This window comes from Mytilus trossulus, chromosome 12 (genome assembly GCF_036588685.1).
Source record: "Mytilus trossulus isolate FHL-02 chromosome 12, PNRI_Mtr1.1.1.hap1, whole genome shotgun sequence".
Classification (NCBI taxonomy): Eukaryota; Metazoa; Mollusca; class Bivalvia; order Mytilida; family Mytilidae; genus Mytilus; species Mytilus trossulus.
The window spans coordinates 29,497,526-29,637,747 of record NC_086384.1 but is presented as its reverse complement, the minus strand read 5'-3'; the positions used below and the strand labels follow the sequence as shown (position 1 = coordinate 29,637,747).

Genomic DNA, 140,222 nt, shown 5'->3' with positions numbered 1-140,222 from the left:
TGCTATTACATGTACAAGAGGGACGAAATATACCAGAGGGACAGTCAAACTCATAAATCGAAAATAAACTGACAACGCCATGGCTAAAAATGAAAAAGACAAACATACAAACAATAGTATACATGACACAACATAGAAAACTAAAGTATAGGCAACACGAAACACGAACCAGGTGCCCCGGATGGGTAAGCAGATCCTGCACATGTGGCACCCGTCGTGTTGCTTATGTGATAACCAATCCGGTAAAAAGTCTAATTCGGTAGGTCACATTCATGAAATGGAATGGGATTTTAGTTAAGACGTAACGAATATATCCGATACATTTATGAAACGGTTTTCCCATAACAGTCAACCAACTCGTAATGGTGTCCGTAAAATGTAACAGGGATGATTTCAACTTCACCATTTTGGAACTCATGGTTTAACAGCTTCCTTGTGAGCAGTAAAGTTTATTCACGAAAGATGGGTTGTGCCAGTCGAGCTGGCTTTCTTATTTTTAAATTTGTGGTTCATTTATCCTGCTTGAATATAATTAATGTAGTCAACATTCTACTCATCCTAAATATTCAGATAATTCTATTCGACACGATGTGTCAATTATACGATCAAAACAAAAGCTATAAAGATATATAACTGAATATGAAATACACAATGGACATTTTATAACGAGTAAAAAAATCATAAATATTCATTGAATTAGCCTAGTTAAATGATCAGCTGCAGATTCTGTCAGTTTCACAGTGCGTTGAGTTTTTGATGGTGGTATAGGCCTCCCCAAGGACTTAACAGATTGGACTAGTCGCAAATGTGATTGATATGGGTATTAATTGTATTGTACATTTATCATGTTCTGATAGTTCTATATTCAATCACTGACGAGTGCCTCTGACTGCTCCAATCTAGTGTCTGATTAAAGTTGTTTACCTCGTTCGTTTCAATGACATCTTCGTTTACTAATTAACCTAAATTGAAATACACCCTAGGATTCCTACAATATCCATACTACAGTAATGTTGTTAAATTGGACTTCATTGCATCTTCTCTTTGGGCGAAAGTAGGAACATTACTTATATACCAATTTGTATAGATCGATACGTGTCTCTTTAATTGTATTCCCCTCTCTACCCATTATATAGCACTTTCCTTTAAATTATATACTGCTGTACAAATTAACCTAAATTGAAGTGTCCCGAAGTTGTCTGACGATATCCATACTTTTATAAATTAAATTTGATACATATACTCCAAGTAAAACACACACAAAAATGCAACAATTTTACACACAACCGACCTGAAAAAATTTAAGCAAATACCAGTTGGACGTTCTTAATAAAATTGAGAATGGAAATGGGGAATGTATCAATGAGACAACAACCCGACCATACTAAAAACAGCAGAAGATCACCAACAGGTCTTCAACGTAACGAGAAATTCCCGCACCCGGAACACGCTGGCCCCTAAACAAATATATACTAGTTCAGTGATAATAAACGCCATACTTATTTCCAAATTGTACACAAGAAACTAAAATTAAAATAATACAAGACTAACAAAGACCAGAGGCTTCTGAATTGGGACAGGCGTAAACATGCGGTGGGGTTAAACATGTAAATGAGATTTCAACCCTCCCCCTATACCTCTAGCCAATGTAGAAAAGTAAACGCATAACAATACGTACATTTAAAATTAAGTTCAAATAGTTCTATATTTGATCCTGTATACCGCTAGTGTAACATTGAGCTTGCTTTCCTATCAAAAATGTGACATCACATCGAGGTGCTCTAAAAGAATAGTTAGTGTATGTTACACTGCTTAATTGTGATACTTACTTCAGTATCTAGTATGTATCTAAACTAATATAGTATGAAACCAAGTGTTTTCATTTTTCAATAAAACGCATTCATTTAGATAGTATATCATGATACCCTTGTTATTATGCAGTACACACAATTTTGTTTTCCAAATATGTGTAGATTTTCTCTATAGGCACTTCCCAGAAAGATAAAAATACATCTTATCTTTCAAACTATATATATTCAAAAAGTAATTATCAAAAATTGAAATTTCCTATAACCATATCCTAACACTTGAAATCAAAATTTATTTCTGCAGGCCTTATATAGGCCAGTCACATATTTGTAGGTTTTGTCATAAGACGTTGTCGTGGATATTGACCAACTGAACTCGTTCTTCCTTTAGCATGAACGCATGGATTACTAACTGTCCCAAATTAAAATTTCCCTAATTCCCAGTATACCGGTTAAGCAGTTCATACAATGTAATGGAACTTCAATAGGAAAATGGTTAAGATAAAAAAAAAAAAGATATAAAAATACATTGGAGTCAGTGTGTTGTGTCTCTTTTTATACACTTATGAAAACACTAGCTGATATTGAAATTGCATTATAATTTGGTAATTAACCTAAATTGAAAATCACCTTCAACTATTATATCATATACAAAATTTATAACTAAAACTATCTTCAGATATCTCGTAATTTTGTAGGCAAAAAACATATTTTTTAGGACAGACAGCTTATTTTAAAACAACTGTGCCACGAATGAAACCATTTCTACTGGGTTAGTATTATAGTTTAACGGTTGAGGCAAATACGGCGTGGAACTGCACAGATTCATAACAGACCTCAGATTATTATCAAGCAGGTCAGATGCCCGTAAGCAGTGTAACGGAGACTCATCGTTTACACTATATTCAAAACAGTTGTAAGTGTGCAAAATCAGTAGCAATGTACAGTTATAGAGCATTAACATCAAAGTGATAAAAAAAAAACAAGAATCGATAAAGAATACAAATTGCAAGGAATTTTTTGGCACGAAAAGTTTTTGTAGGACTAAACATATAGGTTCATTGAATTCAACAATAGCAATACAGACATGACCATAAACAACTTTTGTCGTATAATTGACCCGAACTGATTTCTATCAATTTTCAAAAGTAAGTGCCTTCAGTTTACTATTACAATGTAAGCAACAAAAAAATGATATATTAGTATTTCATATCGTCACAGAAAATTAATAATCAAATTGGTGATTATAATCAAGTATTGCCTATAGGTATTTCAACTATGTAAACAAAAATAATTAAATAATTTTGGAAAATATAATATCATACTGTTAATCAACGATAACGTCTTAAGGGACGGGTGTATTTTTCATCATTAGGATTTTTATTCAATAAGCAATATCAGCTAACAAATTGATCAGCTTAAAGCAATGTATATAGTAATAGACTGTATGAGTTAATGAAGTAATTACTCTTGATGCATACCGTTAGGCCTCAAGTATATACTATAGATACTATTGTAATAGAGAAAACTGAATTTAATCATGAGGATAATACTTTCTTTCAGTTTACTTTTGACATGTTTGATATGCCTTTCATACATTCTTCTTTAATCAATTGAGAAATTACTTAGCAACTGAGATTCCAAATCCCCCAGGCAAGGTTAACATTATATGAGTTTGTTTAACATCCCGGCATTGTGGAATCGTTCTTTTGATAACTTTTGTATTCTTGGTTTTTATTTTTCTGCTTTTGTGTTTTGTGTTTTTGATTTTTTTGTGCTTCATTGTTACATATTTGTTTGATTTTATTCCCCTATTTTCGATATTTTTACCTATTAGGTATGTTTGTTTTGTTCACACATCGTTGTCAATATAATGTAATTTTATGCGACTATCATACAATCGAGAAGTATATTAAGCTATAAAACCACCAGGTTTAATCTACCATTTTCTACATAAGAAATCGTCTAAACCAAGTCAGGAATATGACAGTGACGGTTGTTATCCATTCGTTTAATGTGTGTCAGATTTTGACTTTGCAATTTGATTAGGAACTTTCCACTTTTGAATTTTCCTCGGAATTTAAAATATTGTTGTGACTCTATTTGTGATACTATAGATACTGACATAATGTATTCAAATACGTGTTCATCCGTGAATATTATAACAATGTGAGTACAAATCCGGTTATAAGTCTAATTCGGAACGTCACATTCGTGAAAAGGGAACGGGATTATAGTAAGGAACATATCCGCTATCATCCATGAAACAGTCAACACACTCATGATGGCGTCCGTAAAATTTTAGAAGAGAAGATTTTCAACTTAACCATTTGGAACTCCTGGTTTAATAGCTCCCTTGTGAGTAATCAGCTGCAACAAGAAACGAAAAGATCGATATAACTCAGAAATGGAAAAGTGGTACATATGAAAACTGAAATCATCACATTTTGAACATCAGTAAACTACTGTTTCTCTAATTTGCATACAGCCCTTGAAGTGTATAAAGTCGTCAAACTCTTTCAATTCGAGGAGAGAAAAGCTGATTTCTAAGTTATTATCCTTAATGGACAGTTGGGAGTAAGTGAGTAAAATATACATACTTTATTATTGTCTGTACGTAAACTAAAGAACCAACGCCAATTAATATTGCAAAAACAAAATTTGTCGTAAAGGAAATAAAAAGTAATAATTGCACATTTTACAAATTTATCATGTTTTTTTTTGGTTTAGGCAGAGATTAATTTTTATTCTGTACACTCTAGGCTTGTGTAGATATCTGGTGTATGCCTATCTAACTTCAGCCTTGTTCGGATACGTTTGTCATATTGTGAAAAACCGATGTTCTCTGAACGGACTGGAATCACAATATTTTATAAATGTGGGAAGTAAAAAGTATAAAAGGAAAAAGATACCAAGAGACAATTCACCTGGTTGTGAAAGATAACAAAAAACAATCACAATATTTGGAAAGGAGGCGAAAATTACCAAATAAACAGTCATAATGTATAAATAGGAGACGTACGATACCCACACACTGGAGGAAAAAGATACTAAAGGAACAATCACATTGCATGAAAAGAATGCAGATTTTACCAACTTGAAGGAAACAGTCATAATGTATGAATTTGAGGCGGAAAAAACCAAAGGAACAACCACAATGTTTGCAGAGGAGGCAGACGATATCAAAGGAACATTCACATTGTATGAAGAGAAGGCGGAAGATGGTAAAGACACAACCACACTGTTGGAAGATGGCCATTGTTATATTATTGTTCGTTTCTGTGTATGTTTCATTTTAATGTTGTGTCGTTTGTTTTCTCTTATTTTTGAGTTTTTAAGATAAGACGTGGCACTGTACTCATCTTTCCCAAATTCATGTATTTGGTTTTAATGTTATATGTGTTATTTTCGTGGGATTTTGTCTGATGCTTAGTTCGTTTCTGTGTGTGTTGCGTTTCGGTGTTGTGTCGTTGTTCTCGTCTTATATTTAATGCGTTTCCTACGGTTTTAGTTTGTTACCCCGATTTTGTTTTTTGTCCATGGATTTATGAGTTTTGAACAGCGGTATACTACTGTTGCCTTTATTTTGCAGAGGAGGCAGACGATATCAAAGGAACAACCACATTGTATGAATAGGTGGCGGAAGATATCAAAGACACAATTACAATGTTTGCACAGGAGGCAGACGATACCAAAGGAACAGCCACTATGTATGAGGAAGAGGCGGAATATACAAAAAGAACAACCACAATGTTTGAAAAATGCGAAAGCTACTAAATAAACTATAACAAGGTAATGATAAGAGGCGGATGATACCACAGAAACAATTATAATGTATGAATAGGAGGCGAAATATACCACAGAGATAATCACAAATTATGGATAGGGTGAGCAAACAAATACCGAAAACATTATGGATAGGGTGAGCAAAAAATATATCAAAAACATTATTGATAGGGTGAGCAAAAAATACCAAAAACAAACGATCACAATGTATGAATTATAGGCTGCAGATACCAAAGCAATCATCATATTGTACAAAATGAAGACGGAAGATACAAAAGGCACAATTACAATGTTTGAAAAAGAGTCAATGAAGCCAGGGGAATTCTTTTTAACACTTTTTCTTTAATATAGTTGTTGCTATTGCATGTTAAATAAACTCATCATAGATACCAGGACTAAATTTAGTATATACGCTAGACGCGCGTAAAATCGTTTTTTTAATTTAAATGTGACCAGCCTTTTTGGTATTTTCCAACTCTCGTGAAGTATTACCCCTGCTAACCTGAAGTGTTCACGTTTCAGCTCTGAGGTTCCAAGTAAAGACACTGATTCAATTCAAGTTATAATCATGATAATGTAATGTAGCACTTTTGTTTGGTTTGTGAATAATTAATATGTAAATATGCATTTTAATCCTTACGATATAATAATAAATAAGTTTTTCTTTAGTTTGTGTCTTCAAATAAAGTATCTTAACCGTAAAAAGATCTTTAATGACAAGTTGGAACAAAGGACACAAAGAAATACGTTTCTAAAAAGAATTCCAAACCTAATCCTTATGATATTGTTGAAGTATTGCTTAATTCTAAAAATATTAGAAGGGGTATGATATATTTCTAAATTGCATAGCGCCTTGTTGAAATATGTTCATATTGTGTATCTGGTACATTTGTATTGCTTTGGATTTATAGATAAGGTCATGGTCCGGGTGTCTTCATTACAAATTAGCGATCAATTGCCAATCAGACATGAGACAATTGTCACGTTATTGTAACGCATGTATATTTATTTATTTTTTATATCGTAGCTTGACGTTTTATTCCTTTTCTTCAATACAATCACATCTGTCTGTTCTTTGGATTTGAAAGTTAAATTTCATATTCTGATTAATTTGACAATTCTTGGAATACATCAAGTTAAAAAAAATTAAACATTATTTATAACTACTGAAACATGCTTATTATTCATTTTATCGTGTATTCGAAAAATAAAAATAAATAACATAATACGTATTGTATAACAGTTGAAACATGCTTATTATGCATGTTATCTGCATGTATTCGAAAAATGAATGTCAAAATGTAAAGACATTTTTGCTTTATCGTGCATAGTCTTTCGTGTTTTTTATTACATTAAACTTCAGGAATTGTCAATACTTTTTAATTATAACATGATAGAAAACTTATCTTACACATCCGACGTCTCTCCGACTTTGTTTGTTTATAGACTCATCGTATGGTGACCTATAGTTATTTATTTCTGTGTCATTTTGGTCTCTTGTGGAGAGTTGTCTCATTGGCAATCATACCACTTCTTCTTTTTATATTATCATAATGTATATGTAATGGTACAATTAGTTGCAACTATGTTTTAAGACTTAAAAGGTGCTTCAAAATAAATATCTGTCTATATTATTTATTTTTCAAATTCGTTGTTATCAACACATACAGTGATGATAGTAAAGCTGAATATAATTATTTATAAACTCGTTAAAATAGTTGTGTTATACATATGTATTGTTTTATCATTGATTCTAGCGTGCGTAAATTGCAGCTGGCAAAACGAGGAATTGCATCACTCCTTGCTTCAATTTTAAGTAAATAAAACTTCTTTCTAGTCCTCGAGAAAACTTGAAGGTATAATATATAATTTTAACCTTTGAAATTCAATGAAAGTAAAGTATGTCTGTAGATATAAGAACATGTTGTATAACTGCCAATGAGACAACTCTCCATCCAATTTACAATTTAAAAAATAAACCATTATAGGTCAAAGTACGGTCTTCAAAATGTGTGCTTTTTCTCGTTTTGTATTGCTTGTGTTTGATGCAAATCGGTAAAGTTATGCTCTTTCAACTGATTAGAAAACATACATTAAATTTATTTATTATTTTTGTTTACTGACATTTTCCCTAAACAAATTGCGTCCTTAATTTCATTTTACGGCAAACTTAACTTCAAAATTGTTGAACATTTGTTTATATATAGTTCAGTTCTGCTGACAAAATTAGGTAACACAATATTGTGGTTGCTTAATTCTACTAGTCATCGATATGTGTTCTTAATTTGAAAATAATGAAAGAAGGAAGCCAGACATATTATCACACTTCTGCTGTGTGTGTGTGTGTTTTTTGTTGTAACTAAAATACTTGTAATCAATCAATTTACTTAATGTCTATTGTATAGTATTACAGAAGTGGTAAACCATTAGCAGTTTTATAGAGCAAGGCATTAACTTTTTATGAATTTCTTTCTGTGGCCTATAGATTTTATTGAAAAGAACAGACGTGTCACGGTACTTGTCTGTCCCAAATTCATGTATTTGGTTTTGATGTCATATTTGTTATCCTCGTGGGATTTTATCCGATGCTTGATCCGTTTCTGTGTGTGTTACATTTAAGTGTTGTGTCGTTGTTCTCCTGTTATATTTAATGCGTTTCCCTCGGTTTTAGTTTGTTACCTCGATTTTGTTTTTAGTCCATGGATTTATGAGTTTTGAACAGCGGTATACTACTGTTGCCTTTATAGTCTTCGCAAAACAAGTAGAAACTATCTCCGAGGTAAACTTGATATGCGGTAGTCAATAACAAGTAGAAACTAACTCCGTGGACAAAAAACAAAATCGGGGTAACAAACTAAAACCGAGGGAAACGCATTAAATATAAGAGGAGAACAACGACACAACACCGAAACGCAACATGCACAGAAACGACCAAGCATCAGACAAAATACCACGAGAATAACAAATATAACATCAAAACCAAATACATGAATTCGGGATAGACAAGTACCGTGCCACGTCTTATCTTAATATCTCAAAAATAAGGGTAAACAAACAACCCAACGTTAAAACGCAACACACACAGAAACGAACAATAATATAACAATAGCCATCTTCCTGACTTGGTACAGGACATTTTTAAAGGGGAATAAAAATGGTGGGTTCAACCTGGTTTTGTGGCATGCCAAACCTCGCACTGGCAAAGTAGAATATAACATATGCCGTATCATCCCGAGATACCAATATCAGCCAGAGAGCCTTTAGGCCCGAGGGATAATATTGGTCGAGGGTGGTACGGCATGTGATACGGATTTTGTCATGTATTATTCTGTTAATCATATATTTTTTAAAACCAAACTAAAATCGTAAAAAATGCATTTGTGCAGAAAAAAAATTTACGAAAGTTATGACCAAATAAACTGTAAAACTTTGGATATTTCTACATTTTATTGTACTATTTTATATTTAAATCGTTCGTCAAGTTACTGGGTAATAATTATTTGGAAAAAAATCGATTTTAATTGAAATGATAGGACGATTTTTTAAATAGAACTCATTATTTTCCCTTAGCCTGAAAATGCAGCAACTGGACGTCAACTTTCAAACGATGACGTCATTTTAATTATAAAGTCACGCCAGGTATGCGATACGGATTTTGCTATGCGATACGGGGTATGCGAAACGGGTTTAGCCATGCGATACGGGGTATGTGATACAGGGTAGGTGATACAGACTGGAAAAAAGAACCTTTATCAGATATACAAAATTGCTGTATTTTGTACTAAACATTATTTATGATAAAGTAGTTTTGCATATTTGATAAATAGCTTGCTGATGCGCACCCTTTATCACATACCCTTTATCACACCACCCTTTATCGCATACCCTTTATCGCACCCCTACTTTTTTTTTTTTTTTACATAAAGTCAGTTATGTTGTTTTTTTGCTTAAAAAATTTGTTCCTCAAAATATGTCATTTTTTGAATGACGTCATTGTTTGGTATGTGGCGTCACGAACGTCAAGTTTTCATATTTTTTGGAAATGCAACTATAAAAAATACGAAACACACAAATAAATACAACAATAAACAAATAATTTTAAAACAACAGAACGCAAATTGTAAGGTAACCAAGGTGCTTCGGATAAGTAATTGAGCAGTTCTTTTCAGGCCTTTGAAACAAGACAAAAGTAGAACTGGAGGTAACCCAGTGCTATACATCAGAAAACAGTTCATATAATACAATACTCTTCTGTTGAAATATATGATAAAGCGTATAATACATGGCAAAATCCGTATCACATGCCGTATCACCCTCGACCAATATCATCCCTCGGGCCTATAAAGGCCCTTGGGCTGATATTGATGTCTCGGGATGATACGGATTTTACCATGTATTATTCTCTCTCTCTCTCTCTCTCTATATATATATATATATATATATATAAACGAGTCTAAATTGAAAACTACGTTCAAACCTATGACTGCGTTGGATAAAAACCGCAGTTTTTATACGTGTGCATGTCAAACAAATTTCGTTGTAGAAGGGTCTAAAAACAGCACAAACAACATTTTCCAAAAGACCAAAAGAGTGAAAAAGTATATTTAAACAAAACGCATTTGACTAACAGGTCGAACAACTGATGTTCTTTAACCCTGCTGACTGCAATTTGATCACAAGATGTAACAAAATGGATCCTAATATAAATTTAATACGTCACAGAAAAAAAAATTGTTAACTTGTGGACAGGATGTTGTGCCACAAACATTCGGTGTCAATATTTCTTTAGTACACCATATCCGGATTTCGACAATAAATGTCTCTTCAGTGATGTAAGGGATCGAAACGGTATTTGGAAGGCCATATAAAAAGTACCCTCATTTTTAGAGAAAGTACCCTCATTTTTAGAATAACTCTTGAATTTTAAGAGTCAATATATAGGATGAACGGATCATATAAACCGGAGGGAAAATATGATACATGCCCAATATATATATATACAACTCGTCTAAACATCAACCCAACAATGTTAGATCTGTAAATTTGCTTTCGCAAATTTTTGGTTCTTCCCTCGCTGGGATTCGAACCCATGCTACTGTGATATCGTGACACCAAATCGCCTGCACTGCAGCCGTCCCGCTAGACCACACGACCACCTGGGCTCTCAAAAAAAGAGCTTTCGGTGGCCATATGTTACCTTTCCACGTCAGTTTTAATCTAGCGGCCTACTACAGTACATGATATATAAGGCATGAAGATGTCTGCAACAATAACATCTTCATGCATTATATATCATGTACTGTAGTACGCCGCTAGATTAAAACTGACGTGGAAAGGTAACATATGGCCACCGAAAGCTCTTTTTTTTGAGAGCCCAGGTGGTCGTGTGGTCTAGCGGGACGGCTACAGTGCAGGCGATTTGGTGTCACGATATCACAGTAGCATGGGTTCGAATCCCGACGAGGGAAGAACCAAAAATTTGCGAAAGCAAATTTACAGATCTAACATTGTTGGGTTGATGTTTAGACGAGTTGTATATATATATATATATATATATATATATATATATAATTATTTATTTTTATTTTATTTATTTGCAGATTACATTGACGTGACCAAAACACTACGTAATAGATTTGTTAGACTTTGTTACGTGTATAATATAATTGGACACGCGAGAAAACGAAATATCCTGGAACTAAATTATGATTAGCTATATCATTATATAGAGGTTCCCAACCACGATATGATGAACTTGACAATGGCTCAACTCACTAGCTTCGTGTACCTGTAATTGCGAGCTTAGATTTAAGCTTAGATGACTGAATGAACGTCTAGTGGTTAAATCTATGAGTACAAACCGATTGCTTCCTATTGCCGCTGGTGGTTTTTAACTGATGATGAATCGTAAAGATGCGTACTCTTTCGACCCATCCGGTCTCGATCCGTTTTTTTAGTTTATCCGATTCCCTTTGGATCATTTTTGGTCATGTTTTCAGTAATATAGATTGGTATCTAATCCTAAATAAAATTGGGAACGAAAATAGGGAATGGTGTCAAACAGACAACAATCGGCGACCTAAGAGCAGAAGACAACCGCAAGACACCAAAGGGTCTTCAACACCTACAGAATCTATGAGATTGGAACATCGGTAAACTACTGCTGCCTCTAATTAAACATCCTGGTTTAATATCTAGAATCCAACTTTGATGTGTTCTAAATTCACATAATTTGACAATACGGCTATTTCTCTTCAAATAAAGACAGTAAATTTCACGACTTACCTCTTAAATACTAACTAGACAGGAATCGGCTTAAATAATCGATAACCTTCAACCTTTTTCCTCAATTTAAGGGATCAGTTTCTTCTTTTTTTATTTAAAACATTTAAAACAAATTGTTTCAGATCGATAGAATTAACACGTTCAGTAAATAATTCCATAATCTAGGTATAAATTGGCTATCAAGTACTATTTATTTAGCTCTCACTGTGACGTCATACATGCGAATTTAATTTCACGTTCAAGATTTGAAAGTGTTGAGTAAATTTGATTCCACGTGTTCCTATGGTGGTTATAGATAATACTAGAAAGTGGCTTTGTTCAAAAGAAACATTGAATCTTGCATCTTAAAATTACGTCTAAATCTACAAACTGTGCTGTTTAATAGTATAAATTGATTAGTGCAAGACACAGAAATCTTTCTTTAGTATGTATGACGCAAATAAAATAGATTAAAAGATTCCAAAAAGGGTGGTTTGGAAGAGTAATGAATGCTTGCAGACATCATTAACGTCAACGTAATTTATCTTTTTATGGACTGATTGAAATAAATAAAACGTCCAGTAACCAGTCTTTCGGTCTTCAAACTTGTTGGTTTGTACTAAACCAATTTCTACATAACATGCTCAAATCCATAATAATTAGTTATCAAAGGTACTAGGCTTATAATTGTATACGCCAGACTCGCTTTTCGTCGTCTACATAAGACTCAAACATGTAAGTGACGCTAAGATAAAAAATAAAAAAAGTTTGCAAGCCAAAACGAGTACAAAATTTAAGAGCATTCAGGACCCAAAATTCCAAAAAAATGTGCCAAACACGGCTAAGGTAATCTATGCCTGGGATAAGAAGTGTGTTTCTTAGCTATACACATGCATTACTCTAATCGACCTATGTTGGCACATTGCTTTTTAACGGCGCATAAGCACTGGCGCTTTTTTTTTTTATCTAAACTCGTCAGAAACAAACACCACCAACTCATCCCCCGCACCAAAAATCTGTGACTACCAAGGCAAACCCTGCTTGTTGTATGGGTATAAGCTGTCTCACTTAATATTAGATTCATTTCTATATAAAAGAGGGATGAAAGATACCAAAGGGATAGTCAAACTCATAAATCTAAAACAAATTGCCAATGCCATGGCTAAATATGAAAAGACAAACAATAGTACACATGACACAACATAGAAAACTAAAGAAAAAACAACACGAACCCCATATGTAATATGTACGTCAATCAAACTTGAATTATTGTGAATTGTTTTTGTGATTTAAATGATATGAAAATGAAAGATCCGAAACGTATTTACTTATCCATCTTCTTTTATTTTTTATGTTTAATATTATTAAAACATATAAGACATTCAAAACGTATATATCATGTCTTTTAACTTCGCATTTCGCGAAATATATTCATCTGAAATATTACACGATTATTAACCTTTATCGATATCGATTGACCTTCAAGTATTTCTCGATTGGCCTTCACATATAATTCAATTAAACTCCTCATATTTCTCATATTGCTCGATTTACCGTCTCATTTTCTCGATAAGTGCAGCAAAACGTAACTTCCCGCGTTTCAGCTAGCAGATAACTGAAAAGTCAAGGATACCTCGCTTCGTCTACTGCATTTTTAATTCAAAATTTGAAATACAACTTGTAATTATAATAAGCTAAAATGAAAGTAAAGCATAATCTCTGAAAAAAAATCAATTATGTTCTCCCCTTTTGTATGAAAGGAGTATTGTATAATTAACTATGTTTGTCTCTTCTCAGACACGTATAATACGGTAACGATAACAGAAATGGCACCAGAAAGTTATCACCAAAGTACAATGTATTAAGGGGTGTCTGCATTTAGCAAAAGGATCACCGATACACAAACCATTGTATTATCGCCAGCTCGGGAATGTGAAACTCAAAAATGTTATCACAGCATCATAATACCGTTGAATAATCAACAATTCATCAATTTGAAACTTGTATTTCGTAAAATAGGCAGATGTGGTTTAATTGCCAATATTAAGACTAATCACAAGAATCCAAATGATGTAGATGGAAGCAATTTTAGGAACCGCGCAGTCCTTCAACAATAAAATTGAGAATAGAAATGGCAAGGAGACAACAACCCGACCATAGAGCAGACAACAACAGAAGGTCACCAACAGGTCTTCAATGCAACGAGAAATTCCTGCACCCGGACGCTTCCTTCAGCTTGCCCCTAAACAAATATTTACTAGTTCAGTGATAATGAACGCCATTCTTAACTCCAAATTCTACACAAGAAACTAAAAGTTAATATAATGCAAGACTATCAAAGGCCAGAGGCTCCTGACTTGGGACAGGCGCAAAAATGCGGCGGGGTTATATAGTATGAATAATACAAACATCGTACATTCAGCTAAATAAAGATGCAACATAATACAAAATGTGAAACAACTCAAAAGCCAACAATCTGATCAATGTTTAAACAATAAATGAAATAAAAATATTACCGATGATTACAGACAGAAACATAAAAACAACTTCTGATTTACAGGCCCTTCAATTGAGACAGATAAATAAGAAAATGTTTCCCGCCAGTTATGATCTTTTATTTTTGTTGTTTGGTTGCTGTCCCATTGACGTATATATACCTCATCTAAGTTTAATATGATTGCTAATAAACACTTTAATGACAGAGTTTAACCCCTTTCCTTACAGGTTTTAGGCTAATTAAAATAACCGAATAGAATAAAAAAGATTAACTTACCGCATTTGAATAATAATCAGAAATGTTTAAATTGTTTGCGTTCTCATCAATATAAAAACCATAAACAATTATCTTCACACTACCATAAAAACTAGAACCTGTGAATAACTTGTATAATATTAATTAATTGTTTACTAAAGTTCCTTTGTGATAAATCCAATATGAGATGAGGCTTGTATCACAGCAATACTGGATAAATTGTTTAATCTAATCTGCGGGTTTCCAATACTGAAATAATGATTTTACAACCACTACGAGGAATAGTAGTCAATAAAAGCATTATTCCTCGCTTTCATCAAGATCACAATAGCTTTTATGCAAATTTAAAGCTTTTTTTCACTTTGTGTTTAATATTGACCGCAATCGGTACTTAAAACTCGGAATTCGTTTCAGAAATTTTATATACATAAGAGTAGATTAGTTTTTTTCCTCTATACTTTCGCGTTTACAAGTTAAAACCCATAAAAACACAGATTGTATACATCATGAACGGTAATGAAATTGAAACATTATCAGATGAATTATTGATTTACTTACCACGGATATAATGGGTATGCATTAGTTGAGGACAGGATGTTTTTAATCTTGATAGGTAAAACATAAATAAAATTTACGTACACTCAATTATGCATCTCCGTGTTCAATATAACTTCAAATTCTGAAGTTTACTTAAGTGAAATCAATCTGGTTTTAGAAAAATACAGTAAATTGATAGGCTTCCGAAAGTATCTTTCAAGTTCTCTTTCATGATCAAAGATGCAATAGTAAAGTGATGTAATTAGGAAAATTACGCTTTGCTTCATTTAGCTTTTGAAAATCTTCAGATTATTATTATATATTAAAGACTTTTAAATTCATATGTGGATTCTTTTTATCAATATTATGATCGATTATGTTTCTATATTATATCTAAAAAATAAAATGTTTTGTTTTATGGTCGCTTTATTATTATTTCAAAAATTTCCATGTAGAGATCTATTGAAATTATAGTTTTTTAAGTTGATGCATCCCCTAAATAAACTTCAAAGATACAAGGTTTGAAATTTTGTATTTGCGCCATACGCGCTTCGTCGACAAAAGACTCATCAGTGACGCTCGAAAAAATACGTACACTCAATCATGCATCTGCGTTTGGAATATAACTTCAAATTATAAGTCAGAGACTTTATAAATACATATGGATTATTTTTTTTTAGCTTGAGCCATCAGCTTACTATCTACCCCCTAAATTGGGAATTAAAATTTCATAGTTTGAAAAGATCGAAGGGAAATGTTTTCGACATTGATCTTTCAATATTGGAGTGTATGACTTTCAGCATATTCAGAGCTTTATTTAACGGGATTGCATTCGGTATCCTGTAATACTGTAAAATGTGTATTATGTCAAGTATATGGCGGAATTTTGTTGAAGAATATGGTTGACTCTCTGAAATTGTTTATTATCTCATCCCATTTTTATTGATTTCGTTTTTACAAGGCTCCGTGTTGAAGATCGTACCTTTAATGATTTAGTATTACAAATTATGACTAGATTGGAGTTGTCTCATTGTCACTCATACCACATCTTCTTATATCTAATCATTGTTTGAATTAATATTTATGGTTGGTATTTTTACACCAATATAATATCATTTAGTATGAACCAAAGTTAATAGTTGTGACGAAATCGTCAGTTTCTATGAATCAAACAGGTGCCATGCCATATTTTTCTTCATTTATATGCTATCAATGTATAGTTGTCTTTTAAAGGGGCACTAGCTGTCAAATTCATGGTCACAGATTTGACTCAAATTCTCATAAAAAAAACTGTTTGTCAAACTGCTATACATAACCAGTGTATTTTTTCTGATAAAAATGATTAGTTCAAATTTTTTTGAAATTTTATATTTTTGTCAACAAAGGGTCAAGGTAAATACTTTGTCAAAATTTTATGAAACTTAATCGAGCCAAATTAATTTTAGTGAAGGTGATGGGTATTACCTTAAGATGAGGGAAAGCAAAAAAAATATCCGTTCCGAATGGTCTTTGGGTGTGTGTGTTTATTTGTTGTTGTGTTCGTACTTTTTTTGTTTTATAGTTTGGTACCCCACATTTTCTATTCTTATACTATGTGTTGAGCTAATTGATAGCAGAAAGGTTGAACTAGTTCATTTAAAAAGCTAATATTAATGCGTGTTACATAATCAATGTCATAAACATGTTCTGTTTACTTCTTTTTGCCGTTAAATATAACTTGTTATATCGTTTATCAATGTTTTAAATTTTAATATATATTCCACTATCTTAATATCAAAGCAGACTATTTTTCTTTGATATCATAAATTACAAGGATGTCATAGATTAAATGTATAGATAATGCTAAGTGATTGTCAAATTGACATTATTAAAGTACATTTGTATATAAGTATATGCGATAATATCATTCTTTTCCGCGGAATTTATTTTCCACTGATGTTTGTTATACTTTTTTTTCAAATGCTGCTTTAAAGTTATAAATAAATAAGGAGATTAGGAATAAGGGAGCTACCATTTGATTTTAATGGGGGGGAGGGGGGGGGGGGGGGGGGGGGGGGGGGGGGGGGGGCTAGGATGAAATTTGAAAAAAGGCAGGATAGGATTTTGAGTTAAAAAAAAAAGGCAGGATGAGTAACTTGGCAAAAAAAAGGCAGGATGTCAATTGTAAAAAAGTCAGGATAAGCTAAGAAAAAAAGGCAGGGCCAAATAGACTGAAAAATAAATAGGCAGGACAGAAATTACAAATTACTCAGTTCTCTGTCATTTGGTTCTTCTGATAAAACACTGTCGAATTTTGAAATGAAATGTGTCTATACAACCTCAAAAATATAGTCGAAGCAATAAAAATAATCACTGATTCTGTTGCCATCTTTCGTCAAGCGGTCATAGTAACGTTTCTATATCATAGTTTCTTTGTTATTTAGACATTGCGTACAAGCATGTTATCAGCTCTATGTCTTTTCTGTAAATTACTTTCAAACTGGCACGTTATTTATAGACTGAATCAATGACATACGTACGAGTGTACAATGCAAGAACAAATATGCTATATCAATAAGGATATGAGGAGGTCAACCAAAATCATCAAACAAGAAATTCAAAATTCAAGTGTACGCCCGGGCGTTTTGACGTAAACGTAGCTAACCGCCTGGAAAGACTATAATAAAGTGTTAAAAATGTTTGCCTACATTTCTTTAAAAAGCCATTGATTTTGTAACTATCGCGATAAAGCGACGAAAAATAATATTTTTACAGTCAGGAGATTCTGTCATTTTTTAGTCTTGGTTTTTTTGTTGGTTTTTTATCTTGGTTTATTTAAATGCTTATATATTTCAGTGTTAAATGTGACGTCCATTTTCGCTGAACTAGCACACATTTGTGTATAGGGACTATCTGCAACCAAGGTGCGGGATTGCCGATCGTCACAACTCGGCCGATTCCGTACCTCATCAATGGATAGAAGGAGAGTAGCGGAGTGACCTGTCATAGATTAAATGTATAGATAATGCTAAGTGATTGTCAAATTGACATTATTAAAGTACATTTGTATATAAGTAAATATAGAAGTATATGCGATAATATCATTCTTTTCCGCGGAATTTATTTTCCACTGATGTTTGTTATACTTTTTTTTCAAATGCTGCTTTAAAGTTATAAATAAATAAGGAGATTAGGAATAAGGGAGCTACCATTTGATTTTAATGGGGGGGGGGGGGGGGGGCTAGGATGAAATTTTAAAAAAGGCAGGATAGGATTTTGAGTAAAAAAAAAGGCAGGATGAGTAACTTGGCAAAAAAAAAGTCAGGATGACAATTGTAAAAAAGTCAGGATAAGCTAAGAAAAAAAAGGCAGGGCCGAATATATTTCAGTGTTAAGTGTGACGTCCATTTTCGCTGAACTAGCACACATTTGTGTATAGGGACTATCTGCAATCTGCGATCGTCACAACTCGGCCGATTCCGTACCTCATCAATGGATAGAAGGAGAGTAGCGGAGTCACCTGCAGATTGCAGATTGCGGGATTGCATCACTGTAACGAAGATCCATTGGTGGCCATGTTGTCGTGTTCTGCTCTTTGGTCGGGTTGTTGTCTATTTGGCACATTCCGCATTTCCATTCTCAATTTCATTTTCATCATTTAGAATACGGAAGAGACAACAATTGTTTTAAAGAACTAATCTTCTAGCATTTCGTTATGACAATGTGTTTAAGTGGATAAAAAGCAAGAAAATTTAATAAGCATGAAATATAAATATAAAAATAAAAGCAGTGTAGCTTACCACAAAACTTTCACGTCCTTGTTATATGTAAAAGTGCACGCATTACAGGCTTTTAAAACACTTTTAATTGATCTGTGTAATATTGAAATTGAAAAAAACGTAACACTTTGATCAATTCAAATTTTAATCATTTATATTTTCTGATACAAGTTAAATAAACAGTTTTTATCACGATCCAAGTGAAAAGGTTCATTTTAACCGATTGCCAGTCTAGTCACAACAAACCATTTTACCCCCTCTAATCAAATCCATTGAGAATCCACAGATGTATAAATCATAACATGTTCTTTTGTTTTACTTCTGGATAATGGATAGGATGGTATGATTTTAAGAGAAATATAAAACAATCATTATTGTATTAATAAACTCATCATATGTACCAGGATTAGAATTGTGTATGCACGACGCACTTTTTTTCTGCAAAAGACGCACCAATGACGCTCGAAAGACAAAGTTTTATTAAAAAAAACAAATAAAGTACAAATTAAAGTTAACAAATTATTGTGTTTACTGGGAATTAATGATTTCAATTACATCGTTGCTAATGTTTAATTTTAATCAAAATTTAATCAATTGACGAGTTTGTCACATACAAAAAACAAAACTTGACCCCTCAGTCAAAAGTTGTCGTATCGAGAAAAAAAATCCCCTATTGATTAACTTGTACTAAATACCAATTTCGAGACGTTTTATATGCACTGTGCCTTTTGATGAAAAGTATTGCTGTAGAGGGTAAATATAGATAACATAGTAGCCCAACCCACAAGTTTCGGATTCCAATCGGATTTACAGGTATATCCAAACTTGTCAAATATTACCCATGTACAAGTTTAGTCAAAATATAGCCCATATTTAGTGACGCAAATCTTTTCAAAATAAATTACAAATTCTTATAGTATCAAGATATTACATCATAAAAATGTCAGATATAGAGATCAGAAGATGTGGTATGAGTGCCAATGAGACAACTATCCATTCAAGCAATACTGTGAAAAAAGTAAAGTTTATCATAATCATAAACTTGCAGAATTGAGCATAGCGTTGTCACAGAAGATGTTTTCTTCCTATAAAAAACGTTTCCATAACAAATCAATTTCCAAGACAAAAATTAAGACTATTTCTTTATTTTTCAAAACATGACTGGATTACTTAGAAAGAACAAAACAGAAAATGCGTACTTAGAATACAAAAATGTTACAGTTATATAAAATCAGATAATAGTATTAGGAAGGATAATGATTGCTTATATTCAGCTTAATGAAATTTGTAAAAGACCTACTTACGGCAATTTTCTTTGAAAGAAGACGACAGTAACAGAATTTGAATGAAATTTGTAAGAGACCTACTTACGATAATTTTATTTGAATGCAGAGGACAGTAACAGAATTTTAATGATATTGATACAACGATTGGGATGAATAGTATGGAATATAAATGAAGGGAACATTCTATTTAAATATATGTCACAGTATCACTGAGTATGTTTGTTTTAAAAGAGGGGCGAACTATAACAGAGAGACATTCAAACTCGTAGATCGAAAATAAACTGACAACGCCATTGCTAAAAAGAAGTGACAGACAAACAGTAGTACACAAGTCACAACATAGAAAACAAAAGACCCATCAACAACTAGTGGTGAATTCATGTCCTCCGGAAGGGTAAGCAGATCCTGCTCCACATGCGGCACCCGTCTTGTTGCCCATGTTAGTACAACGAGATTCTTTTAAATGTAGAATTAAATGTGATATTTATTTCTAACATTATATATTGTAGCAAAAAGTTTTACATTAGTTGGGGAAAACAAACTTATCCAATGTTTGGAAATAATAGTTTTCTTATGAGAAATTAAAGAAAAAAGAGAATGCTTAATATCCCCAGGAAAATACCTGGTTCGTCACGGCATGATTTATCAATTTCATATATGAAAAGCTCAATTGTTTATAGAGTGTCTGTTGTTTCAGAGTCAAAGTCACAGTTTGTACACTGTACATATCAATGCATTATATTACTCTGATTAACCTAAGAAAATACAATGGATAGAATCTATGGAAAGACACGGAAATCATACAATATTTTTTGTCAAAATTAAAAGGAAAAAGTCGTACTGTGTTGTTGTTATGTCGCAAAAAACAAGCGGAATAATATCATGAATAGAGGTGACAAAATTGAGAAGACAAAAAGTATTTACACTGGAACATCTGTTATACGTATACTTTAATACCGTTGTTTTTCTCATTTAAATTTCACATTGTGTTATATCGGGACCTTTTACATATAGCATGCTTTCGCGGTTTATGTTTTGAGCATTTATATGTGAACGCCGTATGGCGATCTTTGTTTTTTAACATTTATGTCGTTTTGTCTTTTTGCCTGTATGGCGACCTATTTTTTTTAACATTTTAGTCGTTTCGTCTTTTTGCCTGTATGGCGACCTATTTTTTTTTAACATATACGTCGTTTGGTCTTTTTGGAAGTCTTGTTGGCAATCAAACCAAATCTTCTTTATTTATACTATTACAGACAATACAAACCGCAATTTGATATTGCAATAAATTTATAAAAAGGATACTTGAATGTTTCTCGAACAACCTAGTTTTACAGTAAAATCATTGCACATGAGAGACTATCTGTCTACGTAATGAAGCATATGCATACAATTTAATGATGGTTCAGTGACATTTTTATTTCATTTCTAAATACTAAAATTCAAAAGTAGATTATGTCACTAGTTCCACGTCATTTGCTCACGTCACACTATTTTTCAGATATAAATGTCTCATTGCAGACGTGACTTGGGAAAATACAAGAAGACTTTGAAAATATATATATACATATATGGGTTACAGATAATATAAATTTAAATTGACATTTTCGTAAATCGCTTTTATTTACAGTAGAGTTGGTAGATTACAATGCATCTGGGTGATTATCTAGAATTACAATGCACTTTTGGGGGATCAATAAAACTACTCTAGATGTTATACACTCAGTGCAACATTAAATATAGGCAAATACGAAAATTTGAATCAGCTTTATTGTTACAAGTCGTAGACAAATTATGCATTAAAATAAATGAGTTCCTCCTGTCGTTATTTAGCTCGAAATAACAACTGTGTGGTCAAACGTACGTTTTACATGACACAGAAAAAACTTTTACCCTGCAATCAGCCAAACATTGTTCGAATAACAGTTGCTCTATTTGTACTTCAATAAAGTCTTCTCTTATTCCGCTGCCGTTTTGAGCAAGTTGGAATATGGGTACCGTATTGCTTTTTGCGTAACAATTTATATTGTGTGACCTCTTCGCTGTCTGTGTTTAACTATGTCGATTTCTTTAAACAAATCAAATAGTTTTTACAATCATTTGATTTTTTAAACAACTGAAGTTTCAAGTGTGTGTGTGTGTGTTTGGGGGTGGGGATTTTAGGATACAAAAAAAATGTAAACATTAATTTGTCGGAAATATCAAATTAATTTGTATTCGTTACGAAACAGGAGAAAAGCTCTGTGAGCCTCGAATGAAACTGTAACTGATGTTTATAACATGCAGCATATAACCAGCTTTTACAGGATTTTCAGTTTCTAATTTCGCCAATACATAACTTATGAAGCAAACCGAAAATTAATAAGTATTATATGATCAGGGAGCTACCATTTGACTTTTAGGAAAAAAGACAGGATATGAGCTTTTAGTACATCAAACGAAGGATGAAACACTTTGCAAACAAATTACAGGACAGGACTGGTTCGATTCCCGTCTGGGATGAAAATTTCAGGAACTCAATTTTCGGCTCTGCCTTGACACCATTTGCGAGTATGGTCTTGAGGAAACGATGATAGTCCGTCGGAAGTGGACGATAAATGGCTGACCCGCGTTAAGAGAGAGCCATATCTCTTGCACGTTAAAGACACCCTTGTAGATTTCGAAAAAGAGTAGGCTAATGCCGCTACAAGGCAGCACTCGCACCCGCAAAGTGGAAAGGGATTAATATAAGTTGCAAAACTTGTTTCCCAATCCACTATAAATAAATATGTTTAACTAATTACAGGATGACAATTTTGTTTAAAAATAAGTCAGAATAAACTAAAGAAAAAACCAGGACCGAATATAGTGAAACATAAAAGGCAGGACAGAGATTACAACTACAAAAAAATGCAGGACACAATTTTTCTTCCCCCTAAAAATCAAATATTAAAGGTAGCTCTCTTAAATCCTAACCTCTCCCCCGAAAAATCAAATATGGTAGTTCCCTTAAATACATTGTTTTCTCGTTTGAACTGTTTTATAGCTTCCAATGTGGTGAGGATTTTGCTCATTCATAAAAACCATACTGTAATCTCTCTATATATATATATAGTTGTTTAATACATCCACGTCATTCGGTCTCTGACTGATATATGCCAGTGGCGGATCCAGGGGGAGGGTTTCGGGGGTTGGAATTCTCCCTTTTTTTTAAGACGATCAATGCATTTGAATGGGGACATATAGTTGGAACCTCCCCCCTTTTGTCCTGGGTAATGACCCCCTCTTTTGCCTTTTTTTAAATGACTGGATCCGCCCCTGTTTGCAGTTGCCGCATGGGCTTTCATTCCAATTTATTTTATTCATATTATTATATTTCATACTTTAGTTATACTGATGCAGTTCGTCAGTTAATACATTTTCAACGGTGTTTCTGAACTCCTTGTACATAGCCGAGATGCGATGATACTTGTATTAGAATACACTAGGCCTTTCGATTGTATGTAAAAATATTCAGCAATTATTAGTTTTATTATTTGTAATTTTTAATCATAAAACAATAACAATATGTAAAAAAAGAAATAAATATTGGCTGTCATATATCAGAAGAACACTATCTAAACCAGTTTCGGGTAAATGCAATCGCATATTGGTTCCTATGAGAGCTCACAGATCCGCTCCGATTCTTCATCCGGGTCAGCTACCACCTGGAAAGAAGGAAATCCGTATTTTTTTGTTTTTAATTAAATTCAATTATATGATAGAGAGATATCATAGTATATCAGTGACCGCTGTGGAGAGTAAACTTGGAATTGATAGGAAATAACAAATACACGATATGTTCCGACATAGTAAATATACGAAAAAACGCGAAAATATTGGGGGAAAAAAACGGATTTTGGTAATAAAGGGGAAGAGTTAAAAAAAAGTGTTCTGTTCTAAGTACCTACAATCCACACGAATTCCGTTTTAAAAAGTCATCATTTAATCAGAATAAAAAGAACTGAAGGACAAAGCTGATCAGTCTACAAAATGTTCGTCTCAGCAATATATATCCACTTGTTAGCAACACGACGGGTGCCACATGTGGAGCAGGATCTTCTTTCCCCTCAGGAGCACTTGAAATCAGACACCCCAAGTTTTTTGAGTGGTTCGTGTTGCTTATTCTTTAGTTTTCTATGCTGTGTCATGTGTTCTATTGTGTGCCTGTTTGTCTTTTTCATTTTTAGCCAGGTGATGTCAGTTTGTGTTCGTGTCCCTCTAGTATCTTTCGTTCCTCTTTTATTAGAAAAAAGCCTCCTTTCAAATCATGTATTTGCCATTGATTCAGAATCGATTTGAAATTGAAAAATAAAAATGCGATAATGTATTGCACGAATATTTATCATGAACATTTTTTACTAAATGCTTACCTCTTTAAAGCAAGTTAATCGATGACCTTTTTCAGAATTTTTGACTGTTAGCACTTCTCATTTGCTGAAAGATAACAGAAAATTGCATATATGTCACGGTGGATACTATAAGTTCTGTTTACATTTTGTACATTTTACATATGTTAGAATAAGTACTGAATTAAAAGTCAAACAATATTCAATTTACAAGCAGTGGCGGATTCAGACGGATGGTTCCTGGGGGTGGACCCCCTTTTTTATTGACGATCAATGCATTTGAGTTGAGACATATAGTTGGAATCCCCCCTTTTTTACCCGGGGTAAGAACCTCCCCCCCCCCCCCATACCCACACACACTATTTTTATAAATGGCTCAGTTGATTCGTCCCTGACAAGAGTGCGTGAACAGTCCTAAAACTTTTCAGACTTCAACATGTTCAACCACAAAATAAAATTTCGAAATAACACATTTACATATATAAAGTAAAAGAATTATATAAGAGAAAACTAAGCATATGGGATATTTGTCTGTGACACACAATCAGTACAAACTCAGAAATAAAACGTATTTGGCAATTATACTGCATAGGTTCCCCTCAAAGTCGATATGTTTAAGGCTATCCCTATATTACGGTGTCCAATTTAAAAAAAAAAACATGAATATTGTTGTAAATAACTTTGTGTATCTCTGATTTTTTTTTACATGACTTCCCATTCCATAAAGTGCATATCCAATAAAATGTTGACTTGATGCTTCATCGTATATAACTTTTGTACATTATACGTTATTTACATTGATTTTACGAGCAATATTTTATAGAAGCACAAGTCAGATAACACATATAAGCGCTTTTTTTTTTTTTTGGGGGGGGGGGGTAATAAACATTAATAAAAGGAATCACTATTTAGGGAATACTAATACTTCATACTAGTTTATAAAAATCAAATTTTAAATACAATGGATAGCCATTTACCGATCATCATAAGGGAGATAAATCTTGGTTTTCAGTACATTATTGTTGAGGGCTATGATTGAAATAAATATACTGAAGACATCTCTCACCATTGTATAGGTGAGAGATGTTTTCCGCATATTTATTTCATATATATCTTTATAAGCAAACTGAATTGAACCATTCTTTAATGCTAAAGTAAACATGGTGTTGTCCTATTCACTTTTTATTGTATTTAAATAAGTTTGAAAATAAAATTCTATGAAATGAAACACAAGCAAGTAAGCAGTATTTCTCGACAAACAGTTTTGTACGTGTGAATGATGAACCAAACGAATATTATCAAAACATAAATGTACTCCATATGGAAAAAACAAAGTGTTTAAATATAAAACCTACACATTCAAAATCAGCAAGTGGTCTTTGGTGTTGATCACGGTAATTGCAGTAGGCTTCCCATTCTCTTTTATCATCACTTGTTGGACGAGGCGGAGGCGGGGGTGGTTTTAACTTTTCTATCCGTTTGGCATATCCTTTGATTGCAGGATCGTTTCCACAGTATGATAAAAACAATAGTGATCCCAGATATATCACAGCTAGAAAAGCGATCCGCATTCTAAGAAATAAAGTTATATATTAAATTATTGAAAGTGGTGACAGGACTTTCAGTAATGGAAGTATACATCTATTAACATCATGATGTGAAATAACACGAAACATGTCATGTATATTTACGACAAACCTTATCGAGAATAAAAAATATCTTTTCTATATAAATTTTCTTGATCTCTGAAAAAAATGTTTCCATCGATTAAGGCAAAATAGTTGAAAGTGCTCCTTAATTCTTGAAGATGATATTATGCATGTATGTATGAACTTGTGTCACGTGTGTGTCCTGCTGCACATATATATTTAAGATGCATTTTATGTTATGTTTCATGATCAGACATTTTATTGCATTTTATATTTTGAATTTAATAGACATTTTGATAAACAATATATGGAAGTTGATTAAAAAAGGAATCAACAAACTAAAATTCAATATAATTTTCGCCATTTTTCTATTTCCTTTTCTCATAAAACATTTGTTTTTCGCTATACCAGAGGCAATTTCTTTTTAATTCAAAAAAAGATAGATCATTATTCGATGTTTATTTTGATACATAAAAAGAATCTGTTTCAATTCATCTTCCAATATTATCATTATTATTTATATCTTTTTTAGCAAACATACTTTATATTAATTGTCATTTATAGATACAACTTTTTCAATAGAAAATAATACCTTTTTTACAATTAATTTAAAACATGTATAAATTTAAAAAAAAAAGTATTTAAAAAAGAAATATTCTTTAAAAAATATATAGTTTGTCACTAATAATTATTAACTTACCTTTTACTATTCACAAGGTGTGAACGGCATGTCTACATGTTCCATTCTAACGGCAACACCCGGAAGTCAACGTGTACTTCCAACGGCAATATGTCAATTTCTGTATTTACCGCAATATTACATTCACGTGTTTAAAAAATACTATTTAGGAACGCACTTATTAACTAATCTCAGGATGATAAATACAAGAATATGATTTTATACATGCCTTTTTTATATATTTTTTTTTATATCTATAGGGAGAAAATGCATGCGCCGTATATAAATGTATCTAAACAACAAGAATTGCATAGCTCTGGTTCAATGTCGGGATTTTGGTATAATTTGGTTATACCAGCTCTTCAACATTATCATTATATTTTGGCTTTTCTTGGAATATTTCTGCCTGAAAAAAAATACAATGTAGAGACAAAACTGTATTTCGAAATTCGGTTAGATTGGTAATGTCAATGTTTTAATTGACGATTCCAAAAGTATACCCATGTACAAATGTAGATTTTTTTAATTGTTGTTTCTGATGAATTAACACGGTTTTTGAAGTTTCAAATATCTGATGTAGATCAGATAAGTAATAAATAAAAACGTGTTTTTGTGTTTTTCAGCTTTCATAGTTTGCTTTTTTTATTTATTTTTGTTTGTTTTGATCTTTATAAAGCTTGTTTTTTTTGGTTACCTTTTCTCTCTCGGCTTCAGTGAGGGGATTTCGTATTCTGTTTGAAACAATAAAAATGTAATACATTAATCTATTTTTTTAATTACAAATTGAACAATTTTATTTGTAAAAGCCGTCTTTAAGAATTTTACAGTTGTTACTTAACTTCTGGTAGTCGAATGAGTGGGTATTATTATCATGTCATCAGATATGCAATAGCTCGTATACCAGCTTCGGAAATTCAAAGAAAAGTATAAATAGTCTTATAATAAATTGTAGCGTTTCAATACAATATGAATGAAAAGGAAATGTAAGAGATATGGTTTCCTTTCTATATTAAAAAAAAGTCATTAATTTGATTTGTTAATGCAAAATAAGCAAACTAGCATGTGCTCTAAAACTAAGGGATTCTAGTGGTAGAATAGAATCCATCATCTTATGGGGCGAAATTTTTACGATTTACTTTTTTTGCAGTAGCCACAATATTACAAACTCCATTCTCGTTTATCAGAATCAATAAACGAGACATATGACAGGATTTTGAATAGAATGGAGCAACACAAGAGGTGCTATTATTTGAACAGAACCTTTCAACCCATATACACTCTTTGAACCTACTAGAAATCTTAGCACCATATTCCATCTCGAATATGGTGGGATTCGTGTTTTTCTTTTTTCTTTTTTCGTTTATGTGTATATATGCATTGCATGTATGGTATGCATTGAATTTAATTTGATTTTAAAATTTTGATTCAATTTTGTAAGATAATGTATGCAGGAATCATTCCACCAGTTTTCTCTTGTTACATTATTGACGTGCGTAAACAGCCGCGCGCGTATAGTATACTTTTGGTTGTATTTTGCTAAATCTCCACTCAAGCTAACACAAAAAGAATACAAAAGATACTAGAAAAAAAAGTAATACACCATTTGTTGCATGTATCATGCAACAGAGATGATGAGTGACCGTCAATAAGACAGTATCCTTTTGATAGAAAAATTATCATTCTTATTTGAATATGAAAACATCGTCTTGCTAAATTCTGTACAATTTCAAATTATGACGCCCGACACCTTTTACATTTAAACGGTTTACCCTGACTCCGCCCCTGATTTGCATGCTTAAAACAAAATCATAGATATTTCACAGTAAAGTTTTAAATATACAAAGTATGCTTAAACTTCTTAACAAACTACTTTTAGTGACATTAAAGTAAAGAACAAAACTTATCATTTTGCTATGTTTCTGGATAAATTATATGCAAATTAGTACACACTTAAAAAGCGTTAATTTGCAAATAAGATTAAGGGGTAAATTCAGTAAATAAATACACATCATCGGGAACCGCCCAATTGGGGGAGAGCTTTCTGTATAAAACTGAAGTCCTATGCTCTTCTGATTCGTATAGGTATCATAATGTTTGTTATATATATTTTTTGATAGTTGGATCAACGCTAAAGTAAAAAAAAAAAGGATGCTGAGTGTACTAACCTTTTTTTTACTTCAAGATTGAAAAGTAATGGGGGTCAGTAAAGGAACAAGTGCGTATCCACAGTGTGTGTGTAAACAAGCTAGGCCATGCGAATGCCCAAAAATGCCGCATGACCCTATGTGTTTATTGGTGCAAAATATAGGGCTTCATTTGTACTTTCATGAATGATATATAAAAGATTATAATTTCTAAAGGGTAAATCAGATATCAATTTAATTCAAGACGTAGATTAGCATTAAAGTCAATGGAAGTTTTTTTAATCATATTTACAGAATTTAATGCTTCCACTACAGATTTAATATATTTAAATCTAAGTTGTCTCCCCTACGCCATGGCATATATAATTTAAAAAATATACTACCATATAATTCAAAAGGTCGTTTTTAAACTTTTTTTGGAACTTTTTTAACGTCTAGTGGCAAATATTTCATACATGTTATGGACGAAAACAAATTAATTATTCAATTCAACTCTTTATTTAAACTCTGGAAAAAAAACCATATGTGTAAGATTGGGATAAATTACAAACCAGAAACAATAAATAACAAAATAGACTGGTATTCCAAACTAAGGACAAAAGAATGCTATCAATAGATTTCAGAACATATAAGGTACAAGTGTCTTTCTAGATAAGTGAAGATTGTTTCATACATACATGTGTACATCAAATAAACGGGAAATGGTGAAAAAAAACAAAAAAAACGACCAAAAAGCAAAAAATAACTAGACCAACAAAGGTTCTTCAACAGAGAACGAAAATCACGCACCAGGATGATGTTGGTTTTAGACGATGATTTTTGTTCTAGACAATGATGTTCATCGAAAATTAACGTCAATCTAAACTCCAAAACATAAATAAATCAATAAAAATTATAAAAATTAACATCCAATACTTAAAAAGGCCAGAAGTTTCTGAATTGGGACAGTCACAAAAATGCGTCGGAGTTAGATATGTTTGTGAGATTTTAACCTTACCTTTATACCGCTAGAAAACTTAAAATAAACAACAGAAATACGCACAGTTATACATACCGATTGCTGGTTGATCCTGTTATAGTTGCCGATTACAGTGGAGGACGGGACATTAGACCAGCCACTGGAAAATGAGGATATATTGCCCCAATGGATTCGCTGCAAAAATGCAGATAGTGTCGTGGCACTTTCTCTTCAAGAGGCATCAGATTTGATATCCCCCAAATGAAGCGTCATCAATCTTCCTTTTTATCATTACAAAGAAAAAAAGTCAAATTAAAAACTTCCTTCTTGTGGCTATTACGGTTAAAACATGTTTCAATTTATATTGAAATAATTCGGGAAATAGTGTTTCCAAATTAACAAATAATTCACCTTTTTTGGTATGGATGAGCAGCTGAGACATCAAGTACCCCACTCTTATCGTATATTTAATTCGTCAAAAATATATCCCTTTTCATATATCAAAACAGACCTATAGATATATTTGCAATTGATATTTTTCATCTTCTAGAAATTAGTATAGATAATATCTGAGTCCCGTTTACATCACGTTGATGTTAAGGAGCAACACAATCATAAAAGGAGTAGGTCCGGTAAGGACCGATTTTGGCCTCAAATTTCAGGTTCATCTGACGAAAGATTTTGACCACTTTTTAAACACTTTAGTGTCTATTTCATTGTAATCGATTAGTTTATGTGAAAGAATTTAAATTATTAACCTTTACCGAAAAATAAGCCCTGCGGCAAACATTTGCCGCAAGTTTGCAGCAAACGTTGCCGCAAGCTTGCAGCAAACGTTTGCTGCAAACTTGCCGCAACCATTTTACCATGCAAATGAAGTTTGCGGCAAGCTTGCTGCAAACATATTTATGCAAATTAGATTTGCCGCAAGCTTGCGGCAATTGTTTGTTGCAAACTTGCGGCAAACTTGCAGGAACTACACATATACCATACCATGTGTGTAGACACATTCAATTTATCTTTTTCAAATTACACAGCAACATTTTTAAAAAGTCATTTCCTGTCTTTATACAAACAGTCATTGAAAGAATTCTTGAAAACTCATGAGATTTAAGGAAATACATACATTAACATGAATGTAATTTCGCGACTTTCGCGAGTAGAAAAATAACGCGAAATTTAATCGTCGCGAAAAAGAATAACTTGGATCTTTCCTTATCAAACTACATTAAGTAAATAAGAAAATCGCGAAATTAAATCGTCGCGAAGTTGACTAGCTGGGTATAAACGCGAAATAAAGTATCCGCAAAAAATAAGTTGGTTTACAGTATACCTGTATTAAAAAATAAAAAAGGTAAAATCTCAAATGTGTATTGAGACTATACAGCTAGGTATAATAATTGTATACAGAATTTAACTAAAATCTTAATAAACATGATCATGATGGTGCAGTACATCAGTTACAAATTCAAACTTATAATAGCTACACATACATGTATATATAGTTGCTTATACTTAATTATGTATGGTGTTAACATCATTTATTTCATTAAAACATGAAGTTCTATGAATCATTTGTACTTACAAAATTACATACTGATTATCCCATAGTATTGAACCAAAATGCCTCCTTGATCTCTTATATGTGAAATACATTTCCAAACACAACCAACATGACCTAGCCACAATTTCAAATTGTTAGCATCCAGGAAGTGCCAACTAGGCATGCCCAGTCAATATTGTGTAATTCCTGCAATGTTCTGGCAAACATATAGAATGGTAAAAGTTTTCTGCAATTTTGCGGCAAACATATTGAATGGTCAAAGTTTTCTGCAATCTTGCGGCAAACATTCTTTATCATTTTAAAGTTTCTGGCAGTCTTACGGCAAACATTAATGTGTCTGCAAACTTGCCGCAAGCTTGCAGCAATGTTTGCCGCAAGTTTGCAGCTAGTGCCAAACATTTGCAAACACTATTTTCAGTGTTCCGGCAAACTTTTTGTTTGCCGCAAGCTTGCAGAAAGTCTGCTGCAAGTTTGCAGCAAACAATTCAGTTTCATAAGGGAAGTCATTAAAACGATCCGATTCAAGCTCGAAAATGAAAAAATCTACCAAATATGCCGAAAAATGTCACTTTTCAGATGGTTTTTGTCAAAAATGAAAGTGGCCGCATCCGTGTTAATCCTTAACCTTTATATATGTTATGTATTATCATCAAATATAACTTACATTTCAATATTAAGGATGAACACGAATGCGGCCACTTTCGTTATACCCGAAAACTGTCTAAAAAGTAAAAACACAAAAATACTGAACTCCGAGGAAAATTCAAAAAGGAAAATCCAAAATCCAAAGTCAAAACACATCAAACGAATGGATAACAACTGTTATATTCCTGACTTGGTACAGGCATTTTATAATGTAGAAAATGGTGGCTTGAACCTGGTTTTATAGCTAGCTAAACCTCTCACTTGTATGACAGTCGCATCAAATTCCATTACATTGTCAACGATGTATGAACAAAACAAACATACTCAAAGAGTAAAATGTCAAAAAATAGGGTACAGCAGTCAATATTGTGTTATCATCTTAATATCACTATAAAAACAACAAATGTAACAACCCAGACAACATGAGTATGTTGGCCCAACATTGGCACAACGTATATCATTGCATTGGCCCATCGTTGTATTTTAACGTTGGCCCAACGTATAAGTGCAAAGTGGGCCTACGTTGGCCCAACATGATGGCTTCATGTTGGCCCAACGTTGTACTGTTATATGCAATACATAGAGCCAACGTTGGCCCATTGTATGAAAAACGAAATCCATGTTGGCACAACGTTGGACCAACGTAGAAATATCTTCTCTTATGTTGGCACTATGTTGGTCCAAGGTAGGTATTTCTCATTTTTATGTTGGCAATACGTTGGTCTATTGTTTCAACCAAATTACAATGCATGAGGGGCTGTATATGATAAATACTCTGGAGAACTTTGATCTTTTTTTATTGTGTTCCAAACTGCCAAAGTTTAAGGTAGCAATTCTGTATTTTTGTATTACCCATTGTTGTTACTGTCCTTGTTTTTTTCATGAACTTTGCCTCTTTAATTTTATTTATTGTGTGACGCCAAGATATTTCTTTGACAATGTTTGATGGATCGACCAGATAAACTCAGTGTCATTTGCTGTTTTGTAAAGAGTTGTCTCATTAGCAATCATACCACATCTTCTTTTTTCATATTAATTTCATTTATTTCTTTAACAGAACAAATGACGTATGGCTTATGGTTAGGCGATCATACAAATAGTTTTTTCGGAGATGTAATTTTAGTTGTATTGTTTCCAGATCCAGAATGAAAATTAAATAATTCAGAAGATGAAACTTTATTTATTTTAAATTTGATATCATTGGTCGTCACCACGAGTAGTGTCCTCCTCAATTTAAACTTCAACAGTGTCATTATTATTTATATATGTTATTCGTTTTTCCCTTCTCTGTTTCTTGCTACCTTCTCTGTCAAGGCTCAAGCGCCGCCAATTTTTAGCTGCATCATCCATCTCCTTATCCGAAGACTCTTTGCAGCTATGTTTTTTTTCTAACCGAATCTGTAATAAAGTTAGAAGTAAACTTGAATTGCGTATTTGTCTAATGCATGCGTGCGTAATCTCCCTTCTAGATATGTAATATAAATTAATGTATATTCTAAATAGTTTAAATACTATTTAATACAAATTAAATCTTAAATAACCATTTTTTTATATTGGTTATTTTTCTAATGGTCAGAAATTTATTAGTATTAGACGGATTTGTGGGTATAACAAACCCTTATTTACTATTATTTCAGAATTCGGTATCATACTTTGTATATTGAATGATATTCGTAATATACATGATATATAAAGAATAATTCAGATGTGTATTAATGAACAGTTATATATTTGATATATAAAACACTGTTACACCTTTAAGTGTGTATATGATCAGGTTTCACAAATATATCGTAACTGTTTGCATGCGATTTAGAAATACAATAAAACTAACAAATTCATTTATATTTTAATGAAGTAGCAATCATTATAACACATTTTTGAAACATTACGGAATAAGGTACATCTTAAGACAATTTTATTCCATTAACTTCAGTAATGATCATACATGTTGTGGTTAGAGATTGATATAATTTACCATTTGTTTGAAGATACTTATGTTCAGTGGCAAATATTTCATGATAATTAATAGGATTGAAATGATTTAAAATCTAGAAAATATTTCGCCCGAAACGTATAAACTTCAAGATCAGCATTATAAAATGATAGAAATTAATATTTGTTTTTATTTTTAACAACATCCCTCAGATTAAAAAATCATATTGTATTTGTCATTCTAAATCGTATATTTATCAGATTTTTTAAAGTTATAACTTACATGTTACTATCTTTCTCTTTGAATCCCAGATGACATGATTTTCTCTTTTTGTTTTCTTCGTATCACTGCTTTCTTACAAATACACAACAGGAAATAATCACAAAAGTGACCATCCCATTACATTCAGAATTCCTATAAACTTAATGACCATAGCAACTATCTTTGAAATTTGTCGAACACATGGTCAACCTTATCAGAATGGGCTTGATTAACAGACTGGCTGTATCAAATATCACTCTGCATATAATTGCTATTATTAAGTTTCACAAAGCTTAATGAATAAAGTTATTATAAATAATGATTGGAATAAATTTAATTTTTTAACCAGGCAATCTATGTTTACGATATACATTTTTTTTTATTACAGTAATGATATTCCAGTATAAATTTTGCCTGACTTATATATAGAGTATGATATATGATCATGCAACGTTGGGCCAGCATTGGCCCAACATAGAGTTGTAAATGTAATTTCAGTTGATAAACACTTTCAGTATAACATTAACTTTTCATAAAGCCTGCTGCAATCGAAATTATCCGCCTCCCAAGAGAAATAAAGCGTAACATATTATATAATCAATTCCATTAAAAAAATTTCATATCGGCCCTATGTTGCTACTAACATAATGCCAACATTTGCCCGATTATTTATAACCATTATGAGATAATAATATGAATTTACAACAACAGACCAACGTTGGGCCAATGTTGTGCAGCCGACACCAACGTGCGACCAATGTACCGACAATTTGCCAACGTTGGGCCAATGTTGTGCAGCCAACATAAAATTGCGACCAACGGACCGACAATTTGCCAACGTTGAGCCAATGTTGTGCAGCCAACATAAACTTGCGACCAACGGACCGACAATTTGCCAACGTTGGGCCAATGTTGTAAAGCCAACACCAACGGTCGACCAACGGGCCGACCATTTGCCAACGTTGGCCCACTGTTAGTCTGCTGACTGGGAAAGAATCACAAAAAGGCATACATCAAATTAACATACTCATTTTGCTTTTCTTGTACCACTTAATTTATGTATATAAAGTCTACCCGTAAAGAAAAGAAGGTTTTCATTGCTGGTGTAAAAATGCGCGTTTGAAATTCGTACAGGTAGACATAAAAATAATTTTGTCGTTTAGGGTATGAAGGCATACATACTTGCATCATTATAAAAACAACAAATGTAACGAAGAAGCACAAAAAGGCAAACATCAAATTCAACACACTCATTTTGCTTTTCTTATACCACTTAATTTATCTATATAAAGTTTACCCGTAAAGGATAGAAGGTTTTCATTGCTGGTGTAAAATTGCGCGTTTGAAATTCGCACAGGTAGACATAAAAATAATTTTGTCGTTCAAAGTATGAAGACATTTATACATGCATAGTCACGTAAAGTTGATGTAACAAACAACAGACTCAACAGTAAATGTAATAATAATTGATAAATAATGTGTGGTTCAAAGTATGACGGGATACTACGTACAGTATCACGTCAAATGTATAACATAAAAAACAGACTTAACAGAAGAAGTATTAGTATTGAATAAAATAATTTTGTCATTCATAGTATGTCAAGATCCATAAGTAAGAGTAATTTAAGTAAATGAAATAATTTTGTCGTTCAAAGTATGATGTTTTTATATAACCACAGAGTCAATTCAAAAGAATATCTCAAAAATTGACTTAACAGTACAAGTAATATTAATAAAGACTAATAAAATAATACTTTAACACGTTATACCAAAAAATTTAACTAAAATGCTTGAATTGTGAAGATTTCAGTAATTAAGCATGACTTAATGGTGCTAGTACCCGATATATGTGCATTGTATTGTCAAAAACAGCCCATATGTATGTAGCAGAAGCATTTTACTGTCCAATAAATAACTCAAAGTTTCCATTTTAACAATTTTGTAAAACTGCTATATTTTGGGGCCAAAAAGGGGTCTTAATGGACCTACTCCTTTGCCACATCTTAAACAGCTCGTTCTATCTGCCCCTTTTATAATTTTCATTGCGAAGAAAGTTTTTATTTCAATAGACAATAAAACATGTTTGGTCAGATATTAAATGCAGTTACACCCACCAGAGAGTTGCACTTTCACTGGATTTTATATTATATTAAGAAATTCTGATGAAAAAAAATTATATTGCCGTTTCCTCACGAAGGAAGCTGACAGTATGGATTAATTGTTATCATGTTTTCCTGTAAACAAACCTTCGAATGTTTATTAGAATCACATGTTAAAATGATCGGATTTATATAGCATCTATAACTGGCATCCCTCGCTGGAAATACCACATTGGAATAAATAGGAATTGATTTGTTTGACAAATAGCTGATGCTTTTACGAATGTGGTATAACCGCATCCAAATTAAATACTGACATATGGTTAGTTTCAGATACTTATTATATAATCAGGGCGGATATAATATCATCCTATTGAGATATGTAATCTGATTTTCTCACCCTTTTAATATATTATGGAGCAAATTTTTTTACATAAATGAGGCCGTTAGTTTTCTCGTTAGAATTGTTTTACCTTGTCTTATCGGGGCCTTTTATAGCTGGCTATGCGGTATGGGCTTTGCTCATTGTTGAAGGCCGTACGGTGACCTATAGTTGTTAATGTCTGTGTCATTTTGGTCTTTTGTGGGAAGTTGTCTCATTGGCAATCATACCATATCTTCTTTTTTATACATGAAATAGTGACCTATTTCAGCGGCTCATCCCTACCACTCATTACATTCCCGTACTCGGCGGTAAGTCGCGGCCAAGTTCCGATGCGGTCTGCCACAGGTCTCTCAAGGTATACGGGGCGAAAAGATCAAGGCCTCGGTTAAAATGTTCATGCGCGGGGGGAACGGTGCGTAGGGAAGCCGCCGACAAGTTTCCATGCGGACTGCAGCGGGTCTCTTGAGGTAAGGGACGGACACATCAAGGCCTCTGTAAAATATTTCCATACGCGAGAGAACGCTGCTTCGGGAAGACGTGGACAAGTTCCCATGAGGGCTGCCGCGGATTTCCTTCGGTTTCCCAACAACCACAACCCAAAAGAAATGTACCAAGTATTTATAATACTGTGATCAGAAAATACCCCAAACCGAAAAATTAATGAACAAATTGCTTTCAAATCGTATTCAAATCTCTTTCAAATCGTGATTCTGCGATTTGTAAGTACCATTTGCTTGCGATTCATTGATGAATCAAAAACAAATCAGAATTTTACAAATTCCCTAAAACTGATTTCTTTGTGATTTCTTTCTAATTGTATATTTTGTAAGCCATTTGTTTCTGTCTTTGTGTGATTTCTTTATGCTTTGTTTACTTAGAATATCGTATGAAATGATTTGAAAGAGATTTTTTTAACTTTGTTAGCTAGATATGTGTGGTTTCGTTATGATTTGTTAACTTTGTTAGCTACAGTATCTTGGTGTGATTCATTGATGATTTGCTACAATGAATAAAATGTTAATGCATGCAAATTTTCTTTGTTTATCTATCTCTCTGACTTCCGGTTGAGGTCAAATTCAAATTTCAAAAAAACTGTTCCACCGAACAAAGAAGGTTGCGAGATGAGTAGTTTTCTTCAGTCTATGAAAGATGACGTTGGTAAGGAATCTCAGTTATTGATTTATAATTTCACATATTCAACTAATACTATTCAAACCTTTACCTTAAAAATTCAGAAACTGTGCATGTCAGTATCTTGTTAAAGTCATGATATTTTATGCTGTAAGGATTAATTTTCAATATAAAAATGTGTAAAAGATGTGTAAACAGATAAAAAAAAATCATTTCAAGACTAACTTCCCAAGCCAGCTGACAAAATTCACATGCAATGTTAATTGTTGTTTACCGACCAAGACACACTATATTACAATGTAGCAGATTTGGACCAAGACTAAGACCCATCACATTTTCGACATCATTCTAATAAGTACACGTGGTTGCCTATGTTTTTTTTAAATTTCGTTATAGTCAAACTTGGAAGAAAAGTAAGAGAAACCTATACAGAAGGAACAATTTGTCCCTCATCGCTACCAAAGATAGTATTCCTTTTTACAATTAGAGGAGTATCTATTAAGGGTAAAATGAAGACAATTGCGTTTAGGGGTTTCAGGGACAGAACATATTTTTGATCTGATCTGAATTGATGATTAATGTCAATTTATTTACGATTTGCTTGTGATTTGCTTTGGGTAGGAAAATATGATTTACTTCTGATTTGTTAAAAATTTTATAACAATTTGTTTATGATTTGCCTGAGGTAGAAATATGATTTACTTCTGATTTGTTAAAGATTTGATAACAATTTCTTTACGATTTGAAAACAATTTGTTTGTGGTTTGCTTGAAGTAGGAAAGCAAGTACTTCTGATTCGGTAATGATTTCAAAACAATTTCTTCACAATTTGTTCGTGATTTGTTATTGTGATTTGTTAGCTAATTTGCATGTGAAATTTTATCCAAAAGAAATCACAAATAAATCATACGGTTTGTTTATCATTTGTTACCATGATTTGTTCCTCATTTTTATTTGGTTTGGGACAGTATGTATTTTGAATCCAATTTTAGAAAACGGGAGTTGGTAAGCTTCTAAATAATATGCAGAATTGATCACATGATTTGTATTCATTTTACCTGTTGCGGACCTAATTCTACTATTGATAAACCGATGTTTTATGGATTTAAAGAATTTTTTTTTTGATTTTTTTTCATAATTTACATTAATTTTGAAAATTATTTTCCGATTGATATAATATATACGATGACTCTTCCAAATGTATGTGATAATAAGATTACCCAATAAGTCCCTTAAGTAGGTATATGGCCTTTTAAAATATTATTTCCTTGAAATCATTTTATCTATTTCCTAAATGTCATTTGATATCACGATGTTAAGGAAGGTCTGCCATTTTAACAAATTACAGCGATAAAGAAGACTTAGTATAACTTTAGGTAGGTACAAATGCATATTGATATGTCCAAGAACAATTCATAGCACGCTAGAAATGTGTAATACATGCACTGACAGATAAATAGATGTTGGATATAGAAAATTAACGGTTACAATCAATAAAGTAGTAAGAGATAAACGTTTGATCAATGCGGAAGAAATTACATTTTCATAACAGACAATAAAATGTGACCTTTTTCAACTTTTATATATTAATAACTGTTTCGTATTTCAGTACATTTAATAACCATTTATGCTGAAACCCTGCAATCTATTCGAGAGTACAAGTCGGAATCGACAGAAAAACCTTTAGACAAAAGAGAAAAAACTGGACACATTAAAACGGTCCAGGGGCGGATTTAGGCGTGGGCGTGGCGGGCGGGCGCCCCCTAAAATTTTCAAAGCATGGGTTGTCGTCAACTTATTAAAGTATCAGAAGAGATCATTCCATCTTTTTTACCATTCAAAGTATATAAAACAGTCCGTTTAACGGAATAAACGTGATTACTTACATGTATCAACTGAATTACGATATATTAAAGTTCTATAAATTATTTCAAAGGAAGATGTCAAACGCGGAGCTGCGTTTGATGACAAATATAATAGGTTTTTAGCAGTTAAAGTAAAAACAAATATTACATCGTATTTGTGGTTATTATTATCAATTTATTTGACAAACTCAAAAACGCTTAGCGGGACAGGGCAGTAGAGCGCTTGCAGCATTGTTGAATTCATTAAGATCTACTTATATTTCACCAGAACAGCAATGTGCTATGTTTGACAGTCTAGTTATGTCTATTTTAAACTACGCCTCTGAAGTATGGGGTTTTCATCATGCAAAAGAAATCGAAACTGTACATAATAGATTTTGTAGATTTGTTTTAAAAGTACCCCAAAACACGCCTGTCTGTTGTATTATTGGCGATCTTGGTCATTTACCTATGTATGTTACTAGGAAACAAAAGTTGTTGAAATACTGGGTTAATATTATAAACAAGAAACCAGATATTGTATATGAAATATATCAAGTTCTAGTTGCTGACTGTAATAATGGTAAAGAAAATTGGGCCACAAATGTTTGTAATTTACTTTTTCAACTTGGATTTAATTATTTATGGTATACACAAGAGAATATTAATGTAAACTTTGATATTTTGAATGAACGTCTGTTAGATCAAATTTATCAGAGTTGGCGTGAGTCTATAGAGAGCTCTGAAAAACTAGTATTGTACAAAATGATAAAAACAGATTTTAAGATGGAACAATATATATCGAAAAATATCAATGTTAAAATGCTGTCTTTATTAAGATTTGGTGTATTAAAACTAAATATTGAAACTGGTCGTTACATAAAACAACGAAGGGAGGATAGAATTTGTAAATGTTGTACTATGCAATGTATAGAGAATGAATATCATTTTATTATGGTTTGTCCAGCATATAGACAGTATAGACTTAAATACTTCTCAAACTATTATCATACATGGCCAAATATCAACAAACTGTATTCACTACTACAAGTTCAAACAAAAACTGTTATTTACAATTTGATGTGTTTTTTGCGTGAAAGTTGGAAACTCAGAACTTTCATATTAACGTAGTTATATTTATGTATCTAATTGTCTTTTTTTATCAACAAAATGTTCATATTGTTAATTATGACTGTTCTCTGCATTTTCTTATACCTATGTATTAAGATAAATTCATGTTGCTTACACATGATAATGTTGTTACTTAAATGTGCTATAGCATAACTGTGCTTATTGCAATAAACGTATTTATCTTATCTTAATCGAAGTTCCAAAGCATGATCTCTTACTCACTTTCAAAATTTCATCATGGCACGGTCAAGAAAACAGTCGACAGGTGAGATTCTTTTATAATATCCGTAATGAAAGATAAAAATACTGTTTCAAGTGATAGGTTAGTTTATTAACTGTAGCTTTATAGGAAAAACGGTACTATTTATTCTGCCATAGGCGACAATACTAACATTTTCTAAATTTACCAGTTTGTATAATAAAAGCCTGGATAAAACAGTTCTGTGTGGTGTTAGTACTTTATTACTGTATTCTAAAAATTGAAGCCAAATAGTATCATGACTAATTTCCAACGGAGCTTGTTTATGTTATCCATGCCCACCGTCATTTTGCACCAAATTTATGAAATTTTGGAAGCCTTTTCGAATAATTCTCTAGAAAATATTTCAAAAGATTTTAAAATTTATATTGTAAATTCACACACTGTAGTTATTCATAGATAAATAAAAAAATATATTGTAGCCTTACATCCAATCACAGCGCTTCTAATTTGACTTCCTTCACCTGTCTTGGGTACACAAAAGGCCAACCTAATGCTGGGAAAATGTAACACTACCGTTTTCCCTATAAACTCACTTATATATATATATGAAATATGAATCCCTTAGTGCGTAAGTTAGGAGATTGTTGTAGATTTGTAGGAGATCTGGGCTGGTGATACTAGTCACTGTTAATGTATCAAAGGTACCAGGATTATAATTTAGTACGCCAGACGTGCGTTTCGTCTACATAAGACTCATCAGTGACGCTGATATCAAAATATTTATAAAGCTAAACAAGTACAAAGTTGAAGATCATTGAGGATCCAAAATTACAAAAAAATGTGCCAAATACAGCTAAGGTTATTTATGCCTGGGATAAGAAAATCCTTAGTTTTTCGATACCCTCAGGGACGAGTAAATGGAAGTAGCCGTATTTGTGTCCAGTCTTTAGATTTAAATGTATGTTGTATTTGATGATAATACATATCATAAATAAATTTGAAACTGAACACAGATGCCACCACTTTTATATAAAAACCATCTGAAAATGACCTGTTATAGTATATTTTATCATTTTTATATATATATATATATGTAAGCTTGACTATGAGCGTGTTTAATGACTTAATCAGTTCAAATATTTCACATGAGCTAATTCAATCGACTGAAGTAGTAACTTAAACCTTTAGTTCTAGCTGGACCTACTAACGTTCAACAGATTATATCAATTGCTTTCTACTTTGCTTTTCCTTCGTATAGAATGATATCGGTATCCGGTTGGTCTAAGGATATGTACGGCCATTTAACTTCAGACGGGGGACGGGGGAAGATATTTTTTTTTCTGATGCCCTAAATGATTAAATACTTGTTGTTGAGAAGCAGGTGATACATAATATTCAGGCTCATGTCATGGTCATAAATAGCGTTTCAAGTATCAAATTTAACATCATAACTAATGAATGTCTGATGGAAATCATTGATGCTGGATATTATTGATAGTGACCAACCGACCGTGTGTTGAAAATAAGGGTGCAATGTCTGTCTGTGAGTTTAATGTCAATATTATATATGCATATGCACACAAAGGGAGCTTGATTATGTGAGCTTTAATCGCAACTACCTTCTCTGTAGTCTCAATATTAAAGGGGTTTGCATCTTTTGATTCTTATTTCAAATAACGAAGTATCCACATTAACTGAAAATATAGGTTATTCGTATAGCGTCTAGCCCATGAACATTTTACAATATTTATTAAGGCATACATATATCTTACACAGGTATAGAAAACTGTACTCTGTATGAAAATGCATAATGCAATAATTGTAAAGATCATCATGCACTGTCAAAGGCAATTCTTTTATTATTGCAGAGTGTTTCAGTATCAATACTGACTAAAAATATCTCAAGTCACTTGGTCCTGTCTTGGATGGCGTCCAGTACAGGTACATATTGTGACATTTGTCAGAGCAGACACATATCTAAGGCGGCAGAGGAATATTGTCCTGTTTGTGAAGAAGCCTTATGTCCCGATTGTAAAGATCATCACACACTGTCAAAAGCAACGAAAAGTCACCAAGTGATCTCGATAGACGAGTATAAGAAGTTGCCTCCCTTTATTCGAGAGATCAAACAACAATGTGACGAACATGGGGATATGCTTGAATTTTTCTGCCCAACTCATAACGAGTTGTGTTGCAAAAAATGCATTACTACAACTCATAACGAATGTAAAGGGTCCAAAGTTATGGAAGATTTTGTTGACAAATATTTTAAATCGGCTGCGGCTTTAGATGAGTATGAACAAACGTTGAAAGATGTTGGAGATAATATTCAAACTGCGATTGTTGATAGAAAAAATAATCTTTTGGAATTCGAAAAACAGACACAGGCTGTACGAAAACAAATTAAGAATAAAAGGGCTGAAATCAATAAGCATTTAAACAAACTTGAAGCGACAATAATAAATGAATTATCAACCATTGAAGGTGAAAAGAAACAGCACGTCCAGTCAGTTATTGAAAAATTAGAAGAAAACAAAAACAAAAATATACAACTCAAGAACGATGTTGATGCAATGAAAACGTATGGATCAAATATTCAAGTGTTTATGGGAACAACAAAACTCCAACAACTCGTATCAAGTCAAGAGAAATTCGTCCGATCATTGCAAGACGATGAGAGTTTACGTTTCATTAATCTTGAATGCTCAATAAGTGAGGAGTTAAATAACATTACGACAGATATTCGATCATTTGGTACGGTTACATCCATTTCTTCTGATCCACGTATTCAATTGAATTGGAAAAGTGATAAATCAGCCCAGATATTGAAATCACCAACAGATATAAATAGTATTGACAATATAAATACTACACTGATATGTAAAATCGATGTCAATACCCCTAAAACCATATCATCATGCGTTGTGGGTAAATGTCTTTTGTTTTCGACCTATGACGGATTTCGACCAATCGGAAATATATTGCAATATGATAGCGGAGGGAAATATCTGAACGAAATAAAACTTAAGAATTCGCGAGCGTTCGATATCGTGTTTATTGATTTGAATACCGTTGCTGTTACCGGTGGTGAAACGGATTTCAATGTGTACATTGTAGATGTTACTACATTAAATATGAAAAGAATAATAAGTGTAGGACGAAACAACTGGTTGTATGGAGCAACCTACAATGATGAAGAAATCATTGGATGTATTAATGGCAAGTTTATAAAAATCTTCAACCTTGACAGCGGGAAAGCCATTAAGGCGTCTTCTCTTTCTTTGAAAAATAAACACAAAGCTAAAACATATCTTACCTCCGATCACTATAGTTTATATCATTCGGATTACCTAAATGGGTCTCTTACATGTTATGATCTGAAGGGGAACATTGTGTGGTCATTTAAAGAAGACGTTCTACAGGAACCCCGTAGTGTTTGTTTAGATTCGGATTCAAACGTTTATGTAGCTGGAAGTCGCTCAAACAATGTAGTAGTCATTTCATCAGATGGATTACATTCAAAACAACTGCTTGGACCAGACGATGGCATAAAAGCTCCGCATGCCATTCATTTCGATAAATCAAGTAACAGACTGTTGGTTGCAAATGGATGTGGTCCGGCTTTTCTTTATAAAGTGTCAAAATAAAACAGTATTAAAATATATTATATTCAAATTCTAATATTAAGTGCTTTGAAAAAAAAATCAAGCTTTGTTTTATTGCCCAACATACAAGATGACCATGTTGATACTTCAGGCACTGATATAAGCTGACCAAGAGTCAACTTATTAATTTAGCGCAAATACAAATGATACTAAAGCATAAAACAACGACTGTAAATTTCAAAATCTTGATTTTTCTGGTTATGTCAATCAAATAATAATGTATAAAAGCTAATTCAAGAACTTACCAACATATCGAATGTTAATTTGAAAGGAGGAAGTTTCTTAACTTACCACTTAACCCCAATACTTATTTGCGGAGAAGTTTTACCTCGAATTGAAACCAATGTGACAGTTTGATATTACGCATGGTATACATAAATAATAGCCGGAACATGGTTTCAATAAATCTTGGAAATTTAACTCCTCTGTGACTGACTGACTATACTTGCATGTTTGTGACTATATAACACAGTAGCTGAGATCCAATTTGTGTTTCACCAAGCCCTTGCATTAATGCTTCCACTACAGATACAATCTATTTAAGTCTGAGTTGTCTCCCCTACACCATGACATCTAATTTAATAGCATTTATGTTCTAACCATGTCAACCGAACATAAAACATTTATCAATATAATACACAACTCTCACATGGGAGTAGCCACTTGCAAAAGTCAAGTGCATTTTATTCAGGTAATAAGTACACGTAATTCATTTCATATCAATGAAAATTATGAAAATTGTCTGTCTCTAACTAGCACTGCAACATCAATATTTGCGACTCTTCTTGGACTATCAACCTGTAAATAAATAATTTTCATAATTATTTATTTGGAAAAAAGCATCTAGAGCACTTGACTGCAATGACTCGAATGACTTTAACTACTATCAAACCACCCGTGCATAAAAATTTTCCCCGCATACTTTATATATCCAATCAAACAGACCTTTCTATAAATAGCATAAACACATGTTCCTTACCAAACAAAACAAACTGTATCGATATATGTACAACTTTGATAAATATAAATACTATGATGTAGATCAAAAGGACGTTTGAAAAATTAAGTGAATTAAGTGGCAAATATTTCATGCATATATTATTGACGAAAACAAATAAACAATTCAATTAAATTTTGTATTTACACTCGGACAAAACTTATGTGTAAGATAAGATAAGTTTCTAACCAGACACAATAAATGACAGAATAGACGGGAATTCAAAACTAATAATACATGTTTACTATCAAAGCGTACCATGATGTAATGTCTAGATAAGTGTAGATACGTTCATGCACATATAAACTTAAATTGAGATTGAAAACGGGGAAATCGTCAACGAGACAAAAAGCAGACCAAAAAGCAGAAAACGGGTCAAGTCCAACGATGGTTCTTGAACAGAGCAAAAAATCACACAACCTGGTTCCGAAACAATGATGTTTACTAGTTCATCGAAAAGGAATGTCAGACCAAACTCTAAAACATATGAACCAAAATTTTAAAAACATAAATCACACACGCAAGACTTTCAAAGACCAGAAATTCATGAATTGGGACCGCTGCAAAAAAGCAGCGAGGTTAAAGATGTTTTTGACATTTTAACCCTACCTTTATACCGCTAGAAAATTTGAAATAAACAAACACAGAAATACGCACAGTTATACATACCGATTGCTGGTTGATCCGGTTAAAGTGGTCGATTACAGTGGAAGACGGGACATTAGACCTGCCACTGGATAAATGAGAGTATTTTGGATTTGCAGCAAAGGTGTATAAAGTGCAGAGAGTGTTGTGGCACTTTCTCTACACGAGGCATCGGTTTTGAAATCCCCCGACCGAAATGTCATTAAATTTGTTTACCAACTTCCTGTTGTTAATCATTTAAAAAAAGACAAATTAAAAAAAATGCTTCTTACGGCTATTACGGCATGTACATACGGTTAGAACATTTTTCCAATTCATTTTGAAGTTAATCGAAAAATAGTGTTTCCAAATAATTCAACTTTTTTTTGGTATGGATGAGCAGCTGAGACATCAAGTACCCCACTCTTTTCATACATTTTTTTCGTCAAAAATATATACCTTGTCATTTATCAATTCATAAAAAACGACCTATACATCCTATTGATATATTTAATCGGATCTTCTCACCCTTTTAATATATCAGGGAGCATGAAATAGTGACCTATTCAACCGGTCAATCCCTACCATTCATTACATTTCCATAGGCAAGGGAAAAGTGCGGCGGTAAGCCGCGGTAAAGTTATCATGCACGGTACCGCGGGTCTCTCGAGGTACGGAGCGGAAAGATCGATGCCTGGGTTTAAATTTCCATACGCGAGGAACGGTGCGGTGGGAAGCCGCGGACAAGTTTCCATGCAGTCTGTCACGGGTCTCTCGGGGTACGGGTCGGACACATCAAGGTCTTGGTTACAATTTCTATACGAGGGGGAACCCTGAGTCGGAAAACCGCGGACAAATTTCCATGCAGGCTGCCGTGTATCTCCTGGATCCCCCTACATGTACTACCTCCATCACCACTACAACAATCCTCGAGAAAAACAACAAGTATATAATACTGTACATGTAAACACCAAATGCAGTATGTATTTTGAATCATATTTAAGAAAACGGTTAAGTTATACAATGTATAAGCTGCTACATGTAATTAATATTCAGAATCGATCGCATGATTTGTATTTATTTTACCTGTTACCTAATTGATGAATAAGGCTTTTATGGATTTTGAGATTAAAAAGAACTTTTAAAAAAATATTTATAATTGACATTTTGACACTGTGAATTCCCTCATTTTCGATGGTATTAATTTTCGTGGATGAAGAAAAACTTGTATTTTCGTGGACATTTATTTTTTTGGGTTTTGCTGAAGTTTTCTAACACGAATTTAGAAAATGTGTCTTTCGTAGAGCATATAATTTCGTCGTTCACCTATACCCACGAAATACACGAAAATTGGTATCCAACGAATAATAATGAATCCACAGTAATTATTTTCCGATTTATATACAATTTACCATTTACGATGACTCTTCCATATGTTGTTATTATTTGATGATGAGATTGCTTTTGGTTTTCGCACTTTAACTTTAGTTTGAGTCAATAGAAATCTATGAAATTTAAACACAAGGTTAATGACCATAAAAGGAAGGTTGGGATTGATTTTGGGAGATTTGGTTTTAACTGTTAGGAATTAGGGACCAAAAAAGGGCCCAAATAAGCATGTTCTTGGTTTTCGCACTATAACTTTAGTTTAATTGAATAGAAATCTATGAAATCGTGACACAAGGTTTATGACCACAAAAGGCAGGTTGGAATTGATTTTGAGAGTTTTGGTTTTAACTGTTTAGGATTTAGGGGCCAAAAAAGGGCCCAAATAAGCATTATTCTTGTTTTTTGCACAATAACTTTAATATAAGTGAATAGAAATCAATGAAATTTAAACACAAGGTTTATGAACACAAAAAAAAGGTTGGGATTGATTTTGAGAGTTGAGATCCCAACAGTTTAGGAATTAGTGGCCAAAAAGGGGCCCAAATAAGCATTTTTCATGGTTTTCGCACCATAACTTTTGTATAAGTTAATAGAAATCTATGAAATTAAACACAAGGTTTATGACCATAAAAGGAAGGTTGGGATTGATTTTGGGAGTTTTGGTCCCAACAGTTTGGGAATAAGAGGCTCAAAGGGTCCAAAACTAAACTTTGTTTTATTTCATCAAAGATTGAATAATTAGGGTTCTTTGATATGCCGAATCTTACTGTGTATATACATGTAGATTCTTAATTTTTGGTCCCGTTTTCAAATTGTTCTACATTAAGGTTCAAAGGGTCCAAAATTAAACTGAGTTTGATTTTAACAAAAATTGAATCCTCGGGGTTCTTTGATATGCTGAATCTAAAAATGTACCTAGATTTTTTATTATTGACCCAGTTTTTAAGTTTGTCCAAATCGGGGGCCAAAATTAAACTTTGTTTGATTTCATAAAAAATTGAAGAATTTGGGTTCTTTGATATGCTTAATCTAACTGTGTATGTATATTCTTAATTTTGGTCCCGTTTTCAAATTGGTCTACATAAAGGTCCAAAGGGTCCAAAATTAAACTAAGTTTGATTTTAACAAAAATTAAATTCTTGGGCTTCTTTGATATGCTGAATCTAAACATGTTCTTAGATTTTTGATTATGGCAAGTATTTTCAGTTGCACAGTATTGCGCAAAAGCAAGAAATATCTAGTTGCACAATATTGTGCAATAGCAAGAAATTTTCAATTGGATTTATCTTTCTTTGTCCAGAATAGTAGTTGAATCAACTTAAATCATTGTTTTATACAATATACAATGTATTTTCACTTTTACTCCCAACTGATAATTTAAAACAATCTTTACCATTCAGTGATAACAAGCCCTATTTTTTACATTTTAATATTTTATGATGTATTTAATTGAGCAGTTATTGTTGCAAACTCCATTAGAAATTTGAATTGAGATCTGTTTTGGAATAAGGGAAAGGGGGATGTGAAAAAAAATGGGGGGGGGGAGGGTAAATTTTTCTCAATTCAGATTTCATAAATAAAAAGAAAATTTCTTCAAACATTTTTTTGAGAGGATTAATATTCAACAGCATAGTGAATTGCTCTAAGGCAAAACATTTTTTTTAAGTTCATTAGACCACATTCATTCTGTGTCAGAAACCTATGCTGTGTCAACTATTTTATTACACTCCAAATTAAGAGCTGAATCCAGCTTGAATGTTGTGTCAATACTTGCCCAGACCGTCCAGCTTTTAACCTTTGCGGTCGTATAAAGCTGCACCCTGCGGAGCATCTGGTTATATATTGATTTACAGTAAAAACAATACTTTTTCTATATTGGATACGGTATTATCGAGAAAATATCATCTTTGCCTGGAACTCAGATTTGGGCTCATCTATCAAACCTCTCAGCGTTCCCGCGACATATCAGAAAACTGTAGCGCTGAGAGGTTTCAGACTGGAAGCTCATATTCCTTATGCTATGTTTACTTGTGTTAAAGCGATACTTTCGCGGGGGGGAAATACGGGGCTTATTTTCATAACAAGTAATGGGAACTTTATTGACATTATCACATAATCCCGAAAATGTTCCCTTCTTATTTATATTATTTAATGAGACATTTTCCAGCTGCAAAACCTGTCACCTTATGTATAGGAAGGGGTCCCCAAGATAAAACCCTATTAGTTATTCATTTTCTTACAATTGCTTGTCTTGTTAACTATTTTTTAAAAGATGGATGTCAATTTCAGCATTTCTGACACTTCGTTTAATAAGCTCGCATATTTGTCTCTGTATTGGTGTATCTAAGGTAACAACCATTTAACTGCTAGGGAGGGCGGGGTATGTTTTTTTCCTAAAGAAATATTTATGATCCCCACTTTGATAAAAGAACATATTCTGGTCAAGTAGAGTACAAAAAAAACAAATATTCGGATTGCAGAGTTCCCCCATACCTTATAATGTTAAACTATGAAAAAAAATGTTATCGATAGCGTTGAAAACTATAAAATAATTCTGATTTAGGAAAAGCAACCACACTTCCCTCTCTGCCCCCTTTTGAAGTTAAATGGAAACTCCCTAATTTTAGTCTTTAAATAGAATACTAAATTGCCAATGATAATTTGTTATTTTATCAGATCATTGAATAATAGTTTATATTAATCTAATATTTGTAAATGTCTAACGGTTAAAACAAGGTTAACAGAATATATTGGAATGTATTATACATACAATTCATTGGCAAATATTGAATGGTGTTTCTGGAATAATGTTGGCCAAATGTTTTCAGGATGGAACCATTAAAATATGTTCGACAAAATGTCTCAATGAAAAATGTACTCTATGTATGAAAATGCGTTATGCACCGACTGTAAAAATCACTATAAACTATCTAATGCATTTTAATTTTATTGCAGAGTGTTTCCATATTAATATTAACTGAACATATCCTTAGTGTCATGGTCCTATCTTGAATGGCGTCTAGTACAGGTACATATTGTGACATTTGTCAAAGCCGACATATATCAAAGGCGGCAGAGGAATATTGTCCTGTTTGTGAAGAAGCCTTATGCACTGAGTGTAAAGATCATCACAATCTAGCAAACGCGTCAAAAAATCACCAAACTATCTCGATAGACGAGTATAACAAGTTGCCTGCCTTCATCCGAGAGATCAAACAATATTGTGAAGAACATGGTAATAGGTTTGAATTTTTCTGTCCAACACATAACGAGTTGTGCTGTAAAAGATGCATTACTACAACTCATAACGAATGTAAAGGGTACAAAGTTATAGAAGATTTTGTTGACAAATATTCTAAATCGTCTGCCGCTTTAGATGAATATGAACAAACGTTAAAAGATGTTGAAGAAAATATTCAAACTGCGATTGTTGATAGAAAATATAATCTTGAAGAATTCAAGAAGCAAAAGCAATCTTTCAAAACACAAATAAAGAAAAAAAAGGCTGAAATCATCAAGCATTTCGACAACCTTGAAGCGAAAATAAGAAATGAACTTTCAGCTGTTGGAGGTGAAAAAGCACAAAACGTCCAATCAGTTATTGAAAAATTAGAAGAAAGCAAGAACAAAAATATACAACTCAAGAAAGATATAGATGCAATGAAAAAGTATGGATCAAATATACAAGTGTTTATGGGAACAACAAAACTTCTACAACCCGTATCAAGTCAAGAGAAATTCGTTCGATCATTGCAAGATGACGAAAGTTTACGTTTCATTGATCTTGAATGTTCCATTAGTGAAGAGTTAAATAAAATCCAAACAGATATTCGATCATTTGGTACGATTACGCCCATTTATTCTGATCCACGTATTCAATGCAATTGGAAAAGTGACAAATCAGCTCAGATATTATCTCCACCGACATATATGCAAAGAATTGACAATATACACCTTAAACTGATTTGTAAGATAGATGTTAAAACATCTAGAACTATAACATCATGTATTGTGGGTAAATGTCTGTTGTTTTCGACGTGTGACATATTTAAATCAAGTGGAAATATATTGCAATATGATAGCGAAGGGAAATATCTGAAGGAAATAAAGCTGACAAAATCATTTGCGTTCGATATCGTTTTTATTGATTTTGATACCGTTGCTGTGACAGGTGGTGGTTGTGATTTTAAAGTTAACATTATTGATGTAGCTACATTACAAGTGAAAAGAGAAATAAATGTTGGACACCCAAATTGGATATGTGGAGCGACCTACAAAAATGAATCCATTATCGGTTGCATGGATGACAACTCAAATAACTCAGTGAAGATGTTTAACATTGCTGACAACGAAAACGTCACAGCATTAACTCGACTTCCTTTCAAAACTAAACACACAGGTGAAACTTATCTTGCATCCGATGACAATTATTTTTATCATTCTGATTACAAAAATGTGTCTGTTACATGTTATGCTCTTAAAGGGAACACACTATGGTCATTCAAAGATATTGTTCTAAAGGAACCCCGCAGTGTTTGTTTAGATTCAGATTCAAACGTTTATGTAGCAGGAAGTGGTTCAAACAATGTAGTAGTCATTTCATCAGATGGACTACATTCAAAACAACTGCTTGGACCAGACGATGAAATTCAAAGTCCGCACGCCATTCATCATGATAAATCAAGTAATAGATTGTTGGTTTCTAATAGGTGTGGTCCGGCATTTCTATACCAATTGTCAAAATAAAACAGTGCTACAAGATGTTTTCAAATTATATAGACGTGCATTAAATAAAGATAAAAAAACCAACCCGGTTTTGTTCCCATGACCACAGTTTTGCTAGATATTGGTAACAATCCTGTCCCCAATGCACACGTGTCTTCGTTAACCACAACTACAAAAAATATTCAAATTTTTATAAAAGGTGCGTTTGATGACATCTAAATAGTTTATTTCTAATACCCTATATGCGTTAGGAACGACATCAAAAGTTCAATGTAGGATAAAAGAAACTAATTTCCTATAGTTTTTTCCACTGACACCCTACCCCCTTTCTTAACTTAATTTGGGAAAAGTTGATTGACCAATAAGAATATATATAAAATCGATGTCAATTGAACAAAATGTGAGCCATTTTGACCCCCAACCACCAAACTATTAGAATAATTTTTTTTTTATTCTTCATTGATTTTTTATGGCCTCCCCTAATGTAAAGCTTGTACACAGGTTAAATAAGGGGAGACATTTGCTTGGATAACGTCAAGTGATGGTTATTTCTTTTATACGCAATGAAATGTTATGTGATTTTTTTTCTCTATAGTACTGGGGCCGGTTACAAGAAGCATTCGTATGTCTTACGAACGTCTAAAGGGCGTCTTAAGTTTTAAGAATGTAACAAGACCCTACCTCAGAGCTATCTTAGAATAATTGACAGCCCTTAATGTTTTGAAAAAGTGCATGATTTAAGAACGATTCTTACGTATTCCTTAAAGCATTCTTACTAATTCCGGTAACACAAAATCATTCTTAAATTTTGGTCAGTATTTAAGTGTTCTTAGCAACTTAGAGGTGTACCAAGAACAATTCGCAATAGCTTCACTTGACATTTTTTGTAAGAGTGGTCCCGACTACTCTTAGCTGTACATTTACTTGTTAATATAAGAACAAGTTGCTTAAAAAAGTTAATACTTCAACCTTAGAACTTTTTTATTCTAATTATTAATTCATCTGAATAGGAAATTATATATCAGTGTTTTCTTACCCATGTATGTGGAGGATGGTAGTTTCTCTTTTTTGTAAATCATTACAATTTTGGCTTGTTGAGAGAAGTGTTAAATATAAAGCAAGGAGAAATTTGTGACCTTTTTCAATTTTAAACCAAGAGTTCCAAATGGTGAAGTTTAACATGTTTAAATCGTCACTTCTTAAATTTTACGGAAGCCATCATGAGTTGGTTGACCAATTATTTACCGGCTTTGTAGTATAATGAGCAACACGAATGGCGACACACGTGGAGAAGGATATGCGTACCCTTCCGAATCATCTAAAACCATCTTCAGTTTTTAGTGGGTTGGGTGTTGTTGTTGTATACCTGTTTTATTTACATTTTTGCCTATTGCGTCTTTTTTGTTCACGCATCGTTATCAATATCATGGAATTTGACAAGACTGTCATACAAGTGAGAGGTTCATCTCTCTAAACCAGGCATAATCTATATTTTTTTTTACCTTTTGAAAATGCCTGTAACAAGTCAGGAATATGACATGACAAGCGTTTGATGTGTTTAATCATTTGATTTTGCCATTTGGTTAAGGGCTTAATTTCCGTTTTGAATTCTCCTCGGAGTTAAGTATTTTTGTGATTTAATTTTTGTTAGAAGGCTTTTAAAATGTGAAACAAAATATTGTATAAAACAATAAAAGAAGATGTGGTATGATTGCCAATGAGACAACTCTCCATCCAAATTACACATTATAAAAGTAAACCATTCTAGCAACGATTTGACCGAAATGAACGGTAGGATGGAAAAATAAGCCTAGGTCAGTTGAGACTCGTCATTTATACTCGATTCAAATCCTACCATTGGCCTGGTGAATAATACGGCCCTCTAAATGATTCTTCCGTGACAAGCATATTTTTATCAAAATATCAATGTTTTATAAGCAGTTAAAATAATTTCATGTTTGAAGCCGTGCAAATTTTTTAATTCAATTTTACTTTTATCAAAAAGAACCGGAAGAATAATGGTGGTCTGCGGCCAAAATTGTTTTCCTTAGGTTAAATGGGTAGTTGGTTGTTATGCGCATTTAATCGTTCATTAAAACGTTTCTATGATTCATTTAAGGTGAAAACTAATACGATGCAACTTAAGTTAGAAATAAGAGCGATCTACGAACAACCTGAGGGAGCTTTGATTTACACTCTTTGAGTCATCTTAGAATTATCTTATCTTCCCCTTAATTCAATACTTACGCACTCTCTTAATAAAAATTTCTTGTTACCGGCCCCTGAACAATATAAAAATTCACTCACGCCTAGTATTTCTTTACTTGAAACAAGGATGAATTTGCGCATTTTTTTAAAAGACTTATAGGGGGAAATCAATGGTGGTATTACATCTAATATAGGAAGATCTACATGCACCTTTGACCTTGTGAGTACTCTCATGTCTTTAACTTTCTTGCTACGTAAGTGAAATATTTATTACACCTGCAAAATTCAAACATGTCATATGTGTAATTTAAATTCAAACAAGAATAGCATGACATAATAATTACTTAACAAAATAAACTGAGAACGTACTTCACAAAAATATGAGATAATCACTTTCATGTTGTGATTTTGACTTTAACAGGTATATAACCAACCATCACAGGTTTAAGGGATTTTCTGATAAGAAGTGAAATATTTAAAATCTTATTGAAATAAGATCTGTGACTTCAAAATCCGTATAACTTCGACAACTGAGAAAACGATACATCTTAAGTTATCTCAGATTGAAATTGGTTCACTTGTTATCATCTGTAAACAATAATCTATCTAAGTTGAATAAATGGATCACATGATATAAGTTTAGTATGATGCAGATTTGATCGATCAAATAGTAATCTAAGGTAGGCGTATTTTCATATTATTTTGAATTTTACTAGATAAAATAAAATACCCTATATTCTATAATGCATCAATTCTGTTTCATTTAGAAAATAAAGATTTGCATTATTGGTCTAGATTAAATGTGCAAAACAGCACGCTTGAGAAAAAAAATGGTAATAAATAACAGATTTAAAAGCAAACAAGACATGTATTATATACTAAAATTTCTGAATAAGGATCTAAGTTTCGTTCACTTCTGTAAAACGATGGGTCTCCAGGTGATTTAAGATGGTATCTTATTTCATCGAAGCGGCCACACAAGGTTACAGATTCGTATCTGCATTAACTCAGAACAGAAATTAGTTTAACTTTGACAGTTCACAGAAAATCAAAAATGCAATTATGTGGACGATCCTTATAACATTCAACCTAGCTGCACCGGAAGAGTAAATAGGTTTTTTTGTCTTATGTCACGATAGTGTAGCAAGTATTCAAGGTTCTTTAATTCACTTAGTGTTTCTGTAAGTAAACATAGCATTCTCTCTGTGGTTAAAGTTTTATTTTTTTTAATGACGTGCTTAAACTATCCTTGGTGTGTAACAAACCTTGACAGAAGTTTGTTAATCATGTTTATGAACAAAATCTAGTATCAAGAAGGACATTTTGTAAAATAAATACTAAGTTTTTCTTCCAATTAACATTAAATACAGTCTGCAATTAAAGTTGTCAAAACATTTGTTAGATTCAGAAACCATCCTGGATTTTTTTAACAAACTTGGAGAGAATCTTTAAATCAAACGATAGTACATGTATCTAAAGATTATTTTTTATAATTGTTTCTATTTTTGTTTGGCCTGCTACTCATAGCAAACGTCGGCAAGACACTAATTTCTGTGGAACACTTACGATTATAAATTTGTATTTCATAGGGATATTTCATGCAGCAATACAGTTTATATTGTGCCGTTATAGTCTCTCTTAGATATTTGCATCTTTCAATTTTCATTTCAGAGTGTTGAAGTATCGATATGGCTACTAGGACAGACACAACTTGTGATATTTGTCAATGTAGGCATACATCTAAGGCGGCTGAAATATACTGTTCTCTGTGTGAAGAAGCACTGTGTAGTGATTGTAAAGATCATCACAAACTGTCAAAGGCAACAAAAACTCACCAAGTTATCTTGATAGACGATTTTAACAAGTTGCCTCCCTTAATTAGAGAGATCAAACAACACTGTGACAAACATGGTGACAGGTTTGATTTTTTCTGTCCAAAACATAACGAGTTGTGCTGCAAAAGATGCATTACTACAACTCATAGGGAGTGTAAAGGATCAAAAGTTATAGAAGATTTTGTTGAATTTTCGAAATCTTCCGCGGCCATTAACGAATACGAACAGACTTTGAAAGATGTTGAAGAGAATATTCAAATTGCGATTGATGATCGAAAAATTAATCTTGAGGAATTCGATAAACAGACACAGTCCATCAGAAAGCAAATACAAGATAAAAGAACCGAAACCAACAAGCACTTAGACAACCTTGAAACAACAATAATAAATGAACTTTCATCGCTTGTAAATGAAAAGAAAAAGAACATAAAATTAGTTCTGGAACAATTAGAAGAAATAAAGAACAAAAACATACAACTTAGAACCAATGTAGAAGCAATGAAAAAGTACGGATCAAATATACAAGTGTTTATGGGAACAACAAAACTTCAACAACGCGTTTCAAGTCAAGAGAGATTTGTTCGATCATTGCAAAACGACGGGAGTTTTCGTGTTGTTTACCTTGAATGTTCTATTAGTGAAAAGTTAAATAGTATCTTGACAGGAATTGAAACATTCGGTACGGTTACATCAAAATCATCTGAATCACGAGTTCGATTTAGTTGGCAATGTGACAAATCAGCTCAGATATTGACAAAACCAACACATCTGAAAAGCATTGACAATATAAACACTAAACTAATATGTAAGATAGATGTAGATACTTATGAAACTATAACTTCATGTTTTGTGGGTAAATGTCTTTTGTTTTCAACTTGTGACTTATCTGAACCAATCGGCAATATATTGCGATATGACAGAGAAGGGAAACATCTGAAAGAGATACAGCTGGCGTAATCGTTAGCGTTTGATATCGTGTTTATTGATTCGGATACCGTTGCTGTAACGGGTGGTGGTTCGCATTACAATGTTTACATTGTTGATGTAGCTACATTGCAAATGAAAAAAGTAATAGATATTGGAGAATACAACTGGTTATATGGAGCAACCTATAAGAATGAATCCATTATCGGTTGCATGGGTGACGACTCAATAAAGATGTTTAAGATTGCCAACAACAAAGACGTAATATTATCACATTTTCCTCTCAAAACCAAAAACACAGATAGCACTTATCTTGCCTCAGATGACAATTATTTCTATCATTCTGATGACGTAGATGGGACTGTCACATGTTATGGTCTGAAAGGAAACATAATATGGTCATTCAAAGATATTGCTCTAAAGGAACCCCGCAGTGTCTGTTTAGATTCTGATTCAAACGTTTATGTAGCAGGGAGTGGTTCAAACAATGTAGTAGTCATTTCATCAGATGGATTGCAATCTAAACAATTACTTGGATAAGACGATGGAATAGTAGCTTCTCATGCGATTCATTTCGGTAAATCAAGTAATACATTGTTGGTTGCTAATATGTGTGGTCCTGCATTTTTATATCAAGTTTCGAAATAAAAAAAAAACACAAGATGTTTTCAAACTATACAAATGGAATTAAATAAAGATAAAAACAAAACGGTTTTGTTCCCAGTGCCACATCTTCAATAGCCAATGGTTATGATCCAGTTCCACTCTTGTGCACGTGAGAGGTGACTGGGTCGCAACCCTCGGTTAAGATAAAATACCCATCATGCAAAACAACCGAGTTAATAGCTTCAACTGCTGTCCTAAAGGTGTAATATTCTATTAGTTTTACAATATTCAGTTATTGTGGATTGGAAAACAAGTTTTTGAAACTTTTATCAATTCCTCTTTTTTTGCGGGTGCGAGTGCTGCCTTGTAGCGGTTTAAAAATGTTTTTTTCTCATCTGAAGGGGTGTCGTTTACGTGCTGGAGATATGATACTGTCTTAACACTGGTCGGCCAGTTTTCACCCCCTTCCGATTGACTATCATCGTTTCTCAAGATAATGCTCGCAAATGGTCTCAAGGTAAAGCCGAACATCCACTCCCTTAAATTTCTGCCCGGAACGGGATTTTTTATGCGATTATTTTTACAGACAATGAAGTATTATTTCTGTGCTCAGATTTTGAACAAATACATTTTGCTGTCTGATGAAATAAATAGAGAATGGAAAAATTGTCTACCCTTCCGGAGCACCTACGATCACCCAAGGATCTCGGTTGGGATCGTGTTGCTTAGTCAAAAGTTTTCTATATTGTGTCGTGTGTATTTGTCTATTTGTCTTTTTTATTTTTAGTCTGAGCGTTGTCAGTTTATTTTTTAATTTAATTAATGTCATTGTCCCTCTTGTATGTTTCGCCCCTCTTATCCGTATCAAATATACTAATCTTGATATCAGCGTACATGTAACATGATAATACAGCGCGATTGAAATTTTATCAATTATTTTTCTATTGGAAGAGTAAATGGTTGGACTAGAGAGTGAACGCCTCCCCATTTGATAGAAGAAAAAAACATTTTCGATTACAGTTTTTGAAAACATCGCTTTGCTACATTCTGCAGCATTTTAAAACTATGACGCCGGACAACTGTTACATTAAAACACTGAATCCGTCATTGATCTGCATACTGAAGATAAAACATAGCCATCACATTGTAAAATTCGAATATACATAGTAGACTTAAGCTTAACAAACAAATTTCAGTGTCATTAATTAAAAGAATACACCTTATTTATAAGCTGTGTTTCGAATCGAATTAACACATGAATTTGTACTTAAAGTTATAACATACAGAAAGCATAATTAATGCTCCCACTACAGATTTAATCTTTTTAAGTCTAAGTTATCTCCCCTACGCCATGACATCCAATTTAATATCAAGTACTATGATGTAGTTCAAAATGACGTCTGAGAAAGAGATTAAGAAGTTTTTCAGTGTCATTAATTAAAAGAATACACCTTATTTATAAGCTGTGTTTCGAATCGAATTAACACATGAATTTGTACTTAAAGTTATAACATACAGAAAGCATAATTAATGCTCCCACTACAGATTTAATCTTTTTAAGTCTAAGTTATCTCCCCTACGCCATGACATCCAATTTAATATCAAGTACTATGATGTAGTTCAAAATGACGTCTGAGAAAGAGATTAAGAAGTTTGTTAACGTCCAGTGGCAAATATTTGATGCATGTAATGGACGGAAAAATTCAATTCAATTCTTTATTTAACAGACCAAACGTAAGTGTAAGATGAGGATAAATAATAATCCAGACCTATAAATAACAGACTGGATAGACGATAAATCGAAACTGATAACAAAAGTATACTATCAAAGGATTTCAAAACTTATCAGGTACATATATCTTCATAGATAAGTAAATAGTTTTAAGCATACATGCGTGAAAACGAGGAAAGCGTCAAAGACAAACAAAATCAAAAACAACAAAAAAACAGAAATCCGGTCGAAGCCAACAATGGTTCATCAACAAAACAAGACAATCATACATACCAAGGAGGGCGTCAAATCAGCTGGTTCCTAAAGAATGATGTATAATAGGCCTAGTTCGGCGAAAATGAACGACAGACCAAACTACGAAACATATATATGAACCAAAGTTATTACAAAAAATAATCTGCAAAACTATAGTAACAAAGGGTTTTTACTTGGGACGGTCGCAAAAATGTGGCGGGATTAAACATGATTTTAACTCTTAGACTATCTTAATGCCTCTAGAAAATTTGAAATAAACAAACACAGAGAATGCACAGTAATACATACAATTGATGATTGGTCGTGTATAGTGGTAAATTACATTGAAAGATAGGACATTAGACCACTGGACAAATGGTATATTGGAATCGCTTCAAAGGTGATTAAAGTACAAAGACTGTCATGGCACTTTCTCTACATGAGGCATCGGATTTGACATCCCCCAAATGAAATATCATCAAACTTTCTGAACAACATCCTTTTAATCATTACAGAAAGAAAAAAAAAATCTTTCTTTTTTTTCCCGATTTTCCAATTGAATGGTGCGTTATAAGATATACGATGAATCTTCCAAATGTTTGGGATTATGTGATAGTGAGATAACTTAATAAGTCTCTCAAAAGGAATGGCTTCTTTAAAAATTATTTTTTGGAAATCGTTTTATCTATTTTTATATTTCATAAATGGGTCATATATGATATCATGTTAAGATGTTGCTAATCTGGAAGTTCCACCATCTTAACAAATTTCAGCAATTAAAGGTAGGTACACATGTAAATAAATATGTTCAAGAACAATTCTTTGAATAGGAGAAATGTTAAATACACTTGCAGATAAATTTATGCTAGATATAGGAATGGTTAAAGTATAGAAATATACGACAAGCGTTTGCTCAATGCGGAAGTAATTAAGTAAACTTTCACAACAAACAATAAAATATATATTTTTTGCGGATATTTTCTTGAACTTCCTCGTAATAAGTGTTTCGTAAGTATACCGATGTACATATATAAACTAAATACATAGCTGAATACAGAGATGGATTCCAGTCTAACTATCGTGTTACATTCATTTAAAAGTTATGCCAGATTATAGTTTCTTTCATATACGATTCGTTTCCCCAAGAAACAAATGGATCTTCCTATTTATTCACATATTTTCAAGCTTGAAAATGCAACATTTTCCAGCGGCACGTCCTATCACCTCGATATTATATTCTTTGAATTGCATTGATTTTCTTGCTGTCTAATTTTTAATGGAATAATGCAAGGAGTGAGGGTTATGGTATTTTCCTAAAAAAAATTCTGATCCCCAATTGGTCAAGCAGACGAAAAAAAATATTTTTATTACAGAACCCCTCCCCCTTATTTTTAACCTTTAAAAGAAATAATTGATAGTCATCAACCGACAATGTGTTGCAAAGGATGATGTTTGTCTTCGAGTTAAGGCCAATATTATATATATGCAGATGGTTACAATAGGAGCTAGATTTGGTGAGCTTTAATATCCTGTACGTTCTTTGTAGTCTCTCTATGGGTGCGGTATCTTTTAAATATCTTATTTTGATTTAGTGATTACAGTCTACCACAGGTTAAGCACCTGTTCACCTATTTCAACTGGAAAAGTGATAAACCAGCCCATAAATTGACAACACCGACAGATATGCAATTGACATATATATTGACAATATTAACACTGAACTGATATCTAAGATAAATTTCAATACTTCCGACACTATAACATCGTGCTTTGTGAGTAAATGTCTTTTGTTTTCGACAAGTAAATTGTTGAAAGCAGTCGGCAATATACTGCAATATGATAGTAAAGGGAATCATATGAAAGAAATAAGCCTTAAGGAATCATTTGCGTTCGATATTGTGTTCCTTGATTTGGATACCGTTGCTGTCACCGGCGGTGGTTGTGCTTTTAAAGTTTACATTATTGATGTAGCTACATTGCAAGTGAAAAGAGCAATATATGTGGGAAATCAAAACTGGACACATGGAGCGACCTACAAAAATGAATCCATCATCGGTTGCATGGAGCACAACTCAGTAAAGATGTTTAACATTGCAAACAATTAAGACGTAACTTCATCAAATCTTCCTTTCAAAACTAAATACACCAGTGAAACTTATCTTGCCTCCGATGAAAATTATTTTATCATTCAGATTACGAAAACGAGTCTTTAACATGTTATGAGATAGGAGGGAAGATAATATGGTCGTTCAAAGATGCTTCTCTACGCCAACCGCGTAGTATTTGTCTAGATTCAAACTCCATCGTTTTTGTAGCGGGAAGTGGTTCAGACAATGTGGTTATCATTTCACCAGATGGATTGCATTCTAAACAACTACTTGGACCAAACGATGGAATTCAAAGTCCGCATGCCATTCATTACGATAAATCAAGTAAAAGACTGTTGGTGGCGAATGAGCATGGTCCAGCATTTCTATACCAAGTGTCTTCATAAAACACAAATACAATACATATTCATATTCTTATAAAGAGTGCGTTTGGTAAACTCAAAACCGTAGAAACCGCCATAACTTTTCTCGTGCCTTGTACACGTAACATCAGACTTTATAAATAGTACATACTCCTGCAGAACTAGTTCTAAAACTAGTTACACTAATTCCCATCTATATATAATAACTACAAATACCTAAATGGAAAACCCCAATTTCAAACGAAATGAAATATATTTAAATTCTCCCTCGCCCTGCTCGTCCGAATTTAAAGTATTTCTACTCTAAATTCAATTAGGCTTTAAACAAAACAAACACAGAAATAGAGTTAGTTGCTCGCAGTAACATCGAATCAAAGGAAATGAAACAGTTAAGAATTATATGCCAAGATTCAAAGATACTACCAACTGACGATGTAAATTGTCCTTAATATAACCATCTTTCGACTGATCTGATGACCATCTACCGTGGGCCTTCAATAATCTATCAGAAACTCCGTTATTAGCTGCTGAGGTAGCACCTCCACTTCTCAGACTATGCAACCCGAATTTAGATTTATCCAAACCAATGTCTTCCAATGCCTTAAGTAATATCTCACGAGCTCAAGTGTACGATAAGGATGTATTGTTTTTGCTTAGCTTGTATACACCTTGTGATTTCAAAAATGACAAAGACCGAAAAATAAAATAATCAGAATCAGATTCTAAACCAGCTAATTTCAAATAAATTTTTAACCACTTAACAGGACACGTTTCATTCCCGGTCCTAGCAATTATAACCGTGTTTCCTCTTCTATAAATGTCTGTTTTACTCTTATCAATAGTCATCTCAACATGAGTATCATAAAAAACAATGTTGTTTCTTTTTATCTTAGCTAACTCGCTGTAGCGTAAGAAACCGGAAAATCAAAGAAGACACAGTAAACACACTCTTAAATTAGACAAATCGTGTTCGGAGCCGTATCTAGAAACAATTAACTTTAAAATGTCAGTAGTAATAGGCTCTTTTTTGTTGATGGGTTTACTCAAAATTCTACGACCGCCTTCCAAAATATTAGATAACAACTTATCAGAACAAGGATTGTATTTAAAGTTAATGTCATGATACCATTTAATTGAATAAAAGTTAGATTCTAAAACGGACACGCCAACACCTTGCTGTATCAGTGAACCGATATATAAACATACTGTAGTTGAATTAGCCGGAGAAAATTCAAGTTGACAATCGGAACACCAAATACGAAATTTTCCAAACTAAAATTTATACTTTTTAACAGTAGGTTTTGAGCTAGACGCTTCCACAATTGATGGCAATGCACTGACAATTTTGGCAAATCTAGAATCATTGGCTAATTATTCGAACTGTTTCCATTGAGTCTGTAAATAGAAAAAAACCAATTAAAATCTTTATACATACATGTATCTTAACATTAAAGTTCTATTAATATATACGACTCATATCTACATACATCATCCTCTAATCACACTGTGTGATTCTTTATGTTATACTGTGCAACATAGCTCGTGAAAGTTCATACATAATCCATCATAACACTGTATATTATACCACAGAACAACTATATTGTTCACCCGTAAACATTTCACACTGTGTGACATACACATATATAATTGTATCTAAATAGATAATCATCTAAATTTCTAAGTTGTAAAATCAACTAACAACACTAACACATTACTGTTAAATGGTTGCTTAGCAAAGATACTGTTTTCGTCCGATCCTTTTATAAAAAATGATTTCGGATTTCTGTACTCACGAAAATCTTTAATATAGTCTTTATATTCATATGTTAAACGATTCACAATCATAGGCCAATACACAGCTGATTTTCACTTAGGTATTACTAATGCACCTTTTGCCTTGCATATAAGCATATAATTAATAACCCTAGTAATCAAATAAATAGGAGGAACTATCCAGTTATTAAATGCTGACCAGTCATATGCAAATGTATCAACACCGGAAGAACCAGGTGTAAAAAACTTTGAGAAGAACCTAGATACTTTTTTATTTCTACTGTCAGCAAATAAATCACAATTGAATGGACCCCATAATCTATCAAAATATTTAAAAATAATATCTGAAACACCCCAATCATCAAAATCGAAAATTTTGCTCAATTCGTCAGCTTGAATATTTTTATCTCTCGGGATCCATTCAATTTCTAATACAATATTGTTATCTAAACATATATTAAAAACATCTAAAGCTATGTCCTGAAGCTCTGACTTCATACTACCTTTTCTAATAATCTTAGTCACATTCTGATTATCGGTGTAAATTTTTACAAGTTTTCCACTCAATTGATTATATACAGACTGTAAAATATTGCTTACTGCTTTTAATTCTCTCCAAGTTGAACTCTTGGTTTTTTCTGGTTTATCCCACATAAAATGAGCGACATTATTTGAACCTACAATGTAACCAGCACCTGCATATTCGCTGGCATCAGAAAAAACAATTCTCTCGGGCATTCTATGAAAATATGAAATATGCCTAAAACTAACTTTTTCACAGTAAAAATACCAAAATCTAAGTTCTTGAATAACATTTTCATTCAAATATACAAAAGAATCCCAATAATCTCTACAACAAATAGTTATATGTAAATGTCTTGTCATAATTTGACAAATACTGCCTAATGCTGGTAACATAGAAATTATTTTTCCACACACTTTAGCTAAATTTCTACAAGTGATATGTATATTACATTCAAATAAAGCAGATATTATGTTTTTTAAATTCTCAAATTTTTTCACAGGTATTTCTAAAGTTCCGTCTTTTAAATTCTAATTAAAACCTAGCCATTCCATAATTTGAACAGGTGTCCATACACTCTTTTTATTATTTACAACGAAACCAGATTTTTCTAGATCACTTTTAACCTGTAAAGCCATATTTTCACATATTTCTGAATTTTCTGCAGTTCCCCACCCGTTATCTAAATAAACCACAATAGGAATACTCATAGCTCTCCAATATTTTACTAAAACTCTAAGCGTTTTAGTAAAAATGTGACCTGCTGATGACAAACCGAAAGGCAAAACTGTGAAAGTAAAAAATCTGGTTTTATTGCCGAATTTCCATGAAAAACCTAAAAATTTTTGATGATCATAATGCACATCTAAGTGATGATAACCATGCCTTAAATCAAATTTATACATGTATTTTGAATTATGTGCAAAAGATAATGCTTCATTAACACCTTCAAATTTAACCTTTTGTTTTTCAACATATTTGTTTACATGTCTTAAATCTAGTACAAGTCTTATTTTACCTGAGCTTTGTACCGAAACAGTTAACGGATTTACTACAAAAGGTGGACACTCTATTTCATTAATACAATTGGTAGTAAGAAGTTCATCTATTGACCTTTCAACAAAAGTGGCATGCTTAAGAGCTGATTTGTTATTAGGTAAATAAATACAACATGGTTCAATATTAAATGGAATACGATAGCCAAATTCTATAGTATTTAAGATAAAATCATTTGCCTGTAAAACAGATTTCCAAAAAGACACACTATGTTTTAAATTCCCTTTAACGTTAATAACTTGATCTCCAGATTTAATTTCATAATTGTTAATAAAGTCAAAATTATACTCAACTCCATTCGTAGTATCTTCATCTAACGTCGGTTCTTTACTGTGACTTTTCTTGTTCCTTTGTGGCCATGCTGACTGTTGCTGACGGACTTGCCTTGAATGGACAGTATCTGGCGAAATGTCCTTGTTGATTGCAATAGAAGCATTTCCCGGATCTGTTCTGCGACTGACCTGCATTTTCTCCGAATCCACTGTTTTGACTAATCCCACGAAAAAAATTCTTTGCGTTGAATTTATTTCCACTTTCTGTAGGTTTATTGCTGGGCCGATCATACGGTTTTGAACTTTTCCTTTTTCTAGAAGCACTGGCAATAGCGGAACGCAAATTGGCTGCATCATCCTTATCGTCAGCCAAAGGACTATCAAGATATTCATTAACGGTGTCCCATCCATGTTTGTCGGCGATTTTCACAATTTTGTTCCTCTTCCGCAAGGTTTCTTTCTCTTCTGCTAACACCTCCAACGCCTGAACGTACGATTTGGACCTTATCAGTTTCTCTATTCTTGAAATCGTGTCGGACCTTTCTGTATTAAATAAGTACTGAATGCGATGTCCCTCTCTCTTGAAAACGAAATCTGGAGTCGAAACACCGGTTGACTTCACCGGTTGTATAAATTGGTTTTCGAAATGTTTGATTAAATTAACCTTCTGCTGTTCTAGAGCGTTCGTTAAAACTGTTGAAAACAACGATACGGCACCATCAGTAGACAACTCGGTATTTGATGTACTCTCTTTACTTTTGGACGGTCTCAAATCATCATGGTCGGAACCAGTATCGGACATCATAAACGTAAATAAATGTGACTAACTTCGTACTATACGACCTAACTGCGAGCACCTTCGATACTAGTACATTTAAATGCCAAACTTTATATAGTACCCCACCCGTAGAAACCGCCAAAACTTTTCTCGTGCCTTGTACACGTAACATCAGACTTTATAAATAGTACATACTCCTGCAGAACTAGTTCTAAAACTAGTTACACTAATTCCCATCTATATATAATAACTACAAATACCTAAAGGGAAAACCCCAATTTCAAACGAAATGAAATATATATAACGAGTATCTAACTTGATGAATATATATATTATTTTGGAAAGATGATATTTATTATGAGTATTATTAACGGCTGCATAACTTGAATATTCAGGTGCAAGATTAATCATAGACGTGATGCCCTAGCTCTCTGTCGTAAACTATATATTTCTGTTTTTACATTTATATATAAAACCTGCTTTAGAAATGATCAACTTGAATGGCTTTTGTTGACAATAGCATGAATAGTTTATAAAAGAAACAGCATAGACATATATGTGTTTCAATTGTTTCACTAGTTTTACATTTAAAAGTTAAAAAAAATGTGAAATGTTTTGGCCTTTTTTATGCATTGTTCACTTTGTTTATGGTAAAAACAATAAATTAAGTCATAGAGTATGTATTGTTATGTATATCTACAGTAAAAAGGGGGATGTTGCTACACATACACACATGCAAGTGAAAAGAGGGAACGGTGCTACACGTACACTCATCAAAACAAAGTCACCTTTAAATGGAATGTAACATTTACCATGTGTATCTTGTACAAGTTAAATAGTCCTGGAGAAAAAATAATAATTCTTGTATTGATAAACAAAAGTTACATTGACTTTGAAATTTAACAAAAGGAATCAAGAATCAATTATTTATATTTTGAGCATTACTATTAAAGTTGAATAACATATTTTTAGAAAGACATATTCGATTTCTATAGTGTGTCTGAATATTTTATTGCTAGATATGTCCCACAAAATCAACTGTCTGTTTAAATATCATTATCTGGAAATCATTTTCATAAGTGGGACCTAATACGTCATGCAATGGTGTTGCTAACCTTGAAGGTCCGCCATTGAAACTTGACAGTTATAGGTAGGTAAACATGCATATTGATATAGCATATTAAAATGTTCAAGAACAATTTCTTGGCATATTATGAATGTGTTTACAGTACTGATATCATATCATTATTCAATAATAATGTTAATTACAAAGTTGAATATACTAGCATGTATAAATTTAAGCTCGATATAAAAATAGTAACAATCAACAAAGCACAGAAATGTACGTTTGATAAATACGGAAGTAAATAACCTTTCAAACCAAACAATAGGAATCTTTTTTACGATATGTTCTTGACCTTTCATATAATTATTGTTTCGTGGATATAAATACTTTTTATATCCATCTATGCAGAAATCCTTTAAAATTGTTAGAGTAACGTGATCGACACGTATGTAATTCGGGATCGACATCTAGATAAAATTAGACAAAAGAAAACAGGCAGGACAAAAACCGTTACACTATAAGTAAAAAGTAAATTCAACATTTCCAGATATTATGGAAAAAGTAAAATCAAAAAAATACTGAACTCCGAGGAAAATTTAAAAAGGAAAATCAAAAATCAAAAGGCAAAATCAAAAGTCCAAACACATCAAACGAATGGATAACAACTGTCATATTCCTGACTTGTTACAGCCATTTTCTAATGTAGAAAATGGTGGATTGAACCTGGTTTTATAGCTAGCTTAACCTTTCACTTGTATGACAGTCGCATCAAATTATATTACATTGTCAACGATGTATATACAAAACAAACATACTCAAAGAGTAAAATGTCAAAAATAGGGGTACAGCAGTCAATATTGTGTTATCATCTTTATTTCACTATAAAAACAACAAATGTAACGAAGAATCACAAAAAGGCATACATCAAATTTAACATATTCATTTTGCTTTTCTTGTACCACTTAATTTATGTATGTAAAATCTACCCGTAAAGGAAAGAAGGTTTTCATTGCTGGTGTAAAAATGCGCGTTTGAAATTGGTACAGGTAGACATAAAAATAATTTTGTCGTTCAAAGTATGAAGGCATACATACATGCATCACTATAAAAACAACAAATGTAACGAAGAAGCACAAAAAGGCATACATCAAATTTAACATACTCATTTTGCTTTTCTTGTACCACTTAATTTATGGATGTAAAGTCTACCCGTAAAGGACAGAAGGTTTTCATTGCTGTCGTAAAAATGCGCGTATGAAATTCGTACAGGTAGACATAAAAATAATTTTGTCGTTCAAAAAAATGAAGGCATACATACATGCATCAATATAAAAACAACAAATGTAACGAAGAAGCATAAAAAAGGCATACATCAAATTAACATACTCATTTTGCTTTTCTTGTACCACTTAATTTATGTATGTAAAGTGTACCCGTAAAGGAAAGAAGGTTTTCATTGCTGGTGTAAAATTGCGCGTTTGAAATTCGCACAGGTAGCCATAAAAATAATTTTGTAGTTCAAAGTATGAAGGCATACATACATGCATAGTCACGTAAGTTGATATATAACAAAAAAACTCAACAGTAAATGTAATAATAATAAATAAAATAATGTGTGGTTCAAAGTATGACGGAATACATACGTACAGTTTCACGTCAAATGTATAACATAAAAAACAGACTTAACAGAAAAATGATTATTATTGAATAAAATAATTTTGTCATTCATAGTATGTCAAAATCCATAAGTAAAAGTAATTTAAGTAAATGAAATACTTTTGTCGTTCAAAGTATGATGTTTATATATGGAAGGATTAAATGTTGTATTATTATTCTAAGGGTACCATCTTGTTGCTACTGTCATGTTCTAGTTGAAATTCATGAATAACATGATTTATTTAATCCCCTACTTGTTATTTATCTTTTTAGCACTAATTGTCTTTTTTTCACTTTTTCAATGAACTTTCTCATATTTCTGTCAAGATATATGTCATTTTAAATTTTTCTGTGATTTTTGTTAAAATAGTATTACGCTTGCATTTTCAAAATTGCGGACATATAAAACATTCAAAGCAGAATACTTTTTAATGTGAAACAAATCTTAAACTGAACCTCAATCGTACTAAATGTCCTATACTGACATAATTGGGTTGTGGCACGCTTCCTTCGAGAATCGAAACAGGATGGATGGTTTATTGCAAAATGTGTTGAAAATGAACTACTCTTTCTAATGAACTGTAATTTTTACCGACATCTAAAAATTCAACTTCTACTGAATATAGACCATTCGTTTGAAGACATCTTTGGATATGAACAATTTAAAGAGTTCATCTGTAAATGTCCTAGAAAAACTGCTGAATGTTTTTTAACAATGCATTTAAAAAAAATTTCAGTATAGGAACAATCATACATGAATTCTAATTTTGTCCACTTTTCAATGATAATTCTTTTTATTTGTACTATAAGTATACGTGTTCAAAGTGACTTATATGTCTAAATAGCCGGGTGAATTACATGCAATTATCACCGCTTATTGACATATTGTTCCAAATAAGTAAAACACATGTCACGCTAATAAATAATTTGGATTTGGTATTGGTATGTGCCAGTTTTATCTTTTCTGTGATTTTGTTTACATAGTATTACGCTCGCGTTCCTGTCTTTTCATTTGTATATTTTAAGGGTTGCTTGTTTTGCTAGTCCAAGGTCGGGACTTATTGGGGTGGCCTATAACAAAAGTTTTTTTTATGAAATAACATTGGTCTGAAAGGTCAAATTAGTAAATTATATTCCACTAAGTTTCTCCACTGTTGAACGGAGGACATAACAATACTTGGTAATGGTGTTGCCCATCACTATTATATAAAGTGTGTGTTGGGATTGAGGTTGGAATATTTGTCTGCAGTTTCATCATTATATAAAATCAGTACTGAAACAGTACTGTCAAAATCAGTACTAAACAGTACTGTCAAAATCAGTACTGAAACAGTACTGTCAAAATCATTACTAAAACAGTACTGTCAAAATCAGTACTGAAACAGTACTGTCAAAATCAGTACTGAAACAGTACTGACAAAATCAGTACTTATTTCATTGAAAGTATAACATTATAAGTTTTCAGTCTTTCCTTACAGTACTGATATGCACGAGGGTAGAAATGTACCAAAAAAGTGTGGGTAAATTATTGGTAGTGTATACTTATTCAGATTCTGCAATTATATTAAATGCCTAACGATGTTGCGTCGCTTAAAAAAAAGAACAACAACGGAAGATATGTTGTCAAGGTCAACCTTATATATAATTAAATGACTACTATGGTGCCTCGTTTTATGAGCTTTAATCAGTTACACGGTACTTTAATTGTACTTTCCGATGCTTTCAGGGGCACCACCACTGAAAAAAGAAGAGGAATTTTCTATACACAGATAACAATAACATCTTAAATTCCTTTATATCTAGAATAGTACTGATGTGTAAAATAGTATTAAAATACATTATATATATTTACAGGTTACCTCTCCAGACATCTATGAAAATGACTAAATGAACACATGTAGTAAAAACAAGTTCGCCCATATGCTACCAATTTCAACCAATAAACTATAAAAAAACAAAATAATACCGGTATATGAGTAAGTATATTCATTTAAAGAAGCGGTTCATAATGCAACATTCTTCCATCTTTCAATTTTTATGTCAAAAAGTTAAAGTATCAATATTGACTACAAATATCAGAAGTCACTAAGACCTGTCTTTAATGGCGTCCAGTACAGGTACATATTGTGACATTTGTCAGAACAGACATATATCTAAGGCGGCAGAGGAATATTGTCCTGTCTGTGAAGAAGCCTTATGTACTGATTGTAATGATCATCACAAACTAGCAAAGGCGTCAAAAAGTCACCAGGTTATCTCGATAGATGAGTATAGCAAGTTGCCTCCCTTCATTCGAGAGATCAAGCAACATTGTGACGTACATGGTGATAGGTTTGAATTTTTCTGTCCAGTGCATAACGAGTTGTGCTGTAAAAGATGCATTACTACAACTCATAGCGAGTGTAAAGGATCAAAAGTTTTAGAAGATTTTGTTGAATTTTCGAAATCTTCCGCGGCTATTAACGAATACGAACAAACTTTGAAAGATGTTGAAAAGAATATTCAAACTGCGATCGTTGATAGAAAAAATAATCTTGAGAAATTCGAAAAACAGAAACAGGCTATCAGAACACAAATCAAGGATAAAAGGGCTGAAATCAACAAGCACTTAGACAACCTTGAAGCCAAAACAATGAATGAACTTTCTGTTATTGAACGTGAAAAGAAACAAGACGTCATTTCAGTTATTGAACAATTAGAAGCTAAGAAGTACGACAATATACAACTCAGAATAGATGTAGATGCAATGAAAAAGTACGGATCTAATATACAAGTGTTTATGGGAACAACAAAACTTCTGCAACCCGTATTAAGTCAAGAGAAATTCGTCCGATCATTGCAAAACGATGAGAGTTTACGTTTTATCAACTTTGAATGCTCAATTAGTGAAGAGTTGAATGGTATCTTGACAGGAGTTCGTTCATTCGGTGTGCTCACACCAACAACTTCTGAATCGCGTGTCCGATTCAGCTGGGAAAGTGACAAATCAGCTCAGATACTTTCTTCGCCGACATATATGCATAGTATTGACAATATTAACACTAACCTGATATGTAAGATAGATGTCAGTGCCTTTACAACGATAACATCCTGTCTTGTCGGCAAATATGTTATGTTCTCAAATTTAAAATCCAGGTTGTCTGCAGGTTGTTTATTGCAGTATGATGGAAAAGGGAAATATTTGAAAGAAATAGAGCTGAAAAAATCACATGCGTTCTGTACCTTATTCCTCGATTCCGAAACCGTTGCTGTTACCGGTGGTGGTTACGATTTTAAAATTCACATAGTTGATGTAGCAACATTGCAAGTGAAAAAAATTATACATGTTGGAAAACAAAATTGGATATATGGAGCGACCTACAATAAAAATGAATCCATTATAAGTTGCATGCATGACAACTCAATAAAGATGTTTAACATTGCCAACAACACAGCTGTAAAAGCATCAACTCTTCCTTTCAAAACTAAATCTACAACTTTCAGTTATCTTGTCTCCAATGACCATTATTTTTATCATTCTGATAACATTCACCATTCTGTTACATGTTATGAAATCAAAGGGAAAGTAATATGGTCATTCAAGGATGCTGTATTAAAGGAACCTCGTAGTCTATGCTTGGATTCAGATTCAAACGTTTATGTAGCAGGAAGTGCCTCAAACAATGTTGTAGTTATTTCATCAGATGGATTACATTCAAAACAATTGCTTGGAGCAGACGATGGCATGAAAGCTCCGCATGCCATTCATTACGACAAAACAAGTAATAGATTACTGGTTACTAATATGCATGGTCCAGCATTTCTATATCAAGTTTTGAAATAAAAAAAAAAACTTCAAGGTGTTTTCAAATTATATAAATGGAATAAAAAAGAAAGAAAACAAAAACGGTTTTGTTCCAATTGTCAACATTCAAAATGACAAAGTTTATAGCTGACAAAGCAATCAATGTCGTTTTTTTTTTCTACTACAGCATTATGACATATATGTTACAGGCATTTTCTAAATTTAGGCATTTTGTAAAATGACTGAAATTTTTAGGCATTTTCTAAAATGCCTGGATGATTTAGGCATTTTACAAATTGACTATTTTTTCCAGGCATTTTATAAAATGCCTGAAAAAATTGTAAGGCATTTTACAAAATGCCTAAAAGACTAAAACTGAATGGAATGTACTCACAATTTAACGACTAGAAATATCAAATAAATAATTTTATTCTATAATTAAATATTGCATGAAATTTAAACAGTAAAAGTTTTATAATTTTAATTAAATCATTAACATAAACACTGACAATCATTTGTTGCTACATGTAATGTTTGGATGACAGCGACTGTTACACATTTGTTCTGACTTTTTGCAAAGGCAACGTTTAGTGTTACATCTAGTCTTACCACTAGCACTACAGCCACATTTTGTGTAACTCTGACCATCACACAAAGAAACGTTACTGACAGCTGTTCTAAAGGATATTTCATTATCATAATTTACACAATGAATAGCAATAAAATTACTGTCATATAGTTTAAACTGATTCCTGGTGTAAAGTCAAAGTAGTATTCCATCTTTAATTCCATATTTATAACCATGCTCTTCCTTTCCAGTAACAACAGCATACCTGCCAACTGTCACTATTTGCGGGGGATTTCCCCCATTGAGGCTTCCAAATTGAAATATTGAAAGAGCAATTTTGTCCACAATTTTAAACAAAACAGTTCATTTACAATGACTCTAGGCTTATAAAAACATCAAGAAGCCACAAAACACTATTAAAATGTATTTGAAGGCCCCCTTGAAGGTTTTTTGGGACTATGACAGCCATCTTGCACACAAAACCACCATGGGCATTTTCAAAAGTTGACAGCTATGCAACAGCCATACTATGCGGGTCTCCTTTCCCTCGATCCACATGGGGAATTGCAACTTATACATTTTCTCCAACATCCATCTCTGTTAAAATTCTTTCCGATAAATTTTTCAACCTGACAGCTTGTTTTGTCATTGAGGCTGACACATGCTTTCTCTCATTTCTGATGACCTCTTCGTTTGAACACAGGTGACAAGATATAGTATCAGATATGTTTCCTTTTGAACACAGCTCATGTATGTACTGTGCACAAATAGAACACTGGATATTCGAAAAACATAGATTTTCACACACGGCACACACATGAACACCTAATTCTGTTTCCTGAGTTTCAGATAGTTTCTAGTTCTAGACACTAAAACTAGTAAAACATAAAAACTTATCCTGCATGCTAGATTCATTAAGAAAAATCTTAAATTTATTTTAATCAATACTTTTTTGTAGGTTTACAATATATTTCTATAATCTAATTCATGTATTGCATATTTACACAATTTGCCTGAAACAAGACCAGGCATTTTGTGTTATTTTCATTAAAAATTTCAGGCATTTTACAAAATGACTAGGGATTTTTAGGCATTTTACAAAATGCCTGTCAACTTTAGGCATTTTAGAAAATACCTAAAAATTCTGTCATTTTACAAAATGCCTAAATTTAGAAAGTGCCTGTAACATATATAAACAAACAATACTATGTAGCACAAGAGCACACACACTGAAATGTCCTGCCTTCTTTACTTACCATTGATATCACGTTGATTGTTTTAGTATAAATATAAATAATATAAAATAGGGGGGAAAATGGATTTCTTTTTTACAAAATTTACTTCATAAACAGGCGTCAGTCCAAGTTTGGTACAAATTGTGTAGATTTTAAGAAAGTAATTAAAATTAAAAAAAATTAACAACCAGAGTGAATGTAATATGTTCCCCGTCAGAAAAACTAAGTCAATTTATACATGTTATAAGTAAAATACGGAAAAAATGTAATTCATTTTTACCTCTGGATACTATCTTATGATCATAAACAAGTTTCTGTCCAAGTTTTGTAAGAATCCAGGATAGTTTATGTAAGTAATTGAAATTTCAAAAACTTTAACCACAGAGTTAGTACTGGGCCATTCTAGTTAATTTCTGACAGGTGGGGACGGATGGGGATTTTTTTTTAAAAAAAAAACATCATGAAAAACTACCTTTCAGATCTAAAAATAAAGACTTATCAGATGTAGAATTTCTGTTCATATTGGGTGGACCTATCAGAATTGTAAACTGCAAGGCGTGTACCCATCAGAATTTTGCTCACACTTAAAGACAATACAAGATAATAAATGATACAAAACTGTCAAGATACCAAAGCACCTCTAAGATCGAAACTAGGCACTTTTGTAACCCCTTATTTTGACCTTTGCAAACTATTTAGTGCTGCAAGACCCTCAGCAGTTTTTTGCATATAATTGTACATGTCAGATGAAAAAAACGAGAATCACAGTCCCCCTAAGATGTATAAATTTTGCACCCTCAGAAAGGACCATCCATCCCCCTTTAGCAGACATTATGATTAACTGGAATGGTCCATTGGTGGACGCTGCCGACGATGACAACGACTACGGCAATAGAATGTATGATCGCATTGTCTTGCTTTTTGGACTAAGGTTGAAGGCTCAACAAAATTCAACCAGATGCTCCGCAGGGCGTAGCTTTATACGACCGCAGAGGTTAAACCCTGAACGGTTGGGGCAAGTATGGACACAACATTCAAGCTGGATTCAGCTCTAAATTTGGATTGTGATTTAATAGTTGACACAGCATAGGTTTCTGACACAGAATGAATGTGTTCTAATGAATTTAAAATTTTTGTTTTCTCTTAGAGTAATTCACTATGCTGTTGAATACTTATCCTCTCAAAAAAATGTTTGAAGAAATTTTCTTTTTATTTCTGAAATTTCAAATGAGAAAAATTGAACCCAATTTTTTAATCACATCCTCTTTCCCTTATCCCAAAATTAATCTCAATTAAAATATTCTAATGGAGTTTGCAACAATAACTACTCATTTAAATACATCATAAAATATTAAGATGTAAAAAAACTGCTTGTTTTCACTGAATGGTAAAGATTATTAAATTTATCAGTTGGTAGTAAAAAGTGAATATACATTGTATATTGTATATAACAAAGAATTAAGTTGATTCTGGACAAAGAAAGATAACTCCAATTAAACAAAATCTTGCAATAAGATATTTCTTGCTTACTATTCTGGACAAAGAAAGATAACTCTAATTAAAAAAAAAATGCTATTTCACAATATTGTGAAATTAGATATTTCTTGCCATTGCACAATACTGTGCAATTGAAAAGACTTGCTATTGCACAATACTTAATATAATAATTTTAGATCCTGATTTGGACCAACTTGAAAACTGGGCCCATAATCAAAAATCTAAGTACATGTTTAGATTCAGCATATCAAAGAGGCCCAAGAATTTAATTTTTGTTAAAATCAAACTTAGTTTAATTTTGGACCCTTTGGACCTTAATGTAGGCCAATTTGAAAACGGGACCAAAAATGAAGAATCTACATACACAGTTAGATTTGGCATATCAAAGAACCCAACCGATTCATTTTTTGTCAAAATCAAACTAAGTTTAATTTTGGACCCTTTTGGACCTTAATGTAGACCAATTTGAAAACATGACCAAAAGTTAAGAATCTACATACACAGTTAGATTCGGCATATCAAAGAACCCCAATTATTCAATTTTGATTAAATCAAACAAACTTTAATTTTGGACCCTTTGGGCCCCTTTTTCCTAAACTGTTGGGACCAAAACTCCCAAAATCAATACCAACCTTCCTTATATGGTCATAAACCTTGTGTTTAAATTTCATAGATTTCTATTTACTTATACTAACGTTATGGTGCGAAAACCACGAATAATGCTTATTTTGACCCTTTTTTGGCCCCTAATTCCTAAACTGTTGAAACCAAAACTCCCAAAATCAATCCCAACCTTTCTTTTGTGGTCATAAACCTTGTGTCAAAATTTCATAGATTTCTATTCACTTAAACTAAAGTTATAGTGTGAAAACCAAGAAAATGCTTATTTGGGCCCTTTTTGGCCCCTTATTCCTAAAATGTTGGGACAAAAACTCCCAAAATCAATACCAACCTTCCTTTTGTGGTCATAAACCTTGTGTTAAAATTTCATAGATTTCTATTCACTTTTACTAAAGTTAGAGTGCGAAAACTAAAAGTATTCGGACGACGACGAGGACGACGACGACGCCAACGTGATAGCAATATACGACTAAAATTTTTTCAAAATTTGCGGTCGTATAAAAACTGAGCGCATGTCAGTTTTTTTATAGAAGAAGTTGTAATTTCATTTAGTTTCTACAAAGTTCATTTTACTCTTTTTAGTCATGGGTGTCCTCAGACTCATTCTTCAATATTTTTTTAATTATGTGAACTTCCTAAAGATACAAAGATGAATCAGATGACATTTAAAACACTTTATACCCAGGCAAGAAAAATGACAAATAGAAAACTATGGTACATGTATAACATTTATAAAATCTTTTCTTTCCACTATCTTTATAACAATCAAACAACATTTATAGGCTTATTCGATCATCAATATGGCCTTTGGAGTTATATTCATAATCTTTTAGTGTTTGTATCAATTTTCACTTTAATGAGAAAGTAAGATAGTTCATTTTAATTTTTACTACATGCTATATTACAATTCTTGTGTAACATAAAGATACGAAGTTAGATTGGACGATATTAAATACACTTTATACCCAGGCTAGAAAAATGAAAAGTACTCCAAACTTATGGTACATGTATAACATTTATTTTAAAATTGTTTCCTTCAACAATCTTAAGCTTTATAACAAGAAAACAACATTTATAGGCCTTATTCAATCATTTATAACTTTCAAGTTAAATTCATAACTTTTTAGTGTTTGTATCAATTTTCACTTTAAAAAAACAGTCAGATTGTTCATTTTAATGTTAACTGCCCGGTATGTTACGATTCTTGTGTGGCGTCTCTATATCCAAACACTCCCTTCATCATCCTACATTGTGATAAGTGTTGAGATTCTGTCGGCATCAGGTAAGCTCCTTGGTCTCCTAAATATATATGTCTTACAGAAGTTAAGAAATGTAAATTGAGATTGTATTGCCAGTTTAGTATATTGAACCTTCTATGATGTTTGTATTTCTTGACAGATTAATGTCAAGTAGCAAATATTTCATGCATATTAAGAACAAGTGACATGGATGAGAGATATTTAGCTTTCATTTTTTATGACATTATCAAAAGGATCATATTCTAATGAGTATGGGTCAATAAGAGTATTAATTATAAAGCCAAATTTTGCTGCAATTTAGCATTTTAATACCATACATGTTTTTCAAGTCTACATAGTCCTTAACTATACAAAGGTATATTGCCTTTAGAACACAAAAACTTTTTGTGTTTGTCTAAATTTGCTTTTTGTCAGTAGACATTTCCACCAAAATCTTTTTATAAAAAAATTACAATTTGTTTAGAAGCATTGGACAGGGCTGTGAACACAATTTATGGTCATCATCCTTTATTAACCTTAATTATAAATAAATTACTTCTGTTGGATTTAGAGTTTAAACTGTAGATATCTAACACTTTAAGTAAGTATACAAATCCTGGTAATTTTGGTTATGTATATAAATTGCTAGGTATGTTATAAAAGGATACGGTAATCTAATAACCCACAATGCACTAGCACTTAATTCAACAACATCAGTTGTACCAAGGTTAAACAGAGGACATGGTGATGGTGCAGGCTGTATGATAGGGTTAACTGTTATCCTAACTGGTCCCTCTGGTGTTACTACGTAAAGTCTCATTAACTGACCAAGAAATCCTTTAGATGATCTAAAAAGAAATAATAACATTTAATAGATTGATTGTTGGTATTTAATGCCACTTTCAGCTACACAATGTTTCATAGCTGCCAATTTTTATTGGAGTGCCCAGAGATCTAGAGAACAACTGACATTTGGCAGAAATAAAAATGCAAGCAGGGGCATTGTCCATGGGACACAGAAAATGCTATGCTTGAATAAAACGTTATAAAGGAACATAAACACTACCAAAATTTGTTCCTGATTTGAATTTTGTGGTAATAAGCATTGTGTTTAAGTTGCATATCATTTGGTTAAGTCAAACTTAAGTTAGAAAACAGAAACCAATTCAGTGATTTTTCCATCTGTAAAGAGGTGTAACTCTAGTATGGTAAAAGTGACGCTACACAAATTCATGCTTGATATGAGTTATCTGGTAAAAAGCATTGTGTATAAGTTTCATAATATTTGGTTATGAAACTTATATAGAACCGAAAAAATAAAATTCAGCTATTTTTCCATTCATAAAGAGGCATAACTCTAGAACGGTAAAGGTGATGCCACCAAATTATTAAGTATTGATTTTTGATACATTTCAATTTGAATACTACTCTAGAACTGTTCAATGTACATTTCATGTTGGTGCATGTGACAACACATCTTCATTTTACATTTAAATTTCAAGCTATTTTATAATTGATGTCTTTTTGTGTTTGAGATAGAAATAATAGATTATATAGAAATACAACTATTTCTTTTCACTTTGGACTCATGCCATGGCCAAAATTACTTTTAAATCACCTTAAAATGTTCAAATTTGAAATAAAAGTATAAAGGATTCTGCTAACTTCTGTGTCTAGTATGCTAATACTGCTGTTAGTGTTAAACTGTTTATTTTAAAGTGTAATGTTGAGTCCATTTAAAATACAGAAATTTGAAATACCAATTATATTTTTTAGTTTCTATATTTGAACTTGAAGAATATCTAGCTTCTGTCGAAGTTTTTTAACAATCAAAGAAGGTAAACAAATGTATAATGCATCATAAAATTGACATGCTCAACAAATTTGTGAAGAACTTATACATCAAATATCAATAATCTTTACTTACCTACAGTGCGGGCAAGCACAATAAAGAGGCATATCTAAGTTGACTAGTTTATTGGCATTATCCTGCAAGACAAAAAAAAATACACATGAGTTTTGAATTATTAAATGTTTTATGTCCCGAGTCAGGAGCCTCTGGCTTTTGTTAGTCTTGTATTTTTTCAATTTTAGTTTCTTGTGTACAATTTGGAGTTAAGTATGGCATTCATTATCACTGATCTAGTATAAATTTGTTTAGGGGCCAGCTGAAGGACGCCTCTGGGTGTGGAAATTCTCGCTACATTAAAGACCTGTTGGTGACCTTCTGCTGTTGTTTTTTCTATGGTCGGGTTGTTGTCTCTTTGACACATTTCTCATTTCCATTCGCAATTTTATTGATGAATTTTACAGTAATTTTACAGAAATTGAACTTAACAATGGTATTTCATGTGTTTTACAAAAGTGATAACAATTATCTGGGCTGGTGATACCATTGAGAACTAAGCAGCCCAAGTAGTGGCACCAATTATATATCCATTATAATTATTTAGTTTCAAGGTACCACAATGTTGCAGGATATAATTGTAACTAGATAAACAAGAAGCTCAAAGAAGAGCTGTGTAAGAAAAAAAAAATATCCATATATTCAAGAATTTTGTTTGTGAATGCATTGTCCTCTATCTAAATAAACCTTTTTACCTTGACAGAACTGGTACTGGAGACCTTAATGATTTTCTCAGGTCCACTGCAGAAAAATCTGTGTCCCCTTGGACATTCATATTCATTTCCCAAATATATTCTTAGGTTCACTTCAGCTGTATCTAAAAGAAAATCACACATGCATGAACTTATTATTCTTTTCTTTTTTGTCTGTTTAAAAATTTTGAAATTATTAAGAAACCAAGGTTTCAACTCCCTTGGGCAAAGTTGGCTTTAGATGAATTTGACTATTTATTTTAAGTATTTTTGACATATAGCTCTTGAACCGTTTTAGTACTTATCTATCTTCGGATTTCAAATGTTTGGCTTGGAGCATTCCTGATGTTGTTTTCAATTATTTTCTAAATCAACATTTTTTGAGTAATCTCTTTGGCATTACATCTTCTTATTTTCATACTTAATAAAAGAAAATCAACCACTAGTTTCAATATTCAATCCTTTCCAAGTAAACAATAATTCTAATGCAACAACTTTTGTAACGTTCATTTTGATTGGATAACGTCACCGATTTACATGGCATCAATTGACAATTGATGCTATGGAATGTACACACAAGCGCAGATGGCATATGACAGATTTAAAATACATGTTTTAACGTTGGTGTATGTCAGCTTCATTAGAATGGAGGTAACAATATTGTATTTTAAGCTTTGACCGCTTCAATTGGGGAATTGATGGTCGCAAATACCCGTTTACTGTCTCCGCTAACGCGTCGCCAGTCAACTGAATTTGCGACCATCAAATCCCCAATTGATGCAATCAGAGCTTAATATACAATACAGTTATCTCCTAAATGGCTTTTCAAGAATTAATTATTAGAATTTAAAGTCTGTTTGTCTTACACTTGTAAGGAATAAGGCACAGTCAAGAATATCATTATAAATAACTGTTACAAATATAGAAACAGTTAAAATACCTTTGGAGCTTTTCTTCTGCTTTCCTTTCCTTGAAGCAGTTTCTCCAACAGATGGCCATTTGTCTTTCTCTGCTTTTACTGTGATGTCCCATGGCAACAGGAAGTGACTCCCGTGAAGGAATCCTGGGTAATCTAAGCCTGTATTGTGGTTATACAAGCTAGCTTTGCCTATACAACACACAGCCCAAGATGGAAACTTAGGCAGTAATCCAGGTACAGATTCTGAATGGATCATTCCCGGCAAGTATTCAGTGGTAGAAACTTGCCTAAATGTGGCAGGTATACCTGTAATATTGATTTACATACAGAATTAAAAGGCTTCATGGTAACATCAAGATGATAAACAGCAATAAAAGCTTTGCCATTGATATCTCAATGTTTAAGTTTTTTATGGGGTTGTTTTCTTTTAAAATATCTCATATATCCCATGACCCATGCTTCCTTTGGTGGATAGCTGTCTCTTAGGAAATTATGCCACATCTCCTTTTTTTTTATATATAAACCACTTAAATATGTAAAATTGTCAGAGGTAATAGATTATGATTGAGGGAGCATGGCCAAATAATCCGAACATAGACAACAAAATATCATAAATTACCATTTGCCTTCTCAAATTAGATTAATCACAGGAGTTGGTACTTACATTAGCAACATTACAGGTGCCACATGTGAAGCAGGATCTGCTCATCCTTCTCAGGCACCTGAGATCACCCCTTGTTTTTGATAGGGTATGTGTAGCTTAGTCTTTAGTTTCCTATGTTTTATTTTGAGTATTATTGTTTGTGTTTTGGTTACTGTAAATTCAGAAATTATTGCGAGGTTTTTATTATTGCGAATAATGCGACTGAGTTGTAAACGCAATAATTAAAACTCGCATTTCGTAATATTTTAACTGAATTAAGCATGACTTTTCTCAAAATCGTAAAAATTAAAATCGCATTCAAGTGTAAAATGACAAAATCGCAATAATAAAATCACGCAATAATTTCTGAATTTACAGTATTTCTTTTTTATGCATGACATTTTCAGTTTATTTTTCGACTTCTGAGAATGGATATCTATTTAGTATATTTTGCCTCTGTTTTTAAAACTACCTTTCTGTGGTTCAAGTTTCAGTTAAATCAAGAATGTTTGTATAGTTCTGTTAATAACATTGGCAAAAATTGGAATCCACATTATATACCTGTAGTAGACTGGCATTGTTATATCAACATATAAAATCGACCAAGTCCTTAGTACGACCATTCAACCAACAATACCTAAATTTTATTCATATAAAAATTGTTTATATTTCTCCATTTTACCTAGAGCTGCTTCTTCTGGTTGTTCTGTTTCAGGTTCTTCATGATCAGGCTCTTCCTTCATTTCTTCTTCTTTCAATTCTTCTACCTTTTCTAACTTTTCTGTCGTTTCTTCCATTGGACTGGTAGTCACAACCTGATGACTATCTTCACTAGCTACTTCTTCTACAGTCTCCACATGAGGGCTTGTAGTGGCAAAATTGTTTGGACTGATACCTTCATGATGAGAATAGTCACTGCCACCAGACTGACCTGAAATTTTAATTTTCTTACAGAAATAATTATTTTATGTCATGAAATATACTAATTTGAACATGGATTGGCATTATATGTTTAAACAGCTTTACAACAATAGTTACTGTCGATTCATTTATTTTTGTTGAATACCAGTTTTTGTTTATGTCGTGGGAACAGTGGAACCACAAATTTAAATGTTCAACACATTACAAGCTGTCTAAAGGAATGTATCCAGACTTTACCAAAACAACGTAATTAAATATCAATGAAAATTGGTTCCCACAAAATTGAATGAATCCAAAGTAGCATGCATAAATGGGCCAATTGGGGGAAAAGCATCATTTCTATTGGAATATGAAAATTATAAAGATTTAAAAAAAACAAAAAAAAAAACGTTCCAAACACAGATGCTAAAAAGAAACACTTGTAACTATTTTTCAATATCAAAATGTTTGTAAATATAAAACAAGAATCAAAATTGGCATTGATTATTTGCTTTCCTGAAAATGAGATTTACCTAAACTTAATGCTAGACTGAGATTAGCCATGCCAGATACAATGTCCCCAGATTTGACTGTTGGTGTGTCCCCTTGTGAGTTTTTATGTGCTCTCTCTATCTTTTTTATTTGTGCAGCTCTAGCCTCAGCTGTACTTGGTTTGAACGATGGTAAATCTACATGTTCAAGTTTTCCACAACAACTCTCTTCTAATCCTGCGTAGAAATCATAGTTGGCAGCCTGTAATAAAAAAAGTTTTTTTTTTAATATTCATAAATAATTAGGGCTAAAAATAAATATAAATATTGGTCAGGCTAAGTACATAGTAATTAAAAAAAGAATGAGTACTACATGGATGCCCCACTCAGACTATCATTTTCTATGTTGAGTGGACTGTGAAATTGGGGTCAATTTGGCATAAAACATCCAAGTAATTTATTATCTGGTTGATAGCTGTGTCATTGGTAATCCTTCCCCATCTCCTCTCATTTCATCTTGATCAAAATATTCAAATACATTTTTTTCTTAAAATAGTTCTAAAGTTGATCAGTTTAACAGTTTTTTCCTGAACATTAGATTTCTTAAATAATTGACCTAGTTTTTGTTCCTTCAAATGAACTTTAAAAATGAGTGCACAATAAGTATTGAAAATACAGAAATGTGTGTGTGCATTTATTATTACAATGGTCAATATTGAGATATAAATTACTGAGATTTAAAGAAATACAGCATTAAAACAAAAGCTATCATGTTTTTACTTGAGCAAAACATACCCTGTCTTAATTGTTCGCAATAATAAAAACATTTCAAAAATATTCCATACCTGCCAACTTTTGAAAATGCCCATGGGGGTTTTAGCGCGCGACAACAATTTCAAAGTTTAAAATTCTTTGCGACGACTATTTTGCGCGTGCTGTTTTGTAGTCTAGAAAGAGTATCATATTTGCATGATTTGTAAGATGAGCTTACATCATGTACATCCCTTTTTTTAAAGTTTATTTGCATGATTCTAGTTATTATATCAGCAGAAATTATGAACATGTAGCTGTAAGACCAGAAATTATTTTCATGTGTAAGGATACTAAAGGAAAATAAATTGAAGAAATAGTTGTTGATTTTTCCAATTTAAAATTATACACAAAGAAGGGCCTTTATCAGGTTGGGAACAACACATAGGGATCCCCCCTCAATGTTAGGGCATTAAAAACCACTTTTTAAGTAACATTGAGCCCACATTCATATTATTTGAAGAAACTTTTTCCAAGGAACTATACATCTTATGATCTATCTGGTATTATATGGTCAACACATGTCCAAGAATTTTGATATGTTCTTGGCCTTATATCTTCTTTATTATTCAAAATAATAGGACTCTTCATTTAGAAAAGCTGTTCCAAATAAAATGTCAGAATTCCCCATTTTTAAGTTAATAAATCTACATTTTTCTATCTTATTTTTTACAAGAGTGACCCCTTGACTAAGGGTAGTCCCGCATTTAAGGGATTCCTAATGTTGATGTGGGGGGGGGGGGGGGGGTCCATGTGAAAAATAATGAATAGTACATTATACTTTAAATGATTGAATACATAAATGAAATTATGTTACAGCAAGTGTACATGTAATGTCAATAAATTAGTGAATAAACTACGTTATATTCATGGTAGTACAGAATCATTGAAGTTTGTCAATCAGCCATGCTTTTATTCTTATTCTGTGTAAGAACCTCCTTGCAGTTGAAAAATCATTTGCCATGTTCACGTTTTTACAATTATACAACAAACAGAGGAATACAACACAAGTTCAATATCTAGCATGTTAAAACAATCTTGAGAGAAAACGTTTTTGATTGGCTGATTAATTTGATCATGAGAAACACACAATTTGATTGGCTGAACACGATTTTCCTCCATTGTACACAGTTCAAAATTGGGAACAACAATATTTTTCGTGTAGATTTTCACCGAATCGTGTTTTAGAGGGTTTTTCAGGAACACGATCGTGCAATCGTGACAAAGGGTCAAAATCGTGTAGTACACGCCTAAATCGTGAAAGTTGGCAGGTATGATATTCTGAATCTACAGTAATATGATTGCAATACCTTGTGATCGAATGGATCATCTTTGTCAGCTTGTTTCCTGCCACAGTTACAAGCGGCTCTTGTCTTGAGCTGGTTAGTATGTGGCATCACTGGTAAATGTCTGTTACTGTCCAACTCAGGTTCATCTGGTAGTCTGTGTAACTGTAAGAAGATGTAACTCATAACTAGAAGTCAGTTTAAACTGAAGAGCCAATTACTTTGAATATGACTTCAAATATCTTATCTTCTTGTCAAGATTCCTAGATATAACTGTGTAAAGAAAATTTTCTGTAAAAAAATGGAACAAGAGTGCACACGCTGAAATGTCTCGCCTTCTTTACTAATTATTGATATTATGTTGATAGTCCTAAATATAAAGCTTTATTACAACTGTCACATAAACTTAACATTAACCAAGATAACTAAACAAAGACCAATGAACCATGAAATTGAGGTCAAGGTCAGATGAACCATGCCAGGCAGACATGTACATTTAAAATGCTTCCATACAACAAATATAGTTGACCTATTGCCTATAGTTCATGTATTTAAGAAAAAGACCAAAAACATATAAACTTAACACTGAGAAATGAACCGTGAAAATTAGATCAAGGTCAAATAAAACCTGTGCGACTGACATATAGATCATACAACAAATATAGTAGACATATACAGCTATTGCATAAAGTATGAGAAAAACAGACCAAAACAAATTCTACTCCATGGTGATGTTTATTTGTTAAATAATTTATCAAGCTAATTTTCTCTAATGCCTAATCACTTAAGGTGGCTCGTGGGTACAAAAAATTTAGCAAAAAAATAAACCTTTAGTTTTTCATTACAAATTTTATTTATTACACTATTAGTTGTTACTTTATGATATGGTACAAAAACACCCCCAAAAAATGATTTGGTTTGGCCCCAGATGACTTTAAAAATTGAAAAAGCTCCAAATTATCTCCCTTTGGTGCAAAAATGCCATATTTTGGCCTTAAATTTGAAATATCTTTTTAACTCATAGGTGACCTATATTTTTTATTATTGTTTTCAAATAAGCTGTACATAAACTAAATAATTGTAAAATTAAAGCGATTTCTTATATTAGGTTATTTTTTTATTTTGATATTTCCTCTTTTTCTCCTATTTGTTCAACAGAAAAAAAGGACATAAATTAACAAAAATGTATGCTTCTTCCAGAGGCAGATTATAGCTTAAATGAACGGTGACCCGATTTTTTTATTTCATTTTTCTTTTAAGTATATGATAAAGTTTATTTAAGAAAAAATATAGCGAAATCCTATATTAGAAAAAAAAATCATTTATACCCAGGAGCCCCCTTGATCTAACAAGATTGCACACGCTGAAATGTCTCGTCTTCTTTACAAATCATTGATATTATGTTGATAGTCCTAAGTATGAAGCTTTATCAAAAACTGTCACATAAACTTAACATTAACCAAAATAACTAAACAAAGACCAATGAACCATGAAAATGAGGTCAAGGCCTAGGTCAGATGAACCATGCCAGACAGCCACTTACAGCTAACAATGCTTCCATACAACAAATATAGTTGACTTATTACTGATAGTTTAAGAAAAATAGACCAAACACAAAAACTTAACACTGAGCAATGAACCATGAAAATGAGGTCGATGTCAAATAACACCTGTGCGACTGACATATAGATCATAAAATATTTCCATACACCAAATATAGTTCACCTATGGCATATAGTGTTAGATAAAAAGAACAAACTCAAAAACTCAACTTTGACCACTGAACCATGAAAATGAGGTCAAGGTCAGATGACATTCTGCCGCTAGACATGTACACCTTACAATCATTCCATACAACAAATATAGAAGATCTATTGCATAAAGTATGAGAAAAACAGACCAAAACGCAAAAATCTAACTATAACCACTGAACCATGAAAATGAGGTCAAGGTCAGATGACGTCTGCCAGTTGGACATGTACACCTTACAGTCCTTCCATACACTGAATTTACTAGCCCTATTGCTTATAGTATCTGAGATATGGACTTGACCACCAAAACTTAACCTTGTTCACTGATCCATGAAATTAGGTCAAGGTCAAGTGAAAACTGTCCGACAGGCATGAGAATCTTGCAAGGTACACACATACCAAATACAGTTATCCTATTACTTATAATAAGAAAAAACTAAACATTACAAAAAATCTGAACTTTTTTTTCAAGTGGATACTGAACCATGAAAATGGTGTCAAGGACATTGGACTGACAGAAACTTCATCATAACATGAGGCATCTATATACAAAGTATGAAGCATCTAGGTCTTCCATCTTCTAAAATACAAAGCTTTTAAGAAGTAAGCTAACACCGCCACCACCGCCGGATCCCTATGTCGAGCTTTCTGCAACTTTGCTCAACAATAAAAACTGGATATTAAGCTTGAAAGTTCGAGACCAGATTTTCAATATCATTTCTTGGAAGCATATTAAAGATTGATTAATTCTCTTTAAGACATGTAAATATTTAAGTTTAAATCATGCACTTTCACTCTAGTAAATCAAATTATGTTTTCGGTCATACTAGCACGTTTTATCAAATTATTTTTTTTACAGTGTATTGAATGAAATAATTTGCTTTTTTTTTAAATGGGTTCAGCCCACATGTTTGTGTAACAATATGAAAATCATGCTACATGAGATTCAATAAAAAATAATTACGGTACACATATAAAATTGTAAAAAAAAATTGAAACTAATTTTTCTTCTTACAGGATTGATACAATGATTGCCAGTAACACTAATTTCTTCACAGAGTTGTCTCCCATTTTTCCAGAATTTTTCACAGGCTTCATCCAACTGAACCAGATACTTCTCTGTAGCAGGTCCTCTAGCAAACTGATGGAACACTCTGTGTGCCTGTTGTAACTAAAATATTTAAAAAGAAGAATACATTATTGCTATTTTCTCAATTTTGCCTTGATCTTTTTTTGCTATACTTTTTCATATCACCTACACCAGTCCCTTGAATATCGAATATGTATAGATTATCGGGTTTTCTACACATTGATATCGTAAAAAATCAGCCACTAAAAGTTTCACATTGTGTCAAGTGGCTGATATTTAACGATATTTATATGGAGAAAACCCAATTATTTATCTTTCTATTTCTGGTCTTTTCCCTGCCCTCTTCCTAATACAGTTTTACGAAACAAACTTCATCACGTCTGCTCTCCCATTGTGTTGTTGCTAAAAATAATGCCTGGTCTCGTTTCGAAACCTTGATATTAAAATTACAGAGCCACAGAGCAGGGTGATCTAGGTGTAGGGAGGGACGATAAGAAAAATTATTGAGTGGATTGATATATGGTTTTTTCCTTTAGTTGAGAAGAAATAGAAGGTATGACGTCTAGGATGTTTCTGAGCTACATCTAATCGCATGGCTGTCACCCTATAATGTGATTGTAGCTGAGTAACACCTCCTCATTTGATATATTTACTTAATGTTTTAAAAGAAATGTTGTACTAATAAGATTTTATGTTTGGAAAGAATAACTGCTCTGTGTTATTGAAATATAGACAATACAATACAATACAATACAATATCAATGGCTGAATCTATCCTTGTGTGAACTGAACATTACTAGTCATAAAATATATAAAAAAGAAGATGTGGTATGACAGCCAATGAGACAACTATCCACAAAAGACCAAAATGACACAAACATTAACAACTATAGGTCACCGTACAGCCTTCAACAACGAGCAAAACCCATACCGCATAGTTATTAATATGCTTGTAAATCTTACTTTGTTGAGATGGAAGTTTGTAACATAATGTGTGGGTAATCCTTCTTGGTAGGCAGCTTCAGCTACAGGTAAAACTTTGTTACACCGACTGGAATACAAACAGTCAAATAAAAGTTACAACGTAGTAAATTCATATTTAATGGTTACAATGTCAGAGTTGATATATGTGTATGCGATAAATTACATGAAGTTTCAAAACTTTCAATGTTAAAATAGTCAGAAAGAGATATTTTGATGTTGATATTGGTAAAAAAAAAAACAATTTTATTATTGAGTGACTTTTTGTATGAAAAAAAATAAAAAAAATATGAAATATTTGAAAGGATAAATCCTTGGCAAATTTCTGTTGCAAAACCTGTTTGTGAAGTTAATGTTTCATATTTTCTTGTCCATGAATATATTATTCTGTTATGAATAATTTAAAGTGGGGGGATAATTTGCTATTCTCGAAATTAGTCAAAATTAAACCAGTCATGAAAATGTCCTAGGTTACATTTGAGGGAATTTTCCGGATCATTTTCATACTTCTCTGAGAATCTAATATCTGTTTCCAGTAACGATTTTAGGGTGTTGAAGTGTGCCTGAGCTTTAGCATTCATTCTCTCTCCAAGGAAGAAATCATACAATCTGTTTGCTATCATACACCATAACTCACATGTTGGTACCTATTTAAAGAAAGAACACACCAAATGGTCATATCTATTTTCACTAAGTAATTGATGCTTCAAACAAGTCTAATTTAAGGCTTTATTTGTGTATATATTTTATCAATTAATATGTAGACTGTTACTGATGATAAGCATGAAAAAGATTTATATTTTCATCAAAAGAAAATTTAGTTTTATTAAGATCAAATCTAAATTTAAATAGAAATATGAACATTTAAGACAACAGTAGTTCACTGTCAGATGTTTAAGTCTCATAAATCTATTCAAAAGATACAAGCGTAAAACAATATACCCCCAACTTTTAATTGCGGGGGCATAAAAGGAGGGAAATCAGGTGCTCCCAACAGGGTAAGTTTCTCCTACTATGTATGCATTACCAAGCATGCCAAACTTCACCCAGTCAAAAAATAACAATCATGACAGCAAAACAGTGATCAAACAATTACTACCTCAAAGACAGGCGTGACTGGGTTCCTTCCAACATTATCATCAAACCCTCTGCCTAGTGCTAGTTCAACATGTTGAAACAGAAACTCTTTAAATGTACTGTTTCCTGGTACAGGAGATGTGGGAAGTGAAGATGACCTAGTTTCTGACCCTGACTGTGAGGAATGTCTGTTGGATTGATATCCTCTGCTTCGTGGTGATTCTAAGAAAAAAATGACATTTGGAAATGAAGATTTTTTTTTATAAATGCAAAAAATTGTGATACGATAGGTTTGTGATAGTAAATACATACATTTTGAATTTTAAATATATGCAGCATTTAAAATCCCATTTCTCTATCTCACACTTTTGTGTGCTGTTCAACAATCAATATATTAAGAACATGCAAAATTTCTGAAATAACAGTAGTCATGCTCGTTTATAAATAGAAATGTGTTCTTTTTTGTAAACAAATCACAATTTTTTCTAACAATTTATAAATGACTTCACTGATTGACACTAAAAGCCTAATTATTCAATTACTTATAATTATCTGGTAATGTCGTCATTATTTGTTTTTCTCAGTGTTGTGTGCAAAGGGAGATAATCCATTGTTGTTTTACATTTATTTACATTTTCATTTTTCTTCAATAGTATACTTGTCATCTTACCAATACTGTTATTCATCCTTAACTGTTGTAAATAGAAACTGACAGGATCTGATATCTCATCTTTCTTTGTGTGGATGTAAACAAACTCCTGGTTGGCTGGTACAGCAAATAACGAATTATTACTGAAATTATATAAATATATAAACACACTAAAATACAATAAATAATTAATGTAATGTTACATCTTTACCTAATTGCACTATGTGAGCATCACTGTTTTTTCTTTTGATATTAGGTAAATGTGACAAGGTTTTATTTTTTTCCTTCAGTTTTTGAAATGTTCTAAAAACTTTTATAGTTTTTGAGAGAGAAAAAGTGTCAATGCTAAATGAAATAAAAATCAAAAGAATCATTTCCAGCCAACAATTTTTCAAATGCTTACATCTAGAAAACAAGGATGCTGAACTTTCCTTTTCAAATTAGTTTTTTTTTTTATATATATAATTAATTTATAACTGTATTTTAAAAAACTTGTTATTTTGAAACAGAGGATCAAACAAACTTAATTCTCATTGTAAAATGCATCTTTATATTTAAATATATACTGAAAATTCAGGTATTATTGCTTGCATTTATTATTGAGATTTTTTTATGCAATTTTAATTATTACGATTTTGAGAATAATTCATATAAAATATTTTAAAATGCGAGTTTAAATTTTTTAGTTTACAACTCTGTCGCATTTTTTGCAAGAATAAAAAAAAATGCAATAACTTCTGAATTTACAGAAAGTGTAGCATTCTAGCTCTTTTAAATTTTATTTTTTAAGAATTTTAAATGTGACATTATATATTTTTGTACCTAATATTTGTTATGATCCTAGACTTTCTAAGTATCCTGTAGATTTGATCTTCTATTGCATGAACTAACTTCTTTTCAACTGAAAATTTGGTCTGAAAATATAATTAATAGAAAGATTAAAATCAGCATGTTAAACATACAAAATCTTTTACATTTTTCTTGGGTGTATATGTATTGAAAGTTTTGACTTTGGAGTAACATATTAATTTTGTTTCCTTTACAAGATATTTAAAGCTTTCCTGTATATTAACACATTGTGAACATAGCTTGTCTCTGAATCAATAGGATGATCTCTTCAAATGCATTATGGCTATTTTAGAAGAAAAAAAATAGAGGGGGGGGGGGGGGGGGTTGGAAGGCACATTGCATTAATAATACATGGATGATGGGTATCAGAGCAACTTTTCACACAATAATGCACTATAATTCTTAATTACAATTGTCTGGATGATGGGTGCTGACAAAAACTGCCTTTCAACCCCCTAATACATTTTTTTCTGGAATGGCCCTTATCATTAAATCAGACACAACTTTTTGAGAGATTCAGTGGATAATTGAAACTTCAATGTTAAAATTTTGTGGCAAATGATTAGAGGTTTTAAAAATTCTGACTATGATTTGCTTTTGGAAATCTTATATATATGTCGTGTACAAGTTGCGATTTTGTACAGGTTACAACATGTACAAAAATATTGTACATGTTATAACTTGTATAATGCAAAAATACAAATTATAACATGTACAAAAATACTTCATACATGTTATAACCTGTACAAAATATTGCTTAAAAATGGTTTTAACTTGTACAAAATTTTAAATAAATCTTAATGAAGTAAAATATATATTTAAATTCACCAATGCATAAAAAACAACAATAAAAAGGCCAGAACGTGCCTTTTTGTGTAGAGGACAATGATCATAAAATTTCAGAAATATATGTTTCATGACTTATGTTGGCAAAATGTGTTTTCATGTAATCGTATGTTTTATGCAGTCCATTATGGCTCAAATAAGTGTGACACTATTTACTAAAAGCTTGCATTCCTCAATGGCAATTACATTAGATACTAGTAACTAATTTCTTAAGAATGATTCTGATTTTTGGGAAATACTCCTCCCTCTCGATTTTATAGCATGAAAAGACTAAAACAATATCTTATATGCTTACTCTGTAAAAGCAAGAGAGAGCTGAAATAGTTTTCATTGGACCACGCTTCATTATCAATATCTTTGGATCTATACTCTTTAACATTTTTGGCCTTCAGCATGACTTATGTAAATTTATAACTCAATTTTTGTTTATAAACTATAAGAATAAATCATTGCATGAGGTGAATGTCATTTTGATGTTTTAAACATATATCCTCTACTTTGAAAGCGTGTATTTGTGGCCTTATGTTGTTGTCCTTTAGACACATACCAGATTTCAATCCGTAATTTTATTTGTAGACACATCTATCCTGGCTATCCTCTTATGTCTTTTAGTGTCAACTAGAATGAAAGTATTTTACTATCACCGTCAAAGTGGACACTCACAATTATAAGTCATAAAATAAAGATATGTCCATAGGTAGTCATAAGAGGATCATAAGACATGTCATCACAACCGTGGTCCAATAAAAACTATTGCTTTTAAAGAGTAAGCATATAAGATATTGTTTTAGTCTTTGCATGCTATAAAATCGAGAGGGAGGAGTATTTCCCAAAAATCAGAATCGTTCTTAAGAAATTAGTTACTAGTATCTAATTATGTAATTGCCATTGAGGAATGCAATTACATGAAAACACATTTTGCCAACATAAGTCATGAAACATATATTTCCTAAATTTTATGATCATTGTCCTCTACAGAAAAAGACACGTTCTGGCCTATTTATTGTTGTTTTTTATGCATTGGTGAATTTAAATGTATATTTTACTTCATTAAGATTTATTTCAAATTTTGTACAAGTTAAACTCATTTTTAAGCAATATTTTGTACAGGTTATAACATGTATGAGGTACTTTTGTACATGTTATAACTTGTATTTTTGCATTATACAAGTTATAACATGTACAATATTTTTGTACATGTTATAACCTGTACAAAATCGCAACTTGTACACGACATATATATATATAAAGGCAGATAAGAAAAATGGAAGTGCATGGTTCACGTTCTACAACAGTTAATAAATTATAATAAGGTGTTAAAACAATGGTAAAATCCAAAGTCAGAAAAAAAACACTAATCTAATAACTTATACCGCAGTTTTGTTTTTACTGATGGCACCAGTTTCAACTGGTTCTGTTTTCTTTGTTAATGTTGATGATTCAAACATGAAGAGCACTCTAGGGGAACAAGGTCTCCCAGAATGGTACCAGTCTTTAGAAATGTGAAATCCATGTAGCTGTTCTGTTATACTGTGTAACAACTTTAATCTAAAAATAAGTGAATAAACTGTTAATTTCACAATTTCTCATTTGGTCAAATTATAAAGTTAGAAAAATCACACGACCAATGGTTTACAAATTTCAACATGGTGATGTCTTTATGTTAGATAAGAGTTATTTATCAAGCTAATTTTCCCCCAATGCCTCATCACTTAATTCTAAAATTTATCAAATTACATGCATGTATTTAAGAATACATGCATGTATTTAAGAAGAGTACCACAAAAAAAGACACATGAGAAGCAAGGTATATTTAACCTTGAGACAACCCAAGATAACATCATAGTTTTCCAGCATGATATTTGTTGCTCAGTTTTCAGCATGATATTTGTTGCTCAGTTTTCAGCATGATATTTGTTGCTCAGTCATCAATGTTGTATGTCGTGTTTGTATACAGGTCTGTTTATGATTTATTTTGTTTTTGCCACGATTTTTTTCAGTCTTTTTATTATTACAGAGAAACGTTTGGCCTGTGGTACCTTACGGTAAACCTTTATTGTTGAGGGTGAAAAACATTTTGATATAAAATTGTTGAAAAATATTTGGCTTTCTACGCTATAATCTGTTATCACCATTCATCCCAATACAGATTCACAGACAATTGCAACTCTTTCTTTAGAACTCTAGATTAACCTGTGGTATATATTGAATATCTAATGTTTGAGGTTATATAGTAGTAATAAATCTAACTATTGCTGAAAATAAAGCAAGTGCATGAAGTAATGTACTATCTTGTATTCACCTTTCTAATTGATCAAACTAAGGTAAATTTGACGAACAAAAAAAAGGAAAGAGAAATCCTTTAAGGTGGTACCCAACACTTTCACTAAAATTAATTCGGCTCGTTTAATTTTCATAAAATTTTGTCTAAGTATTTACTTTGAACCTTAAAGTCATAAGAAACGAGTGACTGGTGAAAAATAAAGTTGTTCCTATTCTTAAACCAATGCATACAAACATCATAAACTTAGTCTTCTGTGCTCGAATTTATCATTTTTTTCGTGTAAATTTCGTATAATCGTCAATTTTTTTTTCAATCGGTCAGTGTTGTTGTGAAAATATGGCAGGTAATTAAAGTTCGTGTTTTGAAGCCGAAGTTTAACGATTGTCACCTGTTTGTCAACAATTGACGAAAAATAAACAAAAAAGCATGGAAAATGAGCACGTGTTTAACATGTAAATTCAGATAATAGTTTATTTTAAGGACATCCATGCATATTGTGGTCACCGGATTTTTAAGAGATGGGTCACACTGAGTTCACCTTGCATACGGAAAATATATCGTGGGAATTGCTTGCTGGAAGGAAGCAATTCAAATAAAGTAAACTTCTTCTAAATATGAATAAATTAAAGAATTTTCTTCAGAAAAAAGTATATGTACATAAGTTTTACAATGAAAACTATCCATTGAGTTATAAAAAACATATGCATTATTTTTTTTTGATTTGAGGTTTCTTATGACTTTAAACAAAAATATTAAAATTTCAAAAATTTTTGTCAGAAAAATTACACTGGTTATATAGCACTTTGACAAAAACCAATTTTGATCATTGAGAAGCTTAATATTCCTTTTACAACACAACGTAATTAAAACGTTTAGCTGACTTTACAGAGTTATCTCCCTGTAGTTTTAGGTACCACCTTAATTGCTATACCTGATAGTATCTATAGTTCTGAATAATCTGACATAACTAACATCAAAAGAGGCTCCAGGGTGGGATAGCTATAATAAAAAAAATATGAATTTCAGTGGATTTATTATTTATTTTGAGATATAAATTTTCATGGATTTGTTTGGTAAACATGGTATTTCTGTATTTCCATATATTTCGGAAGCATTTTAAATAACAATTCAGCAAACGCATTCAAATCAAAATGTATTTTATTTACAAGTACGAGTAATCAGTGATTTCTGTTTAGTTTTTAATTTTCCAAAAGAGGTTTATAAGAGGATAAATTTCACCTAAAGAAGACAATAATATTCTTACAGGAAACTGATTATTCAAGTATTGTTTTGGTGTTTGATATTTGGTACTAATGAGTGATTCACCATACTACGAGTGATACTTAAAAATACTTGGGTACTCATTGACCTTCCTAAAAATTGGTTATCCAAATTTTTAAGGTATATAATGACTTTGCTTTCATGATTTTTTTGCAATTAATAATTTCAGTTAATCACAGTTTAACGTTTTGCAGTAATATGCAACACTTCCAGGTGCGGGAATTTCTTGTTACATTGAAGACCTGTTGGTGACCTTCTGCTGTTGTTTTTTCTATGGTCAGGTTGTTGTCTCTTTGACACATTGCCCATTTCCATTCTCACTTATACTTGTTAAATTTGCTTAATATCAAAATGTTAGGTGCTATAATTCCTTAATTGACTTTATGAATAATAAAATCAAACTTACAATTATGATATGTGATATAGAAAAGAGCCACAACAGGGTTTTAGCATGTCTGTATTCTTCTTTCTGCCACATGTTGAAAAAGTCCTTAAAAGATAAGTGAACGTAAAATCAATAAAAAAATTATTTACTAGTTTTATAAATTCTAGGTGCATAGAAGCATACATGACTGTACTTGACACATTGAAAATTTGTATGAAGGAAACTTTACAATACTAAAAGACGATTCCCTAGGGCCTTTTAGCACCTTAATAATGAAATGCTTTATTTCTTAAATGTGATGTTATCTAATTTGATTTTTCTTACAGGTTGTGTTGTAGATGTGATAAATAGTTTTCAAAAACAAGTTGTTATTTCAAATCTCCTTGTTTTTTGTGGTGCTATACAAAAAAACTGCAATGGACACTGAATCTCTCTTTTATTAGTTGACAACTGACATCTTAAAGTTATAGATGTAATAGAATTAATTTTGTCTCCGTCATTTATCATTTTGTAAATATTTTATTTACACAAGGGAAATAACTCTAGCTAAGTTTACCTGATCAACATCTTGATTTATAAGTCTCTGACACTGTACAGCCAACCTGTGTGTGTCATACATACATGTGTGGTGTAAATACACAACTTGACTTTCTGCATCATAGAAACATTCAACTGCATCCTACAAAATATGAAATTTTCAGAATATACTCTGTTTTTACAAAGTATGAAATACTTAATTTCATATGTATACCAGGTTAAGACCTCATTAAAAGTTAAATTGTGAAACATTTGTGAATATTTCCCCAAAATTTGTATGATCTCAGTACAATTCAAATTTGACTTTATTCTGATTGTAAAATTATTTTTTTTTAATTTCACAACAATTTGCCACAAAAGTCCTTTTACAGCTAGCCTTGCATACAGCTGTAATATTTTTTGCTAATAGTTCAGGTCAGATCAAGGGTTGATGGAAGGGGATGTGAAATTGTTGTGATCTTTATATGATTCACTTGAATCATATAAATATGGTTACTTCATTATCATGATTATGTTCATTTTTTAGTACATGGAGTTTAAATAATATTTACATACATCATCTGCTTAAAAATCATTGTGAACAATTTTTTTCCTAAGAACTTGATGTGTGTCTTCTTTAAATCTTGAGAAAAAAAAATTTAGGGGCATGAAAAACATTTTTTTTTTAATTCACCTACTTCATTCATGTCATTGGCTGAGGTTGTTAGGGTTTTGCCCATCAAACCTCAAATCCTGGATATATGCCTTGAGTATTGGTCGATGTATTATGGACAATAAAAAAAGAAAAAAATGCACAGTGATGTTTTATACTTGGAAAATCAAATACAGATCATGCCGATAAATAACTTTCTGGTATGTACTGTTTTTAAAATTCAGTGTAGTGCGTTTTGTAGCTTCTGTTGTTTGTTAGCTGTCGACCTGATGTTACCATTTCTTTAATTTATTATCAATACAATCACCAGCTAAATAACGAACCTGCTGTATCAGCTCTTCTGGAACATTCAGCAGACCCTAAATATAAACAAAATCTGTTATGTAGTCCCAGTCAGTCTAAACTGTTGATAAAACATTTCTTTTTATGCCCTTATATTTTTCAGTTATTTGTTTGCCTGTGAGAGACACTAGTAATTTTGGGGTTCTTTATAGCTTGTTGTTCGGTGTGAGCCAAGGTTCTGTGTTGAAGGCTGTACATTGACCTATAATGGTTTACCTTTTTTTTAAATTGTCATTTGAATGGAGAGTTGTCTCATTGGCACTCACACCACATCTTCCTATTAACCATCTTATTCTATGTGTTGGAAAATCCCACAATTTTTTTTTTACTGACTCAACCTTTTTGAAATAAGATTAAGCAAACTGTGTAACAGGTTTAAAAGCTACTTAATGTCATTTTTATTTTTTTCTGCTGACATCATAATAGATTTTTTTTATTAAATACATGTTAGCTTAATTTTATTTCTTTTGTATAAAAAGGTTAAAAATTTGTTAGCAGTAAACATTTTACAGCAAAATTTACACAATGCAAACATTTCAGTCCAATCAAATATATTGTTCAGTCATGATAGTAATAAACACGGTGAAAAATTTAACTGCCTCTTTTAACATATCTTTTGCATAACATGCATAACTGGCAATCAAAAACATGATGTGAAAATACCCATATAGTAGGCTGTGTTCATGGTGTTTATAATTCATTATTTAGTAAAGTCCAGCATCACAAGTTTAAACATGGTACATGTACATGATGTATTTTAGAAAAATGAAAGACTTAATTCAGTTATTACAAATTCTAAGACACATTCTGCTATTTGACAAAGTTTTTAGTAGGTAATCAATCAATCTAATTGTAACCTTTAGCCTAGGAAATTGATCTTTTTTACACTTAATGTTGTTTCATAATATAGGTACATATTCATAAATCATACCTTGAACATTTTGAAAGGTGCATCACTTGTCTACAATATTTCCAACCTTACCTTGAATACATCTTTGTCTAACACAGGATTAAATACTGATGCTTTGGATGCAAATGGATTGTGTCGACCTTTACCAATGACAGAAACAACACACACCTTATTGTCTTTATTTGGCAAGGACCTGAAATGAAGATTATTTGATAACATAAACGTAATGCAGGATATTTACCCTTCAAACTTATATGTAACACTTCCATCTTTATTTGGTTAGATTTTGAAATGGAAGGAATTTTGCTCTTAATCTTGAAACCAAATTAGTCATTAAAATTTCATTGAAGGCTAGAAATTTTTGCATACAAAAATTCTGACTTTTTTATGTGTTTGTTTACAATGTTTATGCAAAATATTTCCAATAATTCAATAAAGTAATGATAATTTAAGTTACAATTCAATATGAGGCGGACAATTCTCTATTTCATTTAAAAAAAACCATTTATCTGATTTCTTTTTAGGAGAGTAAATTCCAGTCTGTCTAATTTAGCAAGTTTAATTTTGTGCAAAATTATATTTTTTTACACACCTAAAAGCAAGCATCTTAGGGAGAAATCAGCTAAACATTTTAATAAAGCAGTAGATTCACTATGGATATATGGACCATAATTTGCTATTGGGCTCCGTTTCCTACAACTATAGAAAAGTGATAAAATGTGAATTACTGTAATAAAAGTTGTAACTACATCTAAAGATGCCATTATTTTTATCAACATACAAGTGTATGCTACTCTTCCATAGAAAAAAAATTGAAATATACGAATTTCAAAGATTCTACAACCGTATTTTTGTGTTGTTTCTCGCAATACTTTTTGCTTTCGAAGAGCATAACGCTGACTGATTTATAGATAATCGTCACCGGCAAATTCGTAACTTTTGCTTTCAAATAACAAAGAACATCGACCAATAAGAATAGTGAGAAGAAAATGCAGAGAACTATAAGTATTTATGTAGCAGATGTAAGAACAGTGGCGTGACTTTTGTGTCCGATTTCGTAACGCAAATTTTAGATGATGTAATCTGCTTTGTTTTAATAGAATTCTTAAAAACAATATGCAAATATGAACTCTCGTGAGATGTTCAAACAGGTAAATCAGAGATGATTTACATTCTCGTTTTGATCTTCGTAATAATTAAGTAAGAAAATGACGTTATCGTTATGCGTTACATTTCACACGAAACAGAAGTCCAGTTATTTATTAAAATTGTTTTTGTCCTTAAGTTCTAATCATTTCCGGTCATAAGTGAAACATGTGACTAACATGTGATCACGCCATTACGGCCGGATATACGAAATACTAGGTCTAAACATTGTTTTTGTTTCCAACGGGATGTTAGCAAACATAATCTGTAGACGTGTTTCGTCTTGTTTAAAAGAGGAAAATACAATTTTCAAAGAGATTGCGCCGGGGGTCTTTTATTTTTCCTATGTGCATAATGTTACATACGATCTTGTGTGAAAATAAATGCCCCATGAAATGACAAAATTGATTTCAGATTTGACAGACGTTAAAACACACTATGTTTCCCAATAACAATGTAAAGGGTCCTTGAAAATTCGAAATTACGTCTCTTATCATGGTGCCGATGTTCGTTTGATTGATTTTGCTTCAGCAGTAAATATTACTGGATATTTTAGGTGAATAAAGATAATTAAATGAAAAATGCATGTTAATATACCGTTACACATGGAATGTACAAAGTTGGTAACTTTGTCACTATTTATAATTATTTTTTTCTATTCATGTTCTGCAAACACTTTTCAGAAACGCAATAAACTTGTCAAAGGAAAAGTAAACTTTTACCAGCTGGCATGACTTGAAAGGAAGAACTTTATTGATTTTAGCCCACTAAAGTAGGTTAAAATGTGGAAACCATGTAGATTGTGTACAGGTCATAAATATCACATGGTGCCTATTTTAAAGATTTTAATTCAAAGTTAAAAGTTTTTTTCTTTACGGGATTTAAAGAATTTTACATTGCCAATGATTTGGAATAAATTTTATATAACTGGAATTTCAAAACCAAATATAAATATATTTTTTTGGCCAAAACATCAAGATACAACGATTATGGTATCCTGTATCAATGAAGAAAATATGGAAAATTCTGAATAATTTGTACTAATTGTTTTCAAAACAAGCAAATATTTAGGAGTTGTATAATACTGTTACATTAAGATGGATTTTAAGAAAAAGTATACTGTTCAGATTATTTTAAGCAGATTTTGCAATAAAATAAAACTAAAAATATTGCTTTCAGTTTCTTATGGTTTCCTGTCACTTTTAAAAAAAACTTTAATATAACATTAACCAGATGCTCCGCAGGGCGTAGCTTTATACGACCGCAGAGGTTGAACCCTGAACAGTTGGGGCAAGTATGGACACAACATTCAAGCTGGATTCCGCTCTAAATTTGGATTGTGATTAAATAGTTGACACAGCATAGGTTTCTGACACAGAATGAATGTATTCAAATGAACTTAAAATTTTTGTTTTCTCTTAGAGCAATTCACTATGCTGTTGAATATTAATCCTCTCAAAAAAATGTTTGAAGAAATTTTCTTTTTATTTATGAAATTTCAAATGAGAAAAATTGAACCCAATTTTTTAATCACATCCCCCTTTCCCTTATTCCAAAACTAATTTCAATTAAAATATTCTAATGGAGTTTGCAACAATTACTACTCATTTAAATACATCATAAAATATTAAGATGTAAAAAAACTGCTTGTTATCACTGAATGGTAAAGATAATTTAAATTTATCATTTGGTAGTAAAAAGTGAATATACATTGTATATTGTATATAACAAAGATTTAAGTTGATTCTGAACAAAGAAAGATAACTCCAATTAAAAAAAATTCTTGCAGATAGTTCTTGCTTACTTTACTGGACAAAGAAAGATAACTCTTAATTAAAAAAAAATTTGCTATTTCACAATATTGTGAAATTAGATATTTCTTGCCATTGCACAATACTGTGCAATTGAAAAGACTTGCTATTGCACAATACTTAATATAATAATTTTAGATCCTGATTTGGACCAACTTGAAAACTGGGCCCATAATCAAAAATCTAAGTACATGTTTAGATTCAGCATATCAAAGAGGCCCAAGAATTTGATTTTTGTTAAAATCAAACTTAGTTTAATTTTGGACCCTTTGCACTTTAATTTAGACCAATTTTAAAACTGGACCAAAAATTAAGAATCTACATACACAGTTAGATTTGGCATATCAAAGAACCCCAATTAATCAATTTTTGATGAAATCAAACAATGTTTAATTTTGGACCTCGATTTGGGCCAACTTGAAAACTGGGCCAATAATCAAAAATCTAAGTACATTTTTAGATTCAGCATATCAAAGAACCCCAAGGTTTCAATTTTTGTTAAAATCAAACTAAGTTTAATTTTGGACCCTTTGGACCTTAATGTAGACCAATTTGAAAACGGGACCAAAAATTAAGAATCTACATACACAGTTAGATTCGGCATATTAAAGAACCCCAATTATTCAATTTTGATGAAATCAAAACAAAGTTTAATTTTGGACCCTTTGGGCCCCTTTTTCCTTAACTGTTGGGACCAAAACTCCCAAAATCAATACCAACCTTCCTTTTATAGTCATAAACCTTGTGTTTAAATTTCATAGATTTCTATTTACTTATACTAACGCTATGGTGCGAAAACCAAGAAAAATGCTTATTTGGGTCCCTTTTTGGCCCCTAATTCCTAAACTGTTGGGACCGAAACTCCCAAAATCAATACCAACCTTCCTTTTGTGGTCATAAACATTGTGTTTAAATTTCATTGATTTCTATTTACTTTAACTAAAGTTATTGTGCGAAAACCAAGAATAATGCTTATTTGGACCCTTTTTTGGCCCCTATTTCCTAAACTGTTGAAACCAAAACTCCCAAAATCAATCCCAACCTTTCTTTTGTGGTCATAAACCTTGTGTCAAAATTTCATAGATTTCTATTGACTTAAACTAAAGTTATAGTGCGAAAACCAAGAAAATGCTTATTTGGGCCCTTTTTGGCCCCTAATTCCTAAAATATTGGGACCAAAACTCCCAAAATCAATACCAGCCTTCCTTTTATGGTCATAAACCTTGTGTTAAAATTTCATAGATTTCTATTCACTTTTACTAAAGTTAGAGTGCGAAAACTAAAAGTATTCGGACGACGACGACGACGACGACGACGACGCCAACGTGATAGCAATATACGACGAAAATTTTTTCAAAATTTGCGGTCGTATAAAAATAGATTTTAAATATTAACATGAAGCAAGTAACACTAGTAATGGTGTTTATTTATGCCTTTTGAATTATATTGTGCAAAATAAAGAAAATAAAGATTGGTTTCCTGTTTGGTTTCCTGTCATGAAATGGTGAATCAAAATGTATTAATTTTTTCTCGAAAAACTCAATTATTCCATTCATACTATTCTAACACCAACACAACCCACAAAATAAAAGTTAAAATTTTAGAACTTATAAAAAAGGATACAAAAAGAAACCAAAGGCCGAATACCAAATTATGGTCCATATATGAGTTTGGCATTATCATGGTTATAATGTTGATGTTAAGCGGCAAAGCAAATAAGTATATATAATATGGGGACAAAAGTCCCCTATTACAGTAGAAAAATCAATAAAAAAAAAAAGGGAAATTTCCTGAAATTTTCATTGTTCTAATGACCTCAAAATCATTAATTCCTGCATTTGCGCAGAACACAGAAATCAACTTCCTTCTTCCATCATTCTCATTTTGTCATGAGACTTTGAATAGTGTAGTAAAATATAGAAATTCAAGGAACACAATACAAATTTCATTTATGATAATTCTTCAAATGTCTTTGATCATGTTGATAGATCTTGATATGAATAAACATTATCTGATGATCGTGTTTCATTGCTTACATTGAGCATGATGTTATAACCTAAATAACATCACAAGTAAAATCCCTAACAACAGAACCAAAATCAGAAACATTACCGTATTTCCGTTTCTTTTTTAACAGATTTTGAAGTTAAAAAAATAATTCATACAGACTTAGTTCCCGTTCACAGATACAATGCCTGTCTCATATTAGCCTATTAACCCTTACCAGACAGTGACCATCATATGACGGGGGTACCCCCAAAAAAAATATTTGGCTCCAACGGTGTTCCATACTTTTAAAAGTCCACTTTATGATACTAATGTTAAAATTTATGCATGTTCCGTCAACCTGAGTCAACTACTTCCAATTTCAGGTCCATTTGAAGTCAAAAATCGTCAAAAATCGTGAAATTCCATATATTCGCTCCAAATAACCTTCTGTAGACTGCTGAACAAAGATCAGATTCTATCAGAACACTACAATGTAGGGTCCACTCTACATGCAGGCTACAGCTGGAAACCTTTACCAGCATCTCTGGGTCTTCTGGGTCAAGAAAAAGGATAAAAAATCCTCAAAATTGACGCTTTTTGTACCTGATGACCAACTTTGGGGCAAATTCCCAAATTTCCACCACCTGTAAGACTTGAAAAAATCAAGTTGTCTCCCTTTTACAGATTTTTTAAGCAATTTGACTACGCCGCAAAGTCAGTCAGCCAGCAAGTTTAAGCGATTTTCTAAATTCTTTGGCAACTTAAATCGCTGGCAAGATGGCCTGCACTATTTCTTCAGGTTGGGTGCATGTTGGTTCACATTAAGGTTCATCTACACACTGTCACTTATCAAAAATGGATATGTGTCCACCATGAAATAATCTCTGAGTGCAGACAAAACAGTGTAATTCAGAAAAAAAATGCATTTGTTTGAACCTGTCTACTGTCAGGATCCTGATGTTCACTGGTAGTTGTTTGTTAATAAGTTCATAAGTCTTGACAAAGCAATTGCCTTTGGAAAAAAATCACAAAACCGAAATAAAATATCAACATAAATTTCAATATGAAAAAATAGTTAGAAGGAGACGGGCAGAGACCTGTCAGAAGGAAGATTTGAGCTCAAAATTGACGCGATGACAAACAGATGCCTAAACTGACTTTCTAATTATTCAAAAACAATGAAATTATTACTGAAAATCAAAATTCAGTGGAAACTGAAATAAATCCATGGGCGCCGACATCTTGGACTGGTTTCAAAATGGAAATCCGGAAACCAGATCAACGGTCTCACTAATTAGCGACAAAATTTTTAGCGACAAGAAGCGTCAAGGAGCGATAAGAAGAATAAATTTAGTGAGAAGAAGCGACAAGAAGACTATTTAGCGACAAGAAAACTAAAAAAACTCATTATTAAATTATTATTAATATGCATTTAAAAAAAAAATCATTGCCATTTCTATTTAAATATACGGGCAGTAATAAAGTGATTTTGTTTTTATTATTATTTTATTAACAGATTTCCATGTCATATTATGATATTAATTTGTACTTGTACTTGTGTTTTAGAACAATTATAAAACATATATGTATTTTATACTCTTTTTAACACTATGTCTAAAATATAATAAACTGACTGCATGCAGAATGCATTACATTTTTGTATTCGTGAATCAGTGTCTAGAAAAGAAAATGTTATTGGGTGCAATGTGTGAACCCCGCATTAGACAACTCGGGCAAGTTTGAAAGACAACTCGAATCACTTTTGACAAGATAAATACTTGGGCCACTGATGCTAATACATTATCTAGATATTTTGCATTGTTCATTGTTCATTTTGAACTTTTTATATTTTGGATATTTGTTTAGTAGGTTATGTTATCATATACAAGAAATCGGAGAAAATAATTAGCGTATTTTTGTATTTCATATTTCAAATAAATATCTTGACTACGTTGTTTAACTTGTCAATGCAGACGATCACAGATAAAAGGTTGGAACCTACAAACATATGTATAGTTTGTATTATCTGATAAGGCCTGCCGAATACACATCATTGTCCAAGTGTTTGACATTATACTTCAAGAATTCAAGACAAAGAAGGTAAAATTTGTGATCAAGCATTGAATACTTCTTTTTGTAACTTCATTGGGGTGTAAAAGCGTTGACCGAAGTACATTTTGTATGAAGCGCAGAAGCTTTTACAACCATATATGAAGTTACAAAAAGACGCATTTATAATTACATTTTTTTAGATAAGATCATGAAAACACAATTTTTATCAAGTTTTTTATTTTATTTACGTGTGCACTTTATTGTTGGACCTCGTGTCATCATTGTGTAATGAAATTGATTATAGGATTAAACGCCAGGAATTTATTGGTGCATAAACTCGACCAATTCACTCACAAAGAAAAAAGTCCTTCGGACTTTTATGATATGTTTGTGAGTGACTTGGTCCAGTTTATACACCTATAAATTCCTTTGAAAATGTGTTTTTTCCTTGTAATTCTTGGAAAAAGGGATAAGCAATATATTTTTCCACACTCGTTACCTCTATCACACGTAAATTGTATATTTGTGTCATTAAATAGTGCTGGCGCATGCATATTTTTGTTGGTTAACGCAAAAAATATGTATACTCAATGAAAGGAGCAGGTTCGATAACGCCCTAAAATGGCCCCCCTTTTGAGCATTAATTTCAAATTGGGAATTCTAATACAGTGACTAGATAGAAAATAAGTCTTTTTGTTGCAAATTGACGTTCCTGTGTTTTATTCATGACGTCACAAATAGTACTCATTTGGATTTTCCACGAAAAACAATGAAAATGAGTAAATTTCCATCGAATATTTGGACATGAAACATACAGCGCATACGTCGACAAAAAAGATCTTTGACAATAATGTGTGTAATGACATTTTACATGTCTAATTTGGATATTTAGGTTGTCGACGGCTGCGCTTTATGTTTTCTGAAATGATCTTAAATGTGGCCGAAATCCTGTCGATTTTGTCAAATTTCGCCAAAATCCCATATTTGATCTCACTAGGATGTTTAAAATCAACGTTTTAGAATAAAACTATGACAGAAATTGTTCTTTGCAACTTTTTCACATGGCTCGGGCCTATTCGAAGTTTCTATCAGAAGTGACGTATTTTTTGGGTTTTTTTTTCTTTAAAGAAAATGAATCAAATTGGTCGAAAAAAATAGGGGGTCACGGACCATGCATTTAAGCTAAAAATTTTACTTTTAAATAGGTATGTAAAAGGACCATTTTCAATGAAATGATAGGGGAAATAGAGGTGTTGACATATTTTTATCGGAATATCTAAACAAAAACGTTCTATCATATGACAATTGTTCCAAAACTGTAATATGAAAAGAATTTACCAATAAAAATTAAACATAGGTCACCGATAAGGTAAAAAAACACTTTTGCCTTAAAACCCAATTTTGGCGGGAAAATGATGAAAATGGGTGAAATGTAATTCTTACCCTAAAACAAATACGGATAATAACGAAAATATTCCATTAATCACATATAAACTACAATGATTTAACATTTCCAATCAATCAAAATATTTAAAAAAATTATATCGAATTTACAACAAATACTTTTATAATTCATGCGTGAAATTATGCGCAGTCGAATAGTTAAGCCACCTTAAGTCAACTCAAAACATTTTATATCTTGTAGCATTGCACTTATAATTTGGGCCAAATATGACCCTTACCGAACATACTCCTTTGCTTTCTGAAAAAAAGTAAACTGCAAAAACTTTTATTATACATATGCAAAGAGGTAGGGCCAATTTATCGATGATTTTTTTCACAGAAGGGCCAATTTCAAAAAGTGCCGAAAGAATAAAATTTACTATAAAAACAAAAAATAAAAATGCTTTTTGATCAATATATCGATTTACATATATTATGACATGTGTGATCAAAAGTTAATTTGACCCTAAAAAAAGGATGAAAGTCCAATATGCGGATTTTCAGTTGTTTTTAGGTGAGAAAAACATGGAATCCCCTAAGAAGGACATTTCAAACCAAAAAAAAGTTATGCTTTTTATGACTGTTGTTATTCATACAACTTGTTCACTCAAAAATGAAATTGGTTTGGAGTGTCCTTATTACATAAAAAACAACTTTTTAAAGAAAAAATTGTAACATCGATAAATTGTACCGATATAGATTCTTAACAAGAGAGATATGTATAAGCATCACCGTAGCTCCATTAGTAGAGCACAGAACTACTAATCTCCATTAGTAGAGCACAGAACTACTAAAAAATGATGGGTTTTAAAGAAAGGGTTCGAATCTCGCTCAGAAAATTTGCATTTTTTGTATTGTTATATTTAATTTAAATGTTTCTATCATATTTTTTTCGGATGTTTGCTTAATTCATAAATTCATTCTGGTTCATAGTTTACTAGTTTATCATTTTACATGTATCAAAGAAAAAAAAATAATGTATTGCTTATTGTGTGCATTCCTAGACTATCCATACTCTTGACTTACTTTCTATTAATGTGGTTACATTTATTACATATATATCCAAGGACTAACTGCCGTCAAACTGATAACCAATAACACGAGAATTAATTAACATCTATCGGGCTATTTAAAGCATGATTTACCTTTCTAATCGAATGAAACAAATCGCCGGCAAATTGGCCATGGCTCACAAAATACGACTATTTCTTATTAATTTCTGAATGTTTGGTAAACTATAAGATAAATAAACTTTACAGTTAGTGGTAAATTGATAAACGTGATATCGGAAACGGTTAAAAAGTTACATTTTACTGTAATTTTACTATTGTTGATAACTCAAATGTTTTGACGGCGAGAGCATTTAATTGTACACACGCTCTATTTCCTTTAACAAACACAACTGATATATTAACTATTTCATATTTGTTCAGATGTTTCACTGAAAATTATGTTTTTGGGGGCATTTAATTAAATGAGTATTCTTTTTTTTCATATAGATACAGTACTTTTAGGAATGATGATCTTCGCTGTATTTATAGTGCTAGTCTCTACAGTTTGTAAGTATCTAAGGAAATACATAGATTAAAGCTTTTTATTAATTTAGTACGATTTTACGGAAGCGTATTAGCGCCACACATTTTTTTTTTTTTATTTTTCTTCCTATGTTTGCGTTATAACGCAAACCTTTGCGTTATAACGCAAACCTTTGCGTTTAACGCAAACCTTTGCGTTATAACGCAAACATTTGCGATATAACGCAAACCTTTGCGATATAACGCAAACCTTTGCGATATATAACGCAAACCTTTGCGTTATAACGCAAACCTTTGCGATATATAACGCAAACCTTTGCGTTATAACGCAAACCTTTTGCGTTATAACGCAAACCTTTGCGTTATAACGCAAACCTTTGCGATATAACGCAAACCTTTGCGATATAACGCAAACCTTTGCGTTATAACGCAAACATCTTTATTTCAATTATTCATTAAGTTTTGTATATATGTCCGTCTGTCATTCATTTCGGATGTGATTTACTAGTAGATAAAAAAAGAAACATACATACAAGGCCAAATCATTATAATAAATATGCATAGGAATAATGGAATAATTGAAGTGCAATTATACATAAATTAAGACTGATTTGTGCATCAGAAAAGTATATAATTTAACAAGAAAATAGATATAGTATATAGTCATATTAAAATTGAAAGATCAAAAATAATGTCATACAATTGTGAAACCTCCAAGTCAAATAGACAAAATGATCTTTCTGCTTTAAAATGAATTATTAATAAGGAAACATTTTTTTTAAATCTCAGAATATGATCAAGATTCTTTGATAGAAAGTCATTGAATTTTCATTTCAACACAATGAAGTATTTTTAAGATGCTTGGGTAGCAATTTGAATAGAGAGAACATAATTTTATTAATGAAACATCTTCATTCTATACATTTATTGCCAAAGGGTAGCTTGTTTGAATGTAAACTACTTTACACAGTTCTCAAACGAGAGCTTACTTTGGAAGTATATTTATATTCGGTTATAGCTATATTAGCAGGGTTGATTTTTTTCTTAGGTATAACCTCAATTTACTCAATTTTCTTTGTAATATATATACTAGTAGTAACTTGGATATCGTTTTTGGGGACCTTATAGTTTGTTGTTTAGTGTGAGCCAATGCTCCGTGTTGAAGACCGTAATGATCTAATTATTCAAGTAGTTTACTTTGCAATTACTACAAAGGTGATAAATTTTATTATATCCAGCCTCCTCCATTAATAACTACTGTTTCCTTTGAATCTTAAATAAGAAATAAGATAAAACAAATGTTTGTGTTATATCGCAAAGGTTTGCTTTATAACGCAAAGGTTTGCGTTATATCGCAAAGGTTTGCGTTATAACGCAAAGGTTTGCGTTATATCGCAAAGGTTTGCGTTATATCGCAAAGGTTTGCGTTATAACGCAAAGGTTTGCGTTATAACGCAAAGGTTTGCGTTATAACGCAAACATAGGAAGAAAAAAAAAAAAAAAAATGTGTGGCGCTAATACGCTTCCGTACGATTTATCTGTCTGGTTTATCCTAGATGAAATATTGATAAAATGACAGCTGTATTGAATAAAGAAATAATTAAAGAATTAAACGTTATCTATATTGTGTAGTTAAGGATTTCTTTTGTTTTTTACTACGGTCAGGTTTAGGATTTTTCGTTAGATTTTCGGATACCTTCAGTTGGGTTTTACCCCTACGATACAGGGTAAAATAGTTTGCCCCGTAACTCTATTTTTCTTTTTTACATATTAGACTTCAATGGGCCATAAAAGGTCATTAATCAATAATCAAAATTTAAGCAGATTCTAAATTTCTTTTATTTCAAGACTGACGTAATACGTAGCAATGCAAATACAAGGCAAAAGTACGAGTCAGCCTTTTCCCTCTATTAATACTTTATGATAAAATATCTCGAACAAAGGAGATCCATCACCTATGAACAGTAATTTTGCAGCTTAATTTAATATCCTTAACTAATGCTCTTCTGACTTATATGATCAATTTTGAATTCTTAATTAATTGATACTTTTTAATTTCACTTATTAAGTATATTCTCAATTACTTAACTTAAGAATAGAATAGATTGAACGTCGTATCAGAAAACCATATGCCTTTTACAATAACTAAGTTAGAACACAGATTTTTAAAAACTGCCCCAACGCACTTTAGTTGGAGGTAAATGCACATTGTCACAAGAATGTTCCACCCGAGCATCAAGCAACTATTAAAAGGAAGAAACCAATTGCTATTGGAATCTTAAATACGCTATTTATGTAAAACCTAAATTGCATATCTCATATATATATTTTTTGGACATAATGGTCTCATATTTTAATCTATTTGTAGGACTTTTCCTGTTGTCTTATATCTATTATCATCTGCATCTATCTTTAACATATTTCGGAATTGACGTGTTTTAATACTTTTATGGTTGGATCATCTTTTGTATCCTTGTAGATTGTGGTCAAGATTGTCTCTCATGCACGGGTGTTGAAACATCTCAGGACTGTGATCGACATGAGACGTGCACCAACGATGAGGTATTGTGTATGTTTGTATATAAATAAAATTTAGAATGGAAATGGGGAATGTGTCAAAGAGAAAACAACCCGACCATATAAAAAAACAACAGCAGAAGGTCACCAACAGGTCTTCAATGTAGCGAGAAATTCCCGCACCCGGTGGTGTTTTTCAGCTGGCCCCTCACAAATATATACTAGTTCAGTGATGATGAAAGCCATAATAAATGTATATATGCATATATCTAAAATACGGAGATATAATATAAGACAAGTAGTCAACAGGGACTAATTGACGTTAATGTTAGCAACTATAGATCATCAATTTTACAGTAATGAAGTAGTAGGGGTTTAACATTTAAATGAAAATAAATTTAGATTACCATTTGCAAGTCATATATATAAGTTAAGAAAAGGGTTAGTTATGAGATTTGGTAACCGAATCACCAGATTTGATATTTATGACAAATAATTTACTGAATCTGATAAATCGATTGAAAATTTAAGACATTAAAATTCCATGAGGTATTTAGGTAATTAAAACTCGTTAACTTAGTGAATTTTTCACCATTCTCCACTACACTATATGATTTTTTTTTTCTATTCTTTATGTTCATAGTCAAGTGATATGAACTGTTCAAATATATAAAAAAAAATTGGTATGATTATAGATTATATTTTATGTTTATATTACAGGTTTGTTTCAAGCAGAAGTACTCGAAATTATCTGGCAAAACGCTTTTTGATTTCGGTTGTTCTATGTCACAGTTAAGTGAATCTCTTTTGTAATTTGTTTATTTGTTTATTTTCTCTTGTGCTTGACATTGACGATACATCTGCAAATGAACGCTAATAACGTTAAACACAACGAAGCATATTTTCAGAAACTGCTCTGATGTTCTGTGCTGCAAACCATATGCAAGGGGTGTTACTTATACACGCGATTTAGGAATTAAATAGTAGTTTCAAAGTTTCCTTTGTTCAATGCTGAAAGTTGCGAGAACATATAGAATTTCCGATTTACTTTTATTTACTTTAACTAGGATAACAATCAGGAAACGCATCTTTCCGAATATCTCTGTTAATACTTTTGTATATTTCACCTATTACATTATTGACAATCTGGTCACAGTATATAATACCCAACTATTTAACTTATTAGTTTTGTAGACATTCTGTAGGAACAACATTTGGTAGACGTGCAGACGGACATCATATACTCTGCGAAGCATCATGTAACAGTACACCATTATGCAATGGGAAACTTCAATGTGATCCAGCGATAAGACAAAACAGTAAGTGTATACATTAGTGTTTGTCAAACATTTCCCTCCAAAAAAAAATTGTAGTATGGTCCGAGAACACAATTGATTCGTAGTGCATTTCTTTTAGAATATAAATGAAAATTAAAAAAATCCCACCTGCGCTTTCTCAATGAAATGTTTACAGTGTGTTGTACTACTTTTGGGACAAATTATATCAAAAATATAGAAAACTTCATCGCCTCTAACTCAAAATATGGAGAATTTTGTGTTTAGGGTGTCTTGAAATCTTTTGACAGCTTCCGAAGTGCTAATTTTTAACCCTTTTCAGCTGGACCAAATCACTACTTTCCTGTAAAAATCTGGACCCATTTTTTTTTACAGTGTAGTTTCATCCCCCTAATTACAATTTGAGGCATTAAACATGGAGAAATAAATTTGGAAGGGGTATAAAAATTATTGGCAATTAACCCACTGTTAACACTAGGGACTATATTCGTTGTTAACAACGAAAATCAAGGGACGACAATTGGAACAACGAAAATCAAGGGACGACAATTGTGGTCTCGGACCGTATGAATAAAGCAATTTCATTGATGACATCGTACTAGATGCGGAACAGTAGCTCTTAGGTCCTTTTGACATTGTTTGACTATTTGCGGACCACTTTAATGATGATTTACATTTGAAAATTCTTGCAAGCTTTCTAATATGGTTCGAATCAGGAGGTTCTACTCAATGATTATTTGCTAAAATGTATTTCAGATACCCATCTACCAAGAGAATGTGCAGAAATAATGACGCCAAATTTGAAGAATGGAATTTACAACATATACCCTTTTGATTCACCTTTAGCTGTATACTGTGATATGACGACAGAAAATAAAAGATGGACGGTAAAGTATATCATATGTGAAAGTTTTATCATTCCTCAGATTATTATTTTAGAAGTTCACAGTAAAAGGAAACTCTTTTAAATTGTCTTACACAAGATTAAGGATGTGCAGCTATCTTTTAATGCCAACATACACATAACACCATTTCGTTATGAAGTAATAACATTAGCAGAACTTCGATGTAGGTATTCTACTGCGCCTTTGTACAATTTATGTCTCCTCATCAATGTTGGAGGCCGAAATATTTGAAAATTTAAAACTAATGCGAACGAGAAAAGCTGATAAATCCTACTTTCTTTATAATAGAAAATAATAATCATTCCCTTACATATAAATCTGTGTATTTTTTTCTACAGATGATACAAAGAAGATACAATGGTTCTGTTTACATATAAATCTATGTATTTTTTCTACAGATTATACAAAGAAGATACAATGGTTCTGTTGACTTTTACAGGAACTGGCTGGCTTATAAAGAAGGATTTGGATTAGTAAACGGTGAATATTGGTTGGGTACGTATAAACCTATTATGTTGAAGTGTATAATGTAAAAGATTCATCGGGTTGTTGTGTCTCTTTGACATATTCCCCATTTCCATTCTCAATGTTATACCTTGATATACATGTATGTTTAGGAGACTATCAAAACCAAAATACAGTAGAAGTCCAAAAGCTTTAATTTAATTTGAACAATACAGCCGATTGTACAATTGAAACAAGCATCAAATGGAAATATTGCCAATCGGACAACCATGTCACAAAGTACGAAGAGCTGTACCAACTGAAAAGAAAGAAGCATCAGTCTGTGTTCTTCATCAGAACCTTTGCAGCAAAGTCTGTATCAGCTATTGAAATGTGTAGGCCTCACACCAAAGTTAGATAAATTATTATACACAAATTAAGCCAACAAAGAATGAGTATCATTTGTCATGCATATGGCAACTTGTGAAGGCCAATGTAAAACAGATATATGCGTTTAGAGCTGTATTACCCATTAATTAAAAGTATTGATTCTTTCCAAAACATATCTTACTACGAACTATGATCAGTTTTGCTAGGCTAAAACCAATTGAGTGTTTCATAATAAAACCTATTGTTAAACAAAATATTTATTTATAAGAAATTGAAAACAATATTATACCTTTTACATAGGAAACGATATAATTCATCGGATAACATCAAATGGTAACCATGTCAGAGATCAGAATAGATTTATCAGACTTTGACGACAATCATCGGTTTGCAAAGTACTCAAGCTTTAACGTTGGTGATGAGTGGAGTGGATATCCACTGCATGTGGCAAGCTATTCCGGAGACGTAGGTTCGAATCAATATAATATATATGGCCGTACATTGACCTATAATGGTTTACTTTAACGTATAGGTTTCTGATAGAGAGTTGTCTCATTGGCACTCATACTTCATCTTTATCTAAATATGGAACGAAATAAAACTCGTCAAAGCAATGGTGGGGTTCGTGTTGTTTATTCTTTGGTGTTCTATGTTGTGTCATGTGTACTATTGTTTGTCTGTTTTTCTTTGTCTTTTTCATTTTTAGCCATGGCGTTGTCAGTTTGTTTAGATTTATGAGTTTGACTGTATGTCCCTTTGGTATCTTTCTTCCCTCTTTTACAACATATGAAGAAAGTGCTAACGGGACAATCGACGAAATGAGAACACTATGTACAATAAAACCGCTGCTTGTAAAGTACACAAACAATTACAAATATGAAGCCAAACGAACACTACCCCTCCTGAATCGAAGCACGAGAAGAACTTAAAAGTTGCGTTTCTTTTATTATATTGTAACTCTTTTGACAAAGCTTTTAATATGTTTATCAAACATATTGGATAATGAATCAAAGCTAACCTGTTAATGCCATTGCGTTATATGAAAAATATCAAACGTTAACAACTATTTATAGATTTTCATTGTAGGATATATTCAAATGTTACATTTTTAAATTTTTCTCATTTTGTGAATATATTTAAAATAATGAAATAATCGATAATGGGTCAAATAGCATAACTTTAAATGTAGCTATATTCCAGGTCATATACTAGATCATCCTTTAAACAGTCATAATGGTATGCAATTTTCGACTTTTGATCATGATGTAGATAATTACAACGATAATTGCGCAGCACTCTTTAAGGGAGGCTGGTGGTACGCTAGTTGCCATGCTGCCAATTTGAATGGAAGATATCTGGGAGGTCACCACGAGTCCTATGCTGATGGTATCGATGTCTATACTTGGCGCGTGAGTCATTATTCACTTAAGACTGTTACCATGATGATTACCAAAAATAACCTTTAGAAAATTGAAATAAAATGTTTTCCAATTCATTTGTGTGTAATCGACAACTTAATTCACTACAAGTAAATAAAATATGTAATTTGGTTTTTAATAACAAGGTAAATAATAAGTTGTTTATTGTTGTGTTTTCTATGTTGTGTCATGTGTACTATTGTTTGTCTGTTTGCCTTTTTCATTTTTAGCCATGGCATTGTCAGTTTGTTTTAGATTTATGAGTTTGACTGTCTCTTTGGTATCTTTCGTCGCTCTTTTTCTTACCTGATGCAAAATTGAGTCTTAAATCAATAGTTTTGATAGTTGTCTTGACACAGATTCTTATATTTTTATCTTATTCCCGTTTTTATATATACTATGTTGAACATAAGCCACTAACACAGAGCATTCAACTCAGTGTTGAAAACATAGAAACCAACAATTCATATTTTGATATACGACAATAACTACAAATAAACGAAATGACAGAGCATGAAATATGCAAGCAACTGTTACACTTGTTAATTATGTACGTGATAGAAACACTTGATAGTTTTGCTATAGTGATGTATCCATTTATTTACTTATATATCTGGTATACAAACAGGAGACTTTAAATCTGTTGACACACCAGGTGTGGCTCTTATTGTAATCCATGCGATTCCTTAAGTTTGTTAGTTTAATTTATTACTCCTTATATATAGGAAGATGTGGTATGATTGACATTGAGACAAGTTGAACTGTCCATCCAAGTCTCAATTTGTAACGGTAAACCATTATAGGCAAAGTACGGTCAGTCACCGTCTTCAACACGAATCCTTACCATATTTCAAAAGTGAGAAACTACCGTCGCTTTAACATGCTTAAGCACAATGAAGATTCTTTCATATATCTTCACCATTGAGTGCTAATTTATTTTATTCCCTGTCGACAATTTTGCTATTTGAAACATGCAAATGTCATGCGGTAACCACCCGTATAACCTGTACTAATTAATTATAACCAAGTAATCTTGCCTTGATCTAGATAAATTTATCAGTACATCAAAAAGTCTGAAATAGTTGCTTCATTTTTTTCTATTTTCACCAGTCAACAGTTTCTAATTAAATGGAATCTAAAATTTATAATCATTTCAATTTCCAAATTTATTAAAAAAGAGAGGCTAAAGATACAGGCCAGTGATAAGTATATTCTGGGCATTTACTCAGTATAAGTATAACATTTACTCATTAGCTGTACAGATCAGCAGGTTTTAATACAAATCGACCATAGAGCAGACAACAGCCGAAGGCCACCAATGGGTCTTCAATGTAGCGAGAAACTCCGTCAGCTGGCCCCTTAATAATATGTATACTAGTACAGTGAAAATGGACGTCATATACTAAACTCCGAATTATACACAAGAAACTAAAATTAAAACTCATACAAGGCTGTCTATTTGTATGCGAATAAAACATTATCATGCAATCAGGCCACTATAGTATAGCCGGGTGAAATGGCTATTCGGCTAAATGTAAATCAAGAAGGAAGATTCGCTCCTAAAACTTTTATTTTAGCAGTCCGGCAAGACCGAACAACAAACTCCAAACTAAATGTAATGTAACATACAAACAATAACATTATATATAAGCACAATTAATTAAAGGATTAAGAAGATTAACAGATGACAAATTAGAAATAACAATAGATTAAAAGAGTAATTAGTGTCCGACACGTATTTGAAAATTATAGTCCAAACTGTCACATAGAATGAATAATGAAATAAATAGAGTAAATGCATTTAAGACCCTTGTCCAAGATTATGACACATAATCCGTGTAAAACACTTATGCCTAAATTTACGACAAAGTCTAGAATAATTAAATACATGCAAAACCTAAATATATTAAAACAATTGAATAACTAAAATGTTGTTCAAAAACTATTTCATTGCACTGTCCAAATTGTCCGGTCATATATTCCCGCGGCCTCTGAAGACACGACCCGGGTCTTAATATTATGTTCATCTGAAATTGTTCCGAAAGTTTCTTCTGTGGTTGTGGCGTCCTCTGTATCGATAGTTTTGGTTTGGATGATTATCTTCTCTTGTATTTTTCCGAATATTGTCCAGTTCGTCTTCTAGTGTTGTGATTCGATTCAACATACGTTCTTTGTCGCGCTGTAATTGATATTGCTGGTCGATGGCTTTACATCTTTGATCGTATAGCCGAGAATGAACTGCTTTTAGATCCGTATTGCGTTCCTGTAATTTTTCTATTTCTTTTTTATCATCTGCACCTTGTTTTTGATTTTTTTCTAAATTGCGAATTACACTGTTATGCTCTTGTTTCAGCTCTTTGAATTTCTTTTCGTAATGAATACTTTTGATTTCAAACTTCACTCTCTCTGAATGCACTCGGTCGTGCCTGAGTATAACGCTATCAATGAATTCTCTATCATAATTAAAGGAGGGAAAGAAGTCCATCAGTTCATTAGTGGTAAGTTCCGCACAAGGAAAAATTGACATAGCTTTGTTTTCTTTGAATATCCTCATCCTTTCTGCGTCGCGGCGTAACTTTGATTTCGATTTAACTTTGACAACTTTCACGTCCGGTTGTCTATGAAAGTTACACATTCTGGCGAAATGTCCAAAATTTCTGCACTTATAGCAAAATGACGTTTTTGCTATACATTGTCTAAAATGAAATTGATTGTTCACAGTCTTTCCACAAAACTTACATAGGCAGTTGTCCATATGTTGCGTTGAATTTCTGGTCTGAAAGGTAGCTCCATTATCAGACATCTGGTATCTCCAGTTTCGGCCAAAATTTCTGGTTCTCTGCGTATCCATTTTTCTGTTTGCTGGGGGTCAGCTTCACAGGTAGAACAAGGTATCCGAAAGATGCGTTGCCCGTACGTCCTAACACCAGATATAGCCGGGTGAAATGGCTATTCGGCTAAATGTAAATCAAGAAGGAAGATTCGCTCCTAAAACTTTTATTTTAGCAGTCCGGCAAGACCGAACAACAAACTCCAAACTAAATGTAATGTAACATACAAACAATAACATTATATATAAGCACAATTAATTAAAGGATTAAGAAGATTAACAGATGACAAATTAGAAATAACAATAGATTAAAAGAGTAATTAGTGTCCGACACGTATTTGAAAATTATAGTCCAAACTGTCACATAGAATGAATAATGAAATAAATAGAGTAAATGCATTTAAGACCCTTGTCCAAGATTATGACACATAATCCGTGTAAAACACTTATGCCTAAATTTACGACAAAGTCTAGAATAATTAAATACATGCAAAACCTAAATATATTAAAACAATTGAATAACTAAAATGTTGTTCAAAAACTATTTCATTGCACTGTCCAAATTGTCCGGTCATAATAGTACACATAAAAACTACACAAATCACTATGCGTTTTATTTGTACTTGTACTTGTACAAATATAGTTCTGTTACTCCGCTTTAGAAATGAGCCAACAGAATATTGCCTTTTGAGTAAGTGAAATATGTTCACTGTCGGACAATATTACATTTTTGATCACTATCTGTAAAAAGGAGAAAAATCTCAGCCTCCCATTATATTCCTATCTATATACATGTGTATTATGTTCATAATACACATACAATAATGACTTCGTGATTTGTACTTGAAAGTACAGATAAATACAGAAGATAGAAATGTAGGTTAGACACATAATATTAATGAGATAAGACGGAGACCAACTGGTTAGTTACGTTTGCTTGGGGCTCTAAGTTTTACCGAAATAAAGGTAAATCTGTATTCCTTAATATGTGTTGGAGCATTCGAAATGATGAGAAGGTTCAAATATCGAAGAGCATCGCTATCGGGTACTCAATATCTATGATGAAATAGATATATATGTATTACGTACGAGAATGTATTTATTCTTCACGCACTAGTACCCATTGAAAATGAAAATTGGGAATGTGTCAAAGAGACAAATCCTGAAGGAAAAAAGGAGAAAACAGATCAAGCCTTCAACGCAGCGATAAAAGCCTCCTCCCCTGGAAAAGGAGGGGGTTTAAAGCTGGTCTATGACAAGAACAAGAGGCTCCTTACTTGGAACAACCGGTGAATGGTGTGGGCTTAAACGTGTTTTGTGAGATCCGAATCCCTCTTTAGTATTGTTAATGAAATTTGCTTGAATTTATTGATTGCTGATTGGTTTATAAGTCGCATCAGCAGAAAAAGAAAACTTCACAGCTAACATTGCATTCGATTGGTTTTATAACCGGATTTGTTTTCGGTCATTCGATTTATGAATTATGAGCATCGGTATACCATTGTTGTCCTGTTTAATGCTGATATGAGATTTGTTTTATGTTATCCCATGATAAACCAAAATGCTTGCTATTTTTCAAAAAGAAGATTTTACTTCAGGACTCAATAAATGATTAGAATAAATCAAATTCCCTCTTCGCTTAGTTCACGATCCGTCGATCAAAAAATAAAAATAAACAGTTACGTTTTTTTCTTTCCAGATGGAACGTATATTCCCACGAAATAGAATATAAATAGTATCCTCGTTTTATTTGCCTTGCAATTTTAAGAGCTACAAAAAAACACGTGAAATACGATACATTTTCCTCGTTCTTAAGAAAATTTTCATAAGATTTTATAAAGTTCACACGATTACTTTTGTTTACAGATATTGGGGATGTCGATGCTTATCGTTGTTATATTCATGTTAGTTGTGGCACCAATAAGTAAGATACACATAGTATTATTGCTCTTATTATGTAATTGAATCTTTAAATTTCAGCTTTATATAAGTTAGATTGTGAAAACATCTGAAGTTGAACATGTATTCTAGAAATCATAGTTTCTTAATTTTCTCTGAAATTATATGATATAAAAAAATAAAAAATCTCTCACTTAATATTAACTTTGGGTTAGCAGTACCGTACGAGATTAATTTTCCAAAAGTTTTTTAAATGAAAATTCACTTAATGTAACTCATATGTGTCTGTGAGTCTGATTACAAATATAAAGCTCAACAATATCAAAAGTGCAAATGTAAATTTCTATATTTCTTGTTGTAAACGATACACAATCAATATTGTAGTTATTTTGCATCCCTTATATTATAACGTGTGTATGTATATTCATATACGCTATTTGTTAGATATCTGCTGAATTTGGACACATGTAATGTAACCATATTGTTTAACAGTAAAGCTTGTGGTTCAATCACTTATCAGTTCATTTTTGTCAAAATCATCCCTGTACCAAGTATATGATAGTAGATGTGATTGAGCTTTTGATTTTGCATTTTCTAAGGACTTACTTGATATTTTCCTCTGACTTTTGTATTTTTGTTATTTTAGTTTTTCTTTATATTGCAGAGTGTGGTCAAGATTGTCTTTCGTGCACTGGTATTGAAACTGCAGGCGATTGTGATCGACGTGAGACATGCAAAGATGATGAGGTACTGGGTACGTTTGAGTATGAAGACGTCCGTTTGATTATAACAAAAATTTGATCTGAAAATTCAAATTTCTTGGCATACACATCAATATTGCACTTTCAAAGTAACACTTTAGGTTGTTTATTTGCCTAATATAATATTAACAACTGGAACAGGCCTAGGGACATTCAACTTTTACTCCAAAGATTTGTTGGTTCCGTATTAAAGAAAAGCATTAACTAGAAAAATAAATACTGATGAGGTAGTGTATTTTCGCGTAGTGTTCAGTAAAGTGCAATTGTTTGTTTTTGTTTTGTCTTCCTGCCATTGCCATGATCTTTCAGTATGTCCTTTGCTTTCTTTTGTGAGTTGACGTGATAAGCCAAAGCATTGTTGGATGTTTTGTCACCGTAACTAGGTAACACAAAAACGCTAACGATGAACCTGTTTCATCCTCGACCACTTTCTATTTGCTTTACTAATTTAAATTAAATGTCACGGACCAGTTAGAGAAAACGCGCTTGCATCGTACATAATACAAGACTGTCATATCTAAGGAGTTTTATCATGCTTGACCGTAGATAAATGTAAAGAATGACTCTATAATTAGAGAATCCAGCTGCTCCAGCATATGAAAAGAAGGAATTAAGATATACATCAGTAAATGACAAAATTCAGTAGTAGATAAGACACGACAAGATTTGTTTTCCACGTTTAACATGCCTTAAATAATACAAGCATGACAATAAAAAAGAACAACAGTGGCATGCATAACAGAATATTCTCCTCGTGCATACCTTATACGTTAAACATTGAACTTACAAATCTGCATACCTTACCTCATCACGACAACCCATCTAGCTTAGCTGTATTTGGCAAAAATACATTTGGTCCTCAATGCTCTTCAACTTAGTACTTTATTTGTCATTTTTAACCTTTCTTTATCCGGGCGTCACTGATGAATCTTTGGTAAACAAAACGCACCTGTGGCGCAAATACAAAATTTCAATTCTGGTATCAGTGATGAGTTTATTAATAATGAAATGTATGATTTTTTTCTGTCTTCGGTTATGAAGAATCTTTTAATATGATAATTAAAAGTAGACAATACTACAAACTCATAATATGTAATAGGCTTATAATTCGATACGCCAGTAAATCGAACTCCTAAATTATAACTCTTATTTATGAAATATTTTATCAATTTAGAACAGTTTTCTTAATTTGTCTTGTATCTATTATGTGTCTTATAGGTTTGCTTCAAGCAGAAATACTCTACAATATCTGGAAAAGTTCTATTTGATTTTGGTTGTTCTAAGTCACAGGTAAGATGCCCCAGTTAGATTTAACGTTTTTTGTCTTGAAGGGTTTCATTCGTTATACTCAAAATATCTAATCAACCAAACACTGCAAACAGTTTATAGTTATATATTATATTGACAACGATGTGTGAACAAAGCAAAAGTAAGACTCACCAGTGACGCTCAAATCAAAATAGTAATAAAAGCTAACAAGTACAAAGTTGAATAGCATAAAGGACCTAAAATTCCAAAAAAAACAACGTTGTTCCATAAACGGATAAGGTAATCTATGCCTGGGTTCTGGGATAAGAAAATCCGAAGTTTTAAAAAAAAATCATACTTTTGTTAAATATAGGATGAGGTGATATATCATGAATTCATTCATTGATTCAAATGTCATCAATTTTCTTACTGGACAACTTGGAATCAATGAATAGATAAGTACTATAGGGTTTTATTAATTGATGTTTATGTTTCAATTTGTTACAACATATTAACATACTAAGCAAATTCCTCCTTCCGTCATAAGTGCACATGTTAAAAATTATATTAGAACCTACAGTGTTCGTTCGTATTTTTTGCGACAATACATACGTTGCCATGTGAAGTGAGTAAACAACATGCATGTATTAAATATATACATATATATGTTTTATATGTTGTTGCCAATCGGGTTTAATACATCAGATAATTTATGATATAAAACTATCTATATATATATAGTTATGCAGCCAGTCATTAGGAACAATATTCGGAAGAAGAGAAGAAGGTCATCACATCGTTTGCGAAGCATGTTGTAATAATTCTAGGTATTGCAACGGAGAACTTCGATGTGACCCCGCTATAAAACAAAACAGTAAGTGTATATATAATATGTCATAAATTGTAGGCATTTGAGAATGCGGAACATATTAAACAATTTTGAGTATGACCAAATGAATAGAAAATTAATATTTAATATACAAATAAAGAGATGTGGTACATGTATGATTGCCAATGAGACAACCTCCACCAAGTTCATTTTGGATACCCTTTGCAATGTGTTGCTGTGTCATAATTTGTACCTCATTTTGATGTCCATGTTTTCATTTCTTTATAAGCTTTGAATGGCAATTTGAAATAAATATTTCCTACAGTAAATTCTGAGATGATTGATATACTACTGATAATGTCATCTAGAAATAAAATATTTGTAGAATTCACTATGTAAGCAATTTAAGCTCCATGATGTTTATTCAAATTAAAAGCTTGAATATCATAAGTTTTTTTTCTGCTTTTATTAAGTTTTCAACTAATTATTTATTGATCTCTTAAATTCCAGACACCCATCTACCAAGAGAATGTTCAGAAATAATATCGTCAAATTTGATTAATGGAATTAACAATATCTATCCATTCAATTCGCATATAGCTGTCCCAGTATTCTGTGATATGACCACTGAAAATAAAACTTGGACGGTATACATACTTTATATTGTATTTGAATAGTTATAACTGATCACATATATATATACCAGACTTATATATATATATTTTTTATCTCATTGTCTAACTTTTCGGTCATTGTAAAAATTGCTTCAGGTACTGTATGGGGAAACTCTTCGACCTAATAATACCTGTTTTCTTTGTATTTCATAACAAAAGCTACCACCAAACATGCCAAAGACTGAAATATATGGGATGGAGGGTTGTCTCATTGGCACTCATACCCCACCTTCTTATTTATATGAAAGTGCTTCTTGTCCCAATCTTGTTTTGAAGACATGCATTACAGTTTACATTACCTCCCATACATTTCTAGAAATATGATTGGTTTAAAGTAACCGCGTATATTCCCTTTTAGGTTAGTAGGTGGGCGGGGCTTATCTCAATGCACGTTTAGTAGTAGTGTTACGTCCCTTTATAAAAACAAAACGGTACTGAGAAAAATCGTAAAGGTTTCAACAGAAGTTAGAAGATTGAAATAAATCATAAAACACATATAAAAATAACAAGTTGTTATTGTTGGCATTTGTATTTGAATGATCAATGGACGTATAGTTTCTTAATGCTGAGTTTAGAAGAGGTGATCGTCTGATATTTCAAATGTCGAACAACGGCAAATACTTCACATCTGTTTGAGTTGCAATAGAGCACAGGCGTATACTGTTCTCTTAAATATATGTAATTTTGTTTATACCCGTTAAGATAAAATACAACTGTAATAAAATGTAGTGTGATTGCTTATAAGACTATTTTTTGCTAGAAACCAAATGGAGGTTTTTAAACATGTTACGTGCGTATTTTTAGATTTGAAAAAAACGCATGTTCAGCTTCTTTTATTCATAGATAAATATTTTTTTTTTAAATTTAACAACTATACGTTATAACTGACATGAGTCTATTAACTTGAACTTTCTCTTTGCTCTTGATATATATATATATACTTCAGGTAATACAAAGAAGATACAATGGTTCTGTTGACTTCTTCAGAGATTGGTTGACTTATAAAGAGGGTTTTGGTTCTGTTGATGGCGAATATTGGTTGGGTATGTAAATATGGTTGCTGATTGGTTAAGAAATTACAAGTTAATGATTAAATAATATTTAAGTTAAAGTCGGAATACACGTTGAATTATATCGGACGTGCAAATGCAGGAATATATCATTTAAGACCAACCTGTTCTAAAACGAAATATTATTTAAATGCAAAACAAACATCAATATTAATAAAATCAACATAATATGTATGCTTTAGTCGGTATTTATCAAAATAACAAAAGCCAGCCAATCTCATTCGAAAATCTGAAAAGATACAACTTGCACAAAGTCATTTTAAAAGACGTTGACTTGATGGTCTCCACGATCATTTATCTATAAATTAATACGTGCTAGCAAGAAAGAAAACAGAAGGATAACCTACCACACATTACAAAGAACATGAAGAACACTACATAGTGTTCAACAAAAAAAAAATGTAAATGAACTCTGTAATAGTAAGCGGTACATGATAAACACGTTGCTTGTATTAGTATATTAAGAGCAAAATGTCAGATCGGCTTATTTTGATTCATATTGTATTCGTCAAAAACAGTTTTGATATGTCGTAATGTAGGTCACTGGGACTCTATTTTGTTGATAAATTGTCTTGACTGATATGTTTTATCAGCAACATTGGGTATCAAGCTGATATATCAAATTTCAATTTTTGTATCCATTGAATACATTATACTAAATATTAGATTATGCATCACAAGTATCTTTTTTTAACAGGAAATGATATAATCCATCGCATAACATCAAGTGGTAACCATGAACTTAGAATCGACTTATCAGATTTCGAGGGCAATGATCGATATGCAAAGTATTCCAGTTTTCTCGTTGGTGATGAGTGGAGTCAATACCAGTTACATGTATCAAACTATTCAGGGGATTCAGGTTAGATATATATTATCTATGAATTTATAATTATTAAAATGAATCGCAAGTAAATAACTAAATACATGTTTCGAACTAAATAATCTAATGCCTCACATGCAAAGAAAGGGAAATAAATACATACAAACGAGCGATTGAGTTAGCGTTAATTCTCAAATTATGAATGGTAAGCTACTAGAGCATTTACAAAGACACTTAATCATAGGAATATATTATTTAATTAGGATTTATCATTTATATGAACCACAACTGTGTCGTTGATATTGCTTGTCGAAGGTTGTTAGTCCCCGATGATTTCAACATCTTAGTGGTCTGTATTGCGGAATGACCATGATTCATAGCATAAAAGTATGAAACTTCTTGTTAATACATTTGGAAATTATTGAGCAACATTAATACCACAACTGCATAAAGCAAATTTGATCCTTAATGCAATTGGCTATGTTTTTATATATTTCTTTTAATCATATAGCTCTTTAAGTGTTCATGATCCTGTTGAAGATCAATTAAAAAAAAGTTTACACACACTGCTATTTCCATTTCTATTTTTCATTTTGCATGATAAAAACACATTATATGTATTAATAAAGCTTGGGCCGATATTGATGGTGCCAACCTTGAAAAAAACACACAATAAAACAAAAAACTACTGCAATAATGATAAGCGTTGATATTAAAAAAAAACTAACATGTTATTGATCAAGTTGAAATCGAGTGAATCCCTTCTGAAATGCATTTTTGTGAAAAAAAAATACCATTTATTTCAGTTATGTCATGAGTGACGCATTTCTTTTCTTTCGGAAATATATAGTCAACCGGTTGAAAGGTATCGAACCATTTGCCACATGTTACTATCTATGTATTTCAGGAAACTTTCTCATGCACCCAAAATACAACCATAACGGAATGCCATTTTCTACTTATGATCATGATGCTGATGACTCCCCCCTTAATTGTGCAGCGCAATACAAAGGAGGTTGGTGGTATTCCCATTGCCTGATCGCTAACTTGAATGGACGATACCTATCGGGTCATCATAATTCTTTTGCTGATGGTATTGACGTCATTATATGGCATGGCACTCATTATTCATTAAAGACGGTTACTATGATGATCACCAAGATAAATCTGTAGAAACTAAAATAAAATTGAATTACTTTTATGATATACCATTCATCTTGTCGAAGACTATTCACAGAAACGTGTGTCATGCACTTAGAAATCAATCTATCACAATTCGACTGTTTGTCGTCCATTTAATGGTTGACCCTCTGTGTCCGAGATTGTCATCTGGCAAATATAAAGTGTTTGATAAAAGTATGATTAAAATCAGATATTTTAACTTTAACTTTAAAAGTTTTCCTTCGATGCAACTGAGACTTAAATTGTCAAGTTTTATTGTCTTTTAAAATGTTTTAAATGTTTTGCTTTCTCAAATATTTCAATAAATCGTTGTCAAAGCCTATCCCAGCAGCCCAACTCCATAGATCATAAGGTGTTTCGAACATCTATTTAGACCAATTAGAATTAACTAATTGATCATGGCCATGTCCATCGTCAGGAGCCCAAGCCATTGCATAGTGACACTTATTATAAAAATACTGGGGCTCTTTTTGACACCTCATGATCTGTCTGACTAATACTTTTCTATAGTCTTTATCTACTTAACCTTGTTTATCAATTTAACGAAAAAAGTATAGAATCTATTTTCATAGTCTGCAACATATTAATTATTCAGAGTTGCTGATGTTACTATGTCTTTCAAGATTTTATGCCTACGGAAGGCAAACAGAGGTCTTTTATCAAATAACAGTTTTGCCTCTTCGTCATCCTTTAATTTATCCCAGTGCTTTAAGATATTGTTCTATATGTATGATTTCTGTCTTGAAAACACTGTGGAGAATGCCAAGGGAGGCGACTGTAATACAGATTTGGGCTTTACCATTAATGTGTCTATTCTTTGTTTTGCAGTCACTTCCTGCATAACAGTTTTAATTTCATTTTTTGGATATCCCCTTTTAATAAGGCGCTGAGAAAATAACGCATATTGTGTTTGCAAATCTACTGGATCGTTCGTACATCTCTTAAAGCGAAGCATTTCTCCTTTAATTATGCCTCTGAAAGTAGAGGATGGGTGGCATGAGGATCTCTCTAAAAACTGATAATTTTCAGTCATTCAGACAAATTCATTCCAAAAACAAGTTATGTTTGCTTTGATCGAGAACACATAAGCATCAATGATTGCAGTTTTGTCGACAACTTTATAGGAAACTTGCAATACCTTCAACTGTCAGTGCCGTGCTGATATTGTGTTTATTGTTTCTACACAATAATGTTTCCTTATCTATTCTTGTTTGAAGGATTCACCATTGCAGATAATTTGTATTAAAGATTGCAATGTAACAGGTTTTCTTTATTTGAGGACGTCGGAGCCGAGTGGGCTAAGTAGTCAAACTACCGTATCTGTCATATATGAATTTTTGGAAATTACTTTTCAGAAATTAGGCCGTTAATGTTTGCAATTGAACTGTTGCACACTTTTCATATCGAATCTTTTATAGCGGTATGGGTTTGTCTAATTGTCGAAGGTTGTATGGTTGCCTTTGAATGTTTACTGCATCTTCATTTTAGCTTAGTTGGATATCTGTCTCATTTGAAAACATACCATTTTGCCTGTTAATATTGAACACACGATGGTATAAAAATCAAAAAAAATTCTTACAGGAAAACTATCACGTCCAAAGATTTGCAATACACAAATATCTATACACGGAAGTACCATTTAATCTATATAATGCATATGCTAAGCTATAACATCGGATTTGTTCTTCTTATGATGAACCAAACTTGCAATAACATTGCCTCCGTTTTACAACTTAGAAATTTGAATCTAACGATACAATTATCCTGACCCCCCCTTAAAGTACAAATGTCCTACAATTATGAGATAATTCGTGGGTATAACACTAAGGTATACAACCTAGAGATGCCGGGACATTTCTGTTGTTCGACAAGTTCGAAGATCAAACTGAAATTGAGAATAAGAAAGGGGAATATGTTCAAAAGACAACCCGAACAAACATCAGCAGAAGGCCAACAATGGGTCTTGAACGCAGCCAGAAAAGCACGTAAATGGAGACTAGACTCAGCTGGCCCCCAAACACAAATGTGTACTAAGTCAAAATGGACGTCATACTAACTCAAAAACATATAAACTCTGTATAAAAATGGAAATTTGTATAACCAACCAGTTCCTACAATTTCCATAGCATACTTTTGTCTTTGAAGGTTATACTATTAAATAACACGAACCCAATTTAAAACTATGGTTGATATCATGTGCTATGGAAGGTTCAGCGGATCCTGCTCCATATATGACACCCATCGTGTTGATTATGTATTTATTTGGAACACGATACCTCAACACACACAATTGTTGTTTTTCTTATAGTCACAATGGTTTGTACATCGGTGCAAGTATGATAAACATGATAGATAACTGCACCTTTAAACCCCAACTCCAAGTATAAGAAAATATGAACAATTTTGATTTTATGAATGTTTTATTTATCGTTAGTCATCTTTTCTACAACTGGTTTAATTATTTAATGATACTTTCAATTTATCCTCTAAGTCACTTATTACATTAACATCTTCCAACTGTGCCGAAATGATTAGTTTTGGTAATTGACTTGTTTCCGTATATGCGACAGCTTTAAATCTAGGTTTTGATAAGCCTGCAATGATGAATAGAATTAAATATATCAATCCTTAATGCATGCTTCACAAAAGTTTCAATCTTCATATGCTCATTCGCTCTAATATTATGTGCATGACGTTATACACATGTTGATAAACTTTCATTTTTTTGTTAATATTTTGTTTGGCGCAATTTTGTTATATAGATTTCTATCATTTTAACATCAACCTGAATTGAATATATATATGACTAAAATATTAAAAAGTTAAATGTTAATACATTGTATTGACTATATCAACATAATAAACTCATCATAGATACCAGGACTAAATTTATTATATACGCCAAACGCGCGTTTCGTCTACAAAAGACTCATCAGTGACGCTGGGTTCCAAACAAGTTAAAAAAGCCAAATAAAGTACGAAGTTGAAGAGCATTGAGGACCAAAATTCCTAAAAAGTCTTGCCAAATACAGCTATGGTAATCTATGCCTGAGGTAGAAAAGCCTTAGTATTTAAAAAAAATCAAACATTTGTAAACAGTAAATTTATAAATATAACAATATCAATAACAATTCATGTCAACACAAAAATAAACTGCTATACTAAATTACAAATTAGCCTCAGAATCAAAAGAACTATGGGTAATCTCATTGTCCATACACAAAAACGAGAATAACGTTACGTCATTCATCCAGTTCCTATTGTTTAGAACGTTTAAAACTCATCACAACGTTTTGATGAACGCCTGTGAAAATAACACCCAGAATGCATTTGATTTTGAAACGGCGAATTATAATCATAATTCAAAGAAATGAATTATAATTTTACATATAAATTACATATTATGTATTGTCTTTAAAGTGACGGATGCCGAGCATTCGTGGATCTAAATAGTTTGGGAGAAAATTGTGATTTTACAAAATTGTCGCATCGGTTTTACTAATACTTTTTTAGTAATCAATAATATGTTATTTGGTGAACTGTTTCATTGGAAAGCATACCAAAAAGTAAAAACACAAAAATACCGAACTCCGAGGAAAATTCAAAAAGGAAAATCAAAAATCAAAAGGCAAAATCAAAAGTCCAAACACATCAAACGAATGGGTAACAACTGTCATATTCCTGACTTGGTACAGGCATTTTCTAATGTAGAAAATGGTGGATTGAACCTGGTTTTATAGCTAGCTAAACCTCTCACTTATATGACAGTCGCATCAAATTCCATTAAATTGTCAACGATGCATGAACAAAACAAACATACTCAAAGAGTAAAAATGTCAAAAATAGGGGTACAACAGTCAATATTGTGTTATCATCTTAATATCTCTACATAAACAACAAATGTAACAAAGAAGCACAAAAAGGCATACATTAATTTAACATTCTCATTTTGCTTTTCTTATACGGCTGAATTTATCTATGTAAAGTCTACCCATAATGATAGAAGGTTTCATTCACACATTCCTATTTAATTATATATCCATGCATCGTCCTTAATGCGAATTCATAGTAAACCTAAAGTTACAATCAGTATAAGTATAGCTATTAAAGGTACCAGGCTTATAATTTATTGTGCCAGACGCGCGTTTCGTCTATAAAAAAACTCATCAGTGACTATGAGATCACAATAGTTAGAAGGTCAAACAAGTATCAAGCTGATAAGCATTAAGGACCCAATATTTTAAATAGTTGCGCCTAATCTGGCTTAGGTAATCTATGTCTGTGTTAAGAAAATCCTTAGTTTTTCGAATAATTTATATATATATATATATATAAGAAGACTAGAATATACAGATCTTGAACACCAACACATTTCACTAGTAATTTGAATTATGCAGTGGCTAAATTTAAAAAAAAGTATGAACTAAATGAAACATACCTAAACCATCTTTAACCGGCATCCAGTTTGATTTACGGTTGAGGAGGTTCCTCTCCTCTGTTTCTAATAAAAGCGAGCTAAAATTGTGTTTATCAAGAACAATTAACTTCACTAATCGAAGATATGGATTATTTTCAATTTTCAAAACAAGGTCTCGAATAATCTTTGATTGCGTTCGTAATGGTAATGAATCTACAAAAATACATCTTATTTAGTGGAAGCATACTTGTATGAATATCACTATATATAATCAAAAGTGGGAATAATTGTTTTGTCATCTTAATAGTTGGTATTAATATTACATTTTGATTGATGGGCATTGATTTGATTGACGCCACTTTTTATTTAGAATCGAACGAGCTGCACTTATTCCCGGCGTTTTCCTTAGTTTCATGGCCTTTGTTGTCTTGTGTTATTTTAACATTTAGTTTCTTGTGTACAATTAGAAGTTTAGTTAGGCGTACATTATCACTGAACTAGTATATATATATTTGTTTAGGGGCCAGCTGAAGAACGCCTCCGGGTGCGGGAATTTCTCGCTGGACTGAAGACCTGTTGATGACCTTCTGCTGTTGTATGCTGTTGAAAAGTGTCATAACTCCCTGACCTGTAGACATAATGTCTAAACATTAAAATCAATCGAGATTCATCTGCATTTGCATGTAACAACCTGTTCACCACATACGTATACGTTAGTTCAAAGAATAGGTATACTTAATACAAATTGATATTACCATCATTTTCAAGTAAAGAAATTGTAATTGTTGACAGTCTTTCCTCCAAAATGAACTGAAAGACGTTCGCCATGTTCTTTTCATAATTGGTGCTATTTGAACAAAACACTTTTACGGACCAGAAAGAACAGCCATGTTTATCCTTTATCATCCCGTCCTTACTATCCTTCAGCACTGAACTAGCTGAAAATTTGAAAATAATCATCGATCATAAAACTGGACATTACAAAATGTATACATGAGAACACAAACTAGATATGTATAGTATTAAATAAAGAACAATTCATTGAACCGATGATAACATGGCAGTCTATGACAGTTAATGGCAGTATTGGTTATCTTCTCCCATCAACATAAACACACACTAATACCGACTGAAGTTTAAATCGCATCTCCTTTAATTATTTGATGCAAAAAAGCATAATCCACTGAACAATATTAAGTATTTTGATAATGTCAAACAATTAAGTGCGTATATCTCAGGAGATCGGAAGATATTCTGAAAGTTTGTTTTTCCGTATCTCGCTAAAATTGTTAACTATTTTTTTTTTTGAAAAATAACGTTACCTCAAATAATATAAAATTACAAATACCTTGTCTTTGATTTGAAATAGTTATCAGAGCCTCGCTTTGATGAAAACTAGTGCATGGTAAATGAATGATAATGATTTTCGTATCATTACATCTCGGATGGATTTCTAAGATGGATTTTGTCTGATGCAAAAACTCTGAAATATTCAAATTTGGAGTTTTAATAAGAGTTATAAATATTAATAAATATGCATTGGTGTCTGATATGTAATTTGATGGTCAGAAATTAAGGCATCGTAATTACCTTGCGAGTATTCGTTTCGTTATACAGTAATGTTTATTATGCATGTTTGGGAAATTGGTATTGTTGGTATATGTCTTCATTGTACTTCTCACACAACTAGTAGACGATTCAAATCTCAACACATATTGTTTTGTACTATGTGGTGCTCAGCTACAATTATACTGTTTATCCAACACTTACGTCTAAGCATGTTATAAACAATTTTGAGCAATTATAATCTACATTTTTACAAAACATTAGTTAATTTGAAAATAAATTATTATCTAATAACCGTTTGTTCAATGCATAAATGTACATACCCTCAGAGAAGAGTTCTAAATCTGGTCCGATCACTGATTTAAATGCCTATACATAATGAATAGATATTATTCATCGGTACTGCTTCACGATTTTCAAATAATTTCTTACATTTAAACATTACAAATCCCATTTCGACACAACTTCAGCATATATTTGTAGTGATACAGTTGAGTTTTGGAGGGTTTCCAATATAAATACATATAGCTTGTCATTACTGTTCTGACGTATTTGGAGAGATGGGAGTCGGCAAACATCTTCATTGGTATGTTTAATTTCTTTAAAATTATCCAATGCATTGCATATGAATTAAAAAAAAAAGTTTCGTTCACCCTTTTTGTTCTTATAATGTCCTGTACAAAATCAGAAATTTGGCAGTTGATATCAAAGAGTCCATTTATGTTGTAACTCATTTTGTCTGATGTTCCGTGTTTTTTTTCTTATAGTTAATGTGTTTTCTTCAGTTTTAGTTAGTAACGAGGATTTGTATTTTTTTTATCGATATATTTGTGACTTTTAAACAGTGATATTCTTCTGTTGCTTTTATTTATCACTCATACATTACGATGTTCAAAAGATTATCAATGTAGAAAAAGGAAGGATACTGTTATTATAATTTTGATAATATGAATTTTCTTAGAATGCTGTACAATATTTACCTTTTCTATCAAAACATCGTTTAAGTACACGGATATTTTTGGAATTTTAGAAGGACTTTACTTTTACCTATAAAGAACTCGATAGTACAAGGTTGAAGTTAATAACCATTTTTGAAGAACGATGCTCATACTTTATCAGTATACAGTGTGATCTGCCTTATCCGAGACCTTAGTATTCCAACATCTTGCTTTAACCGACACATTTTCTTGGTCTTAAAATATGCCAATCCTTGAAGTATTTCGTATTTTCTGGTCACCAAGTGTGTCAAATGAGACAAGTTACACGGTATCTACGTTTAACATTTATATTTATATATTAAGCTATATATCAATTTCATTATACCTACTGACTTTAAAAACGCAACACTCATTTTGTAGGTTTTTTTTACCAAATCATAATAGATTCTCACACATCTTCTATTTATGCATACCCTACTGCTGTGTCGTAAGAAAAAAATCAGCATCTGACTTACCGGTTATTAAACATACCGGTTTTTGAAATCGTATTAATTTCTTAAAACGAAATTGGGAACACATAAAAGATTTTTTCCCTTTCGTTTTACTTCGTAAAACTGTTCTTTCAATCCTTGACCAAACTTAAATCATTTGAAAAATGTTCCATCTCCATATTGCCAAGAAAAAATGAATAGAAAACTTGATCAGCCCCCATGAGAATAATGCAAACAAGAAAACGTGAACGTGCTGTAAACACACAGTTTGAATTCAAATACTCGTCGTTCTGTCTTTCCGACAACGATACTGATCGTCGGTATTTGTTGCTGACCATCAATGACCTGATCAACATGTAGTGAAAAATGCAACGCCAATAGAAGTTGAATACGCAATGCATTTGCGGCACATGCTAACGGCCGGAACGTCAAATGCTTTCGGATTGCCGAATGCAATGCACACTGGCATATTTTTTCCCATAAACTGAACTGTCAAACAATTGACTGAAGAAAAACATTTAAGCCCTCAATTTCCAACCGCATAATTGCTGAAAACCATTGTAATGTGTGGAACAAAGAAAAAATCAGAAGGTGTAAAACAGAACCCCAAAACATGTCGAATAGAATTGGTTGACATTTCTGACAATAATGTTGACGTTTGTGACAGACAGGCATTGCTTTTAACGGTGATACATTCATTAAAAAAATAATAAAAATAATAATTGAGTGTTGCGTTTCTGAAGTCGGTCACTATATTATACCTCAATTGACTTCTTATCATCTGGATGCAATACCACTCTTATTTCATTCAAATGCATGTGCCTGTAACGATACTTAAATTTGTCAAAAGCATTGCGCATTGTCTGAGCTACATCACCCCAAGGGTATTTCAGCCTTCCAGTTCCAAAAACTGGAAATGCTATACTCTTGCATTTGTCTTTCTCTGCTTGTATTAGGCAGTTGTACACTGCTAGTTCCAAAATCTTAAATAAGAAAAGATGATTCTTTATTATCATGTCATAAGAAAAACATTACATGTACTAAGTCTATGGATTTCTTTTTGGGATGTTCTTTGCGGAATAATATTTCTTTTTTTTTTTAAATTTGCCATGATATTTAGTGCTTTTGTCAATGATGGATTTTATTGCCTCCATTTTCGGAAACATCCAATCATCTAAAACTATATAAAAACTCACAGGTGTAAACGGTGAATGCATTTTTATTCGTCAAGTTGGATGGTTTGAATCATATTTTCAACGAAGTACACTGTTATACTGTTTTTGCTTATACCACTAACATGACTAAATAACATATATAAACCAAAAATACGAAATTTCCCCAACTCAAATATAATACTTATTTCCCTAACATACATTAATCTACAATATTGTTAACTTAGACATTTTCATACAATTGCAATGTTCTATTGTTCAAGAATCAAGCGTTATAAGCCAAAAAAAATACCCTTATGCAAAATATGATAAAACCGTAAGATATTGACGAGACATGCCATTCTTATTTTCGCAGAAATGTTTGATTGTGTATTGAAATATCTAGAAAATAATAACCTGCAAGTATATCAACTTTTACACTATAGTTTGTTTTCAGTTTACTTGATTTCCATTGTTTTAGGTATGTATTACCATACGCACATATGATGTTGTTTGTTGATGAAATTGTTATATGTGAAATAAAAAAAGAAGTGAAGAAGGCCATATAAACATAAACAATTGAAAAGCCGGAAAGGTAAATATATTATCTTCTCGAAATGCACACGATAATCGCAGAGAAAATAAAACATGACATTCTTAATCATAATTTTACTTACCTTCTGTGAAAACTCAGCATTAGCAGTCCATAATGGTAGAGAAAAATGATAGATATATTTCCAGCGTTTCCCTCCCGAAGTTATCGCTAAGCTTCCATAGTCGATGCCATTTGGATATTTCTCGTGACATTCATCAGAGAGACATTTTCCAACTTGCTTCAATATTAACAATGAAACAGCTCCTTTTTGAAGCTGCAGTTCTCTGTTTGTACTGTTTACTATGATATCAGTCTAGAATGGTAATAAAATATGAAACTTTCTGTTTTCATTCAAATATGAGCAACTGAGCGCTTTCTTACAAGATAAACAGTTATGCCATAGTATATTTGGGAAGTCCCAATGAGCTCCCACCAGAGACACAATTAAAAGAATGTAAGCAACTATATGTTGTTTTGTCGACTGTCTTAACGCTTGTAGCTATACATTTTTTTTTCTATTGTATTCGTGTGTTATTGTAAATATTATTGATCATCCAGTTCATTTGATAGATTTTAGTCTGGACCAACGCAATTTACACTATATACTTGGTTTACAGTTTGATTCAGAGGAACACCGACATAGCTATTTAAAACAATTGGTTTTGTAATTGCTACTACAATTTGTTATTAATTAGTATTGATATTCTCACTGTTAATAATAAGCGTAAGATAAGTCATACACATCTAATCTTGAAATTCATCTAAATTCTTTCTTAATTTTTGGGAACTCGTTTATTAATTCAAATGTGAAGTCACTTTGAGCGTAACACTGGTTATGGCTAACAAGACAGTGGTTTTTTGTATTCTAACCATTTTTGTTCTGTAGCTAGTCACCACTTCAGTTTACAGCGGTATACTAATGTGGCCTTTATTTAACAATAAATATAACCGGCAATGTACAGTCAACTGTAGAATGCCCTAAACCAAAAACATAACGAAAAAAATACAGCTTGATTTCATCATAGCATAAACTTTATGCTTCAGGTGACCAAAAGAGTTAATATATCTCTTTAAATTTAATTAGGACTTAACTTGCCGACAACTTTTTTCAAATGGACAAAAATATTTTTCATCAAATAAAAGCCGTCGAAACAAATTTGGCCAAATCTTGCGAGATGGTATTTCAAATTTTCCTACCTTTTCGTCAATAATGTTTCCAACTATACTTTCAAAAGTTATATCTGAATTTTTTTCTGAAAATGAAAAATGTACTATGTATTTACTATAGATTAGAGGCAGATATATTTCCAATGAAAAAAAAGTCTCCATTTTATATCATCTATCTTCTAGACAATCAGTAATATCAGTACTTTTTCTCTTACTCATACATGATTTATCCTTTTCCGAACGGGGCGTCGATGGCCGAGTGGTCTAGTCGCTACTACTGTAATCATTAAACAGTCAACACTACGGTTATAAGTTCAAACAACGCTCGTGCGGGTGCACCTGACTCAAATTTTCATTGACTATGATTGTCAGTTGTCCTATCGCAGGTCGGTGTTTTTTTCGGGCATGTGATTCGTTTAATCTCAGTTCGTCATTGGTCAAAATTCTATAATGACGTCGAATTTGTTTGCTCCCCTCTGAATTTCCTATTGTAGCGTCATGAAAAAGGACGACCATGCCTGATGACGTCTCATCGAACAATTACGACTTTTTGTAGATCACTCAAAACCAATACGATAAATAACCACTTCAGTCAATTATATTTTGCTATTATGTTATGAAACTTCTGGAAAATAATTTTCGATGCCAAGTTCCTACACAAAAGTTAGCATAGAAATTTCTTGTTCACTCTTAAGAATTAAGTACTTCAGGTATTTGAAATAACATTATTTTCATTATCATAATAGAAGTCTACTTGGGATTTTGTTTGAAACATTTTTAATTAGCAAGTATTTGAAACATGTATACAATTATTTGTTGTTGACAAACTATTTTAAACAATTTACGATGCGCGGTATTTTTTTTTTAAATATCTCATAGAAAATGATTAATCATTGCAAACTGACAACATTTCATGAGAACAAACCTGAGTCACAAACCGTAGATTTTTATCATACAATCTCTTGACATAGGAAACAGGAATATTAACAAACGTATACGGTACGAAAAATTTCACACGATTTTATTAGGAAGCTGACAAATAATCAAGACTAAATTAAAATATATAAATCGAAACCTTAGATATTTTCAACAAAAGGAAACTTGAATATTTGTCAAAATGAATGAATAGTTATCAAAGGTGCCAGGATTATAATTTAATAATGAAGATCAACTTCAAAATATAGGTCAATACATCACCAATCAGAATGAATTGAAATATTCAAAATATTTAATGACACAAAGATCAATCAGGAGCATGATCTATTTATTTGTTCGAGCAATTGAGACACACCCGGTGTTTGGTGGGAAAGTAACGTATCATGAGTAGAAACATATTTTCACGATGTATTTACATAAATGATCAAGCTTCTAACATATCTAAGTCAATACAATTTATAATCTAAGGATGTAATTTTTAGCATTAAAATTTAACAGTTTCGTCTTCGAAAATTTATTTAAAAAAAATATTTCGACATTTTAGAAGCGGTAACATGTAAATACAAAATCATTGTAGAATTGAATATTTATCAAAATAGTGCACATATATTTCTGTACTACATGTATTCAACCTTACCTTTGTCATTTAACGGTTCATCTCTATAGGTAGGTACTTTACTAAAATCGTAAAAGTTTAGTGAACTTGGTCCGCTTTTCAGCATCTTAGTTAATCTTTCGGTCATCTTGAGGTCCTCAT

General features: G+C 32.1%; 6 protein-coding genes and 3 long non-coding RNA genes across 9 annotated transcripts; 6 read left to right on the top strand and 3 right to left on the bottom strand.

Moving 5' to 3' along the window:
* Window positions 1–23,683: 23,683 nt before the first annotated feature.
* Window positions 23,684–27,030, bottom strand: LOC134693187 (uncharacterized). Its single transcript, XR_010102363.1, has 4 exons — window positions 26,908–27,030; window positions 25,914–26,130; window positions 24,583–24,646; window positions 23,684–23,877 (listed from the first exon to the last, which is right to left on the bottom strand). It is a non-coding gene; the product is annotated as an uncharacterized LOC134693187 (long non-coding RNA).
* A 6,331-nt stretch (window positions 27,031–33,361) lies between these two features.
* LOC134693173 (uncharacterized) lies at window positions 33,362–34,536 on the bottom strand. Its single transcript, XR_010102354.1, has 2 exons — window positions 34,416–34,536; window positions 33,362–33,595 (listed from the first exon to the last, which is right to left on the bottom strand). It is a non-coding gene; the product is annotated as an uncharacterized LOC134693173 (long non-coding RNA).
* Window positions 34,537–39,308: 4,772 nt separating this feature from the next.
* LOC134693766 (RING finger protein 207-like) lies at window positions 39,309–58,101 on the top strand. The gene is made up of 2 exons (XM_063554672.1): window positions 39,309–39,385; window positions 56,466–58,101. The coding sequence occupies exon 2, from the start codon at window positions 56,483–56,485 to the stop codon at window positions 57,584–57,586; it is 1,104 nt and encodes a 367-aa protein (XP_063410742.1). The 5' UTR covers window positions 39,309–39,385; window positions 56,466–56,482; the 3' UTR covers window positions 57,587–58,101.
* Window positions 43,112–44,833, top strand: LOC134692346 (uncharacterized). Its single transcript, XM_063552801.1, has one exon. The coding sequence runs from the start codon at window positions 43,112–43,114 to the stop codon at window positions 44,831–44,833; it is 1,722 nt and encodes a 573-aa protein (XP_063408871.1).
* LOC134693765 (uncharacterized) lies at window positions 50,802–52,783 on the top strand. The gene has a single exon (XM_063554671.1). The coding sequence runs from the start codon at window positions 50,874–50,876 to the stop codon at window positions 52,605–52,607; it is 1,734 nt and encodes a 577-aa protein (XP_063410741.1). The 5' UTR covers window positions 50,802–50,873; the 3' UTR covers window positions 52,608–52,783.
* Window positions 58,102–71,584: 13,483 nt separating the features above from the next.
* Window positions 71,585–73,542, top strand: LOC134692345 (uncharacterized). Its single transcript, XM_063552800.1, has one exon. The coding sequence runs from the start codon at window positions 71,821–71,823 to the stop codon at window positions 73,540–73,542; it is 1,722 nt and encodes a 573-aa protein (XP_063408870.1). The 5' UTR covers window positions 71,585–71,820.
* A 4,884-nt stretch (window positions 73,543–78,426) lies between these two features.
* LOC134693764 (nonsense-mediated mRNA decay factor SMG8-like) lies at window positions 78,427–106,164 on the bottom strand. The gene is made up of 21 exons (XM_063554669.1): window positions 106,081–106,164; window positions 100,016–100,136; window positions 99,015–99,050; window positions 98,059–98,181; window positions 97,524–97,607; window positions 96,768–96,835; window positions 94,926–95,100; window positions 92,680–92,771; window positions 91,879–92,000; window positions 91,231–91,430; window positions 90,639–90,778; window positions 90,114–90,201; window positions 89,076–89,231; window positions 86,334–86,474; window positions 84,256–84,475; window positions 83,505–83,753; window positions 82,201–82,485; window positions 81,264–81,385; window positions 80,590–80,651; window positions 79,331–79,510; window positions 78,427–78,737 (listed from the first exon to the last, which is right to left on the bottom strand). The coding sequence occupies exons 1-21, from the start codon at window positions 106,128–106,130 to the stop codon at window positions 78,620–78,622; spliced, it is 2,832 nt and encodes a 943-aa protein (XP_063410739.1). The 5' UTR covers window positions 106,131–106,164; the 3' UTR covers window positions 78,427–78,619.
* Window positions 106,165–120,627: 14,463 nt separating this feature from the next.
* On the top strand, window positions 120,628–122,366 carry LOC134693364 (uncharacterized). The gene is made up of 3 exons (XR_010102392.1): window positions 120,628–120,684; window positions 121,585–121,642; window positions 122,282–122,366. It is a non-coding gene; the product is annotated as an uncharacterized LOC134693364 (long non-coding RNA).
* A 716-nt stretch (window positions 122,367–123,082) lies between these two features.
* On the top strand, window positions 123,083–128,350 carry LOC134692344 (microfibril-associated glycoprotein 4-like). The gene is made up of 7 exons (XM_063552798.1): window positions 123,083–123,211; window positions 123,597–123,668; window positions 124,368–124,500; window positions 124,966–125,102; window positions 126,076–126,172; window positions 126,897–127,061; window positions 127,930–128,350. Exons 1-7 carry the CDS (start codon window positions 123,083–123,085, stop codon window positions 128,193–128,195), a joined length of 999 nt encoding a protein of 332 aa, XP_063408868.1. The 3' UTR covers window positions 128,196–128,350.
* Window positions 128,351–140,222: the final 11,872 nt, after the last annotated feature.

Excerpts from the sequence above, each read along its gene's own strand:
- LOC134692346 (XM_063552801.1), top strand. The coding sequence starts at position 43,112 with ATGGCGTCCAGTACAGGTACATATTGTGACATTTGTCAGAGCAGACAC.
- LOC134693765 (XM_063554671.1), top strand. The coding sequence starts at position 50,874 with ATGGCGTCTAGTACAGGTACATATTGTGACATTTGTCAAAGCCGACAT.
- LOC134693766 (XM_063554672.1), top strand. The coding sequence starts at position 56,483 with ATGGCTACTAGGACAGACACAACTTGTGATATTTGTCAATGTAGGCAT.
- LOC134692345 (XM_063552800.1), top strand. The coding sequence starts at position 71,821 with ATGGCGTCCAGTACAGGTACATATTGTGACATTTGTCAGAACAGACAT.
- LOC134693764 (XM_063554669.1), bottom strand. The coding sequence starts at position 106,130 with ATGTCGGCGCCCATGGATTTATTTCAGTTTCCACTGAATTTTGATTTT. Across the intron at positions 98,182-99,014 it reads CAGAAGAGCTGATACAGCAG|GATGCAGTTGAATGTTTCTA; the intron begins GTTCGTTATTTA and ends CATATTTTGTAG. Across the intron at positions 83,754-84,255 it reads CAGTCTAGCATTAAGTTTAG|GTCAGTCTGGTGGCAGTGAC; the intron begins GTAAATCTCATT and ends TTAAAATTTCAG.
- LOC134692344 (XM_063552798.1), top strand. The coding sequence starts at position 123,083 with ATGACAATAAAAAAGAACAACAGTGGCATGCATAACAGAATATTCTCC. Across the intron at positions 125,103-126,075 it reads CTGAAAATAAAACTTGGACG|GTAATACAAAGAAGATACAA; the intron begins GTATACATACTT and ends TATATACTTCAG. Across the intron at positions 126,173-126,896 it reads TGATGGCGAATATTGGTTGG|GAAATGATATAATCCATCGC; the intron begins GTATGTAAATAT and ends TTTTTTTAACAG.